This window comes from Schistocerca nitens, chromosome 4 (assembly GCF_023898315.1).
Source record: "Schistocerca nitens isolate TAMUIC-IGC-003100 chromosome 4, iqSchNite1.1, whole genome shotgun sequence".
In the NCBI taxonomy this organism is placed as follows: domain Eukaryota; kingdom Metazoa; phylum Arthropoda; class Insecta; order Orthoptera; family Acrididae; genus Schistocerca; species Schistocerca nitens.
Genome location: NC_064617.1, coordinates 107,685,870 through 107,804,754, shown reverse-complemented (window position 1 = coordinate 107,804,754; position 118,885 = coordinate 107,685,870). Strand labels below are relative to the sequence as shown.

General features: G+C 39.7%; 2 protein-coding genes across 2 annotated transcripts; one reads left to right on the top strand and one right to left on the bottom strand.

Moving 5' to 3' along the window:
- Positions 1-22,030: 22,030 nt before the first annotated feature.
- LOC126251470 (tetratricopeptide repeat protein 36) lies at positions 22,031-40,301 on the bottom strand. Its single transcript, XM_049951909.1, has 3 exons — positions 40,162-40,301; positions 22,674-22,865; positions 22,031-22,574 (listed from the first exon to the last, which is right to left on the bottom strand). Exons 1-3 carry the CDS (start codon positions 40,262-40,264, stop codon positions 22,318-22,320), a joined length of 552 nt encoding a protein of 183 aa, XP_049807866.1. The 5' UTR covers positions 40,265-40,301; the 3' UTR covers positions 22,031-22,317.
- A 131-nt stretch (positions 40,302-40,432) lies between these two features.
- Positions 40,433-95,261, top strand: LOC126251471 (SUZ domain-containing protein 1). The gene is made up of 5 exons (XM_049951910.1): positions 40,433-40,545; positions 41,007-41,065; positions 41,138-41,306; positions 89,321-89,409; positions 94,592-95,261. The coding sequence occupies exons 1-5, from the start codon at positions 40,486-40,488 to the stop codon at positions 94,701-94,703; spliced, it is 489 nt and encodes a 162-aa protein (XP_049807867.1). The 5' UTR covers positions 40,433-40,485; the 3' UTR covers positions 94,704-95,261.
- Positions 95,262-118,885: the final 23,624 nt, after the last annotated feature.

The following is a 118,885-nucleotide window of genomic DNA, read 5'->3' as shown; positions in this document are numbered from 1 at the left end:
GATAATTTTATTTTGATCTAGTGGATCACGAAAAGGTGGTTGTACCTTACAAACTCCACTGCAGTAGTGTTTCCACTGCAGCTAGCATTTTTGCCAACAACTGAAACCCCCTTTTCGTTGCAGTATAAGAAAAAGGATAGATAAAACTTCATCAGTTGTTACTGCTGCAAGATGACACACACTGCTGATTTTCAAAACCAAAACTCTCCAGGAGTTTGTTTGGGAAGTCACCCATCTTTCCTTTATTCACCTGACCTTGCACCCTCAAATCCTTATGTTTGCTACTCCTTATCAAACAACTGTGATAAAAATTCCTTTCCAGATGTAAATGTCCTTTAAAACAAGCTTGACAACATCTTTAATTCCAAACAAGTGGTTTCTACGGGCAGTAAACTACCTGAGCATTGTCAGACAGTTTTATTTCATATTAGAGAATATACTAGTGGTGACAATATTATGAAAAGAATTGAGTGCCCCTCGTGATATAGTGGAGGTGTTGAGTTGCAGACAGGCACAACAAAAAGACTACTAACAAACAAGCTTTTGACCAGAAGCCTTTTTCTGAAATAGACAGCATACTCACACTTTCATGCAAATGCAGCCCTCATACACATGACCACCATCTCTGGTTTTTTGTTGTGTCTGTCTGTGACTCAACAACTCTGTTATATGGTGAGTAGCAATCTATCCTTTTTATAATGTAGCCATTATTCCATCATGGATTTTCCATTGTTTGTTATTAGTGATGATTAATTTCTACCTTATGTTTACTCTTGTGTTCAATAAAGTACTGGAAAAACACTATTATATTATGCACTGTAGTAATACATAATAACTGCAACATCTCACAACAACCTTACAAAACAAGTTTGTTTTATGCTACCTTAAAGTATCTGCAACATGAATTAGTAAGGTACTATTCACGTTGGACTTTGAAAAATGTTCATGTAGTGTACTGTGCCATACTTAAGCAGTATGTAAATTTGATGGCTGGAGTCGATGCATAAACAATACGAATTAAGGAATAATTCAGTGCCACAATTCCAGAAACAAAATTGTGTATTCACAAAAATGAAAAATTTAGTGGCAAAAAAAAAAGAAGACACTATCAATTGTGGGGTATCAAAAGTTTTACACCCTTACAATGTGCATACTGGAAATGATGAGAGGACTTATGATGCAGAAGTTTTCATAAGATTTCCTTACAGATTTTCAATCCGGCAGATGGAAGCTCTGTCACAGAGTAGGTAAAAAAAATGGCTGCCATCAAGACTGGAACTGAGACCAAACACGTATTTACTTTGCTGCATCATTTTTACTATCCCAAAGCTAGCAAAGTGCTGTGACTTTCATCTCTCCCATACTACTACAGTGACAGAAAAATCACGATGTAAAAAGAGAGATAAGTTCCAGTTTCTGTGAGGAACAACCTCCATGGACTTAAAACCATAAATTTATAACCTGATGGGACACTATAAGTGAAAATCACTCAGATTATTCAATGGAAATTACAAGAAAATATCAAGTGAATTTGGTGGAACATTTCTGTGCCATCTAAGAAGTAACTTGATGGTCACTGTATTGCCAAACATATTCTACAGTCTAGAAAGAAATTTTCACTCTGCAGCGGAGTGTGTGTTGATATGAAACTTCCTGGCAGATTAAAACGATGTGCTGGACTGAGACTGAAACTCAGCACCTTTGCCTTTTGCAGGCAAGTGCTCTACCAACTGAGCTATGCTCTACCAACTGAACTACACAAGCATGACTCACAACTCGTCCCTACAGCTTTACTTCCACCAGTACCTTATCTTCTACCTTCCTAACTTCTCCTGCAAACCTTGAAGACTAGCACTCCTGGAAGAAAGGATATTTCAGAGACATGGTTTAGCTACAATGGATGTTACCAGAAAGGCATCAATTAAGAAGAGATTTCCCAAAATTCCTCTCCTATGGGGGTGAAGTAGGGGATGAAAGGCTTTTTGAAAGTATGTCACTATTAAGGGAATTCTAAGCTAGTACTATGAAAACTGGTATTTGGTTTCTCAGTCAGAAAACTAAAAAAAAATATGTGTTTCAGCATTTTTTGAAATTCTACTACCAAGGGGGTAAAATGTTGTTGTCGTGGTCTTCAGTCCTGAGACTGGTTTGATGCAGCTCTCCATGCTACCCTATCCTGTGCAAGCTTCATCATCTCCCAGTACTTACTGCAACCTACATCCTTCTGAATCTGCTTAGTGTATTCATCTCTTGGTCTCCCTCTACGATTTTTACCCTCCACGCTGCCCTCCAATGCTAAATTTGTGATCCCCTAATGCCTCAGAACATGTCCTACCAACCGGTCCCGTCTTCTTGTCAACTTGTGCCACAAACTCCTGTTTTCCCCAATCTATTCAATACCTCCTCATTAGTTATGTGATCTACCCATCTAATCTTCAGCATTCTTCTGTAGCACCACATTTCAAAAGCTTCTATTCTCTTGTTGTCCAAACTATTTATCATCCACCTTTCACTTCCATACATGACTACATTCCTTACAAATACTTTCAGAAACGATTTCCTGACACTTAAATCTATACTCGATGTTAATAAATTTCTCTTCTTCAAAAACTCCTTCCTTGCCATTGCCAGTCTACATTTTATATCTTCTCTACTTCAACCATCATCAGTTATTTTGCTCCCCAAATAAGCAAAACTCCTTTACTACTTTAAGTGTCTCATTTCCTAATCTAATACCCTCAGCATCACCGGACTTAATTCGACTACATTCCATGATCCTCGTTTAGCTTTTGTTGATGTTCATCTTATATCCTCCTTTCAAGACACTGTCCATTCCGTTTAACTGCTCTTCCAAGTCCTTTGCTGTCTCTGACCTCAAAGTTTTTATTTCTTCTCCATGGATTTTAATACCTACTCCAAATTTTTCTTTTGTTTCCTTTACTGCTTGCTCAATATACAGATTGAATAACATCGGGAAGAGGCTACAACTCTGTCTCACTCCCTTCCCAACCGCTGCTTCCCTTTCATGCCCCTCGACTCTTATAACTGCCATCTGGTTTCTGTACAAATTGTAAATAGCCTTTCACTCCCTGTATTTTACCCCTGCCACCTTTAGAATTTGAAATAGAGTATTCCAGTCAACATTGTCCAAAGCTTTCTCTAAGTCTACAAACGCTAGAAATGTAGGTTTGACTTTCCTTAATCTATTTTCTAAGATAAGTCGTAGGGTCAGTATTGCCTCACGTGTTCCAACATTTCTACGGAATTCAAACTGATCTTCCCCGAGGTCATCTTCTACCAGTTTTTCCATTCGTCTGTAAAGAATTTGTGTTAGTATTCTGCAGCTGTGACTTATTAAACTGATAGTTCGGTAATTTTCACATCTGTCAACACCTGCTTTCTTTGGTATTGGAATTATTATATTCTTCGTGAAGTCTGAGGGTATTTCGCCTGTCTCATACATCTTGCTCACCAGATGGTAAGAGTTTTGTCAGGACTGGCTCTCCCAAGGCCGTCAATAGTTCCAATGTAATGTTGTCTACTCCAGGGGCCTTGTTTTGACTCAGGTCTTTCAGTGCTCTATCAGACTCTTCACGCAGTATCGTATCTCCCATTTGATCTTCATCTACATCCTCTTCCATTTCTATAATATTGTCCTCAAGTACATCGCCCTTGTATAGACCCCCTATATACTCCTTCCACCTTTCTGCCTTCCCTTCTTTGCTTAGAACTGGGTTTCCATCTGAGCTCTTGATATTCATGCAAGTGGTTCTCTTCTCTACAAAGGTCTCTTTAATTTTCCTGTGGGCAGTATCTATCTTACCACTAGTGAGATAAGCCTCTACATACTTGCATTTGTCCTCTAGCCATCCCTGCTTAGCCATTTTGCACTTCCTGTCAATCTCATTTTTGAGATGTTTGTATTCCTTTTTGCCAGCTTCATTTACTGCATTTTTATATTTTCTCCTTTCGTCAGTTAAATTCAATATTTCTTCTGTTACCCAAGGATTTCTACTAGCCCTCGTCTTTTTACCTACTTGGTCCTCTGCTGCCTTCACTACTTCATCCCTCAGAACTACCCATTCTTCTTCTACTGTATTTCTTTCCCCCATTCCTCTCAATTGTTCCCTTATGCTCTCCCTGAAACTCTGTACAACCTCTGGTTTAGTCAGTTTATCCAGGTCCCATCTCCTTAAATTCCCACCTTTTTGCAGTTTCTTCAGTTTTAATCTACAGTTCATAACCAATAGATTGCGGTCAGAGTCCACATCTGCCCCTGGAAATGTCTTACAATTTAAAACCTGGTTCCTAAATCTCCGTCTTACCATTATATAATCTGTCTGAAATCTGTCAGTATCTCCAGGCTTCTTTTATGATTCTTAAACCAAGTGTTAGCTATGATTAAGTTATGCTCTGTGCAAAATTCTAACAGACGGTTTCCTCTTTCATTTCTTAGCCCCAATCCATATTCACCTAGTACGTTTCCTTCTCTCCCTTTTCCTACTACCGAATTCCAGTCACCCATGACTATTAAATTTTTGTTTCCCTTCACTATCTGAATAATTTCTTTTATCTCATCATACATTTCATCAATTTCTTCATCATCTGCAAAGCTAGTTGGCATATAAACTTGTACTACTGTAGTAGGCGTGGGCTTCGTGTCTATCTTGGCCACAATAAGGCGTTCACTATGCTGTTTGTAGTAGCTTACCAGCACTCCTATTTTTTTATTCATTATTAAACCGACTCCTGCATTACCCCTATTTGATTTTGTATTTATAACCCTGTATTCGCCTGACCAAAAGTCTTGTTCCTCCTGCCACCGAACTTCACTAATTCCCACAATATCTAACTTTAACCTACCCATTTCCCTTTTTAAGTTTTCTAACCTACCTGCCCAATTAAGGGATCTGACATTCCACACTCCGATCCGCAGAACGCCAGTTTTCTTTCTCCTGATAACAACATCCTCTTTGAGTAGTCCCCGCCCGGAGATCCGAATGTGGGACTATTTTACCTCCGGAATATTTTACCCAAGAGGACGCCATCATCATTTAACCATACAGGAAAGCTGCATGCCCTCAGGAAAAATTACGGCTGTAGTTTCGCCTTGCTTTCAGCCATTCGCAGCACCAGCACAGCAAGGCCGTTTTGGTTTGTGTTACAAGGCCAGATAAGTCAATCACCCAGACCGTTGCCCCTGCAACTACTGAAAAGGCTGCTGCCCCTCTTCAGGAACCACACGTTTGTCTGGCCTCTCAATAGATACCCCTCCGTTGTGGTTGCACCTTCGGTACGGCCATCTGTATCGCTGAGTCACGCAAGCCTCCCCACCAACGGCAAGGTCCATGGTTCATGGGGAGGAGGGGGGGGGGGGATGCATCTAATATGATTGGTATTTGACTTCTCAGTTAGGAATAAAGAAATATGTGTTGCAGTGTTTCAGGAAATTCAACCCCTAAGAGAGTGCAATAGGGGATGAAATTTTTTAAGAAATATTTTAATTACATTAAAAAATTTTAAAGTTAAATTTATGAAAACTGGTATTTCACACCACCTCCGTAAGTTATCCAACCTGCTGACATCCTATTGCCACCTTGGGGCACCACTATGCAATCCCTGTCATACCCACAGTGTTCCTCCTCGTCCACCCCTCATAGCAGCTAAACCCTGTCTAGCTGACCTTTTCAACTTGCCACATACCACCAAACTGCTTACCACCTCACTACAAAATCCTGAGCCAAAAGATTCCCATAACACTGTCGTTAACTTTTCCACCAAAATCCTCAGCTCCACAGATGTTTCAGTCCTACCCAAAGGCTTCACCTTCAGCCCTGCACTCAAGCTTAACCATCCTTGACTTGTCAAAGACCTACTCTCCTCCTCCAGATCACTGCAGTGGAAGCACTTCTTTGTTGCCAATGCCTCCAACCAAAACCACCATAATTCCAATGCTGAACCCTGCCTCTCCCAATTCATATCACCATTGAACCATGATCCTCCCAGTTAACCACATGCTGGCCACCTTCCAGGAATTCCTTACCTCCTACTTAGCCTCACCATCCTTCTCAGGTCCCTTCCTCAGCACAACAATCTTTCAGTAGAAAGAAGAACAGCTACACAAAACCTCAAAACAAATCCTGCCCTAATCATCCCTACCTGCAGACAAAGGTTCCACCACCATTTTTATGAATCGCAGTGACTTACCTGGCAGAAGACATCTGCCAGTCATTTGACTCCACCAGCTATAAACTCTGCCAGGGTGATCCCATCCCAGACATCCATCACAACCTCCAATCCCTGCTTAAAGCTGTAGGCCCTTTCCAGAACATCTCCCTTGAATCCATTCCCGTCCTCACCCCTATGACATTCCGCACACCCACCTTCTACATGCTCACCAAAATCCACAAACCCCACAATCCTGGAAGCCCCATTGTGGCTGGTTATTGTGCCCCCACTGAAAGAATTTTTGCCCTCATTGATCAATACTTCCAACCAATTGTTGTAAACTAGCCTCACATGTCAAAGACAGCAACCACTTCCTTCACTGACTCTCCACCATACCCACCCGTTTACCTCCTGGATCCCTACTCATCACTGTTGATGCCACCTCCCTATACACCGGAATCCGTGCCAATGGTCTTACCACTACTGAACCCTACCCTTCAGATTCCAGACCCACTACCTCATTCTTCATACATCTTACTAGTTTCTAACCCACAACTACTTCTCATTGGAAGGGAAGGTGTACAAACAAATCCATAGCACCATGGTATGGCACCACCCTATGCCAACCTTTTTATGAGCCAACTAGAGGGTACCTTCCTAGCCTCCCAAAACATGGAACTCTTTGTCTGATTAAGGTTCACTGATGATGTCTTCATGATCTGGACACAGGGCCAATACACTCTATCTTCGTTCCTTCACAACCTCAACACCTTCTCTCCCATCCTCTTCATGTGGTCCTCCTAAGCCCAGCATGCCACCTTCCTAGATGTTGAACTCCTCCTCTCTGATGACTCCATCTGCACCTCTGTCCACTTTAAATCCATCAACCACCAACAGTGCCACGCGGGGTAGCCGCACAGTCTTAGGCACCATGTGGCGGTCCCCGCAGCTTCCCCCGTTGGAGCTTCGAGTCCTCCCTTGGGCGTGTGTGTGTGTGTGTGTGTGTGTGTGTGTGTGTGTGTGTGTGTGTGTGTTCCTTAGTGTAAGTTAGATTACGTAGTGCGTAAGCTTAGGGACCGATGAGCTCAGCAGTTTTGTCCCATAAGACATTATGGCAAATTTCCAACCACCAACAGTGCCTGCATTTTGACAGCTCTCATCCCTTTCACACCAAAAAATCCATCCCATACAGCCCGGCCACCTGGGGATGGCATATCTGCAGTGACACAAACTCCCTTGCTCACTATCCCCCAGACTTAATTCTCAAACAGATCTCTCATTCCATTTCCCCTCACACCCCAAATCCTCCCACCACCCCCCAAGAACAAGCCACAAAAGAGTGTCCTCTCCATCACCCAGTATCACCGCAGACTGGAACACCTGAACCACATCCTTTGCCAGGGTTTTGATTACCTATCATCATGTCCTGAAATGAGGGACATCCTACCCGAGATACTTCCCACCCCTGCTAAAGTGATGTTCCATTGCCCACCCAACCTCCACAGCATCCCAGTTCAGCCCTCTGCCACTCCCTATCCCATCCCATAACCACAAGGATCTGCAATATCTGCCCCCCCCCCCCCCCAAGCTCTTCCTATTCCAGCCCTGTAACAGGTTTCTCCTAACCCATCAGGGGCCGGGCCACCTGTGAAAGTAGCCATGTCATTTACCAGCTCTGCTGCAATCATTGCACAGCTTTTTATATTGGTATGACTACCAACCAGCTGTCCACCGGGATGAATGGCCACCACCAAACTGTGGCCAAGAGCAAAGCAGAACACCTTGTGGCACAACATGCAGCTGAACACAACACACTTGTTTTCGATGGCTGCTTCACTGCCTGAGCCATCTGGATCCTTCCCTCCACCACCATCTTTTCTGAACTGTGCAGATGGAAGTTATCTTTACAACACATTCTCCACTCCCAGAATTATTCCGACCTCAACCTATGGTAACATACTGAACCTATGGTAACATATTGTCCCCACACCCTCCGCCCAGCAGTCTCCACCCCCTCTGTACTACCATCTCCTCCTCATTCTCATCTCCCAGCCTGTTTATTTGCAGCATTCTGCCAACACATATGCCCATCTTTCCCTGCTCCTCCCCTTTTTGCTCCTTTTTTTTTCCCCACCTCCCTGCCCCTCAATCTCCTGACACTGTACCTTTTGGCATTCTAGTCCCTGCTCACTCCACCTGACAGTGTTCGTCTCTCTACCCACCCGTACATTACTAGCCCTTCCCCATACCCACCCCATCCAGATTGCTGTTTGCATTCCACGTGATAGTTGTATTCTGGCCTGAGATGGTGGAGTTAGCGGTGGTGTGTGCGAGAGTTGTGCTTGCTTGCTTGCTTGTGTGTGTGTGTGTGTGTGTGTGTGTGTGTGTGTGTGTGTTGTTCTTTTACTGATGAAGACTGTGGCCAAACGTTTTGTGTAAGTGTATTTTAATTATGCCTGTCTGTAACTTGATGTGTCTTCTTTACAGTAAGCAGTAGTCTGTATTTTCCTGTATTGTTGATATTTCACTTCTCGGTTAGATATAAAGAAATATTTGTCAGAGGATGAAAGTTGGTATGGAAATATCTCCGCAACACTGCAAAAGATATGATTATCAAAAGTTTTGGGCTCCAGTTACCAGACGTACATCACAAATGACTGTACTTATATGGCCTTAATTAGCGTGAAAAGCTTAGAAGATGTTGCGATTTGTGAATAACATTAACATTTGATTAAATAAAAACAAAAAAATCTCTGCAGGCCATAAAGTTAACACAAGTGAAGCGGCAGGCACTAAGTTAGTTAATTATGTTTTTCTTTTAAGTGTACCTAAAACTCAAAAGCTAATTCACCAGAAGAGAGTTACATTTTTTTTAGTATCTCCAGTGGTAATGTTGTAAATATTATGAGTAGGCAATATGTCTTTTGACCATTAAAGATTTAGAAAATGTTTTTCTTAAGATTGCTGTCATTGGCACTATCCTAAAAACAGTGGAACACAAATTAAAAGACAACAGTACACCATTGATTGCCCATCATGAACATCCATGGAGAAATTTAGTAAGTTATGAATAAGATGAAGTTTCAGATCAAGAATGATTGAAAAAGTAGGCTGAAAAAGCCAAAGAGAAAATGATGTCAGCCGATATGTACAGTGCAATTTCAATTACTCCTTCTGCCGACATGAAAGGAGAAGCAGTTGTCATCAGAATATGTAACAAGGAACATCGACTTGTGTCATTTTCTCCCCTGCTTTTAGGTCCTTCTTTTTGAATCATTCTTGATTTGAAACTGACAGTAAATTCATGAATAAGTCATCCTTAAGCAAACATGTCATTCAGTCTTAAATACTGAAAGACAAGTATCATCTACTCATAATAATCACAATGTAACTGCCACTATTGCTTAGGCATTAAAAGAGAAAAGCGTCTATGTTGAAGAGCTTTTCAGCTTGGAACACACTTAAGACTGGGAGAACCCAAAATAACAACAGTTTGCCAGGCTGTGTGGTGCAAATTTTCTATACCATGCTTTCACTTTTGGTACAGAGTGTTAATAATTTAGTCCTTGATAGTTCCATATTAGTGGCACTTCTAGTCTGCCACAGTGTTCATACAAGAATATTTGATATGTAATGCAATGGTATGGATGGGCAGATGGTTATATTGTATGCTAAGACTATCCAGACGCAGCTTTTTCATGATGCCAAACTACCTTAACATCGGACTGTAGCCCAGACTTAATTTCTGCCTGTGAGAGAACGCTCAACAGTGGGTGGATAGCTACAACATCCCACACACAACACAGATCCATTACATGCCAAGTAATTTTAGCAGAATGCCCGAAGTTTTCATCTTTCTGCAAAGACTTAATTTTTCTCACAGCAGGCTGTCACCTCATTGTGGAGCCGATAAACAAGTGTTACAGTGTGCCACACCATTGTTCACACCTGCTTCCCATTCCAGTGCAGATGTCTTAAAATTTATGATATTGGATGCAGATTTATACACACTTTATCAGCTTCTCATTGCCAGATTTTCGTACTGGGTAATCTACAGTTTCTCTGAAGATGAATACTTCAAATATGAAAAACTGTGGCAAACAACAAATTATTCCATTGTTCCTGCTGCACTATCTCAAAAATAGTGAAAATAAATGACAGAAAAGTGTGTATAAACTAATAAATAATAACATAATAAAAATTGATGACATTTGATAGTATCCAGTAGTCATCCGACAATTATGAAAAGCTGCTTTTTTTTATCTGTACAACACTACAGCATGAACTCAAGTGTTTCTTAGGATTCCATTACCTACCTTCATCGTGTTCCTTTTAAATTACAGTAGAGGAGGAGGAAAAACATCTGATTTTAAATATATCTTTCCAGCGAGATTCGAATGTATAGCTACAACTGCTGTAGTTCATAGCTAATGAGGCATCTACACTGAAGAGCCAAAGAAACTGATACACATGCCTAATATTGTGTAGCGCCCACACATCCCCGCAGAAGTGCCGCAACACAATGTGGTGTGGACTCAAATAATGTCTGAAGTAGTGCTGGTGGGAACTGACACCACGAATCCTGCAGGGCTATCCATAAATCTGTAAGGAGTATGAGGGGGTGGAGATCTCTTCTGAACAGCATGTTGCAAGGCATCCAGACATGCTCAATAATGTTCATATCTGGGGAGTTTGATGGCCAGCGGAAGTGTTTAAAATCAGAAGAGTGTTCCTGGAGCCACTCTGTAGTAATTCTGGATGTGTGGGGTGTCGCATTGTCCTACTGGAATTGCCCATGTCCATCGGAATGAACAATGGACTTGAATGGATTCAGATTATCAGACAGGATGCTTATGTGCTGTCTCTTGTTACAGTCGTACCTAGACGTATCAGGGGACCCATATCACTCCAACTGCACATGCCCTACACCATTACAGAGCCTCCAATAGCTTGAACAGTCCCCTGCTGATGTGCAGGGTCCTTGGATTCATGAGGTTGTCTCCATACCAATCCACTCAGTACACTGAAATGAGACACATCTGACCAGGCAACATGTTTCAGGTCATCAGCAGTCCAATGCCAGTGTTGACGGGCCCAGGTGAGCTGTAAAGCTTTGTGTCGTGCAGTCATCAAGGGTAAACGAGTTTGCCTTCAGCTCCAAAAGCACATATTGATGATGTTTCGTTGAATGGTTTGCATACTGACACTTGTTGATGTCCCAGCATTGAAATATGGAACAATTTGTGAAAGGGTTCCACTTCTGTCACGCTGAACGATTCCCTTCTGTAGTCATTGGTCCCATTCTTTTAGGATTTTTTTCCAGCCGCAGCGATGTAGGATTCCTGATATTCACAGTACACTCATGAAATGGTCATGCGGAAAAATCACTCCATCGCTACCTCAGACATGCTGTGTCCCATCGCTCGTGTGCCGACTATAACACCTTGTCCATACTCACTTAAATCTTGATAACCTGCCATTGTAGCAGCAGTAACTGATCTAACAACTACACCAAACACTTTTTGTCTCGTATAGGCGTTGTCAACCACAGCACCGTATTCTGCCTGTTTACATATCTCTGTATTTGAATACGCAAGGCTATACCAGTTTCTTTGGTGCTTCAGTGTATACCGTGAACATTCTCTCTTTGCTGTATTAGTGGCTATGGAAGAAAGAGAGAAATTTTTCACATAGTAAAAGATTAGAGACATTGAATTTACTTGTAAAATAACCTCTTTGTAGACGAAAAATTAATTTTTTCCGTGTCACTGTCACTTACTACACAAGAATTGTTCAGAATATTTCATCAAAATTACAAGTAAGCATCAAGTGAACTTAATTGACAGACTTTCTGGGACTGTACTTCACAAATATCTGTTGTGTTGCCTGCCTCATGAATTTTGTAAAGTATTGTGGCAGCTGGCAGTCACTGCTGAATGCAGACATGACCAAAGGTCTTCACTGTCGTAGGAGGTAACTCTTCTTCCCTGCATGTTCCCCCGTCTGTAATTAGTAAGATAACATAACAGTCATTCAGCTGAAAAACTCTGTCAGAAATTCCTTAAAAAAGAATCAGCAAGCGGCAGGAATACATGAATGAAAAAAGACTGCTGTTTGGAAGTGAAGAGCTCCCCCAGTGTTTGCTACATTTCTGACGAGGAAACGTATGCAAACTGTCACATGTTAATTTCTGGGAAATTGCAAATAAAACTTTCATGACTGATTTACAATGGGGTAATGGTAGAAATAAGGCAGAAGAGATAGATAACATTCTACCACAATTTCTAAAATTATTGGGGCAAGGGGCAACAAGATGACTATTCATGTTGGTGTGTAGAATGTATGAGACCGGAGATGTATCATCAGACTTTTGGAAAAATATCATCCAGACAATTATGAAGATTTTAAGTCCTTAAAAAAGAACCTGCAAGCGGTAGGAATACATGGATGAAAACAGACTGTTGATTGGAAATGTGAAGAGCTCCCACTGTGTTTACAACATTGAACACTGAATTTAGTTAATCTCTTGTTGTTATTTTGGATTCTCTCTGTCTGAAGTGTACTTCAAATAGAAAATCTCATGCATAAGGCACTTTGCCCTTTTTGCTTTTGTTAGCAAATCTTCAGCAGCATTATATTGCAATCGTAGTGAATAGATGATACTAATAGAATGGTACAGGAGCTTAGTGAATGTGGTGGTATTACTCTTAACTGCTTTGAATGACATTAGTGGTGGTACGTGCCCTGAATATTCCTATTCTAATGACACCACTGGTATTCTTATTTTAGAGTTAATGGGTGCAATGTAATTTCAAATGTCAGTCACCACCATTGTTAATGAGAATTATTGCACAGTTGGCTTAAAAGCCCTTGCATCCTAGTTACTGACAAGAATAATACACAAAAGAATGGAAAAAAAATTGAGAATCTGTTAGATGATGATCAGCTTGGTTCAGGGCAGCCTAAATATTTTAAGACATTCCACATAGCTTCTCTGGGTAGCATATAAAAGACCTTTTCTAGGTCATATAACACTTCTTGTAAAGGCGTATGTTGTTCCCTGCACTTCTGCAGTTGTAAAACACAGAAGATCATATCACAGCGCCTGTGGAGGGGCAATATCTGCATTGATATTTATTAAGTTCAGCTCCAGGAAGAGTCTGATGGTAATTCTAGCAAAATTTTACCAGCCATAGAGAGCAAATGCTTTGCAACATAACTTCTTGGGCTAATGTGCAACTCCGTTCATTAAAGCTTGTCTCATATATGTATCAGGGTCAAGTTGCAGATTATCTGCTTTATGCCCTGATATGGTAGTGACTAGCCAATCCACTACTATGGTGATCCTGTGGTCAAATAGTTGAGGACAGACATATAATACGAGTAAAAGAATATTAAACATGTGAGATCAGGAAAGTCACAGTAATATTGTACACTACAATCCAGATTTATGTTATGTACCTAGTTTATTCAGCAAGATTTTGCTTCCTACTGAATGGAGGTCATTAATGAAATAAACAATGTGTTTATCTAATAAGCATGTTCCATTTTCAACTTAACTAGTAGCACATGAATGATGGTAGCCACCACTTAACCAGGGTTGCCACAAGTTCTGGAAATCAGGGAATATCAAACTTGTCAGGGAAATATCAGGAAAATTTGGGGAAAAAAAAAACACTGGAAAAAGCTCGTTTTTGTCACAGTGGATGAAATTGTTTGTTTATGAAATCTAATGCATCGTCGTTGGCTGGACACTGCTTCCCTACTCCCTCATTCTTCTAAGTAATAGTTTGTTTGGATATGGTCCTCAGAGATTGTTGCTGCAGCGGCCAGAGATGGCGGTCAAGTGTGCATGAGATGTCTCTGAGAGATTGTGTGTTTGTATAAGTGCTCTCGTTTTCTGACAAAGGCTATGGCCAAAATTTACGTATGAGAATGTGGTTGTCTTTTCTACATGCATGTCTGCGGCTCAGCGATCATCTTTATGATGATTTGCTACCTATCCTCATTAGTACTGATTCTCACAGTATTCATGCAAATTATCTGTTGCATGGATAGATCACTGCAGTCTCATTTCGTGAACATGGTGTCTGTGACACATGGATAGCTGGCCACACGACAGGACTTCCACGACGGGCCAAAACTACAGGCCATTTCTGCCAATCTGAAGCCCATCGTTTCCCACTAATGTGCAAGCCCTGTCCATTAGATCTAATCTCACTGATCTATTCAGAGACTGGATCTGTTTGTGTGTGGTGTAATGCAGCAAATTTTTGTGGTTTATCCATGGACCTGGGACTGCGATGCTCCGCTCCTTGGCAGGCCAGAGGCAATGGATACCGGATTTCAGGAATTTTGATTGTCTCACTGCAAGTACATTGTACAGTGTGGTATTTTATAGACATTTTATTTATTCTAGTACATTTTGACACCTTGAAAGTAGTTTATATATTAGAAGGTATGGACAATAAGAAGAAAAAAATTGTGGCTGTCGGTGGTGGTTTGTACACTATGTACTCATAGATCTCTTAAAAAAAATCATACAATACCTGTTAAATAATAGACATAGCACAGGGGGCAATAACTGACAATAACGGACATAGTAGAACCAACATTTTAAGGCAGTCACCTACAGTGGTGGTGTACACAAATCTTCCCCACCTTATATGCTTCTTTCAAGACACCTACATTTTTCTGAGGTTATTTCTGAAATCAGTGAAGGTATTGTAAATCTGTCTTGCGACTCCAAGGAAATGCGTATTTTTGTCACTAAATGTGTTTCGTTTTATTGAAATAAAATAACAACAGTGGTCTTAATGAAACACATATACCATTTGACTTGCTTTCTCCATCTAAAAACAGTTCATTACAAAAGATGTTGATATTAGTACTTAAGATTTTTACTCACACAGGGTAGAAATACAAAAGTCCATACATTTTTTTGTCAACTTATATCTTTACTTACCCTTGAGATCTCAATATTTACCTGGGAAAAATGCTAAAACTTGTCTGAAAATCAGGAAAATATCAGGGAATTTCACTTGGGGAAACTTGTGGCAACCCTACTAACATGCTCAAATTACTAAGTGTGTTTAAAAACCAGTTTTTTTTTTTTTATCCCATGCTCACGTATGTAAACTAAAGTCCAAATATAACTGCTCCGACATCCAAAGTCACAGTCATAGTTTCTATTCAGCATCTCTCATTTGGCTACACTCCAGATTGTAAAATGTACAAGTCTCTGATGGTAATAACTGAACATCCATTCTCACATCAGAAAACCAAAAACAGCCCTCTCTGTTTGATGGCCATAATACTACGTACTTTACTTGCATTTTGCCGCAGCTTCCAAGAGCATATCTCCCACCACCTTGTCCATCGACGACATTAACTGAAGTCACTGGGATCCCAAGTAGCTTCCCACCATATAATTTATTTCTTATTACACTCTGACACACAGTGTGCAATTGAAATGGAATAAAAATGAACTGGAAATGTAAATGGAATTGGACCACAATTCTTAATCTAATAACTCTAGATTTAATTTACATTTGTTGCATGAAACATTTGATACCAAGTCTACTGATACTAATTACTAGCCCTGTAAATATAGATGTGTGATTTACACAGACGAGGATGAACATTTATTACTCTTTCAGTCAAATGCCATCAACAAGGTTAATATGTCAAATTAAATTGATACACTAATACTAACACGAATTCTTTACAGACGAATGGAAAAATTGGTAGAAGCCAACCTCGGGGAAGATCAGTTTGGATTCCGTAGAAATGTTGGAACACGTGAGGCAATACTGACCCTACGACTTATCTTAGAAAATAGATTAAGGAAAGGCAAACTTACGTTTCTAGCATTTGTAGACTTAGAGAAAGCTTTTGACAATGTTTACTGGAATACCCTCTTTCAAATTCTGAAGGTGGCAGGGGTAAAATACAGGGAGCGGAAGGCTATTTATAATTTGTACGGAAACCAAATGGCAGTTATAAGAGTCGAGGGGCATGAAAGGGAAGCAGTGGTTGGGAAGGGAGTGAGACAGGGTTGTAGCCTATCCCCGATGTTATTCAATATGTATATTGAGCAAGCAGTGAAGGAAACAAAAGAAAAATTTGGAATAGGTATTAAAATCCATGGAGAGGAAATAAAAACTTTCCAATGACATTGTAATTCTGTCAGAGACAGCAAAGGACCTGGAAGAGCAGCTGAGCGGAATTGACATGGTCTTGAAAGGAGGATATAAGATGAACATCAACAGACGCAAAACGAGGATAATGGGATGTAGTTGAATTTAATCGGGTGATGCTGCGGGAATTAGATTAGGAAATGAGAGGATTAAAGTAGTAAATGAGTTTTGCTACTTGGGGAGCAAAATAATTGATGACGGTCAAATTAGAGAGGATATAAAATGTAGACTGGCAATGGCAAGGAGAGCGTTTCTGAAGAAGAGAAATTTGTTAACATTGAGTATACATTTAAGTGTCAGGAAGTCGTTTCTGAAAGTATGTGTATGGACTGTAGCCATGTACTGAAGTGAAACGTGGACAATAAATAGTTTGGACAAGAAGAGAATAGAGGCTTTCGAAATGTGGTGCTACAGAAGAATGCTGAAGACTAGATGGGTAGATCACATAAGTAATGGGAAGGTATTGAATATAATTGGAGAGAAGAGAAAATTGTGGCACAACTTGACTAGAAGAAGGGATCGGTTGGTAGGACACGTTTTGAGGCATCAAGGGATCACCAATTTAATATTAGAGAGCAGCGTGGAGGGTAAAAATCGTAGAGGGAGATCAAGAGATGAATACACTAAACAAATTCAGAAGGATGGAGGTTGCAGTAGGTACTGGGAGGCGAAGAAGCTTGCACAGCATAGAGTAGCATGGAGAGCTGCATCAAACCAGTCTCTGGACTGAAGAGAACAACAACAACAACACTAATACTACATACCGCTTCATAATTGTATGTGCAAAGAACTTTCTGGTACGACATACTTAATGTAGACACTAATCATCATAGCACATTTCATAACAATGTAATTAGTGTTGTTTCTTGTGACAACAGCTACTGGGCAAAGCCTTTATCTGAAATTATGTCTACCTTCTAAGACAGTCTTGTTTGTTATTTATAGTGTGTAAGCATTTACAGTGTAGTGCCTAGTTATGCGTGTAATTAGTGGTTGCTTGTGTACAAAGGATTGTATTTCATGGACTCACATATAACCGTTAAGCTTACTGCATCAATATTCCCTGTCTCATTCTAAGTTATCAGAGTGTTTGTTCTGTTGAGAGCCTTGCTACTTCCAAACAACACATCATTGGACATGTGTAGCTGTTAGCAGCCCTTTCAGCTTTTGCCTATTGGTGCTTATGACTTAAGGCCAGACGTTCACTCCTGCTAACCCCCCTTTGTCCCTAGACCCTCATCATGCCAACCTTGGTGGAATCCTTTACCATTTGCCCAGACTCCATTCATATACACAGCACAATGAGTAGTTTTCCACAGTAATTCTGTGTTGGACACGTTTTCCGAAGTGGAACCAGCCCTAGCATTTTTTAGCAGCTTAAACTAATGGTTATGCTCCTTACCACTCTGTTCTTTCCACAACATTCATTATTGTTATGCACTGTCCATTATTGTTTACGCTTCTGAGCCTTACTGCAGCAGTGGAACCTTTCCTAATTTCCCCAGCTTTAACAAATAACACTTAACGGGCAACTGAGGCTTTCTCTCCAGCCCTGTCATGTTACAACTTCGGTTTTTTTAAAGGTGATAACAAATGTGGAGATCCTCACATCAGGTGGAACCTTACTGGTTTCCCCCATTAGAAAAAACAGGGACAAGAGTCCGGCTTTTAGAGCCAAGCCACCACCTTGGACAATCTCAGGGGAGGGGGATGTTGTCAAATCTGAGTGTCTATCTCATTTAAATGGTATTCCGGGCCTTTTACGTCTTCGTGGAACGTTGGTGGGACTACCATTCAGTGTTCTGCTGGATGATGTGGGATATCCTTGAGGAAATTGTCAGCAACAGCATAACTGTGGTTTGATAGTGTGCTGAAGTGTTCCTTCCAGCAACTCAAGATGTCGTGTCAGTGAGAATGTTCTTACTATCATCAGCTTTCATAGTTTCTGATGATGAATGACCAGATTCATATATCTCTTTTACTCCATTATAAAAATTCAACATGTCCCTTTCATCTGACAGACTGAAGCATCTTGCCTTTTTTCTGCCATCAGTTGTTACTGAAGCATCCCATCTGACGTTTATGAGGTTCTTGATCAATTGATTTAGTTCCGGTATGGTAGATGTAGAGGACTTATGGGCAAAGTTTAAATGGACTGTAAATTGTGCTCTGGAGAAATACGTGCCAAGTAAGTAGATTAAGGATGGGGGAAAAAAAAAAAAAAAAAAACCATCGTGATTTAACAATAAAATTTGGGAAATGCTGAGGAAGCAAAGACTGTTGCACTCTCAGTTCAAAATAGAACATGCAAATGATGGCAGGCTGAAGGCAGATGAGATTCATGTGTCTGTAAAAAGATCGATGTGTGAAGCATACAACAACTACCACCAACATACCTTAGCAAAAGATCTTGCCAAGAACCTGAGAAAATTCTGATCCTACATAGATCACTTGTTGACCAGTTCAGTGTGGCAGTAGATGATAGCAAAAGAAAAGCCAAAATTTAAATTTTGTGTTTATGAAATCATTCACATAGGGAATCATACAATCATGGCATTGTCTGACCATTGCACAGACTCACATATGGAGAACATAGTAATAAGCATCCCTGGAGTAGAGAAACAACTGAAAAAGTTAAAAACAAATAAATTGCTATCCCTGGATGGAATCCCAATTCTGTTCTACAAAGAGTTCTCTATAGCACTGGTTCCTTCACTATTTTTCTTTTTACTCCAAATCCTACACCACGAGTGTGTGGTTCTCCTGCACTTTTCTTTTTTTCATTCAGAATACGGTGTACCCTGAACTAGTCACATTGGTGTGTCATTCACTTGATAATCTGGTTGCACTTAAGGTATCAAAGTCTATATCTAATCTAGCTAGCTTATGGGCAATGAGAGCCATTCTTCTTTCTGATATCTTACCATTTAATTCCAAAGGTGTCATGACTTTCCACATCCAAATAATCATAATCATATTTTTCTCTCTCGGTTTTTGCCCACAGATTAGGAATGGCATTTTGGGTGCGGATTCCGAAGCAGGTGTATAAGTGACTACTGCTGTAAAGCCCACCTTTTCTAAGGCCTTCCACATTCAGGATGGGCAACAGCTATCCTAACTAGGCCTGCCCAGTTACAGATGCAGCACTGGATCCTCGAATAGTCGGGAGTTCTCAGCGAGGTGACCATCACACATTTGCCACCATTGTGCAGGTCCAGACTAGCAGCATCCAGCCTTGCTCAAGCTTGCTATCACCATCCTGATCCCACTGACATTAGGCTTAAAGGAAAATGGCAGGAGAAATTGCCATTCACATTATTTTGTTTATGGTGGATCTCTCTCAGCTTGCAAGGAAGTAACCCACTCGTTATGATTCTGGAACCATTCAGCACTGAACATAGGTGTCAAAAATGTGATTTCAGACACAGGAACTGCAACAAACTGCTGCAAACTCAATTTCAATAGAGCAGCACCTTCGCCACCAGTTGATGTGACATGACCTCTTCCGCTTACGTCTGTGGGGAATCTCAGGTGTGATATGTTTCTCTTCTGTTTTCTTTGTGATTGAGTCCTAGGGTGTTGAGGAAAAGAACTATGTGAAAGGATATGGGAAGAGACGGAGCATTGTGGGACACACTTCTCCAGATTCAACCTCTGTGGCATGTCTAACATGAGAGACCTATCCAGTAGCTATGTTACCCCCAGCACAGCCCTGAGCTTTTTGCAGACCTCTAGCTTTATGCAAACCTCTAAGTTGGCATGGTGGTATCCCTTGGAGAGGTCAGCACTTATGAATATATATGATAAAACACCATTACTTGTGACATATTCATATTTTTGCAGCACCTCTTTTATTGTTCTGTTGTCAACTGAAGAATGCAGTATTTTAAGTTTCTTCTCAAGCTATGTACACCCCACCCCATCACCTCTCCTTCTTCTAATTTCGCGACATCAGTCTCGAACTGTGGATCACAAAGGAATAGATTCTCCGTAGAACATTCTTTGAAATCTCATACATTTCCTCTGCATTCAATTATTACCTGAATTTGGAAAAAGGTACAATGAAAATAATGTATAAAATAAACATTCTTTGTTATGTTGTACTTCACATGCATTCTATAACAAAAAATTTGAAACTGTTATTTTCTGTTGTAGGAGGTAAGTCTGATGTCAAAACCAAGAAGATGAATACTGAGTATTATAATAAAGAAATACCAACTCTCAAAAACTGCAGTTTCTAATTCCTGACAGTTTGTCATATACAAGGTATTTTGAAAGGAATGATAAGTATTTCAGAACGTGGGTTTATAGACTGTTTTGTGTTGAAAAATACATATTCTCTTCTCCACTTCCATTGGGTATGGGAATACAGCAGTTTAAAGTTGCTGCACACAGTTTTTCCGTGCACACTTCATTCTGAAACATAAGACTAACACTTATAAGGCAAGACTTCATTTTCAAGCTCTCTTTATGCCAAAACAAGCAGTGAACAATGCCTCACATCTTTATGGATGCTTAATGTAAGGCAACATAAAGTTCCGCATTGTGCCCTCGGTGGGCAATTTGACCCAATCAACCACTGTGTCATCTTATGCCAGAGGTATCATTGGATATAATATGGAGGGTCCAGTGGCCAGCACACCACTTTCCCAGTCATTGTAAGGCTTTGTGACGTAAGAACTACAACCAATTGGTCGAGTAGTTCCTCTGTGCTTAATATGCCAGCATGGTACTTGTGTTCAAGTTTTTAAAGAAAATGCTCTTGCTGCTTATAGAGAATACTGTAAACTGTTTAACCTCATTTTCAACAGATTTAGGATCCTGGTATAGTTCCAGTACAAAACATTTCTCGGAAATGTACAGATGAACAAAGTGTAGATTAAGAGGTAGCCATTCTTCAGTTAGTAGAATATTGTTCTACAACAACCATGTGTCAAATTTCAGCAAGTTTTAAGTGATCTACATACATGAGTATAGCAACCGGTTATGGGTTGTACTACTGCATAAAAGCTAATTCCTAAATACAATTGCTTGGCATATTGTTAGCTTTGGTGAAACCAGTGGGAAGAGACACTACAATTGTTGTAGCTACAATGATGACGATGATTTTCAGAGTGAGTCTATATCACAGAATACTGTGCTAGATGTTTACTGTTCTGTAATAAGTACATAAGTTTACTGTAAATCAAAACTGGTATTTTACGATCATTTGTGAAATCACTAAATAGTTTTATAACTTTTTTGTATAAATAATATTACACTTCTCAGGAAAGCCAAAGTGTCTGGTGGTTCTATCAGCTTGGTACTATAATTGAAACATTGGATATCACTGCACTGTCAGGCTTAGTGGTAAAGTACATGCCTGGAAATTGAAACGTCAGGGATCCAATTTCAGTCAAACTATGGAATATTTTAGTCTGCCTTTAAAGTAGTCACCACCTCTTAATCATGTGAAGTTTCACTTGGAACAGCACGTGGTTCAAATGCAATCACAATAAAAGATTAGGGACATGCAAGTTGCTGAAGTGGTACCCAGTAGAAAGATTTGACCAGGAATAATAATAATAATAATAATCATTACTATCATATTATATTTTTGGGAAATATAAGATGCAGTACCAGAGGAGTTTTGGGGATGATTTTGGATACAGTTCACAGTAATCTAAATGTTATAAAGAACAGTGTTTATTTTGATAATCAAATATACAGTATGATCTTTTTCCTGAATTAACCATTAACCATCTTCATTAGCATTTTTTTTTTCCTTTTTTGCCATTCCTCAGAACACCTTGAAAGATTCTGTTAATATCATTATTTAGTAATTTGCATGATTATCTTCAGTTGGTGTTGTGTGCTTAGTATCCCTTCTCCCACATGTTTAATGTAACAGAGTCAGAAATTGAAAGAGTATTGCCAGTTTCCGTTTATCCATATGACACAATTGAGTGTTTTATGCTTCCTGTGCCTGTAATTTTTTCATAACATCATGAAGCATCTGATTGCAGAGTGCTGCATATGGATTCATTTCCACTAGCTGATGCTTTGCAAATTTGCTTCCCAAGTTTGCTGCAGCTTTGAAATCTTCCTTTGCTAGGTCATCATTGCCCTCCTTACGACGAATAATACCTCGCTGGCAAAGTGCTTGACACCCCGATTTACCACAGCCGTTGCTCAACTGTATCGCCAAGTTTAAGTCTGCGACAGCTTCTGAAATATTCAATATGTTGCATACCAACCTATCAGTAAATTACACACCAAAATGGTAATATTTTTATGTTCAGTAAATATGTAGGACTTTTCTCTCACCTGAAATTTTTCCACCGAGCCTGTATGCTTGCGCTCGATTGTTGTATGCAGAAGGTCTAGAAGGTGCCGTAGCTATGGCCTTAGTAAACAGGTTAATGGCAGCCTCAATATTTCCAGATTCTGCAAGGGTGACTGCATCCATTTCCAGTTGCTTTGCGGCTTTGACGGTGGGATCACTTTCATCTTCCTCATCTGGAATTTATTTTGAAATTAAGAAATAATTCTATACTCCATTAATTATTCTCATGTATTTTTTGTGTTTTTAAAACACCACTCATTCATACATAAATCATATTCTGTGTATGGCTTCATATAGTTTTACCATCAACAAGGTGCAGTGACTGAGTCTATAAATTTACAATTATTTACCGCCAGTCTGGTTTACTGCATTTGTGCCTAAAAAGGCACTAAGTGGATATAGCAGAATAACTAGAAAAGCAACTACTTTTGAAAAAAATTAGGTGCTTTTCTAGTTGTTCTGAGAAGACCTCATTATTTATTTCTGCTTCCTCAATATATACATAAGCATTTCATAATTGGCTGGTTTTTACAGTTTTGGAGAATAGAGTATAAGAAAAACAGGAAGACGAAATAAACAAAATAAGATGATGATAATGGCTACACAGGGCTACTGGGTACACTGGCTATTTATGGTTTGGATTTCTTTTCATGAATCCAGTCATGTGGAATCATTATGCAGCTGACTTTTAAATGACTATATCAGCTTTCAAGTAGAATGGTTCCTAAGACAACAACATCATCAATTTATTTCAAAATCTTTGTAAAATATGTATTATGTATTCATCTTTACAAAAAAAATTTCAATTCAACAAGACATAATATATAGCCAGCGGAAGATGAAATTGAAGAAAAGGGTCGTATATAGAATCTGACACAGCTATTATTTATGTTCCACGTATCCTCAAAAACCACTGGACTGATTTCAACCAAACTTGGTATACATACCACTTACTGTCTAGAAAAAATCACCATGGGGGTAAGAACTGCCTACCAGTCAAAAGGAATAAAGTGGGTTGGAAAAGAAGTGTGGACCACGATGCACAAATACCCAGTTTTATTCATCCAGTATTTGAGAACTAGTGCACTTAGTGACTTGCAACAAACTTTACACATAATTTCAAACCTTTATGGAACTTTTCTCACTGACACCACTCACATGAAGATAAAAGGAAAAATTTTATCAGTTACTACATTTTCACAAGAGGTGAGATGTTTTAAATTATTACTTTTTTGCTACTAACTGTATTCATGACACATTTTGCAGGCAGTACTCACATGTAGCACTTAATCTATGTGCAAAACTGTATCATTGTGTGACACACAGTTCAGGCGATATATAGTCATAAAAGCAGAGATGTGTGAGAAACTGCTGCATCATGCATGAGATTGAATTTATTACTCCTTTGATACTAAATCTGTTTGCAACACGTTTAGCAGACTGTATCCACATATGTCACTGAGTGTACCTACAAAATTATATCAATATTATGAAAAGGAAGAGCGAAGATTCTGAGTCACAGATGCACAGATGGGCACAACAAAAAGACTGTCACAAATAAAGCTTTCAGCCAGTAAGGTCTTTATCAAAAAGAGACCACACACTGACGTAAATGCACTTTAAAAAAACAACAACATAAGTTGATAATGTCTCAGGACAACAGCTTATCGGTGGCAAATTTTTTGAGAGCAGTTTCGCATATGATCTTCCTGAACTTACACCAAGGTATTTGCATAAGTTCAGAGATTCTAGTTGTAACTCATAGGTGTTGAAGTTATAGGATATCGCATTTTTTCATTCAGTGATGCACGGTACACAATTTTCCTTTTCTGAACATTTAAAACAAGTTGCCAATGTCTGCACTACTTTGAAATCTTATCAAGATCAGACAATATTTGTGCAGATTTTTTCAGGCAGTACTTCATTACAGTTATAGAAACGACTGATGTTACTATCAATATTGTCTCCAGGGTAATTATAAGGTTACTGTTAATATTGTCTCCAAGGCCATTAATACACAACATGAAGAGAAATGGTCCCAACACACTGACCTGGGGCACACTTGATGTTACTTCTACATCTATTGATGACTCTCCCTCGAAGGCAAAATGCTGCACCTTCCTACCAAGAAATCCTCAGTACTATCAGTACATATGAATGAGACCTGTGTTTTCTTCCAACTGCTGGTTGCAGTTTTAACCTACAATACACCGTGATTAAAGGAGAAGCTAACTAAGCTGCAAATTTGGACTCGGCTGCAAATTTGGTACAGACATTGATAGGAATTCCATCGACTCCTGGAGTTCTGTTCAATTTAAGCTCTTTCTCAACACCACTGGCACTGATATCTACATCACTCATCTCTACAATGGTGCAAGAATTAAATTTGGATAATACTCCTGGCTATACCCTTCATTTGAATATGGAATTCAGCATTTATGCTTTTGCTCTGATAGCCTCAATTTCAGTTCCTTGCTACATACACTGATCAGCCAGAACATTATGACCACCCACCTAATAGATGGTATGTCCATGTTTGGAATGGATAACACTGGTGACGCCTTGTGGCATGGAAGCAATGAGGCCTTGGTAGGTCACTGGTGGGAGTTGGCGCCACATCTGCACGCTCAAGTCCTCTAATTCCCGTAAATAGCAGGGGGGGGGGGGCTGAGTTCTGATGTTGCCATTCCTGGCCTTGTGACATGGCACATTATCTTGTTGAAAAATGCCTCTGCCGTCGGGAAATATAATCATCATGACAGAGCATACGTGCTCTGCAACCAGTGTACAATACTCCTTGGTCATCATGGTGCCTTGCAAGAGCTGCACTGGACTCATGGGTGCCCACGTGTGTTCCCCAGAGTGTAATGGAGGTGCTACCAGCTTGCCTATGTTCCCTCGTACTTATATCAAGGAGCTGTTCCCCTGGAAGACAATGGATTCGTGCCATCCCATCAGCATGATGAAGAAGGTATCAGGATTCATCAGACCATGCAATGCTCTGCCATTGTGCCAACATCCAATGCTAGTGCTCACATGCCCATTTCAGTCGTAGTTGCTAATGTCATGGTGTTAACATTGGCACATGCAGAGACCCATGGGTCAGCTGCAGAGACCCATCATTAGGAGTGTTCAGTACACTGCGTGTTCAGACACACTTGTACTCTGGCCAGCATTAAAGTCTGATATTAGTTCCACCACAGTTAGTCCCCTGTCCTGTTTTACCAGTCTGCCCAGCCTAAAACATCCAACATTTTTAATGAGGGATGGCTGCCCAACCCCACAAAATCTGGACATGGTTTCACCACGAGTAGAAGACACTCATCACAGCATTCCTCAAACACCCGACAAGTCATGCAGTTTCCAAATTGCTTGTTCTCAGCCTCTGGACCATCGCAATCTGTCCTGAATCAAACTCAGATACATTGTGTGCCTTCCCCATTCTACACATGGACAGCACACTAACCGATACTACGTGCACCATGCATGTGATGACTAGCCATTATTCCTTAACAGGTGACACGGATATCACCTGGATGAGTTTATATTGATAGTAGGTCAGTGGTCATAATGTTCTGGCTCATCAGTGTATGAACAAAATATCTCTGAGTTTTGTGAGAGATCTTTCATTAATATTTTGGTGTGGTAGTCATTGAAGTATTCACAGAGTGCCCTCTTGGCAACAAAATGTACTTCATTCAGATAGTGTATATCTTTATACTACACAAATGTAATTGAAAGTGGTAAAAATAAGTGACATATTCAAAATATCTTTACAAATATTTCTATTCATATGTTTCTGATGTCACATATATACCAAGGAATACCATTTTAGTTACCATATTCATAGGACTGTGGAATATTATTTTCCAGTCTTCTTGTCCAATGTGAGTTATTCTACTGTGCCAAATATAGTATGTCTGTCCACAGAGGCAGACTATTTTGAAGTTGGTTCTAGAAGCACAGCAGCATCTCCACAGTCCAGAAGGCGCAAATGGCTGTCCTGAATGTGTTTGGAAATAAAGATTGGAACTATATTTTATATTATAAGTTATTGGAAACAGTCCAGGAGCCATCAGCAGGTATCCTTAGTGTGTTCAACAAAGAAGAACAAAACTATTTTTCATATACATGTTACCTGAAACAAATTGTTCATAAATCAGGGAACATTATACAATAGGGACTTACCAAATGAGGCAGTGCAGCTGTTAGGACACTAATCTCATATCCAGGAGGATGGAGTTGCTCTGTCCAGCAATCTTGATATGGGTTTTCTGTGGTTTTCCTAAATCACTAAGGCAAATGCTGGGATGGATCACTAATCAAAGCCTCACCTGACCGCTTGTCCTATCCTCATAGATGACCCGTTCTATCCTCACAAAGCATGTTATATTTGTAGTAACCAAATTGTGCATGAAACTGATCCAAGTAACACACATATGGCTTTATTCATAAACCTTCGCATAATAATAGAAATAAGGCTTTCACGACTCCACATGTAACAAGACAAAAGAACCACACAGAAGGTGCAACATTTTTTTTTATTTTATAAATTTTATTTTATAAAATAAAAATAGATAAAAATTGCATATGAAGGAAGCGATTGCTCATGAATGTACAGATATAAAGAGAAGATTCAAGCATTCAGTGATTATTAATAGAAAATGTGAGTGTATCAGGAAAAAAAAAAAAATGTTTGGTAGGCACTCCTACAGAAGAAGAAAGAATGGAATGGAAATGATAGGAATATAAAGAGACAGGCAGAAAATATTGCAAGATGGTTAACTGGCCATGTAATTAAGTGGACAGACAAGGGAGGGGTAGGATTTAAAAGATAGGACACAAAAGAGCAATATAAGGACAAAAACAATAAAATAATTAAAATGATGATGCATACGATGCTGGGTATTAATGATGATGTGAGTAATGACAATAATAAATTATCAAAAGGAGAGTTGGGCTGGACAGCACTTTCCTCCAATAAGATAGTGCAACTCACAGTTCAGCTGAGAGGAGCAAACAAAAATAAATACCAGTGCTTCTCTTTTTTCAGGGAGGAAAGAGAAATTGGCTGGGATAGAGAAGAGGGAAAGTCTCTGTTTGGATGTTGGGTCCGTCCTTGCCCAGATTCTGAGTGACCTGCCATCCTCCCCTTCCAACAAGTGCCTCCCCCCCCCCTCCCTCCTCCCCATATCCAATACACCCTTACTCTCTGAACCAGTACCTCCAAAACTGCTGAGCTCTGTTTTTGTGTGCAGTACTGCGAGTTGCACTTCATGAAGGTAAGTGCTGGTCAGCATATCTGTCCCTGGCATTATAATAATTTTCTGAATTGAAAAATGGACAAATTATGTTGAAATTACCAGCAAAAGATATTGAAAACCAACATCCCATCCAAGAGAATTGATGTCATTCATTTCATTCATTCATCATAGGCCACAGATCACATCAAGGAGGAGGAGTGGACCAAATTGAGGTACATATTAACAAAAGACAAGCAAATCATAGAAACTTAATCCGTATACTTTATTAACAATTGACTTACCCCCTATTTGTTAATGATATTCATATTTATGCCAGCCAAATTTAATCAAGGTAATTGGAAAGAAAATCTTACTTTGAAAAACCTTACTGCCTCCTCAGTTACACTTAAATAGGTTGTTTTCGTCTTTCACTACTAGCTTAACATTTACTTGATTTCATTAGTATTTTGAAAGGAAATAGTTCTCAACATCTGTAGATACTGAACACTGTTTACAGTACATTACTATTTATCAAGCAGTATTACAACAAACACTGCTGCTAGACATGCAGCTAACAAAACTTTGTAATCTTTAAATCTAGAAAGTCAGATAATTTTCAGAAAGAGTGAATAATGAGGTATGTATTTAATTTTCTTTTAAGTCAGTTGAGTTCCCAATTTCTTGTTATATGTTAGTGGAACCTTGATGAAGGTCATTGCACCAGAATACATAGCTCCAATCTCAACCAAAACAAGAAGTCAAAACCTGTATGAATATAATTTTTGTGTATTGTATTATGATTATATGCTTCATAGTTTGGCTGGAATAAATTTTATTTACTACCAGAAAAAAAAAGAGAAAGAAAACATTAGTGAGTATTTAGAAGCGAGTGCAAGATATTGCAAAGGCTTCTGGAATATGTGTAGAGGCAAGTAATATCAATCAGTGGACAAAGGCTGCAATGACATGTTTCAGTAAATTTCATCTTTATACAGGGTGTTACAAAAAGGTACGGCCAAACTTTCAGGAAACATTCCTCACACACAAAGAAAGAAAATATGTTATGTGGACATGTGTCCGGAAACGCTTACTTTCCATGTTAGAGCTCATTTTATTACTTCTCTTCAAATCACATTAATCATGGAATGGAAACACACAGCAACAGAACGTACCAGTGTGACTTCAAACACTTTGTTACAGGAAATGTTCAAAATGTCCTCCGTTAGCGAGGATACATGCATCCACCCTCCGTCGCATGGAATCCCTGATGCGCTGATGCAGCCCTGGAGAATGGCGTATTGTATCACAGCCGTCCACAATATGAGCACGAAGAGTCTCTACTTTTGGTACCGGGGTTACGTAGACAAGAGCTTTCAAATGCCCCCATAAATGAAAGTCAAGAGGGTTGAGGTCAGGAGAGGGTGGAGGCCATGGAATTGGTCTGCCTCTACCAATCCATCGGTCACCGAATCTGTTATTGAGAAGCATACGAACACTTCGACTGAAATGTGCAGGAGCTCCATTGTGCATGAACCACATGTTGTGTCGTACTTGTAAAGGCACATGTTCTAGCAGCACAGATAGAGTATCCCGGATGAAATCATGATAACGTGCTCCACTGAGCGTAGGTGGAAGAAAATGGGGCCCAATCAAGACATCACCAACAATGCCTGCTCAAACATTCACAGAAAATCTGTGTTGATGATGTGATTGCACAATTGCGTGCAGATTCTAGTCAGCCCACACAGGTTGATTGTGAAAATTTACAATTTGATCACGTTGGAATGAAGCCTCATCCGTAAATAGAACATTTGCACTGAATGGATGAACCATTCGCAGAAATGTACCCGTGGAGGCCAATCAGCTGCTGATAGTGCCTGCACACGTTGTACATGGTACAGAACCAACTGGTTCTCCCGTAGCACTCTCCATACAGTGACATGGCCAACATTACCTTGCACAGCAGCAACTTCTCTGACGCTGACATTAGGGTTATCGTCAACTGCACGAAGAATTGCCTCATCCATTGCAGGTGTCCTCGTCGTTCTAGGTCTTCCCCAGTCGCGAGTCATAGGCTGGAATGTTCCTTACTCCCTAAGACGCCGATCAATTGCTTCGAACGTCTTCCTGTCGGGACACCTTCGTTCTGGAAATCTGTCTCGATACAAACGTACCGCGCCAAGGCTATTGCCCCGTGCTAATCCATACATCAAATGGGCATCTGCCAACTCCACATTTGTAAACATTGCACTGACTGCAAAACCACGTTCGTGATGAACACTAACCTGTTGATGCTACGTACTGATGTGCTTGATGCTAGTACTGTAGAGCAATGAGTCACATGTCAACACAAGCACTGAAGTCAACATTACCTTCCTTCAATTGGGCCAAGTGACTGTGAATCGAGGAAGTACAGTACATACTGACGAAACTAAAATGAGCTCTAACATGGAAATTAAGCGTTTCCGGACACATGTCCACATAACATCTTTCCTTTATTTGTGTGTGTGGAATGTTTCCTGAAAGTTTGGCCGTACCTTTTTGTAACACCCTGTATATGACTTCTCTGTTTTATTGTTTTGGTGCTCGCTCTTGATATATTTTGGTGCTAACTCGCCGTGTTTGTAATTGATGCTTTAGTATAAATATATTAAGTTATCTTTCAAGTGGGGAGCTTATCCTTTCTCGCTATCAATTCTGTTCACTTAAGGTAGATAGCTTAAATGGTGACCCCAACAAAGAACTAGAATAATGATTAACAATAATGACAGTGCTAGAATCAAGTTGGAGCAACAGCAGCAACCTCAAAATGCAGTACAAAAGGTACCACAGCAGAGGCAGGCTCTTCAAATGAACCTACAGGTCCCTAAAATTCAACGCAGGAACTTCGGAAATTTGAAACTTCTCACCTTCTGGAGAAAATGACCACACTTGCGGTTCAGGCAGGCAGAGTACATATTTTTGCAACATGGCATCCTTGCTTTATTCAACAGGTTTCATTGTGTAGTGCCACATTTGAAGCCCTGGAGAGCGGACTGCACAAACTGTTACAGCAGACACCGACTGGTGACATGTCGCTGAAGCAAATATTGTTAGGCTTTCGATCAGGAGTGAAAAAGATTTAGGTTGTTCACTGGCAGAGTTGGTGTTGGGTGAGTAAGTATGCCTACCTGCTGATCTACTAACTGACAAACTTACAGTTAGGCTAACTTGCACTTTGGCGCTAAGGCGCTGTGTTTGTAATTGGTACTTTAATGTAAATATATTAAGTTATCTTAGTGTGGAGCTTATTCTTCCTCACAATCCATTCTATTCACTTAAGGTAAGCACCTAAAGATGTATGGTTATCTACATTACACAATATTCTTACTGTAAATGTTGGCTGAATAAATACTGTTTAATTTACAAGGGCATGCTGAAACGTAATGCCTCAGATATATTTATGTGTAAACTCTTAAAGCTTTTTAAGTAAAACAATTGTTATTAACATTGTACATCTTTATTCTTCGACTTTTTTTACGAAGCCAAAATCTCACCTCTACTTCAACTATTTCAGCAGAGTCAAAGTGAAGTCTTCGAAGGTGTTCTTTAAGTTTTGAAAACAGATGAAAATAAAATGGAGACATGTCAGAACTTAAGGGAGGATCAGCGATGACAGTGAACCCAAGGCATTGGTCTGTGGCAGATGTTGCAGTGCCTGTGTGTGGTCTGGCATTGTCATGCTGAAGGATGATGTGCTCCCTGTGTGGATGAACTCTTCGAATTCAAAACTCAATTACAGGATACTGTTTCTCACATTACTACATAGTCACAGCTACACTCTGCAAACCGCCATGAGATGCATGGGAAAGGGTACATTCCACTGTACCAGTTATTAGTGTTTCTTCCCATTCCATTCACATATGGAGTGTGGGAAAAATGACTGTTTGAATGCCTGTGTGCATGCAGTAATTACTCTAATCTTATCCTTATGATCCCTATGTGAGTAATACATAGGGGATTGTAGTACATTCCTGGATTCACCATTTAAAGCTGATTCTTCAAACTTTTCGACTTTCTCGGGATAGTTTACATCTGTCTTCAAGAGTGTGCCATTTAAATTCCTTCAGTATCTCTGTGACACGCTCCCATGGATTAAGCAAATCTGTGACCATTCGTACTGCCCTCCACTATATACGTTCAATATACCATGTTAGTCCTATCTGGTATGGGTCCCACACACTTGAGCAATATCCTAGCATGGGTCGCATGAGTGATTTGTAAGCAATTTCTTTAGTAGACAGATTGCACTTCCCCAGTATTCTACCAATAAACTGAAGTCTAGCACCTGCTTTACCCACAACTGAAACTATGTGTTCATTCAGTTTCATATCCCCACAAAATATTTGTATGAGTTGGCCGATTCCAACAGTGACTCATTTGTATTATAGTCCTAGTATACTACATTTTTTTCATTTTGTGAAATGCACATTTTTACATTTCTAAACATTTAAAGCAAGATGCCAATCTTTGCACCCTTTGAAATCTTATCGAGATCTGACAATATTTATGCAGCTTCTTTCATATAGTACTTCATTATATATAACTGCATCATTTGAAAAAGTCTGAGGGTACTATCAATATTGCCTGCAAAGTAATTAATATAAAACATGACTGATAACGGTCCCAACACACTTCCCTGGGGCACACCTGAAGTTACTTCTACAGGTGATGGTGCCGCTCCATCCAAGGTAACATGTTGTACCCTCCATCTCAAAAATTCCTTAATCCAGTCACAAATTTCACTCGATACCACATATGATTGAACTTTTGACAATAAGCATAGGTGTGGTTACGTTACACATCACCACGTTATGCACAATTCGGAGGTCTCTAGCAGCAGAGGGCTACAAATGTGTAGACATAAAGAATAAATATGTAGAATGTTAATAACATTTGCTTCTTTAAAAAACTTTATGAGATTTCACGCAAAATGTTTGGAGGCATTACTTTCAGCATGCCCTCATAGATGCACTGCTGCAGAAGAAAATTCCACAAAACAACAGGAACTAAAAGTAATCCACATTGTTGGTTCTCATCAAATACACTGCTTTGCAATCCTGATAAAAACCAACAGATTATACTAGGATTGTCAAATGAGATAGAGGTGAAAGCAGTTAAAATTCTAGGAATTCATGTAGACTCTAAGCTAACTTGGGAAACACACATCAACCATACTTGCACAAAATTGTATCGAGTTACATATTTAATGTGGAAACTGAGAAGCCTGGTGACAAAAGAATATGGGGACACACTCTTCACATCACTGAAGTTCTAATAATTCAGAAGAAAGTGATACGGGCAATGAGCAATTCTGGTAGATCAGAACACTGCCGGCCATAGTTCATTCACCTGAAAATATTAACAGTTATTAATCTTTATATATACGCCTCAGAATTGTATACAAAAAACAACATAGCAGATTTTGAAATGAGGGAAACATATACCACCATAATACCAGAGGCAAAACAAAATTAGACATACCTAGGCACAGGCTGAAAAGAACAGGGAATTCCCATCTAATCAATAGTCTAAAAATATTTAATAACTTCCATTTTCTTCTTGGTCAGCTCACATAAGTAGCTTCAGAAGCAAGCTACTAAACTGGTTACTAATCAATCCTTTTTACAATATAACAGAATTTATTAATATAAAATCAATTGACATTAATTTTTAAGGATTTCATTATGTGATGTCACTGAATGTATTTATGTTATGTTATGGTGTATGTTATCATCTATGGGCACTATTTGCAATGTTCATTTAGCTTTAAGGTACTATTCAAGGAAAATATTATATGATATCCATGTAAATTGCCTATTCCACCTCAGGTGGTCAATGGTGAATAAAGAATCTGACTCTGAATTGACACAAGCCAACACAAAAAGAGATAGAGGAGAGTAGTGAACAGTGAAACATTCTATTTCAGCTGTTTCTAATAACTTTTTTGCTCCATGTTGATATCACTGTATATCGACCTTTAGCAAGGACATCTTTGGCTGTATTGGTGGGAAATATGGTGAGCTATATTCTTCTGTACATGCTACTGCATCTTCTTGATAGTGAGAAATTACAACATTTACTTGTAAGTTACATATTTTCCATAATACGTACAGCTACCTTTTAGTTGATGGTATATTTAGTACGCAGTGAAACACTTGTATACAGTACACAGTGAAACAGTGTAGATTTATGGATGCTGAGAAATTCAAGCCCATGACAATGTATCAAGTTGCAGAATTTATCCGTGAAAGTTTTCTGAAGGCAGTGACACCAACAAATTTAACTTCTGGGTTTAGAAAACGTGGAATTTATTCACTTAATATCAACATCTTTGATGGGTTGGATTTCCTTATGGTTGCAGTTCCAAACCACACTGTAAATTCTGATGGTGTGCCTAATCCAGTAAAACCACCCAAATGCTTTGGAAGTTAATATGCAAAATGATGAGGCAGCCAACTGTGGTTTATACACTGATAACAGTAGCACCAGCAAATCATGTACCTCACCAAAGGAGTTTCAAGGTTTTCCAAAAGCTCCTCCTATAAAAACAACTGGACACTCAAATGCAGAAGCAACATATTGAGTGCAACATCAGCAAAAATGGCTACTGAAGAAAAAAACTTTAACGAAAAGGATAAAGCTAGGAGAAAAGACAAAAATAAGTGTGAAGAGAGCCAACAACAGAAAAAAACTAAGCAATGTGAAAGTAAAAGAGCTTCAAGTGAAAGTGATGAATGAAGCAATAAAGATGAGGTATCATATGATGAATCAGAGGAGTGTTCATCACTAGATCTCTTTGATTTTAACTGGGATCTTGTGATTGGTGGCTATGGGTAGATGGTGATGATAAATATGAGGTATCATTCCTTTGAGAAAAAAATGGTTTTTGTGATTCCCAGAAGCAAAAGACATAGCTTCTGTATCATGTAAGGTCACTGCAATGTTTCTGCTTCCAGCACTGCCTATGGCTACTAGGAGAGTTTTCAAAATTAATTCTATATGCAATCAATTTGATATTCAGTGAGCAAAAGTTATTGTATCACAATGTTTGTATGTAACATATGTATTAATGTTTAATGTATGATTCAAGCTACTCAAATGACAATAAACATTTGGAGCGTCTCTTTCAAATTGTATGTTCATATATTAATTAGGGACCAAATTATTTTATTTTACTACATAATGTGGGCAATGATTTGTACTTTTAAATAAATACAAATATTTTGATCTGTAAGAAACAATTTCTTCAAAATCATAAAATATATAATTTTCGTTTCATTGTGTACTACTCTTTCCCACTAATAGGGAGAATGTTTGTCCAGGTTGGAAAGGAAAATAGGTACCAACATGTGACATAATTGACTGTGCAGCATGTATACACACTTCAAAGCACACTATTCACTGCAAACTGCAAATAGGGTTCTGCATCAGATGAGCTATACATGTATCCTTGTTGACCCAAAAAAATTGTCAGTTACAGTCCAGTGGATATAAAACGATCAGGCATGGCATTTTCTGACAGCAGTACTGTCAATGCGCCAAGATCAGAACTCTGCTACAGTGGTGCTGATAACGGGAGATTTCAAGGTGATTTCCTTGTTACACTTGGGGTGTCTGCTTGGAACAGCAGCACCTGGGTGTTAAACTTACAGTATTCTGAACAGAGGGCATGGATGTTACCCTTGATGTAAGAGAACACACAATGGGTGTGTTTGTATCCGTTTTAGGAGTGAAATCTGGGAACCACTGACACTGAAGTCAAAACCTATGTCAACAGAGTTTATTACTGCATCAAATAGTAAACATTTTAATGTTGAAGCTTGAAATAAAAAAGGACAAAATATACTACTCACAATGTTACTTTGAAAGTAAGGAGCAGAAACCACGCCAGGTTCTTATAATTGAAAGTGTTCGGATCAAGTACTTTTACACATGTACAAACACAGTTCATGGGCTTGTCTGATTGCATTAGAGGTTATGTTCACCAATTACAATAGCTTAAACTAGTAACCTTTTTCAAAACTGAGCACATTTCATCTGCACTGATTGCTTACATCATCACTCGTTCTACAGGGTGTAGAACAAAGTTCAAGGGCCTGGCAGAATTTCTATCAGAATCTATACTGAATTTGTGGACAAGTCAGTCCCTCTTTTAACTATAATCTAACATATAGCCCTTGAGCAAAAAATGGTGCCCAGTTCTTGGAAAAAAAAACACAGGTCACACCTGTCTACAAGAAGCATAGTAGAAGTGATCCACAAAACTATTGCCCAGTATCCTTGACATCGATTTGTTGTAAAATACACTCCTGGAAATGGAAAAAAGAACACATTGACACCGGTGTGTCAGACCCACCATACTTGCTCCGGACACTGCGAGAGGGCTGTACAAGCAATGATCACACGCACGGCACAGCGGACACACCAGGAACCGCGGTGTTGGCCGTCGAATGGCGCTAGCTGCGCAGCATTTGTGCACCGCCGCTGTCAGTGTCAGCCAGTTTGCCGTGGCATACGGAGCTCCATCGCAGTCTTTAACACTGGTAGCATGCCGCGACAGCGTGGACGTGAACCGTATGTGCAGTTGATGGACTTTGAGCGAGGGCGTATAGTGGGCATGCGGGAGGCCGGGTGGACGTACCGCCGAATTGCTCAACACGTGGGGCGTGAGGTCTCCACAGTACATCGATGTTGTCGCCAGTGGTCGGCGGAAGGTGCACGTGCCCGTCGACCTGGGACCGGACCACAGCGACGCACGGATGCACGCCAAGACCGTAGGATCCTACGCAGTGCCGTAGGCGACCGCACCGCCACTTCCCAGCAAATTAGGGACACTGTTGCTCCTGGGGTATCGGCGAGGACCATTCGCAACCGTCTCCATGAAGCTGGGCTACGGTCCCGCACACCGTTAGGCCGTCTTCCACTCACGCCCCAACATCGTGCAGCCCGCCTCCAGTGGTGTCGCGACAGGCGTGAATGGAGGGACGAATGGAGACGTGTCGTCTTCAGCGATGAGAGTCGCTTCTGCCTTGGTGCCAATGATGGTCGTATGCGTGTTTGGCGCCGTGCAGGTGAGCGCCACAATCAGGACTGCATACGACCGAGGCACACAGGGCCAACACCCGGCATCATGGTGTGGGGAGCGATCTCCTACACTGGCCGTACACCACTGGTGATCGTCGAGGGGACACTGAATAGTGCACGGTACATCCAAACCGTCATCGAACCCATCGTTCTACCATTCCTAGACCGGCAAGGGAACTTGCTGTTCCAACAGGACAATGCACGTCCGCATGTATCCCGTGCCACCCAACGTGCTCTAGAAGGTGCAAGATCTCCGGATCTGTCCCCCATTGAGCATGTTTGGGACTGGATGAAGCGTCGTCTCACGCGGTCTGCACGTCCAGCACGAACGCTGGTCCAACTGAGGCGCCAGGTGGAAATGGCATGGCAAGCCGTTCCACAGGACTACATCCAGCATCTCTACGATCGTCTCCATGGGAGAATAGCAGCCTGCATTGCTGCGAAAGGTGGATATACACTGTACTAGTGCCGACATTGTGCATGCTCTGTTGCCTGTGTCTATGTGCCTGTGGTTCTGTCAGTGTGATCATGTGATGTATCTGACCCCAGGAATGTGTCAATAAAGTTTCCCCTTCCTGGGACAATGAATTCACGGTGTTCTTATTTCAATTTCCAGGAGTGTATTAAAACATATTCTGAGCTCAAAGATAATGAGATATCTTGAACAGAATGACCTGCTCCATGCCAACATGCGTGGATTCCAAAAACATCAATCATGTGAAACCCAACTCTCACTTTTCCCACGTGACATACTGAAAGCTTTGGATCAAGACAGTCAGGTAGGTGCAGTAGTTCTTGATTTCTGAAAAGCTTTTGACTCAATACCACACCTATGCTTATTGTCAAAAGTACAATCATATGGGGTATCACGTGTAATTTGTGACTGGATTAAGGACTTTCTGGTGGAGAGGACACAGCATGTTATCTCATCATATGTAGAAGAAACTTAGAGTGTGCCCCAGGAAACTGTGTGGGGGCCCTTGCTGTTCATGTTGTGTATTAATAAGGTTGTATACATAATTAACAGTAACCTCAGGCTTTTTGCAGATGATGCTGTTATCTATAATGAAGTATTATCTGAAAGCTGCTGCACAAAAATTCAATCAGATCTCAATAAGTGGTACAAAGATTCGCAACTCGCTTTAAATGATCAAATATGTAAAACTCTGCACTTCACAAAACGAGAAAACGTAGTATCTTATAACATCAATGAGTCACTGTTGTAAATGGCCAACACATACAAATCCTAGGACGTAACAGTTTGTAGGGATATGAAATGGAGTGATCACATAGGCTCAGTCGTGGGTGTAACTGGTGATAGACTTGAGTTTATTGGCAGAACATTGGGGAAGTTCAATCAGCCAACAAAGGAGATTGCTTTTAAATCACTCTTGCGGCCAATTCTATAATATTGTTTAGGTGTGTTGGACCCGTACCAAGTGGGGCTAACCGGGGATATTGAACGTATGGAGAGATGCACAGCAATATTGGTCACAGGTTTGTTTGAACCGTGGGTGAGTGTCACAAAGATGTTGAAAGAATTGAAGTGGCGGACTCTTGAAGATTGAAAGTCTATTAACAAAGTTTCAAAAACCGGCTGAAAATGATGACTCTAGGAATATATTACAATCCCCTACGTGTAGCTCACATAGGGAACGTGAAAATAAGGTTAGTATAATTACAGCACGCAAAGAGGCGTTCAATCAATCATTCCTCCCGCGCTCCATATGTGAATGGTGCGGAAAAAAACCCTAACAGTGGTACCGGTACAATGAGACGTACCCTTTGCCATGCACTTCACGATAGCTTGCGCTATAGATTTAAATGTGGTTGTAGAGAATTCCTTCCAATGGCCAACAATAACCACAGTGAAAGTTCGAATGGTGACAGTTGTAATATCGTTGGAAGTCTCTTTATCTGTTGGGCGCTTTATGGAATGTGAGGTACCGGCAGCTAAATTTGCAGCCTACGCCTAGCACTCGTACGGACTGCGTCCCGCCTATGCAACAGAATATGTTTTCGATCTTCAAACCACAATAAAACTTGACCAGCCGTAAGCTTGCAATATCTGTACTAATGAAAACCTTGAGATCTGATTACATTGTAAAATCATGACACTGTAAAGTATGGTTCTGCTATACCTGACCTAATGTTGCAGCCTATCTCATCAATATTTTTTTACAACGAACTTTTCTTTTTCTTTCGGTGCATACATAGATTTTCTTCAATAATGGAATGACTGGTATTTGTTTAGAAACTTATTTTCGTGTTCTAGCATGGGCGAGAATGTGGGGGCGGGGCGGAGACATTTGAATCAACCTCTCGCAACCGTCCAGCAGATAAATTAAGTGCCTAAAGCAGTTTAAAGGGCATTTTCTTTGATGATGCTGTGTATTTTACAAACAAAATATAATTTATGACTTCAGAACGAGCCCGCCGAAGAATATACAGTATTAATTTACAGATTGGCCACAAAAATTTCTTCTCATATTAACATTGGTCTCACCTTCATTGCGGATATAGAGTATGTTTCATGTGACACCTGTTGGCGTAAATACATTCAGACGGAGAAACTAAACATGTTGGAGGTCTGCAGTTGAAGCTTACAGCACATACATTTGACCACCGGTCCATCTGTCGCGATTTGGGTTGTCCCATCGTCTAATAATGGTGTGCTTCCTTACTCTGGATGGCGACCAACACCCTTCCTCATTCTTAGCGCAAGTGATAGTGATCGAGTTATTCTGATAAGCAGTCCTGTTGACATTTTCATACAACATTCAGTATTACTATTGTTCGTTATGAATCCGAAACGCGATACTTAATCCACCCTCATACTGTGCAGATGTATCCGTTTATTTTTACGCAGTTGTATTGTTATGAACGTAGTGCTGCACTGCCGCAGAATTCAGGCGTACCAAAAATTATACTAATGAGATTGTGTGAAAATATTACTTCAAACGCTATAACTGACAACCATCTGGTGTTAAGCTTATTTCCTAAGTGACATTTGCTGCAGTACTAACTCTCAATACCAAAATATTTCTGTCTGGAAGTAACAGAACATTACAAGCTGGTGCTGAAGAAGACTAGACAGTACCTTTAACAGATTCGTCAGTTGCCTCGTCTGGCAATTTGTCTGCGAGGGACCCTAAAGGATTAAATATGGTATCAAGTATTTCCCTATCGTGTTGCGTTGACATTTTTACCTTTTCTCGTTGTTTATTTTTTTCGTCAAAGACGTTACTCTACACTGGGACTGTAATTAATTACATGCAATTTCTATTCGTTAAGAGGAGGAAACATAATCTATAATTTGATCGCCAACCAGGACACAAGTATTATCTGTATCAATCTTTCACAATTCGATGGATTACAGTTTCAGTCATCAAAATAGAGCACACATCTTTGGCGTAGACCCAATATGGCTGCCAGCGAAGAATTGGATGTTGTGGATAGCTGGGAAGAAATTGAAGACTCTGGAGTAAGTGTGACATGTCTTGTTTGATAATTCGGGCTTTATTGTGTCTTCTACAACTGCAACTGTTCACTTGTTTTAGATTTATGTTGGGTTTTAAAGGTACTGGCAGTGAAATGAGAAGAAAGTGCTTGTTTGATATGTTAAGAGCGCCGCTGTACCGTGGCCGACATTTTACCTGTTAATTATATGATTCCATTTAAATAGCGACAGGTTACGTCTTCCATAGTTACTGTAACTCCAGACACTTAGTTTGATTGCTTCAGTGACTATTTGAAGCGTTGTAGTGGGCTTTCAAGTGTTTAAAGACTTCTAGTTCAGTCTGCAAGGCAATTGACACAAGCGAATTTGAATCCAGTTTTCTGCTACAGTTTTTGCAGTGGAAGTGATATTTTTGTATTACTTATGTAACCAAAGGAAGTTTGTCGAGGCACCCTAAAGTTATTATTTTTTCTTCATATTCACAGGTCTTGGATAGAAAATTCTTACCATCACCTACAGCACCAGAAGAGACTGAGAATGTTAAGTAAGTGCTTAAATCTAGTTATCCGTCAGGGTCTTCATTATTCGGTTTTGGATACATGACATTTATTTCCAGCCCTGTTATGTCGAATGGGCCAATAATTTTGCAAAGCAACCCATTTCCAATGCCGGAACCTGCAGTGAAAATACTTAAAAGGCCTCAGAGGACTGCTCAGGGTAATGGAAATGGACACCTGCTTAATGGTGATACCAAACCCCGTCAGCCTGTAAGAACCCTTCAGCAGGTAAAACTACATCTATATCTAAAGTCTTCTGCGTGTGATATATCAATTTGTATCATGTTTGTGTGAATGCCCCTATACACAGCTTAAAAACAAAGAGTGAGAATAGAAAATGAAGAATGAGTTGCTACTGAATTGACATTTTCGTAGTGGAAGTATTGTTGCGATACGAAACATATTTAGCTTCGATTACTGTCCCTAATTGTAGATCTTAAGTATTACATTGAAAAACGTAGTGTTTAGACTAATAAAAGATTAGTCGAGCTGTTATTCTGAGATTACATGGTACTCAACTTTTATTTACTAGTTATTGTCTTTTGTGGGAGTGGTATTTTCTTGCCTTCAGCAAATCTGAGAACAAAGTCACTCAATTATTGGAATATGATGTAACTTGATATTTTTTTTTTTTTTGCTTTTGACGGAAGTGAATTCTAAAAAAAATTCCTAGCACTAGTCCACTTGGTTTATAGTCTTGCATTTATCCTCTGAGCCACTGAGCGGAACCTATTACTGGAAATCTACCAAATAATGCATAGGCCAATATCCGTGCTATACGTGCTTTTCTGTTCCCGGAAAAAAATACTGAGTGAAGACTTCCACAAGCTTATCAGTGGCATTTTTGAAGCATGGAATTTAATTAGGCTGTGAATATAACCACACCTGTCTTTGGCCGTCAATGCATATGCAAACCGTACTATCACTGTGTCACCTTAGGCCAACCCCTAAGGATCTTGGTGAGATTTTGTGGGATATAAAAATTTACCTATTGCAGCCAGTTGGTTAGTTTTAACAGATCTTTGACATTATTTTCATCATGAAGAAAATTGTAGTGATTAAATTTTCCTTGTGCTTTTTTATGAAGTAATGAGGATGTCATTGTATACCTAACATTTTGCTGAAAATGTAGGGTGATGGATATGCGAAGTGCACACTGACACCCTAACTTCAGTGACTTTCAAATTGTACGTTTGCAATGTGGAAGGTGTGTGAGGAGTTTGCAAGTAATAAAGATGAAAACAATACACAGAGTAATGAAAAATGTTGTTCCAGATCTTGAGGTTGAGATAGAGAGTGAAAGAAGGGAAACAGAGAAAGATAAAAATTCAAATTTTGAAGCACTGGGAGTTGCAGGTAATTGATAAACCTAAGTTAACTATCAGAAAGAGGGGAAAAAATGGATATTAATGGAAACAGAAAATAACAAAGTGTTGTCACCAGATATGTATTTGTTAAATTTGAGTTGAAAAGAATCTCAAAGAGGCTCATATTTTTCCTTATTCCAGATCTTGTGACTTATCTGTATCCTAGATCCAAATGCCCTGTGTATCACAGTGTATTCGAAAGTGTCTGAACTAAATTCAAAAATAAGATTGAATTTTTGGTGTAAAATGATTTTTCTTCTTAGTTTGCTCAATACTAGATTCTCTTGACCTACGCTGTCGCGACTGGTGTTCCACCGAGTGAGGTGGTACAGGTGAGCACACTGAACTTGCATTCGGCAGAATGACAGTTCAAACCCACATCTGGCCATCCTGATTTAGGTTTGCCGTGATTTCCCTAAATTGCTTCAGGTGAGTGCCAGGGTGGTTCCTTTGAAAGGGCATGGCGAATCTCCTTCCCTAACGCGATGGGATTGATGACCTCTCTGTTTCATCCCGTTCCCCAAACCAACCAGCCATATGGTATTCCTCTTCTTACTCAGATACTATTGATCAGTCTTCAAACATCTTTAAAAGCCCTTAGCAAAGGAAGACAAAAGGTAGACTGATGAAGTCAAAATAGATGTACTGAGACATAATGGGTTAATCACAACTTGCATTCCCCTGTCCTCTCTCTCTCTCTCTCTCTCTCTCTCTCTCTCTCTCTCTCTCTCTCATCCTCTGCAAAGGTCCTCAGATATATAAAATTATGTACATTTTATGATCTTGTTCCAGTTATGAGACTGGAGTGGGTCTCTTGATTGAATAGGCACAGGTCCTGCCCATCACTGTGCACTCAGTCTTCAATTCATTCACAAGGAGGCTGATTCTGCTCAGATCTCAGATACCTCCATGCTGTCACTACTCATCGTCGTCAGTTCTTCCTTACATCTGTACAACAGGGCAACATCATTGGCAAATGTGAGGTATGGTTTTCTCATCCCGTACGTCAGTGCCTTTGGGGGTTTTTATAGAAAGCTTCCATCTTTTTGAGCGTCAGGTTGAACAATATCAGTAACGCCCAATCTAATATCAATCCAGTGTTGATGTAAAAGCTCTCTGTTCTCGAGCTTTGCTTTGCCTTTCGAGTAAATGAGACCATGTTGGGCTAGGCTGAAAAGTTTCTTGGGCATTCCAAACTCAATTAAGTAATTCGTCATGCTGTCCCAGTGGATGTAGCCATATTCCTTCTTAAAATCTATGAAGAGCACATGCCTTATTCCCTCATTTCAGTGAGTTTTCGCGGCACATAGGTATTGTTGACAGTCTTAACGGCTCGTTGTGAGACCCACCCTAATATTCACCAGTCACTTCTGCAAATTTTCATATTCGATCTAGTATAAAGCTGGGCAAGATCTTATAGCAAATGTTCAGGAGGTCAGTTTTTATGTAGCTTAGTTGGAACAGTCTTCCAGTCTTTTGTGATCTCGTCCAAAATCCAGAGCCTATTGATTTGTTGGTGAATTTTCTTGTGGCAGTCCCCCTTCGTCCAACTGAAATGACTTCTGCCTGCATTCCATCTTCTCCTGGACTTTTGTTCTTCAGCTTTCATTATTCCCTTCTTTATTTCCTCCAGTGTAGGTGGTGGATAATCCAAATCCACACTGTCAGTAGGTTTAAATTTGAACAGATCTTTAGATTCCTGACAGTTGAGGAGTTGACTGAAGTCATGTTTCCCCTGTGTCAGCAATGTTGAACTCATTGGTGTGTATGGTTCCATTATTGTCCTTGATGAATTTCTTCTGGCTGGTCTGGTATACCTTCTTAAAGAAGTTATATTTGCAGTACTTCTTTTGTCTCTCTTCTCCCAAGTAATCCACTATCATTTCTTTGATGTGCATTCTCTTCGGTTTTCTTGAGTTTGCTTGGGTAGTTCTCCATACTTCTACAAACTGTGCTTTGCCTTGTGCAATCGCTGCATCTCATATCCAACTCTCCTTAGCTTCACTTCCCTTGGCTAATGCCATAATGCATTTGTCTCCAAACCAAATCTTCCTGCTGCTGGTTGCCTTGATGACAGCACTTGCTACCTCATTTACTGCATCCTTGATGTCTTTTCACATTTCTTCTGGGTTATTTTGTGTCCTCTTCCTGCAGAATTTCAAGTTGGTTGCTGAAATGTCTTTCTTTGTAGTATCTTTGAGTGCATCAACATGGTAGCATAGTACTTTGTTCCTAACTCTCGCTGTGGATTGTAGTATTCACTAGCTATTTACTATGAGTGCCTGCTCTCACACTCTTTACTCCATATTGTCTTTACATCCATCACAAAGGTCTTTACTTTGATAATAATTGCAATGTGATCTACCTGATTGTTTTACCATCTGGCAATACGTAAGTTCATTTATGTATATCCTTCCACTGGAAATTTGTGCTGTCGATGAACATCCCTTCCAATGTTCCAAAGGTCATGAGCCTAATGCTATTGTCACTGCTGATTTCCTGCAAACCGCAGCAATTATTTTAGTGGTAACTGTTTGTTTTCTAATGGCCAGAGAGAACTCATTAGTTAATACAGTGGGTTCATGATCTGTTTGAAGTTTTTACAAAAATTGGCATTTTGTAAAATAAATTATAATTACCCTAAGATTGATTGGGGACTCCATGGAGTGTTCTGTGCACCACAACCAGATAATGGATATAATTGGAAGGAGAAACAGCATTGGTCATATTTTTTTGTTTTATTATCTGCAAAATCGATTTTAGGTCATTTAGTGACCATGCTCAGTGCTGTAATATACAATTAAAATTGGTAGGCACTGGTATCAACAAGCTTAGAGCGATCACATAAACTCGCTCTAAGCTTGTTGATACCAGTGCCTACCAATTTTAATTGTATATTACAGCACTGAGGATGGACACTAAGTGACCGAAAATCGATTTTGCGGATAATAAAACAAAAAAAAATACGACCAATGCTGTTTTTCCTTCCAATTATACCCTGAGATTGTTTCAAAGATACATCAGAAATCTCCTTGGTGCTTCAATTTACTTATGTATGAATTAGATAGCAGAAATAAAATTGTATTTGCTATTGCATTATGGAGTTCATAAAGCATGCAAAATTTTGGTGAAGCTGTATGATTAATTCTCACAAAGAGGAATGTATAAAAGCAGTTAATTTCTCAATAATTTAAAACATGGCTGATATCAGAAACCATAAATAAACCTTTAATAAGTGAGGGATACAGCAGATCAGTTACATAAAGTGCACTGTAGTAAACCTTGACCAGGTTTCAATAGCACTAGGGGTATCTTCTTCAGAAAGAATAGTTACATAACCTAATTTACGTTTAAATTATAAGCATGTATTATGAGCTAAAATGCTCAAGTCACGTTACAGAAATTGTTGATTAAAGTCCTGCTATTCTCGTGGGGGACTTAATCTATAATTTTTGCTATTTGACTAGAGTGTTTTAGTTCATAAACTGTGCTTATAATTTAAACATAATGTAAGGTTCAAATGGCTCTGAGCACTATGCAACTTAACTTATGAGGTCATCAGTCGCCTAGAACTTAGAACTAATTAAACTTAACTAACCTAAGGACATCACACACATCCATGCCCGAGGCAGGATTCGAGCCTGCGACCGTAGCGGTCACGCGGTTCCAGACTGAAGCACCTTTAACCGCACAGCCACACCGGCCGGCATAATGTAAGGCAGGTCACTTTATTTGTTCTGAAGAAGATCCCTGGAGTAGTGCTGAAACTTGGTCAAGGCTTATTACAACAAACATTATGCAAGCAATAGGCTCTATTCATCATTTATTTGGCAGAGGGGGGGGGGGGGGGGGGAGACCTCTTGCGTGTACTGTTTGCACGAGAACTAGAACTTGTAGTTGAGACACAAGTATGCTGTGCTGTGTCATGAAGTACGTGAGAGGCACTCTTGCGAAGATTTGTCCTCTGAAGAGTAGGAGACAATAATGATTTTAGACAGCCTCTCTACATATAAAATGAAGTCAGAATTTCTAATATTGTTTGTCATTGTGGTACTCAATCCGAAAACTTGCTTAATGCAGCCCTCCATGCTAGTCTCTTCTGGGAAAGCCTCTTCATCTGTGCACAAGTATTGCAACCTACGTGTCTGAACCTTGAGTCGTCGTCCCCCCCCCCCTCCAGCGTGCGCACACGCACACGCGCGCGCGCACACACACACACACACACACACACACACACACACACACTCTCTCTCTCTCTCTCTCTCTCTCTCTCTCTCTCCTCTGCTCTATTTCACTTCCCTCATCATCATCATTTAAGACTGATTATGCCTTTCAGCATTCAGTCTGGAGCATAGCCCCCTTATAAAATTCCTCCATGATCCCCTATTCAGTGCTAACATTGGTGCCTCTTCTGATGTTAAACCTATTACTTCAAAATCATTCTTAACCGAATCCAGGTACCTTCTCCTTGGTCTACCCCGACTCCTCCTACCCTCTACTGCTACCTCGCTTCCAGTTCTTTCACTATGTTGCCATCCTGTGAAAATATGCACCCTAAGTACTTGAAACCATTCACCTGTTCTAACTTTGTTCCTCCTATTTGGCACTCAATCCGTTTATATCTCTTTCCCACTGACATTACATTCGTTTTGAAAATGCTAATCTTCATACCATAGTCCTTACATTTCTGATCTAGCTCTGAAATATTACTTTGAAACTTTCAATTGAATCTGCCATCACAACTAAGTCATCCGCACATCCAAGACTGCTTATTTTGTGTTCACATATCTTAATCTCACCCAACCAGTCCATTGTTTTCAACATGTGGTCCATAAATAATATTTGCGACAGTCTTTTTTTTTCCTATCTGGGGCTCAGCACCTCTGCTATATGCAATTTTCCTTTCCATAATATTGTTGCATTCCATCCTCTATTTTCCATTGTTTGATTATCTTTAAAGTCCTTTGCTGTGTCTGACAGAATTACTGTCACTGGCATTCTCAAAGAAATTCCCTTTCCAATTTCTCCTTGGTTTCCTTTACTGCTTGCCCAGTGTAAGTATTGAATAGCATCAGGGAGATGCTACAACCCTTTCCCACTCTCTCCGTGTCTACTACCTACCTTTAATGTCCTTAAATTCTTAAAATAGAAGTCTGGTTTCTGCACAAGATGTAGATAAATTACTAATATTTTATTGTAACGTCGATTTTTAGCTGCATGCTGCCGTCATCAGGTCCATTTATAGTTAGTTTTACATTGTAGTTAATGTGAAGTAGGATTATTTACCTTTGTGGTGTGTGCCAGTGAGGTTGTGTGTCAAAAAAGTGTGTGTATATTATGTAATAAGCATTATTAATCTTTTTTCTTACTTACTTAATTTTTTGTTAATTGTCTAGGACACAGTACAGTAGGAAGTACAGAACTTAACACTTTCACAGTCGTTTGTTTACATCTATCCAGAGCCTTAAAAGGTAAGATAAACTACGTGTAGTTCCTGTTGTTAAGAGATCAGTATTCAATGAAGATGAAACATTTCTATCTAGATGTATTTATGTCGTGACAAATATTAGGTGAGTAGTTGGTAAAGACTTTTTTCCACTGAAATAGGCGTACAGCATTAGAGAAGTTTTTAAAGAAGTTAATGTCATTATTTTCAAGTTTATCATTTAGTAGCATGTCTCCATGTACTGTGCCATGAATGAGCATTTCCAATTCTACATAAAAGTTGATTTGGTGTCCCTTGTCCATTTTATGTAATACAGGGTGTACGTAAAGTCTTCCAATTATTTATTGTACAAATGTCTATTTTTGAAGAGTAACTCTGAAAGGTTTTTTTACAAACATTTGATATGTGAACCATGAGTGGCCCAGCAGACGTCAGTACGCTAATCGAATTCTTGCCATAGCCATCCCAGCATGGCACCATCAACTGAGGCAGTCACTTCCCATATTCTCTCCTGGAGCTCTGCTACATCATGTGGTAGAGGCAGTACATACATCAGATCTTTAATGTGTCACCACAGAAAAATGTCACACTGAGTGAGATCTGGTGATTGGGGAGGCCATTTCATGAAACACCTGTCCCCTTCTGTAGCACACCCGATCCATCAATGCGGCATCTCCGTGTTCAGGTACCCACGAACTTGAATGGTTTCATAGACAGCTTCTGTCACAGGAATTTCCACGGGAGCAATTTCGAGTTCACGGGATGTACGACGCACGGATTTCTTCGGACTCCTTATGAATGTCTCGTGTACACCCTCCACACTCATTTCACTCAAACTGGGACGTCTGTTTCTCTTTGCTGTGCACAAACAACCCGTCGTAACGAATTTGTTGTGCCGGTGGTAAATGGCCTTGCCAGTGGTAAGGTGGCCTTCCTTGTTGGTGACTCCATACTGTACTTGGTTCTGAACATTTGTTGAACAGCTGTAGCACACTTGGTTTTGTCGAACTCCAACACGCAAAAAGCCCACTGTGCACCTGAACTCGCCATGTTTGTGACTAGCGCTGACTATCGGCAGATTACCAAAGTAGGCTGTGTGCACTATACATGAAATAAAGCTTTCAGGATTTCTCTTCAAAATGACATATGTATGATATCTGTACAATTTTTGATTCTTGTGCAGTAAATAATTGAAAGTATTCCCATACTTTATGTACACCCTGTATATGAAGATCATGGAATGGGTACCCTGTTTTTATGTGGATAGCTACTGATGATGTATTACATTTAGTATAATGGACATTTATATGCTCGTTATCTCATTTGGAAGTCTCATCCAGTTTGGCCTACATAGAAGGCTTTGCAGGTAATAATACTATTTTATAAACACCTGATAGTGAGTGTTTATTCGTATGAGTTTAATGTTGTGTCTCAGTATGTGTTGCAGTTATGCTGTGAAGGCTATGGTAATGTTGTACGGTCCAAAAAATTTTTGCTGTTTTATAGGAGAATTTGCCCGTTAAAGGAATGCAAACAGTGATTTTTTTTTTTTTTTTTCATTTTCTGTGTAGAAGTTGGTTTAATATAGTTTTTTTGCGTAAGATTGTCAAAGAGGTGCCATTGCAGCTGTAGCTGTTTGTGTAACTGTACTGAACTCAAGATTTACATTTATCCAATGGTATTCTGCTGCATCTGTTAATGCTGTGTATGCAGCATGTTTGTGTGTTGTAGAGTGGCAAGATAGGCTGTGTATGGTGGTATCTGTTGCTGTTGTATTTCTGTAAACTTTGAAGGTATGTGAATTGTTTCCTTGAATGTTGTTAAGGTCTTGTTAATATCATTTGTCACCATATACCAGGAGCAATGTATCAACAACATGATGTTTGTAGTAAATAATTTTATCCATAAAGCTTGATTTTCTAGCAAGTGGTTTTTTTTTTTTTTTTTTTTTTTTTTTTTTTTTTTTTTTTTTTTTTTGCTGAAGGTGATTAATATATATGTTGGCAATTTTACCTGTTATACTTGAACCCATTGCAAGACATCTATGTTTCACATATACTTTAATATTAAATGTAAAATAGCTATAGTTTAGCACTATTTCAAGGAGGTCCATGAATGCAATCAATTTCTTGCACTGAGGATAAAAAAGTCTTTACCAACTACTCGGATACATCTAGACATAAATGATTTTTTTTTACTGTATACTACTGATTTAGCAACAGAAACTAGTTCATTTTGGCTTTTAAGACTCTTTGGATTGATGTAAACAAGAAAGTCTTAAGTTTTGGTGTACTTGTTACTGCACTCGGTGTGCCATACAATGAAATTACCAACAAAATGTAAGAAAATGCACTACTATTCATGCTTATCACATAATTTAGACACTATAACATATTTACCTTCCTGAACAGGTGTCTTTTTAACTCGCAACTCCTCACTGGCACACACATCAAAGGAAACTAACCTCACTTCGTATTAATCACAATGTATAAAAGTAACTGTAGATGCACCTTATAATAACAAGTTGCCGAAACGTGCCATGCTAATAAAATATTAGTAACAAGTGACTGTTACAGTATATATTATTTCATAAAAATCTTATAATACAGTTGCGGCCCTCAAATAATATCCATATAATGTGGATAAAATAAAAAGATAACTTTTGCTCCCTGATATTATCCCTGGAACCTTCAGTGTTTCAAAGACTTTATTCCAGTGAACATTGTCAAAATCTTTCTCCGAATCTACAAATATTATAAACATTGGTTTGCCTTTCTTTAAACTGTCTTCTAAGATAAACAATAGCGTCAGTTTTGCCCACCTGTTCCTACATTTCTGTGGAACCCGGGCAATCTTCCCCTAGGTTTGTATGACCAGTTTCTCCATTCTTTTGTAAACAGTTCATATCAGTGTTTTTGCAACAATGACTTACTAAACTAATAGTTTGGTAATATTTACATCACTTGACTGGTTTGGACTTGTAAGTATTGAATTCTTCTGAAAGTCTGAGGGTATGTTCCACATCTCATATATCCTGCGTAACATGTGGATTAGTTTTGTCATCATTCGTTCACTCGAAGATCTCAATATTTCTTAGGGAGACCAGTGTACTCCAGGTGGTTTGATTTGACTTGGGTCTTTCATTGTTTTCCCAGATTTATCTTGCAGGATCATATCTACAATCTTCTCTACATCTACTTCTGTTTCCATAGTATTGGCAAGCTCTAATACGATTGACATTTAGTGTTAATGTGTGTGTGTGTGTGTGTGTGTGTGTGTGTGTGTGTGAAATATTAAAAATAGGAATCATGATAGATAGGTGCTAACCATAACAGGAGGTATTGAACAGGTGACACAATTTAAATTAGACTTAACAAATAGCAGACGAATTGAGTAGTCAGCTTGCCTTCACAAAAAGAGTGAAATCTTAGAGCTGCAGTTTGGCAGATGGGCTGGGGTAAGGGATTATGTCGGGTGGGGTGGGTAGATGGAGAAAAGTGAGAAGCAGGAGGGGGGGAAGGGGACAGTTGCTAGTGTCTCGGAGGGAGGCTGTAGATGTGAAGGATAGGAATGCAGGAGGGTGGGGCAGCAGGTACACAGACTAGGTATGTGACACACAGGCACCGTGGTAGGACGGTGGAACAGGAGCCTGTTGGGTGGAGGCTTTGAGGACATTAGGATAATGGAAATCAAGAGGAGGAGGATTATGAGAGTGAAGGATGTATTGCAAGGATAACATCCATCTGTGTTGTTCAGAAACGGATCCAGACAACAGTGGTTGTGAAACAGTCATTGAGCTTCAGACATCCCTACAGATTTAAATAAACAGTATGTATATTATTTGAAAACACGTCTAGTGAAGAAACTATTTTTGCGAGACATAGGTTTTCTTGAAGGATGTGTTAAAACTTATGGAAATAGTACTTACTGTATGCTCAGGCTTCAGTGACTAAGGGATTATTTCATTCAGCTTCTTGATTAACAACATTGAACATCTGGGTCCTTTTTATATATTAACTGATTACTCAAATGCTTTTTCTTTACATCTTTTATTATGAGAATTTTATTTGTCATAACTGTTAACAAATATCTTGATTCACCAAAACACTGTATAAAATGGAGTTATAAAAGCAGTCACAGTGTAAAAGAACAACTGAAACAGAGAAATCAGACAGACAAGGATCAACTAACCTATCGTGCACATATGACATCTGCTAGAAAACTGAACTGCTGATAGCAAACTGACATACTGAATGATAGCTCATCATTAGGTCTTAAATAATCTCGCATATGGTGAGTGAACTTTCTTGAACAGGAACTTGCAGAAAATTTGTCAAAATACAAATGATTTCTTAAACAGAATAAATTTATAGGAAAAAAATACATATACTATGAAGTGACAACTTAAATGTAACCATAATAGTTCGTGTTATTTAAATTAAAGTAAAATTTATTACGGAACTTTAAAATATTTATCATTGTGTTCTCATGACAATTTTCAAGAATATTTCTGTAAAAGAATAGTTCTCTGTAAATTTGCCAATGCTATATTTATCAACAAAGCAAACATGAAACAATAAATAACAAATTGTAATTGACAACTTTGTAAATGAATTTTTGGTTATTTCAAACTTTCCAGCTTGTGTTTGATAAAATGTAAAAAAAGTCAATTGTTAATTACCACAGTTGTGACCTATTACTGTCTCTCATAATTTCTTCAAAACTAAAATAATAGAACAACAAACTTTGAGAAATATTATGGTGACTTCTTGTAACTGACGGAAGTTATTATTATTGTAAAAAGGCAAGAAAGATATTACCATTACAAAGGCTCAGTTGTATCATTGAATAATACATGTGAAATTTAGTCTACATCTTGGAATGTTTCAAACTCAAGTATGTTGTGCTCAGCAACAGTGTGTTATGTTACCAGTTTATCAACTCTGTTCTTGGTCACAGTTTCGAAGCGGACAGCCATTTGCAACATCAAATCAGATCCTTGTTTAATCATTCTCCCTATAGGCAAATGCTCCCCACTGTCATGATGAACCAGCGACTGCCTGACAGAAGGCTTCCACCAACTGTCTGACTCCTCCATGTACAAGCATCTGCTGTAGTGATGCCATCCCAGAAATCCAAAATTACCTACAATTCCTACTTAGATCCTTAGATTTATCCCAGAATCCCTACCTTGAGCCCATCTTCCTCCTCACCCCAACAAGTCTACATCATTTATGTGCTTCTCAAAATCCTCAAACCCAACAATCCTGGACACCTTGTTGTAGCTGATTATTGTGCTATCATTGAAATAATCCCCACCCTTGTTGACCAATACCTCCAACCAATTGCTTATAAACTACCCTGTGATACCAAAGATACAAATCACTTCCTTCACCGACTGTCGACCATCCACACACCATTACCATCTGGACACTGACTCATCATTGTTGATGCCATCTCCCTATGCACCAACTTCCCTCATGCTCAAGGCCTTGTTGCTATTGAACACTACCTCTCACAGTGTCCTTCAGATTCCAAACCCTTTACCTCATTCCTTATGCAGCTTACCAGCCGTATTCTCACACAAAACTACTTTTTTGAGGAGAACTTACATAAAAAAAGTCGGGGCCACGTTCAGGCTCATTGATGATACCTTCCTGATCTGTACCCAGGGGCTGGACATCCTATTGTGTCCCTCCAAAACCTCAGCACCTTCACTTACATCCACTTCATTTGGTACTCCTCATCCAAAGCACTACCTTTCTCGACATTGACCTCCACCTCTGATGGATCCATCAATACCTCTCTCTATATTCAGCCAACTAACCTAACAGTACCTGCATTTTGCAGCTGACACCTCTCCCACACCAAAAATTTATACACATATATCTGGGATACACGTGAACAGCATATATTCAGTGATGAGGATTTCCTTGCCCAGTATGCTGATGGTCTCACAAAGGGCTTTACAGACAAGCACTAATTCCCAGACCTAGTTCGCAAACAGATTTCCCATGCAATACCCTCGCACAGTCCTAATCACGCCCCCTCCCCAGAATCAGCTGCAAAGGAGCACTCCCCCCATCATCTAGTTGTTGTTGTTGTTGTTGTTGTGGTCTTCAGTCCTGAGACTGGTTTGATGCAGCTCTCCATGCTACTCTATCCTGTGCAAGCTTCTTCATCTCCCAGTACCTACTGCAACCTACATCCTTCTGAATCTGCTTAGTGTATTGATCTCTTGGTCTCCCTCTACGATTTTTACCCTCCACGCTGCCCTCCAATGCTAAATTTGTGATCCCTTGATGCCTCAAAACATGTCCTACCAACCGATCCCTTCTTCTAGTCAAGTTGTGCCACAAACTTCTCTTCTCCCCAATCCTATTCAATACCTCCTCATTAGTTACGTGATCTACCCACCTTATCTTCAGCATTCTTCTGTAGCACCACATTTCGAAAGCTTCTATTCTCTTCTTGTCCAAACTAGTTATCGTCCATGTCTCACTTCCATACATGGCTACACTCCATACAAATACTTTCAGAAACGACTTCCTGACACCTAAATCTATACTCGATGTTAACAAATTTCTCTTCTTGAGAAACGCTTTCCTTGCCATTGCCAGTCTACATTTTATATCCTCTCTACTTCGACCATCATCGGTTATTTTACTCCCTAAATAGCAAAACTCCTTTACTACTTTAAGTGTCTCATTTCCTAATCTAATTCCCTCAGCATCACCCGACTTAATTTGACTACATTCCATTATCCTCGTTTTGCTTTTGTTGATGTTCATCTTATATCCTCCTTTCAAGACACTGTCCATTCCGTTCAACTGCTCTTCCAGGTCCTTTGCTGTCTCTGACAGAATTACAATGTCATCGGCGAACCTCAAAGTTTTTACTTCTTCTCCATGAATTTTAATACCTACTCCGAATTTTTCTTTTGTTTCCTTTACTGCTTGCTCAATATACAGATTGAATAACATCGGGGAGAGGCTACAACCCTGTCTCACTCCTTTCCCAACCACTGCTTCCCTTTCATGCCCCTCGACTCTTATAACTGCCATCTGGTTTCTGTACAAATTGTAAATAGCCTTTCGCTCCCTGTATTTTACCCCTGCCACCTTCAGAATTTGAAAGAGAGTATTCCAGTCAACATTGTCAAAAGCTTTCTCTAAGTCTACAAATGCTAGAAACGTAGGTTTGCCTTTTCTTAATCTTTCTTCCAAGATAAGTCGTAAGGTCAGTACTGCCTCACGTGTTCCAACATTCCTACGGAATCCAAACTGATCTTCCCCGAGGTCAGCTTCTACCAGTTTTTCCATTCGTCTGTAAAGAATTCGCGTTAGTATTTTGCAGCTGTGACTTATTAAACTGATAGTTCGGTAATTTTCACATCTGTCAACACCTGCTTTCTTTGGGATTGGAATTATTATATTCTTCTTGAAGTCTGAGGGTATTTCGCCTGTCTCATACATCGTGCTCACCAGATGGTAGAGTTTTGTCATGACTGGCTCTCCCGAGGCCATCAGTAGTTCTAGTGGAATGTTGTCTACTCCCGGGGCCTTGTTTCGACTCAGGTCTTTCAGTGCTCTGTCAAACTCTTCACGCAGTATCTTATCTCCCATTTCGTCTTCATCTACATCCTCTTCCATTTCCATAATATTGTCCTCAAGTACATCTCCCTTGTATAAACCCTCTATATACTCCTTCCACCTTTCTACCTTCCCTTCTTTGCTTAGAACTGGGTTTCCATCTGAGCTCTTGATATTCATACAAGTGGTTCTCTTCTCTCCAAAGGTCTCTTTAATTTTCCTGTAGGCAGTATCTATCTTACCCCTAGTGAGACAAGCCTCTACATCCTTACATTTGTCCTCTAGCCATCCCTGCTTAGCCCTTTTGCACTTTCGGTCGATCTCATTTTTGAGACGTTTGTATTCCTTTTTGCCTGCTTCATTTACTGCATTTTTATATTTTCTCCTTTCATCAATTAAATCCAATATTTCTTCTGTTACCCAAGGATTTCTATTAGCCCTAGTCTTTTTACCTACTTGATCGTCTGCTGCCTTCACCACTTCATCCCTCAGAGCTACCCATTCTTCTTCTACTGTATTTCTTTCCCCCATTCCTGTCAATTGTTCCCTTATGCTCTCCCTGAAACTCTCTACAACCTCTGGTTCTTTCAGTTTATCCAGGTCCCATCTCCTTAAATTCCCACCTTTTTGCAGTTTCTTCAGTTTCAATCTGCAGTTCATAACCAATAGATTGTGGTCAGAGTCCACATCTGCCCCAGGAAATGTCTTACAATTTAAAACCTGGTTCCTAAATCTCTGTCTTACCATTATATAATCTATCTGAAACCTGTCAGTATCTCCTGGCTTCTTCCATGTATACAGCCTCCTTTCGTGATTCTTGAACCAAGTGTTAGCTATGATTAAGTTATGCTCTGTGCAAAATTCTACAAGGCGGCTTCCTCTTTCATTCCTTCCCCCCAATCCATATTCACCTACTATGTTTCCTTCACTCCCTTTTCCTACTGACGAATTCCAGTCACCCATGACTATTAAATTTTCGTCTCCCTTCACTACCTGAATAATTTCTTTGATCTCGTCATACATTTCATCTATTTCTTCATCATCTGCAGAGCTAGTTGGCATATAAACTTGTACTACTGTAGTAGGCATGGGCTTTGTGTCTATCTTGGCCACAATAATGCGTTCACTATGCTGTTTGTAGTAGCTAACCCGCACTCCTATTTTTTTATTCATTATTAAACCTACTCCTGCATTACCCCTATTTGATTTTGTATTTATAACCCTGTAATCACCTGACCAAAAGTCTTGTTCCTCCTGCCACCGAACTTCACTAATTCCCACTATATCTAACTTTAACCTATCCATTTCCCTTTTTAAATTTTCTAACCTACCTGCCCGATTAAGTGATCTGTTAGACCGTCAGCGAGAGCGCATCGCTAGCTCCTGCTACTACTAAGGCGAGTACACCGTTTGCTTCTTACATATTTTACAAACAGCAGCGACTTATTTTCAGTTATCTGTGTAATTACTAGTTTATTTTTGTAATTTCTTGCGTGTTCGAGTGCTTACTAGGTAGAACCTTTTATTTCAATAACAGTGTTTTTGTACTTATTTGCTGCGCTTAGCTTTTAAATAGTTTTTCTGGGAAAACCTAGCGTAGTTTTCGCGTCTCGTATTTCAGTGAGTGTTTCTTGATTATCAGAGTAGCTCATCAGAAGATTATCTTGGGAATTTGTCACCGTATAGAGTAGGGTAAACAAAGTCATGTGTAGGGACTGTGGTTGTTGTGAGCGGACGCAAGGAGAATTGGCCACTCTTCGGGGACAGGTGGAGGCTTTGTCTGTTAGGCTCATCGAGCTCGAGGCGCAGGCGTCGGCTCGTAGTGGCGTTGGGGCAACTGTGGTGAGACCTATGCCTACTTCGGTGGCCTTGGAATCACATGGAACCCCTGATGTCGCTGCGTCTTCCGGCAGTGAGCATCTTACCGGTCAGCCATCACTCCAGGGTGAATGGCGGACAGTGTTGGGCTCGCGCGTGCCTGGCCGAAAGGCGAAGGTGGGATCTGGCCGCGTGGCGGCTGCCTTACCCCTTTCCAACAGGTACGGGGTGCTTCCTAGTGGTGATGACATCGTTTCCGAGCCACCACAGGATGCCTCGCCTGTTGGGCCAGTGGCCGATTCTCCGGCAAGGTCCCGACAGTCACAGAGGGCGGGCCTATTAGTTATAGGGAGCTCCAACGTTAGGCGGGTTATGGAGCCCCTCAGGAAAATAGCGGGTAGGTCGGGGAAGAATGCCAGTGTGCACTCGGTGTGCTTGCCGGGGGGTCTCGTCCGTAATGTGGAGGAGGCCCTTCCGGCAGCTATTGAACGCACTGGGTGTGACCGGCTGCAGATAGTAGCACATGTCGGAACGAATGACGCCTGCCGCTTGGGTTCTGAGGCCATCCTTGGTTCCTTCCGGCGGCTGGCTGATTTGGTGAAGACAACCAGCATCGCACGCGGAGTGCAAGCTGAGCTTAATATCTGCAGCATAGTGCCCAGAGTCGATCGCGGTCCTCTGGTTTGGAGCCGTGTGGAGGGTCTAAACCAGAGGCTCAGACGACTCTGCGACTATAATGGTTGCAAATTCATCGACCTCCGTTATTGGGTGGAGAACTGTAGGGCCCCCCTAGACAGGTCAGGCGTGCACTACACACCGGAAGCAGCTACTAGGGTAGCAGAGTACGTGTGGCGTGCACACGGGGGTTTTTTAGGTTAGAGGGACCCCCCCTTGGGCGAAACGATAAAATACCTGACGGCTTACCAGAGAGAACATTATCATCGTTGATAAAGAACGTCCGTCCTCAGAGACCAAAAACAGGAAAAGTTAACGTAATATTGGTAAACTGCAGGAGTATCCAGGGCAAGGTTCCTGAATTAGTATCTCTTATTGAAGGAAATAGTGCGCATATAGTATTAGGAACGGAAAGTTGGTTAAAACCGGAAGTGAACAGTAACGAAATCCTAGACACAGAATGGAATATATACCGCAAGGATAGGATAAACGCCAATGGTGGAGGAGTATTTATAGCAGTAAAGAATTCAATAATATCCAGTGAAGTTATTAGCGAATGCGAATGTGAAATAATCTGGGTTAAGTTAAGTATCAAAGGTGGGTCAGATATGATAGTCGGATGCTTCTATAGGCCACCTGCATCAGCAACCGTAGTAGTTGAGCGCCTCAGAGAGAACCTGCATAACGTCGTGAAGAAGTTTCGTGATCATACTATTGTAATAGGGGGAGACTTCAATCTACCAGGTATAGAATGGGATAGTCACACAATCAGAACTGGAGCCAGGGACAGAGACTCTTGTGACATTATCCTGACTGCCTTGTCCGAGAATTACTTCGAGCAGATAGTTAGAGAACCAACTCGTGAAGCTAACGTTTTAGACCTCATAGCAACAAATAGACCGGAACTTTTCGACTCCGTGAATGTAGAAGAGGGTATCAGTGATCATAAGTCAGTGGTTGCATCAATGACTACAAGTGTAATAAGAAATGCCAAGAAAGGAAGGAAAATCTATTTGCTTAACAAGAGTGATAGGGCACAAATCGCAGAATATCTGAGTGACCACCATCAAACGTTCATTTCTGAGGAAGAGGATGTGGAACAAAAATGGAAAAAATTCAGAAACATCGTCCAGTACGCCTTAGATAAGTTCGTACCGACTAAGGTCCAAAGCGAGGGGAAAGATCCACCGTGGTATAACAATCATGTACGAAAGGTACTACGGAAACAAAGAAAGCTTCATCATAGGTTTAAGAGTAGTCGAATCATAGCTGATAAGGAAAAGCTGAACGAAGCGAAAAAGAGCGTAAAGAGAGCAATGAGAGAAGCATTCAACGAATTCGAACATAAAACATTGGCAAACAATCTAAACAAGAACCCTAAAAAGTTTTGGTCATATGTAAAATCGGTAAGCGGATCTAAATCCCCTATTCAGTCACTCGTTGACCACGATGGCACCGAAACAGAGGACGACCGAAGAAAGGCAGAAATACTGAATTCAGTGTTCCGAAACTGTTTCACTGCGGAAAATCGTAACACGGTCCCTGACTTCAGCCGTCGCACGGACGCCAAAATGGAAAATATTGAAATAAACGATATCGGAATTGAAAAACAACTACTATCACTTAGTAGCGGAAAAGCATCCGGACCAGACGAGATACCCGTAAGATTCTACAGTGATTATGCTAAAGAACTTGCCCCCTTTCTATCAGCAATTTATCGTAGATCTCTGGAAGAACGTAAAGTACCTAGCGACTGGAAGAAAGCACAGGTCGTTCCCATTTTCAAGAAGGGTCATAAATCAGATGCGAATAATTATAGGCCTATTTCACTTACGTCAATCTGTTGTAGAATAATGGAACATGTTTTGTGTTCTCGTATTATGACGTTCTTAGATAATACAAATCTCCTTCATCATAACCAACATGGATTCCGCAAACAGAGATCATGTGAAACCCAGCTCGCCCTATTTGCCCAAGAAATTCACAGTGCCGTAGACACTGGCGAGCAGATTGATGCCGTATTCCTGGACTTCAGGAAGGCATTTGATACGGTTCCGCACTTACGTTTAGTGAAAAAAATACGTGCTTACGGAATATCGGACCAGGTTTGTGATTGGATTCAGGATTTCCTAGAAGAAAGAACACAACATGTCATTCTTAACGGTTCAAAATCTGCAGATGTAGAGGTAATTTCGGGAGTACCGCAAGGAAGCGTGATAGGACCTTTATTGTTTACAATATACATAAATGACTTAGTTGACAACATCGGTAGCTCCGTGAGGCTATTTGCAGATGACACGGTTGTCTACAAGAAAGTAGCAACATCAGAAGACTCGTACGTACTCCAGGAAGACCTGCAGAGGATTAATGAATGGTGCGACAGCTGGCAGCTTTCCCTAAACGTAGATAAATGTAATATAATGCGCATACATAGGGGCAGAAATCCATTCCAGTACGATTATGCCATAGGTGGTAAATCATTGGAAGCGGTAACGACCGTAAAATACTTAGGAGTTACTATCCGGAGCGATCTGAAGTGGAATGATCACATAAAACAAATAGTGGGAAAAGCAGGCGCCAGGTTGAGATTCATAGGAAGAATTCTAAGAAAATGTGACTCATCGACGAAAGAAGTAGCTTACAAAACGCTTGTTCGTCCGATTCTTGAGTATTGCTCATCAGTATGGGACCCTTACCAGGTTGGATTAATAGAAGAGATAGACATGATCCAGCGAAAAGCAGCGCGATTCGTCATGGGGACATTTAGTCAGCGCGAGAGCGTTACGGAGATGCTGAACAAGCTCCAGTGGCGGACACTTCAAGAAAGGCGTTACGCAATACGGAGAGGTTTATTATCGAAATTACGAGAGAGCACATTCCGGGAAGAGATGGGCAACATATTACTACCGCCCACATATATCTCGCGTAATGATCACAACGAAAAGATCCGAGAAATTAGAGCAAATACGGAGACTTACAAGCAGTCGTTCTTCCCACGCACAATTCGTGAATGGAACAGGGAAGGGGGGATCAGATAGTGGTACAATAAGTACCCTCCGCCACACACCGTAAGGTGGCTCGCGGAGTATAGATGTAGATGTAGATGTAGATGTAGATGACATTCCACGCTCCGATCCTTAGAACGCCAGTTTTCTTTCTCCTGATAACGACGTCCTCTTGAGTAGTCCCCGCCCGGAGATCCGAATGGGGGACTATTTTACCTCCGGAATATTTTACCCAAGAGGACGCCATCATCATTTAATCATACAGTAGAGCTGCATGTCCTCGGGAAAAATTACGGCTGTAGTTTCCCCTTGCTTTCAGCCGTTCGCAGTACCAGCACAGCAAGGCCGTTTTGGTTAATGTTACAAGGTCAGATCAGTCAATCATCCAGACTGTTGCCCCTGCAACTACTGAAAAGGCTGCTGCCCCTCTTCAGGAACCACATGTTTGTCTGGCCTCTCAACAGATACCCCTCCGTTGTGGTTGCACCTACGGTACGGCCATCTGTATCGCTGAGGCACGCAAGCCTCCCCACCAACGGCAAGGTCCATGGTATCACCCTAGAAATGAGTGACATCCTACCCACAATCCTTCCCACACCTCCTAAAGTGATATTCTGTCGCCCAACCAACCCAAACAACATCCTTGTTTACCCCTACACCACTCCCACTCCCAACCTCTTACCACATGGGTCATATCCCTGTAGAAGACACCATGGGCAAGACATGCCTGATTAACTTGTCCTGTGTATCTTGCCCCAGCCCTATCAGAGGTCATTGCAGAAGCAGCATGTACCATCTCTGCTGCAATTTATGCACAGCATTTTACGTGTACATGAGCATCAACCATCTGTCCACTAGAACAAATGGCTGCTGCCAAACAGCGGCAACGAACAGAGTTAACCACCCAGTGCCACGACACACGTCTGAATGCAGCGTGTTAGTTCTGTCGCTGCTTCACATCCCTTCCCTTCAGCACCAGCTTTTCAGAACTACTGTGATGGGAGTTATTCTTGCGACACATCCTTTACTCTCACAATCCTCCTGGCCTGAGTCCCTGCTAACCACTGTCCCCACTCACTCCAAACTTCGCAGTTCTCCGCAGCCCGTGGTCTAGTGGCTAGCATTGCTACCTCTGGATCATGGGGTCCCGGGTTCGATTCCTGGGCAGGTTGGGGATTTTCTCTGCCCGTGGACTGGGTGTTTGTGTTGTCCTCATCATTTCATCATCATCATCATCCTCATCATCATTTGTGGGAGGTGACTAGATTGGACTGTGAAAAAATTGGGACTTTGTACGGGTGCTCGTGTGACTGCACAGTTGAGTGCCCCACAAGCCAATAATAATAATAATAATCCCAGAACTACCTAATGTTTTGCTTGATGGCTTGCTTTTGTTCATTTGGCATCACCCTCTTTGGTTGTGGTTTTTTGTTGGATAGGAAATTTTGCAATATTGATCAGTAGCTTGAAAGTTTTCCTGTCCTGTATGGTGTCTTTTGTGATAAGTTTTCTCAGATCCCTTCTGGTCTCTTCCAGTCCTCCTGTGGTGTTTTGTAATTTGGAAATGAAATTTAAAAATTTTCTTCATTAGCCTATTGTTATTCATTCTGTAAATGTTGCCACTAAAGTTTTTTTATCTCCTCTTCCTTATTGTGCTTGTTTCTATGTTTCTGTATAGGTACCAATTTCTCCTCTTCATCTAATAGTTATCTTTGTTGTTTTGTGGTCATAAAATTTTTCTAAGTGTGTTCTTTTCTTTCTTTTTCAGTGCTTCTTGTTTACCTCTTTTGTCAATGTTAGGTATTCAGATCTATATAGTGCTTCTGGTTTAATTACTGGAGCATGTTGTTTAATTTCTGCCTGGAATGATATTGATCCTTTATTATATTGGTTTTGGGGTGTTTGTATTCTAATTCCACTTTCTACAATCTTTCTCTGCTTGTGGTATTATCTAATCCATTTGGTTATATCAGTTCTCCCAAATACTTAAACATATCAACACCTTTGATATTTCTGTGTTGTTTGTATATATTTTTCTCTATTGTGTTTATGTTCAATGTATTTAATTTTCTCATACAATATTTGTTATCATGTTATAGCTGCAATTTCGTGAATGTTTCTATCGTTCTCTTTGCATCTGTTTTGTCCTTAGAAATTATTGCAATATTGTCAACAGAAGGGAGACATTTCATATTAGATCTTCTTCATCCTTGTCCCATGAGATGTGTGAAAAGCATAATGAGATTGGCAACACTGCAGGCTATCTAGCAATTGCTTTGTTGTTCTACATGTGCAGACCAATGTGTTCACCCCTTCCAGATGCTCAATCCAAGTTTCAGCTCCATACAGCGGTCACGTGATTTTTAAGAGCACCATCAGAAAAGTTTCATTTTTGTAGTATGTTATGAAAATGGAACAGTGGAATTTGGAGCAACGTTATACGATCAAGTTTTGTGTTAAACTTGGGAATCCAGAAATGTAATCTTCGAAAAGTTAAAACAAGCCTATGGGGAACGTTCCCCATCAAGAGCCCAAGTTTTTCACTGCTACAAATCATTTTTGGAAGGCTGAGAACATTTTGAAAATGAAAAGATGTCTTTTAAAGTCTCACGGAAAGGGTGAAACGAGTGAGACCGGGCGTTGCGGACAAACGGATGAAGCATCATGACAATGCCCCATGTTATATGGACATTTCCATCACTGAATTTTTGACCTCAAAAGGCATTCCTGTTGTTCGATGCCCCCTACTCACTCAAGTCGAGTTCTTGTTACTTTTCCCTTTTACCAAAATTGAAAAAGTCTCAAAAGGACATCATTTTGGGACTATGGAGAACACTGCAAAGAATGTGACTGACATGTTATAGGCCCTACCAGTTGGTCGTTCAGTGCTGCTACCAAGACTGGGAACGATGACTCTGCCAGTGTATAGCTGCCGAAGGGAATTATTTTGAAGGGGACAGTATTGTTGTTTGAAAAAAATAAAAACTTTGAGAAATAAAAAAAAATAAGTCTCATTACTTTTCTCACACACCTTGCTGATGGAGTCCTTCGACATTTCTCTCTTGTCGTTCTTTATCCCACTCTCAGATGACCTTGTCTGAGGCCAGATTGAAGAGATTCGGCGAGAGCCTATTGCCCTGCTGAACACCTGTGTTAGTTCTGAAGGGCTCAGTAACTTCTAGGAATTTAACATTTGGAGTTGTACTTACAAATTATTACCATTCTGCCAGAACTTTCCTTACTATATTTAAAAATAAACTTATGATATGAATATAATAGAGGGAAACATTCCACGTGGCAAAAATATATCTAAAAACACAGATGATGTGACTTACCGAACGAAAGTGCTGGCAGGTCGATAGACACACAAACATACACACGAAATTCAAGCTTTCGCAGCAAACTGTTGCCTCATCAGGAAAGAGGGAAGGAGAGGGAAAGACGAAAGACTTCTTTCCCTCTCCTTCCCTCTTTCCTGATGAGGCAACAGTTTGTTGCGAAAGCTTGAATTTCGTGTGTATGTTTGTGTTTGTGTGTCTATCGATCTGTCAGCACTTTCGTTTGGTAAGTCATATCATCTGTGTTTTTAGATATAAAAATAAACTTAGGTTTATTTTAGCTGTGAGTCTTTCATAAGATGAAGAAACACATTTTAGCTATCAGTCTTTCATAAGATGAAGGCCACACACACACACACACACACACACACACACACACACACACACACACACACAAAAAGTGCAACCTGCACATGTGGCCACAATCATCTCCATACACTGTAGTCCCAATGTGGCACTTGGTTGGAGTGGATTGTGGGTCACAGAAGAGTTGTGGGTTATAGTGGGTGAGGGTAGGAGAGTAGCAGTAGATGCTGTGGAGCATGCAGAGGTGTGGTGGGTGACAGGATTTTTTTGCTGCCAGATGCAGCAGTGGGAGATCTGTGCTGAAAAAAGGGGGGGGGGGGGGGCTGAAGGGAGCAGCAAGGAAAGGACTATTCAGGTGCAATATATGGGTAGAGGTCATACATGTGGCTGGAGTATGGGCAGGGTAGGGGATAGGTAGGTGGAGGACAGGGGCTAATGAAGGTTGAGGCCAGCAATTTGTGAAAAGAAAGGATATGTTGCAGGGAGAATTTCCACTTGTGCAGTTAGAAAAACTGGTGTCTGGAAGGATCCAGAAGACACTGCTTGTGAAGCAACCATTGAAGTCCAGCACGCTGTGTTGGGCAGCATGCTCAGCTACTGTGTGGCCCAGCTGCCACTTTGTCACAGTTTGATGGTGGCTATTCATGTGGACAGACAGCTTGTTAGTGGTCATGTCCATGTGGAATACTGCACAGTGATTGCTGCGGAGTTGGAAGACTATGTGAATACTTCTGCGGGTGTCTTTGACAGGACTGGGGTTGGTGGTAGTTGGAATATGTATGGGACAGGTTTTGCAACTGGGTCGTTTATAGTGGTGGGAGTCAGGCAAGGAGTTGGTAGCAGGGGTGCAATAGGGACAGACAAGGCTATTGCTTAGGTTGAGTGGATAGTGAGTTGTCACTGTGGGAGGAGATTTCTCATTTCAGGACATGATGATGTTGTTAGGTCCCTGTCAGAGAATGTGATTTGGTTGCTCTAGCCATGGGTGGTACTGTGTCATGACAGGGATACTCCTCTGTGGCTGGTCAGAGGGTGTGTGGGTGATGTTAGGTGACTGACAATCTCCTGACAAATGATCAGAGTAGTAAGTATTATTTTCAAATGTTTTATGTTTTTTTGTTATAATTTCTGATTTGTTCCACACCCGCAAGAATCATCTCATTTTTTTGGGTCTGTGGAACCGAAAACTGAATCTAATCTACTCTAATGTAACTGAGACACAGGGTGTGATAAATGTTTCTTTATAAGGTGGGTAAGATAATTTAAGTCACCTGACCTTGGCATATTTAGAGAGGGACTGCTCGTCACAGTAGATGTGACACCCACAAATGGCTAGGGCGTATGGTCTTCAGTACCCATTCTAAGTACTGCTGATGGGAAAAAATAGAAGAAAAACTATTCCCTACTTTGGGACTGTTAGTTTCCGTCTCAGGTGTGAAAGTGGGATGAGTTGGACTTAGTAAAAAAGGAAGGATAATCACTCTGAACCTCAGTTTGAGAAAAATCTATCTGTTGGGAGGAAGAGGAGAGACGAAGATGAAGGGGGAGATGTTAGTGCATCCTCTCAGATGACCTTTTCTTCCTTTCTGACATGTCTTAACCTATCCGTCTTGCCTGCACAGGGAAGGAATTAACAATTCTGAATGCTGAGATAGTTTGCATATATGCACCTGTTAGCAGTACCTTTTTTTGCTGAAGGTAAGTAATGGCTAGCCATTCTGTCTCCTTTGAATTTTATAGTTTTTTTAAATAAATTTTATTGGCAGAACACTTAGAAGCTGCAACAGATCTACTAAATAGACTGCCTACACTATGCTTGTCCGTACTCTTTTGAATACTGCTGCACGGTGCGGGATCCTTACCAGATAGGATTAACAGAGTACATCGAAAAATTCCAAAGAAGGGTAGCACATTTTGTATCATTGGGAAAGAAGTGAGAGAGTGTCACAGACAAGGTACACAGAATTTGGAGTGGACGTCACTAAAGCGACATTTCTAATTGAGGTGTAATCTTCTCACAAAATTGCAATCACCAACTTTGTTGACACCGACTACACAGGGAGAAATGATTATCATAATAAAATAACGGAAATCAGAGCTTGAATGGAAAGATATAGGTGTTGATGTTGTTCCTAGCTAGGTGTATGTGCCAAAGGCTGGATTGTGTTTAGTTTTATTTTTTGATTTGAGCATATCTGCCCTTAACTCTGACTAATGCTTCTCAGTGTAATTTGATGATTGCTCAAAGTTTCATTCTGATGAAGGCATCCTTAGTGCTGTCAGTGTATCAATTATTTGCGACCGGTTGGCTGTGAGTCCTATGTTGAAACTTGTATATGGTTGTTGAGAAACAGCCATGTTTAGAACTGTAGGATACAGGATAATTCGGGCAGAATTTCTCATTGCTGTGATGAATGGCAGCTAACTCTAAATGTAGAAAACTGTAAATTAATGCAGATGAGTAACAAAAGCAATCCCACAATGTCTGAATATGGTATTAGTTGTGTACTGCTTGACATTCATATCAATTAAATATCTTGGTGTAACATTCTAAAGTTAGACGAGATACAATGAGCACATAAGATTGACATTGGGAGGCTAATGTTCGACATAGGTTTATTAGTTGAAAATGTTGCTCGTCTATAAAGGAGACTGCATATAGAACACTAGTGTGATGCATTCTTGAGTACTGCTCCATTGTTTGATATCCCCACCAGGTTGGATTAAAGGAAGACATTGAAGTGATTGAGGGGTGTGCTGCTAGATTTGTTACCAGTCAGTTTTAACAAAATACTAGTATTACAGAGATGCTTCGTGAACTCAAATGATAATCTCTGGAGGGAAGACAACATTTTTTCCATAAAACACTGTTGAGAAAACTTAGGGAACCTCCATTTGCAGCTGGCTGCAGAATGAGTCTACTACTGTCAGTGTACATTTCACTTAATGACAGGCAAGACAAGAAATTAGGGCTGGTGTAGAGGTGTGTAAACACTGTTTTTTTTTTCCCACTCCATTTGTGAGTTGAACAGAAAAGGGAATGACTCCTAGAGGTACATGATACCCTCCACAATGCACCATATGGTGGCTTGTGGAGTATGTACATAGATGCAGAATAACAACAAAATTAGTGAATAATTGTGTTATTTGGGAAGTGTGTTTAAAAAACTTATCCAAAACAAGACCAAAAATTGGCAAAGCTGATCACATTTTCCAAAATAGCTTTGTCATTAAGTATTTACATGGACTGAGGCAGATGTTTCAGAAACGATAAACCTGGACCACAAGGTTCGATGCAGTGGAACTGAAAAATTGATGAAGAAACTAGAAGCACTTGAAATGTGGTGATGCATAAGAATTTAAAAAAAAGATTGATGAATCAATAAAAATAACCAGTGTTTCAAAATATAATTGTATAGCTAAAAAAATCTACCCACCAAGAGGTGGAAGGAAAAAACAGACTTAAAAGATTGGAAAATGCACAAACTTTTGGAGCCAGTGGCGCTTTCTGGCAGAAGGATTGAAAAGAAAGGAATATGAATGAAGAAAAAGTACTGTTGAAGCTTATGAAATAGGGAGAGTTATGAAAATGTTACCCGCAAAACTGTGTTTGGAGGAGACTTACCAGACGGGATGAGAAGGAAAGTGTCTTTCAGTGTGCCTAAGACCACAGTAATGATAAAATATTTTGCCAGTTGACTCATAGTTTTTTTACTGGTCGAGCATTATTTCTTCCTAATAATGGAGTCTGATCCATGAAATTTTACAGTCTTTAATTAGAAATCCACTTCCTTGCCACAAAAATTGCCAATCAGCTATTATTTGCTATCCAGGCAGATCAATCATACCAAATACAGTAGTTTTCATTTCTTATTGCCTGCTGTGTAAAGTAACAGTGATGAGGGTCAAATATGTCACACTAATTGTTAACATTCTTGACACTGTATAGTTTGAAAATAGTGATACGCACCGGAGGACTGTTAAAATTGTAGCCAGATAAACATTATTATTTCAAAAGAACCCTCAAGTCTTAATTGCTTTACAAAACTACGAAAAGTTACATGGATTACTTTTACATCTTTGATAAGATATGCTGGGGCAATGTGATCTTCACCAGCTCTGAATTGTGTGTGCAGCAGTGAATAGATCCTAATTTTTAACTTCAAAAAAGTATACTCAGAGTCCTAGTGACAGTAGTTTTTAATGTGTGGATAGTCACCCTGTGGGGTGGCGGGTGGAATAATAGAATAAATGTTTTGTATTTATGATGTTTGCCGTTCTCAACACTGGCTCTCTAACTACAATATTGGCAACCAGAAAGTGATTAGCAAAACGTGAAGCCTGTAATTAGAATTCCTAGTGCCCACTTCATCTGAGAAATACATTTATAGCTACAGCTTATAGCTCTGAGGAATTAGGAGATGGTCTGGGATTCATAATCAAAAACCATTCTCTCTAAAATGTTCACTATATTCTGGAAGTCACAGACCAAAAAGAATCCACACAATCCAACTACCAGAGCAGTTCAGAGTCTAATGCGCTTATGCGTTTAAATGTTTAAGTGAATGCTCGTCATAATTTGATGATAATGTTTATCAAACGCCACGCTAATAATGGTAGAATGTCTGTCCTGCGGCGGCACGTGAAAATATGACATACGCTAACTAAAAAATCATTAACGTCATCCCAAAATTAACACTTCACTCGAAAACGATTTCATGGTTACGCGTATCCCAAGTAACTTATTACTGCATCCGAGGCTGTTTATATCAACTATACAGACGCGACGCGACTCCTGGCACAGGTGGTGCGTTAATCAGCGTCTGGAGAGAACTGGGGCCTTCCTCTTTTTTTTCACGCAGCTTTCTTACATATTAAGCCGCAGTGCGGACGGGTAAGGGAATGCCTGATCAAATCTGCTCTCCTGACTAGCCGCTGGGCTAGTAATGCACCACTTTAAGTTATCGAATAAATCATTGCTTCCTTTGCTGATGGCCGATGAAGCTTTCAATTTAATAGCTAATCATACAAAGAAGAATACTTTTGTTATTTCACCATAAGAACATATAAAACTTAAATTTTTTTTTCGTAAAATTTCTTTCGCATTTCATTTCATGCATTTAATGATGCTGCTTAACCATTATATAATTAAAATCTTTGAAAAACCTCCAAATGCAAAGACATGATGCTGGACTGTCCAATGTTACCCCAGCTGCATTTCTGGTTAAAATGCTGCTGGTTGCAAGAGATTCATCATAGTATGAGAGTGATGTAGTTTTTCAATGGAATTCTTAGCTTTGAACTGTTGAGTCTCGTCTGCCAGTAAAGTTCTTTGGGGATGTATATTGCAGATTTTCCCTGGATTTTGGACGTGATGCAAACTTGGATGTTAAAATAATATTTTTCAACATGCTGATGAAGCCTTTTAACAGCAGATGTATTTTCTGTAAGCCTGTACAAAGATGTTCACATATAAACTGTTTTCTATCATCACTGACAAAAGCAGCTGTTACAGACTTTGCATCATTACGTTGGCCAAACTGTGACTGACTTCAAGTGCTTTGCATCACTCAATCTATACCCTACCTTAACAATGAGAGTTCATGAGCTTGTTGTCAAAAGCAATTACATTTACTGATCTGTAATGAAAAGTTAATGATTTACAACAAACTGTTAGTGTGGTTTTAAAGATAATAAAGGATTCATCCTAAATAATTTCTATATATTGCTCTTTTGACTTTTGTGTGAAAATTTGGTTGTGATGTTACAATAACAATACCTATCATAAAATCATTAAGTACATCTTGATTTCACTTTCTATTTTATTCTTGACAATAATTGACGTACATTACAAAATGCTGAAACCAATTTCAGATTAAATTTCTGTATGATAATTTCATAGTATCAAAATGACTGAAAATCGATAATGTTTACATCAGAATGTTCAAGAATCGTGAATGAAAATGTTAATTACAACTTATCTAACTAATTTTTCATGATTGACATGATGCATAAAGTGCACAAGTCACGTTAAATAGGTTAGATTATACTAATAAAAACCATAGTTTACACCTCCTGCCCATTACATAATATGGATCGGGTAATATACAATGGGGTTGGGTTGGTTTGGTTTGGGGGAAGAGACCAAACAGCGAGGTCATTGGTCTCATCGGATTAGGGAAAGACGGAGAAGGAAGTCGGCCGTGCCCTTTCAAAGGAACCATCCCGGCATTTGCCTGGAGTGATTTAGGGAAATCGTGGAAAACCTAAATCAGCATGGCCGGACGCGGGTTTGAACCGTCGTCCTCCCGAATGAGAGTCCAGTGTGCTAGCCACTGCACCACCTCGCTTGGTACAATGTGCTAAACTTTTAGTAGTATTGAAGCATTCATTAACTACCCTACAACTAGTCTTATTACAACCACTGATTAGTTTTATTCACCAAAATTATTATTCTCGTTGCCATTGTGTTGAGTCAAAAAAGAAGTGGATAATTCCACAACTTCTCTAAAACTTCCAGGCTACACTTCCTACTCTAAATAAATAAGGAATACATTACAAAAATCAAAGCAAACCTACATAGCTCAGCTATTTTTATGTCTACCAAACAAAAACATACCCTTCCAGGGGACACGGCCTTATAGTAGGCACCTTCAGTGCCGGGTGGGAGGGTTTGCGTACTTTGTTGAAGTCGAGAGCTATGCTGGCAGTAGCACAGCTACTGGCAGGGTCACCCAAGCCAGATTGGTTTCAACTGAGGAGCCAAGGAGCCAGATGAAGTGTGTCCCACAACATAGTGCAGGGAGGGCTCCATAGCCATAGTGAAGCCAGTTTCCCTAGAGGAGTAAACCTAGTACAAATCCTGGTCCTCCAGATTGGGGGTTGGGCATGGGGCTAATAACCCCATACTGGGGGGGGGGGGGGGGGGGGGGGAATATTACGGAAATTCAATAGAATCCTCGGAAACTGGATGGAAAACATGTATCACAACCCTGGCAAAGGAAACTATAAGGGTCTAACAGTAGCATCATGGAATGTGAGGACAATGCTTTAGCTTGCAAAAGTGAAAGAAATAGCCAATAAAATTTTAAAATTTAAATATGATGTTGTAGGGCTACAGGAAATAAGGTGGCAAGGGAATGGGCAGATAGATAAACCTGAGCACTCATTGGTATATAGTGGACCAGAAGAAAGAACAGGCTAACTTGGAACAGAGTTCATAATAATTAAGGAAGTTAGGAAAAGCCTTCTGGAATTTGTACCCATAAATGAAATGATGTGCAGACTCAGACTAAGATGGAAATTTAGGAGTATATCAATAGTGAATGCACATGCACCAACACAGGAAAAAGAGGATATAATTAAAGAACAGTTCTAGGAAGACTTGGAAAAAGTATGCTGCACAGTACCTAAATATGACCTGACACTAATAATAGATTTTAATGCAAAAATAGGGAGAAATGAACATCCATATAGTTTCTGGAAAATATTCACTACATGAAGAAAACAATGAGAATGGAAACTTCGTATGCCAATTCGCAGCAAGGAATAATATTATTATTAAAAGTACCTGCTTCCCGCACCAAAGGATCCATCTGGATACGTGGAATTCTGCAGTTAATGGAGTAGTCAATCAGATTGACCATATTTTAGTGATTGCACGCCACTCCACGTCAGTTACGGATGTGCAGAGCTGCAGAGGAGCAAACTGTGACTCAGATCTCTTTGTGATAAAATCAGTCTTGAGAGAGAAACTGTCACTAACAAATGGCAACAGAATAGGAAAGATGATGAAATGGAATACAGAAAAACAAATACCAAGCAACACTAAGCAGAATGTTGAGCAATGCGGATATCACAGTGTAGGATTAGACGAAAGGTGGAACAGGATTGAAAAAGCAAGTAAAGATGCTGCAGAGGAAATAATAGGCATAAGAAGGAATAGAAGAAACCAGAAATGATTTGATGAAGATTGCAGGACAGCAATAGAGGAAAAGAACAGGGCAAGAACAGAAGTGCTTCAGAGAGAAACCAGAAATAATATGGAACTATATAAAGAATTAAGGAGAAGAGCTAACAGACTATGCAAGAGAAATAAAAGAGTGTGGACTAAGAAAAAACTCAGGAAGTAAAAGAGTTAAAGGAACAGAGTGAAATAGGAAAGTTCTATCAAGCTGTACAAAATAAAGAATAGATTCCAGTCAAAAACAATGGCCTGTTCCAGTAAGGATGGGAAAATAAGGTAGGAAGAACAGATAGTGGGAAGAGGGGCAGAGCATTTCAAAGATACACGAAGCACCAGCCTAGATGAAGAAGAGACAGCCACACAGGAGGAAAGAGTGGATCTGGAAGTAGACAGTGATACCAGTGAGGCAAGAAATCCAACACTACAAGAGGTCTCCCAGACTGTGCACAAGTCAAAAAAGAGCCGAGCCCCTGGGAAAGAGAGCATAATTGCTGAATTAAAAAAAATTGTGGTGAGGCTGTAATAATGGAACTGCACACATTAATATCAGATATATGGGAAACAGAAATTATACCAGGTAATTGGAAAACGGGAATAATAATCCCCGTTTATAAGAAAGGGGACAGAACAGCATGTAAAAACTATAGAGGTATAACACTCCTAAGTACAGCTTATAAGATTTTCACAAGTATATTAAACGAAAGGATACAGAAGTGTGCAGAAGACATACTAGGGGACTATCAGTTTGCTTTCAACCAGACAAAGGAACAACTGATCAAATATTTGTGATAAGACAAACGATGGAAAATTTCTGTGGGTATGATATAGATACCCCCCCCCCATGAACCATGGACCTTGCCGTTGGTGGGGAGGCTTGCGTGCCTCAGCGATACAGATAGCCGTACCGTAGGTACAACCACAACGGAGGGGTATCTGTTGAGAGGCCAGACAAACGTGTGGTTCCTGAAGAGGGGCAGCAGCCTTTTCAGTAGTTGCAAGGGCAACAGTCTGGATGATTGACTGATCTGGCCTTGTAACAATAACCAAAACGGCCTTGCTGTGCTGGTACTGCGAACGGCTGAAAGCAAGGGGAAACTACGGCCGTAATTTTTCCCGAGGGCATGCAGCTTTACTGTATGATTAAATGATGATGGCGTCCTCTTGGGTAAAATATTCCGGAGGTAAAATAGTCCCCCATTCGGATCTCCGGGCGGGGACTACTCAAGAGGATGTCGTTATCAGGAGAAAGAAAACTGGCGTTCTACGGATCGGAGCGTGGAATGTCAGGTCCCTTAATCGGGCAGGTAGGTTAGAAAATTTGAAAAGGGAAATGGATAGGTTAAAGTTAGATATAGTGGGAATTAGTGAAGTTCGGTGGCAGGAGGAACAAGACTTCTGGTCAGGTGACTACAGGGTTATAAACACAAAGTCAAATAGGGGTAATGCAGGAGTAGGTTTAATAATGAATAGGAAAATAGGAACGCGGGTAAGCTACTACAAACAGCATAGTGAACGCATTATTGTGGCCAAGATAGATACGAAGCCCACACCTACTACAGTAGTACAAGTTTATATGCCAACCAGCTCTGCAGATGACGAAGAAATTGAAGAAATGTATGATGAAATAAAAGAAATTATTCAGATTGTGAAGGGAGACGAAAATTTAATAGTTATGGGTGACTGGAATTCGAGTGTAGGAAAAGGGAGAGAAGGAAACGTAGTAGGTGAATATGGATTGGGGCTAAGAAATGAAAGAGGAAGCCGCCTGGTAGAATTTTGCACAGAGCACAATTTAATCATAGCTAACACTTGGTTTAAGAATCATGATAGAAGGTTGTATACATGGAAGAACCCTGGAGATACTAAAAGGTATCAGATTGATTATATAATGGTAAGACAGAGATTTAGGAACCAGGTTTTAAATTGTAAGACATTTCCAGGGGCAGATGTGGACTCTGACCACAATCTATTGGTTATGAGCTGTAGATTAAAACTGAAGAAACTGCAAAAAGGTGGGAATTTAAGGAGATGGGACCTGGATAAACTGAAAGAACCAGAGGTTGTACAGAGTTTCAGGGAGAGCATAAGGGAACAATTGACAGGAATGGGGGAAAGAAATACAGTAGAAGAAGAATGGGTAGCTTTGAGGGATGAAGTAGTGAAGGCAGCAGACGATCAAGTAGGTAAAAAGACGAGGGCTAGTAGAAATCCTTGGGTAACAGACGAAATATTGAATTTAATTGATGAAAGGAGAAAATATAAAAATGTAGTAAATGAAGCAAGCAAAAAGGAATACAAACGTCTCAAAAATGAGATCGACAGGAAGTGCAAAATGGCTAAGCAGGAATGGCTAGAGGACAAATGTAAGGATGTAGAGGCTTATCTTACTAGGGGCAAGATAGATACTGCCTACAGGAAAATTAAAGAGACCTTTGGAGATAAGAGAACCACTTGTATGAACATCAAGAGCTCAGATGAAAACCCAGTTCTAAGCAAAGAAGGGAAAGCAGAAAGGTGGAAGGAGTATATAGAGGGTCTATACAAGGGCGATGTACTTGAGGACAGTATTATGGAAATGGAAGAGGATGTAGATGAAGATGAAATGGGAGATAAGATACTGCGTGAAGAGTTTGACAGAGCACTGAAAGACCTGAGTCGAAACAAGGCCCCCGGAGTAGACAACATTCCATTGGAACTACTGACGGCCTTGGGAGAGCCAGTCCTGACAAAACTCTACCATCTGGTGAGCAAGATGTATGAAACAGGCGAAATACCCTCAGACTTCAAGAAGAATATAATAATTCCAATCCCAAAGAAAGCAGGTGTTGACAGATGCGAGAATTACCGAACAATCAGTTTAATAAGCCACAGCTGCAAAATACTAACACGAATTCTTTACAGACGAATGGAAAAACTAGTGGAAGCCGACCTCGGGGAAGATCAGTTTGGATTCCGTAGAAATACTGGGACACGTGAGGCAATACTGACCTTACGACTTATCTTAGAAGAAAGATTAAGGAAAGGCAAACCTACGTTTCTAGCATTTGTAGACTTAGAGAAAGCTTTTGACAATGTTGACTGGAATACTGTCTTTCAAATTCTAAAGGTGGCAGAGGTAAAATACAGGGAGCGAAAGGCTATTTACAATTTGTACAGAAACCAGATGGCAGTTATAAGAGTTGAGGGACAGGAAAGGGAAGCAGTGGTTGGGAAGGGAGTAAGACAGGGTTGTAGCCTCTCCCCGATGTTATTCAATCTGTATATTGAGCAAGCAGTAAAGGAAACAAAAGAAAAATTCGGAGTAGGTATTAAAATCCATGGAGAAGAAATAAAAACTTTGAGGTTCGCCGATGACATTGTAATTCTGTCAGAGACAGCAAAGGACTTGGAAGAGCAGTTGAATGGAATGGATGGTGTCTTGAAGGGAGGATATAAGATGAACATCAACAAAAGCAAAACGAGGATAATGGAATGTAGTCGAATTAAGTCGGGTGATGTTGAGGGTATTAGATTAGGAAATGAGACACTTAAAGTAGTAAAGGAGTTTTGCTATTTGGGGAGCAAAATAACTGATGATGGTCGAAGTAGAGAGGATATAAAATGTAGACTGGCAATGGCAAGGAAAGCGTTTCTGAAGAAGAGAAATTTGTTAACATCGAGTATAGATTTAAGTGTCAGGAAGTCTTTTCTGAAAGTATTTGTATGGAGTGTAGCCATGTATGGAAGTGAAACATGGACGATAAATAGTTTGGACAAGAAGAGAATAGAAGCTTTCGAAATGTGGTGCTACAGAAGAATGCTGAAGATTAGATGGGTAGATCACATAACTAATGAGGAGGTACTGGACAGGATTGGGGAGAAGAGGAGTTTGTGGCACAACTTGACCAGAAGAAGGGATCGGTTGGTAGGACATGTTCTGAGGCATCAAGGGATCACCAATTTAGTATTGGAGGGCAGCGTGGAGGGTAAAAATCGTAGGGGGAGACCAAGAGATGCATACATTAAGCAAATTCAGAAGGATGTAGGTTGCAGTAGGTACTGGGAGATGAAGAAGCTTGCACAGGATAGAGTAGCATGGAGAGCTGCATCAAACCAGTCTCAGGACTGAAGACCACAACAACAACAATGATATAGATCTGCATTTCCTATTCGTCGACAACAAACAAGCCTTTGAGAGCCTAAATCAGTAAGAACTATACAGAGTACTGGAAGTAGTTGGTGTGTATGTGCTAAAATCAGAATGACAATGACAATGACAAAGACTAGAGCAAAAGTAAAGGTCCTCAGCATAGCAAGTGAAAGCTTTGACTTTAATAAAGATGTGAAGGAAAGTGATAGTCTCTCCACTGTCCTATTCAATGTAGCCCTGCATAGTGCAGTAAAGAAAATCAACAAAAGAAGCACCATATTTATGAAAACTAGCCAGGTGTGGGCATATGCTGATGACATTGCTATAGTAGGAAGAAATATTTTAGTACTTCAAGAATTTCTGCGTAAATTCTAGAACCACTCGTCCTTCTACTGTCTCGAACACATGATATTTTAAATATAAGTGGGAGAGTGTAAGCGTATCTACTGCGCCACCTGTTTCACTGTGGAGGTTGGAAGTTTGTTATGAGAAGAATGTAAGAGTGGCGGTCCACTGATGGCAACAAGTGTATGCCGCTAGCACCACAGACACTGTGTGGAAGAACATGGAGTAATTATAGGCTATTCATTGCTGTGTCAGTGAATGTGATTATTGTACAAAGACAAATGAACGATTGATTATAGACTTTTAACTTACTTCATGTCTTAGCCCTGTACAAGGCAAGACGTATGTAATATCCATAAATAATTTGGTTGTTAGACCAATGTTATTATAAATATGTTTAATAGACTCCAATGTTAGATGACTAAGTAGACTTGCAGAATTTGTTGTCTGTGAAAGTTGAAAATTTATTATGATTGAACTGAAAGTATTCTATGTGCACCCAGTTATTTCAAGAAGAGAGAAAGAGTCTAATTCCTCTAACCAGTGAAAATCTTTGGAGAAGCAGCTTTTGACATAGCTGAATATCCAGAGAAGAGGATCGGTTAGTCACATCACATAAGTCAACGGATGAAAGTGAGGTGTGAATTGTGAATGCAATCCAGTTTTGTACCGCTGCTCGTGTCATCAAAACTGTGGTGACCTAAGTGACAGGACTCGAAGGGAACATGAATTTTAAGATGGAAACAGGAAGAAGATATTTTGAGTTGCCATAGGAACCAGGCATAACAAGATAAGAGAACTGTTTCGAGTAATTGGTTTGAGTCCAAGGAACAAAATGGAAGAAAGTTGCAAATGCAACACACTAAAAGAAATAAGAAAGTAATAACGTCAAAGGAATGGAGAGTAGACCTCAACATTTGAGACTAAGAAGAGTTACGCCAAGAATACTTCGACTAAGAAGTTTTGGTTTGGAGAGTACACAGCTCTCTAACACATCACAACAAACACTGACACGTTAACCAGCAACTGACGCCAACGGCAGCAGCTGCTGCTCACCAGTGCTGACTCCACATCAGCTCGTCGATGCCGACACTCAAACAATGTACGACACTGCCGGCACCAGTGCTGTTCACCAGCACTGAATACACATCCACTCACCAACACAGCTAGAACTCTATGCCGGGTGAGCGTAAAACATTAATTACAGGGTGAGGCAGTGAAACGGCACGATATCGATAGTGGTTGTCGGGCGCGGAGGGGGGTTGCGAGAGTGGGGGAAGTGACCTTGGGCGTCTAGAGTGGTGGAAGTTTCAGTAGCCATGGAGCGTTGGTCGAGTGCGCAACGTGCATATGCCGTAAAGGCATATTACAAAAACGCGGATAGTGTGGTTGGTGCTCAACGCGCCTTTCGTCGTGAATTCAACCTGCCGCCACGGGCTCCCGTGCCATCAAGGAAAGCCATTCTCCTTTGGGTTAAAACCTTTGAAGCTACTGCTAGCACAACAAAGAAAAGAGGCGGCAGCACAAAAACAATCCGGACACCCGAGAACATTAATCGTGTGCGCGAAGCGTTGGGACGAAGTCCGCGAAAATCCGCGAGACGGCACAGCGCAGAACTTGGTCTCAGCAATCGATCAGTAAGACGGATTTTGAAGAGTGACCTTCACTATCATCCATACAAAATTCAGGTAGTGCAAGCCCTTAAACCTAATGACTACAATAACCGTATACGCTTTTGCCAGTCAATGCTTAACGTTATGGAACGAAATGAAGAAAGAGTGCATAACTTATGGATGAGTGATGAAGCCCACTTTCATCTTAGTGGGTACGTAAATAAGCAAAACTTCAGATATTGGTCCTCAGATAACCCGCACGAACTTCATGAAAAACCTCTCCATTCTGAAAAAGTAACAGTCTGGTGCGCAATGTCATCTCGTGGAATCGTGGGGCCCTATTTTTTTGAAGATGAAGATGGCAACACAGTGACGGTAAACTCTGGACGTTATGCTGACATGTTGACCATTTTTGGTCTGCCTGGAATTGATCGACATGATCCAGATGCTGAAACACTCTTCCAGCAAGATGGTGCAACAAGCCATACTGCTAATGTCTCAATGGAATTGCTCAGACTTGCATTTCCAGGACGTCTAATCTGCAGGAATGGCGATTTCCCCTGGCCTGCCCGTTCACCAGATCTGACGGCACCAGACTTTTTTCTTTGGGGCTACCTCAAGTGCAAAGTCTTCCAGGAAAATCCACCAAGAACAAAAGAAGACCTGAAGGAGCGAATTCGACAGGAAATTAACAACATTCCAGTACAGATGCTACGAAACGTCATGGGACAATTTCATCTCAGGCTTAGACAATGTGTGCAAAACCAAGGACGACACCTCACTGACACCATATTTAAAAAATGATTGTTTTTAAGTTAAATCTTTAATTTCCACTCTTGTACTTGAGATCCATGTTCAACTATTATGATTTTACTTGTAAATAAATCTTTGGTGGTTTTACAAAATCGTGCCGTTTCACTGCCTCACCCTGTATTTGAGTATAAAGGTGAAGGAACTGTTGAAAAAGACTGTAATATTTTAGTCATTATAAGTAGAGTAGAATTTTTTTTTAGTGCTCACGAGGTCTGAAACGTGTAAAGTTATGGATCAAGAACAGCAGCTAGCTTCAGAACCAACCACTGCTATTAAAGTGAGAAAGGAAATGTCAGACTGGACTGAGTTAGGAAATTTAATTAAAGCCCAAAGTGCAGCTTTAAGAAAAGAGAGAGGCTCAGTACATTCTAGATTAGATTTAGTGAATGCTAAGTTGGGTGAACAGAAGGCAGATTCAGCAACATTAAGTGAAAAGCTCGATGCACAGAATGTTAATTTAAGTAGAGAAATACACACAGTGAATACCCAATTAAATATTAAATTAGACGCTTAAAGTGAGGTTTTAAGTAACCAGAGTGAAACCTTGAACAGTCAGTCAACAAATACAGGTTTATTACAGACTTAATTTGACATTTTAAATAAGAAAATCGAAAATCTGAAGTTAGATTTAAAGAGTGAACTAACTAGTTCTTTAAATACTCACATAAATCAACTGTTTACTGATTTTGACCAGAGACAGAATGAGCAATTTCAGAATTTGACAAAGAAGCTAGAATTTGATACTGAAGACAAATATAATAATGTAGAATCTGAATTTCGTGAAAATTTAGGATCATTTCAAAGTGTGTGTAATGTTACATTTGATGCTGTAAAGCAAAGATTAAACCCTTTAAAGGAAAGTGTTGAGAAGTAGGACAAACTAATTCCTATGGTCCAGTCGCAAATCGCAGGCATTAACACTCGAGTTGATAATGTGGAAAGAAATTTTAAAGAGAAACTAGCAACGTCAGACATAATAAATATCAGTAGTGTGAAGGAACAGGTAGAAGAGATGATAGACAGAAAAGTTGCCGCAAGGGTGACCTCCTACAACGTGTCTCCAATTTTATCTTCCAAACTTAGTAATACCAAGAGAAATGTAGATGACTTGTGGAAAGGATTCAAACTTATCCAGGCTAGAGTAGAAAACAGAATAAATTTACCTGATGTAGTGTTACCTAGTAAAGTGGTGATTGTTTTGTTGTGGGGAGCCTTTCACACAAAATTTAATGAGAAGTACTGGTTTGCACTTGCTCAAGTAAAGTTAATATCAGATCCATGGGATCTGGGCAGAATCACATCCGTCTCCCAGGGACGTTAACATTCTGAGTTAACGGGCGGAGTGACGACCACCAGATCCCAATTTGTATCAGTGTTTCTTCAAAATTAGTTTTCCTACACCGAATTCTCTTCAAATCTTAAACTATTCTGTTATCTATTAATGAATTCTTAAACCATCCTATAATTTTAGCATATAGAAAACCGGATATGTCAGAAAAATAATAGACTTAAGAGAATCGTGGAAAAATAATGATCTCTAAACATGGAATGAGACGAATAGAGTAAGTATTAATGGAAAAATAATGTCATGGTACTATTCAAACAGTGTGATATCAGGACGACATAAACTGAACAGAGTTTTTTATGTGTGTATAAAATATAGTATAAACTGAATAACTAAACAACTATTTGGTTGTAGTGTATAATTTTTTATTTGATATAGCATATTTTATAACTTTTATGAAATGTTATGTAAAGGGGAGGGTTTGTATTGGTTTTGGAAAATGGTGGGTACTGTGGATTAAAGCATGATTTCCACCGATAGACAAATCAGTGCTAACACAGAACATACACCACACCTTCCAAACAACTCTCGCAAACAAGTGTGACTGATTCTTCACCATTTGCCATTCCATAGGGGTTGCTAAGATTTTTCTTCGGGGAGCTCAAGGGTGAAGGTGAGAATGTCCGTTCTTGTAGGATACTATTAACACCATACCTCCTCTGGCTTCTCACTCAAGTACCGGCGAGGAAGGGATCCTGGGGAAGGGGGTGTGGGAAGGATTTCTTCTTTCACTTCTTCGATCTTAGCAACCATTTCTACTTTTTCTTTTCTTTCTTCTCATTTGAGTACCTATCTACCTTTCCCTCTTTCCATATTCAACTACTTCTATCGCAGAAGTCCTTCTTAATGTCCGTGGTTTTCAATAACCTACAACTTATTTCATATAAGTAGGCCAAAGACTCAGGCTGTACAAACACACATCGACACAGACAAAGATATACTTAAACACAAACATGAAAATTACAAATTAGAAACCAGAAGTGATGTCAGAACCACCAAGGGATGTTGGGGAATAAAGGTATTTGTACATCTGGGTAGATGCACACATTACATTGTTTTTTAATGAATGATGGTTCTACATCATTCCCTTTTTTTTGTCTCTTCTTATATATACATACAGGTATATAAAGAAAGAAGGATAGCAATCAACTCGTGAACCTAGAGAGAGACAGGAGCAGGAGAGCTGAGGTAATAATTATAAAACAGTGATAAGCCAAATTGGAGTTAATTGTGATAACCGTTTGAGAAAAGTCAGGGTAGCAAATACTCTGCTGAGTTATAGGGTAGTGGGACTTGATCATTGTGTGTAGGCATAGTATCTACTAAGAGTTGGTTAATACAGATAGACATAGCATCTACTATGAGTTGAACAATATGTGTAGGCATAGTATCTACTTATATGATAAAAGTGAGGAGTGGAAGAGAACTCAAGGGTATTAGATGGAGTATTAGAAAGTGGAGTTGAGGTGTAAAATAGGTGAGTAACTTTACCAGAGAATGTTTAATGACAGGGTACATAAAGATGTATACTAGGGCAATGAACCATGAGGCCTAGTCAGGAAGGATAAGGGGGGTCGCACCCAGCATTTATTGAATACAAAAGGCAGATAGGCAGACCTAAGAAAGGCTGACCTATACTGTGTGGACAGGAGCACCCGAGCAGAAAACAGAACAATTTGGGTCCTCTCGATTTTAAATATTGAAAGAGCTAACTCCAACATGGATTGAAAGGTTCATATTTTATAATTTTAGTAAAATGTTAAAAAGGATTATTAATAGAAGATGTATTGTTGAGAAATGAAGTGTTATCCTATGTGATATTAATGTACATGGTGATTATGTATAAAATATCGCATGTTCGAGCTGAGGGGAGGGATATGTAGTGCTTTGAGAATTTCCGTGTAAATTCTAGAGCCACTCATCCTTCTACCGTCTCGAACACATGATATTTTAAATATAAGTGGGAGAGTGGAAGCGTATCTACTGCGCCACCTGTTTCTGTGTGCAGGTTGGAAGTTTGTCATGAGAAGACTGTACGAGTGGCGGTCCACTGATGACAACAAGTGTTTGCCACTAGCGCCACAGATGCTGTGTGAAAGAACATGGAGTAATTATAGGCTATTCTTTGCTGTGTTAGTGAATGTGATTATTGTAAAAAGACAAACAAACAATTGATTATAGACTTTAAACTTACGTCATGTCTTGGCCCTGAACGAGGCGAGACGTATGTGATGTCCATAAATCATTTGGTTGTTAGACCAGTGTTGTTATAAATATGTTTAATAGAGTCTAATGTTTGATGATTAAGTTGACTTGCAGAAGTTGTTGTCTGTGAAAGCTGAAAATATATATCATGATTGAACTGAAAGTATTCTACGGGTACCCAATTATTTCAAGAATAGAGAAAGAGTCTAATTAATTCCTCTAACCAGTGAAAATCTTCATAGAAGAAGCTTTTGGGAGATTGATGTAGCTAAATATCCAGAGAAGAGGATCAGTTAGTCACATTACGTAAGTCAACTGATGAGAGTGTGGTGTGAATTGTGAATGCAATCCAGTTCTCTTGTCGTCAAAACCATTAGAATATCAATACATTCCAAGAAACATACCAGGCAGTGGAAACAGAAGCCTTAAAAATTGCCCTCGTAGTACATGAAAACAAAACAAAATATATGATAATGTCACAATCTGAGGCCAGAAAAACCCCTAAAAACCTTAACATCAGTGAGAAATGCTTCAAAGGAGTGTCCTCTTTTAAGTACTTGGGAGCCCTAATAACAAATAACAGTATTGAAAAGGCTATAAGGGAAAGAGTACAAGCAGGAAACAGAGCTTACTTTGCAAATATGCAGCTTTTCAGAAACATCCTTGTTACAAGAAAAATGAAACTGCTAATATATAACTCCCTAGTCCGCCCAGTTATCACATATTAGTCAGATGTATGGACGTTGACAGAACATGATAAAAATGTGCTAAGAACCATTGAGCGGAAAATACTACGCAAAATCTATGGGCCAATAAGGGAGGAAGGAGGCTGGAGAATACGCTACAATGCTGAATTATAAGAGTTAATACAGAGTAGGGACAAAGTAAAATTTGTGAAATCACAGTGAATATGATGGCTAGAACACCTGGAGAGAATGGCAGAGGATAGAATCCCAAAGAAAATGATGAAACGTGTTATCCATTTAGCTAGGTGAAAAGGGAGACGTAGAAGAAGAGGGATTGACAATGTAATAATGGATCTCACCAGTATGGGAGTCCTGGCGTGTAAAAGATCAACAAATAACCAAGAAGTGTGGAGGAAGATCGTTGAAGAAGCCAAGGCTCACCGGGGGCTGTAGTGCTATTGAAGAAGAAGAAGAAGAAGAAGAAGAAGAAACAAAAACAGAGCAGTTTTCTTTTCAGGTGCTACTTTCTAACTTAATGTTAAACTCTCCCAATATTCCTGTACACAATAATTTATTATTATTTTTTTTTTCCAAATTATACTCAAACAACCATTTCCACATTAAGAAGCAAATCACTCTCCTCCTCCTCCTCCTCCTCCTCCTACCTTAACATGAATGAGCATAAGTCCAGAAACTGTGTTCAGTGTGCTGGGTCTGGCTTCATTCACTTAATAAACCAAATAGACCCTCTAAATGGAAAAAGAAACTGTGCTTTGAGTCTTTACAATAGTTATAATGATAGTCTTCTAAATTTCGTGGCCAGCTCCACCACAGGCAATGAAGCTGGCACGCTGCAGACACTGGTCGATGGTCCAGGTTAATGCTGGCTCTCGTTGCCCCAGATCCCTCAAGCAGCAGCACAGACAACAATAAACATACATTTTATGATGTAAAAGTGTCCTTTGCAGAAAAAAATCAACCAGTCAGTGGCTTGACATTCTGATGGGTGGTAATGTGCAAAATAATTAAGAAAAAAGCCATTAAGATCAACAGAACACAGTGGTATCTCTCAGCCATGTGCTTGCGACTTGGATCCAAATACAACACCTTTTGTATAAGGTGTCTTCTCATACTGTTGGTAGGCAGTTGGATTGTAGATTCAGCTCCCATGTTTTAGGCTATCAGTTATATCAAGACCTAGGTATCTGCTGTAAAGGACTGGCTTTATATAGTCAGGAAATGGAAATTGCTGATTGGCATTGGCTCATTTACAGCAATCACCATTAAGTGTGGCCAGTATGTTCAGATACACCAAAGGATTGACTATTACAGTATTTCTAGAGTCATGCAGTGTTACAGGTGTTAGTTTTCCAGCACGTGTCCTGACCGGGAGGGGGGCGGCAGTGACCAGTTGGTGTGTTATGGATTTATATCATGTTCACAATAGAGGATGGGGTGAAACATGATCTCGGACAACTGACTGCTGGCAGCACTGTTGACAGTTTCAAACTATGAAGTGCAATTGAAGCAGCTGTGCCAAGCCCTCTACAACTGTCAGGAATCTCCTTTTGCCGACTCCACAGTAGTATGGTATTAATCCGGGTACTTCAACACCTCAGTGATAATTACATGGCTTAGAACTGTTGGGTTCAGCTCTACTTTTTGGCTAACTGACTTTCACTTGATATGTCTGTAGTGACTGAAGTAGTGACTCAATGAATGACACTTGTACTGACTCTTTCATACTTTATTAGGAGTGCACCATTGACGTCACTGTTATAAATGGACAGGATAGAAATACCGTAATTTGGAGCTCTAAACCTTGACATAAAATAGAGTTGATTACAGGGTACTACTCAATAACACTGTGCATAACACACTGCATAACATTCTGCAACAGAACGTTGGCAAGGAGCATTCATTACCATTAAATTCACAAAAAACAAAGAATAAACAGAACACACAGAAAACGCACAAAAGCATAAAAAACATAGCACTCCTGGTGGCTGGGTACTGAACTGCTCAGACAGCTGATTCACTTGCTAAGAACACTGCACTGCAGTGTACGCTACACAACAGTGAACTTCACACTAGTGTGTGGTGCCTGACCTGTAGGCTGTTATATCAGCCCCAGATGGAAGCAGTTTTGGCATCGAGAAACCTCATCCTACGGCCAGAATGAATTGTCCACATCGTAGTTGAACTGTGCCCCGGTCTACATTGTTGTTGGAACTGTGCCCCGGGAGGTGGACGCTACAGTGGTGGCGCTTATGACATAGCATCTCGATCTGAGGTGGGTGGGCGCCTTTGTTGAGCTGCTATCGGTGGCGTGTCATGAAAGACATATGCTAGTTTAAGATGGTTCAATGTGACAATTGTACCCTTACCATTCACTAGAATATCCATTGTTTGTGTATGTCATTGGAGAACTTTATATGGGGCTTGCAGTGCCTTCCATGCAGAGCATAACATGTGTACAATGCTCAACATCTTAGTGCACAACAGATCGCGGTGTGCCATGCTGCGAAGCTCTCAGAGGATGGGTCCTGGAAATGTGCTGTCTCAAGTGATGCGAAAAATCTGACTGATCTCGAGCAGCTATCTCGATCATGTCTGTGTCAACAAAATCACCAGGCAGTCGCTGTGTCTCACCATAAACCAATTCTGCCACGAATGAACCGGTGTTTGACTTGATTTGATCATCCCATAGCTTGTCGGGTGGTAACTAGTAGTCTTACGGTGGGTATAACCACAAAACTTGACCAGCTGAGCAAGCAGATCTGATTCAGACTGATGTCTGCAGTCCATTGAGATATGCAGCAGACGTCTAAATATCGCCAACCATGTTAGAGCAAAGGTGGAAGCTAATGTCTCATCTGTGATGTTATGGACTGGTGCTGCTTCAGGCCAATGGGTATAATGGTCAGTCATTGTTAATAAGTATCTCTACTTGTTTGATGGGGGAAGTGGTCCAACAATGTACATGGGGGAAGCACGTGGGGGTATCTGGTAAGTCGCCAGTCGGGACTTGGACATAGCGGGTAATCTTGCAGGATTGACACTTGAGACAAGATCTGACACATTCCTGACAGTCTTTCTGCATGCCCGGCCACACACAATCCTGAGACATTAGACAAAAGGTGGGAAGCACCCCAGGATGGCACAACTCATGGACAGTGCTAAAAGCTTGCCTTCTGAGCACTGGCAGTTGGAAAAGACAAAGTCAACCATACAAGATCTCACTGTACAGATGTGTTTCTTCTCCTGGTACATCATTGAGCTGCAACTTCAGTCCTGATGTGGGTTTATTGATGTACATACTGTGCTTGTTGTCTTCCTTTTGCACATGTGCAAGTGTGAAAAAATCTAGTGAACTTGAGACACTGTTGACCCATGATAGAAAGTCTACAAAATCATTGTTAATTTCAAATATGTGTCTAATGTGTGTTGTGAACTTGGCCACAAATTCAAGATGATTAAATTGCCTGGTGAGCAGTTGGCACTCTTTCGCCTGCATGCAAATATCAAGGTCTTGGGGTTCATATAGATAGTAAAGACTTAAGCTTCAACTTGCAGATAAGAATATGTAAATGTCTGGTAACAGCCAGGACCTCACAGTTATATGTCAACGAACCTGCATCAGCATGGAGGTCACCACTCGTTGGGTTCAGCTCTAAGTTTTGGCCAAGTGATTTTCACTTGATGTGTTTGTAGTGACTAAGTGAACGACACTTGTACTGACTCTTTGAAACTTTATTAGGAATGCATGCCTGACATCAGTATTATATGTGGACAGAAAAGTAATTTTGAGTTACTTGTATAGTAGTTCGGGATTAGCATTACATCCATTATTTCTCACTTCCATTTCTGTTAGTTTGGTGTGCTTTTGTAGTTATTGACTTTAATCTTGCAATCTTCTCAACAAATGTAGTTTGATTTCCGCTACTGGGTGCTCAACTTTTTCTCTCCATAGCTGTATCTTAGGTCCATATCATTCAACCACTTTGTTTATAAAGTTTTTTGTTGCAGTGGCAACTGAGATCAGAATTAAAGTACCTGTCAGATACATCCAAAACTTTTAATATTTCTTCTTTTAGAAAAGTTGCTTGTCCTTTTTAATATCTGAATAATATGAGAAGTTATGCTAGTGACTTTGAAATAGGATTTAATTTGTTTCAAGAACATAAATATCATTTGTAAATATGTAAGAAGAGGCTTTGGGAAAAAGTCAAATTAAGGAAACAATGTTTAGAATTCAGGTAAGTTCAAGAGAAAATCCAAATAAATATCAGTGTTCTTTGAACATTTACTGTTCATGTACATGCCACATCTAGATAACTATTTTACACACGCGCTTTATAATCAACATGTTAAAGGTGAGAAAATCAGTGATATTAACCCTGTACTATCTGATCATCATAATTCGTGAAAAAATTATAGATGTCTCAATAAATGAAAATAACAACAACAATAATAATAATAATAATAATAATAATAATAAAACCAGTGCTATTAACCATGTACGGTTTGGGCAACACAACTTGTGACACAGATCAGAAGAGAGGTGAAGTCAGGAGGGAATATTATGATTTAACATCCTGCCGACAATGTGGCAGGATGAGCACCTGAGCACAAGCTTCAGGTGGAGTGATGTAATCAGCTGTGTCCTTTTCAAGAGGTCTGTGCTGACATTTCCATTAAGCAAGAATCCAAGTCCAGTGTATTACCAATGCACCACATCCTCAGTTGAAAATGCGTTTGAAAAATAGGGAATACAAAGGATGTTGAAGTGGGAAGACCACATAGGTCAAAGAATTTTCATTTATTTAGTAAGAAAAGTTCTGGCAGCGTGAAAATTATTTAGTAGTAAAGGAGACTACTCGCCATTGAGAGATCTCCTGTACTCCTAAATTATTTTCAAGAATCTCCACTTTGTATTTGAATGTTTCAGTATCCTCATAGTCTTTGAAGGCATTGTTCAAGTAAATAGTTATTTTGTATAGTTTTTTAATTGGTACAATATGATGTCCCACATTGCCTGTATTTAACTAGTTAAAATTTTCTTCACCTATGTATTTAAGTAGGTGAAAATATTTACTGTCCCACAGTTCTTTGAAATTTATTTACCAGTCATGATTCGATTGACAGTCTCAAAATACTCTTTTAAAATCCTTTCTGTTCAAACATTGTTACAGTGCTTGACACAGTAACTGAAAATAAATGCCTCTGATCCATTAATCCCTCATCCTACTCCTTGTGCACATCGACATATTGCAGGTAATGAAGTTAGTAAAAGTTCGTATGTTTCCTAGTTTGTTGTTAAAGGCTGACTGCACATTGATTCCAAAGCCATCCTGATCTGAAAACACAATTTGATATAACAGGATATTTTAGTTTGTGTTTTGCGTAGCATCTTCAACATATATGCCCTCTTCCAGTCATTTAGAATTAGTTGATACATTTCCACATTATATCATTACATTTTTAAAGATGTGTGGTAGTGAGAAAAGCAAGTATAGCATGATTTAAAATTTATTTCTCCATCAAATATAAAATATTCATATGAAAACTTTATTTTTTCCTCTATTTACAGCGTGAACAAGCTTATGCTGAAGCTAGATTACGAATCCTTGGTGAAGCTCGAAGTCCTGAGGAACAACACCTGCCCTCAACTGATGATAGGTTGGTGCCGTACTTTTTGCTAGTGATAGTAACACAAACATAATTTCAAATTGCTCAGTGGGAATGTGGAATAGAAATAGAAAATCTTTTAATAAGTAGTGGTTGTGGGAGCATATATTTGAATGTCAACAAACTAAAAACACTAGGATTATATCTGTAAATATTGACTTATGATATACTGTTTTGAATATTTAAAGAAGAGTAGATGGGTTGTAAATCCAATAAGATGATGTATTTATTATTGTACTTCTACCAAGACAAGTTTGCATAATTCATGTTAATTTTCAAATTTTTGCTTTTTTGTTAAATGAATGCACTTTATTTAATAATATAATAATTATTATAGAATGAAACATTTGTTCGTGAAAGAGTTTAAGACAAATGAGTGATGCAGTAAGAATCATACAAAAAGTATGACGTTAAATTTTGTACACAACCCCAAATTTCAGCAATATTAGGATTTATGGGTAATCAGCTGTCACTACACAAATAACTTTACTGACTGGTGTTTTATCTTTGTGTAATATCAGAGTATAATTGGTTATAATTGAAGAAATTTCAGAGAAATATCATGTGGTTTCAGATTTTTACTGTTAGTTTGTGATGATGCCTTGATAATACTCTAGATCATATAATAGACTGCCCGTTCTTAAGGTGAATGAGGCAACTGCATAAATAGTTTTGTCATTGGACAACAAATATTGCAAGTGGCACTATGATGCCCATTGACTTAGACATATCATGGGATTAGCAATGCTGTTCATCGGTGAAATGTTATAAGCAAAGTTTGTCTCCAATTATCAGCATTTGGCTGGAGCACAACTCATCAAATGCATTCATCCCACAGTCAACTGTACCTGAAGATCATCTCTAATTTATATGTTTAGCAATTTTTGCTGAGTTTCCAATCAATGAATGCAAATTAGCTACTGTGATATGCTACCAATTCAGTTGATTTGTACTGCAGGAATACTTCTTACTAAGTAGAATAAATATGAAATCATTAGAACTAATGCTTATAAAATAAACATTTCTCATGAGCTATTATTTGGATATAGAGTGTATCGCAGTATTTTACTTGAGTCTGTGTAGCTAATTTGATATAGATTTATGAGGGCAGAAAAAGCTTCCCACTAGAAAGCTTTTTAATTCTTCACAACTTCTTTAAATTTAATAAAGTAGCATCCTTTCAGTTATTGAACATGTTCTACGAACTCAGCTCAAAGCAAACACTAGTTAACTGTCACAAGTGGATTGCTTTATATCTTGAAACTCATTTACAGAATTCAATCACAGCTGTCTGTAAGTCACTGGCACTTGTAGTTTCACACTTTGTTCTTTTAGAGTTGTTAATAGCTTGCAAATAATCCAGTAGTGGTTCTCTCTGATTTCTGCTTATCAGTTGCTAGCAATAGTACAAGAAAGTTTGTTAGGCTGTGAGCTCCACTGCTAGAGATGGGGCTGGTGCAAGTAAACAGGCACATACTGCATGTTTACTGTTCTGTTTAATGTCCGATTTCAGCATCCGACTGATATTGAAATGACATGTACAACAAAATACACACATTTTGATGTTTCAGATTCAAAATTTGACTTAGAAGTAACAGGTATAGAAGATATGATTTGAGTCTGGCTCGTGTAGTATATAAAATTTGAGTACTAGTGGGTATCGTGACATGACACTGGGGATATAATCTTACTGTATGCAAAATGTATGTATGGGTATTAGGCGCATTATAATGACAATATTTTACTCATTGAGATGGTAAATAAGTTTAAGAAGTAATTTTTGCTTCCATTGTAAACATTTTTGTAGGCCTTCTTAACAACCACCACATTTTGCATCTGATTACAGTTAGTTGTAAATGGATGTCATTTCGTTTACACAGTGAACAACTAAATCATGAATGCAGTTAACAAAAAAAAAATACCATCAGGACATCTACTACTGTCACAAATTACAAACATTTTTCTGAAAAGAATACATTTACAGTGAACATGCATTTTTTAAATTACAATTTAAATGTACTCAAAATACAGTTTGTTCTTTAAATTAAACTGTATTTTAAAATGGAATTGCTTTCCCTTTCTCACATCTCATCCTGTGAGCCATGATGAAGGGCAATAGACAGATTCTGTATCTTAGATTTCTGCAAAGTGTGTGACATGGTGCCCCACTGCAGACTGTTAACAAAGGTGCAAGCATACGGAATAGATTCTCAGATGTGCGAGTGGCTTGAAGACTTCTTAAGTAATAGAACACAGTATGTTGTCCTTGATAGTGAGTGTTAGAGACAAATGTATCATCAGGAGTGCCCCAGGGAAGTGTGATAGGACCGCTCTTATTCTGGCTGTACATAAATGATCTGACAGCAGGGGTAGCAGCAATCTGCATCTGTTTGTTGAACATGCTGTAGTGTACGGGAATGTGCTGATGTTGAGGGACTGTAGGAGGATACAAGATGACTTATGCAAAATTTCTAGTTGCTGTGTTGAATGACAGCTTGCTCTAAATGTATAAAAATGTAAATTAATGCAGATGAATTGGAAAGACAATACAGTAATGTTCGAAAACTGCATTATTAGCGCAATGCTCGAGAGTAATGTAGATTAAATATCAAACCGAAACGTTGCTAGGCAATATGAAATGGAACGAGCATGTAAGAATGGTAACAGGGAAGGCGGATGGTCGACTTCTGTTTATTGGGAGAATCTTAGAAAAGAGCCTTTCATCTGTAAAGGAGACTGCATTTAAATCACTAGTGCAACTCATTCTTGAATGCTGCTAGGGTGTTTGGGATCCCCACCAGACCAGATTAAAGGAAGACATCAAGGCAATTCAGAGGCGCCAATGCAGTGTCAGGGGCTAGAATAGACCTGCGGCCCTTCCTTGCCTGTCGTAAAAGGCAACTAATAAGTCTTTTTATTTGGTCATGTTTTTACCTTGATTTTTGTCTATACTTTGGACTTCCGAAGGTTTTCATTATTTTAATGCTTTTTTCTCTCACCTAATTTGGCTTTTTAAGTTATGGTCCCCATTTTGGGTTTGACCTCCACTTTCCAAATTTTACAGAAGTGCAGGCCATTTAGGGGAGGGCACCTTACTGTGGTGCATTAACTCTCCACTGTGCGCTTTTATCTTTTGCACCTACCAATCAAGTGGACCTACCTCTGCACCTGAAATTCAGCATGGTAGCCAGTCCATCGTGGTTGTCATGTACACTCTCGGTGATAGCCCCCTGACAACGCAGGGATCGCACTGCCAATGCCTGAACTTAACTTCCCCGTGTCAGCCAAGGAGTAGGTGCCTATCAACATTGGGGTACCAGGATTCCGGGCAACAGCTATTGTGCAAAGTGGCCTTCGCCTTGGTGGGATGCACCCAGGGGAAGAGCCTCTGATCGGAGTGAGTGGCATTGGGGCAGATAGTCCACAATGAAATGGATCAGACTTAATGGTGGCCATTCCAACACAAATGTGTCAACAGTCAGGTACAGTGATTTTAATGCAGAGGTTTACAATCCTATGGCTGTGACCGTGCTTCAGCTTCAGATGAGAGCCAGGTGAGGAAAAATGGGAGTGGACAGTTTGCCGAGGGCTTGGTTTGTTCTCGAACTGACGGTGGATCAATTGCCGCAATGAAGCCACTATTTTTCTTTGCAAATATTGAAGATCGATTTGGGGACATTACAGCAATAGAAAAGTGAAAAATGGACCTTTGATGATCAAAACATCACACATCAACCAATCACGGGCACTTCAGGCCTGTGCAAAGATAAGAGAGATACCTGTCACCATTTCTCCTATTAACAAGGTCAGTAGAATTCAAGGTGTTAATCTCCGATTTTAACCTAATGCTACAAACTGATGAAGAAATACGCACTAATCAGGTGTGGTGTGCAGTCCATTTTGTTCTCCACATCCAGAAGGGACCCAAAGGTAATAGAGTGGACACTGGAGCTTTTATCCTACCCTTCGATGGCAACATTTTACCTGAGAAGGTTAAGGTCATGGTTTTTAGATGGGATGTCAGGCCTTAGTTTTCCTCCTCTGATGAGATGTTTTGGGTGGCTGTTCTAATGAGGCTATCTGTTGGACATGTGGACGGGCAACCCTGGTGACCAACCAGATGAATTGGAAAGACAATACAGTAATGTTCGAAAACTGCATTATTAGCGCAATGCTCGAGAGTAATGTAGATTAAATTGTCAACTGTCTGGAAGTGCACCCTTCTCATTCACCATAATTCAGTATTTAAGAGGCAGAATAAAATCCAAGAGTATAAAACACTTGACCACCTGTATCATTGACGTGCAAAGAAATAGTTTGAAAGACTTCATCCAGTTGATATGGTCTTAAATTTTGCGAATGTTGTCATAGTCCAAAGCACACGTGATGACACGGTCTTGCACGACACGTCCTGGCACTGCCGCACAGTTGAGGGGAAGGAACTTCAGCTCCCTTGCCCCCTACACCTGTAGCACTGGCAGTTCCCACACATCAGGGATGAGGACACCTATGCCCCCTCCCCCCAGACAAGGACCAGCGCCTGCAGTTTGTGGGCAGAAGAAAAGTACCATCCTCCTAGTAGATAAAAGGGTGAAATCTTCACTGAAATCAAAGGATAAGAAGGATAAGCAGAAAGATAAACTACTTTCTGAGATTACAGTGGAATTTCTTGCAGCCCATAAACACCTTAATTGCAAAATATTGATATTAGTTTGTTATTCCAAATGACTCGTCCAAACAGCCATGTGTGTTAGCATGATAGAATTCACTGGTAGATTGACAACAAAGGCCAGTGTGTCAGCCAGCCTGGGTGTGGTTCCCACATCTGACTAGGTGAATATCGAGCTTTACCCAAATCCCGCCTCAATTACATGATTTGCAAACACTTCAAAAACGTTCTCACTGTTTCACGTGGGACAACGCTAGACACAGACAGATGGGGTACATAAATCCTGTCTCGGCATAGTAGTAGTGGTGAGAGGAGGGACCACCCTCTGCCTCTGGTATTGCCAAATCCAGATTGACATGCCAACACCATGAAGAAGATGTGGGGTAAGGCCAGGAAATAGTAGTAGGAGCATTGTCTTATCCTAATTTGATTTTTTTAATTTAAATGTAATGATGAAGTTATGTAAAATGTTTTCACTGTTTATATTGTACTTTGTTGTTCCAGGATAAGCAAAATACAGACAAAAATGGAGGTGTTGCGAACGTCAGAAACTGGCAACATTTTGCGTCATCCGAAGGGACCCGACGGAACGAGAGGATTCAATTTGCGTAGATAGTGCCCTTAGGAGCACTACGTTATTGATGTCTCCTGCCTTGCCTCTCCCCGTGACAATACAGACTAATAAATTGACATTGCCTACATTTGAGGCACATGGGAGAAGGGAGAATTCACAACCAATATTTGTGATGTGATTGTACATAATTGCGTGATTTATATAGTGAAAACAAGACAATGCCTAGTTGTATCAGCTTGTTGTGGCATGACTTAAGAGACAATTGTGTTGATATTTTGATACATTTAATGGACTCACAGTTCTGTGTGTGTGGACCCTATGGAAATGAAAACCAGTGATGAAACAACCTCTCATATACATAATCACATACATATTATATATCATACACTCATTTCATTGCCATGGATGTTGTGTTGTTAAAATTTTATATATGTTTTAGGTTTTATGGTTTTTTTTTTTTTATAGACTGTTTTCAGTTGCAAATAATTTCACACGTTTCTGTGGCATTTTGATTTCTGCTGATGATTTCACCTTTCTTGTTATGATAGAATAAGTGATGGAAACAGGAAAATACCTTACCAGATATTTCTTCTTCTTCATCACTGTCGTCGTGATCTCTCCCTCCCTCCCTCCCCCCCCTCCCTCCCCCTCCCCCTCTCCCTCTCCCCCCTCTTCTCTCCCCTCCCTCTCTCTCTCAATTTTTTATTGTTACTGTGTCATGGTTTGTCTTTCTATCCATACATTTTTGACTTATGTGACGGTATGAAATAAGGAAAAGTGAACAGAATTTAGGTGCAGTGAACAGAATTAAACTCAAATAACAGGATTGCATATTTTTAAAACAATTCATTCAAAAAGTAGATAATTATATCTATGTGCTGGATATACATGTAAAGATTGTGCATTAAGAAATTGTTATGCCACTTGGAACTTGGTGGAACAGTGCTGCCACTTAAGCTTACAGGAATTTATACTTTTCCACATTTCATATAAATTTGAGAATAAATAATGGGACATGGAGTGATAATGAATGTGCATATTTCCAATTTTGTAAAAAGAAAAAAAAATGACAGTTTCATAAATGTAAGTGTGCATAGTGAGACATCTGTTTGTTTCATCCTTCTGATACTAGATTCCCTCTGTTGTAACTTGACATGAAGACTGAGTGTACTGAATTGTAGTTATTTAATATCATGACAAACAATGATGATAGCTGCAAGATGTTAAAGTCCAGGATGCATTCCACTGTATGATACATTGGAACTACCTGAAGTTGTGATCTAGTCTTGAACAGAAGTATTTCCACCACGGATTTTGTGTATGGATGTAAATCTTGTTGGAGAGTTTTCTGAAATGTCACAGTCAGTTTTGTATGTATGGACAAGTAATTGTCAGGCCTGCTCAAATGGTGTGTAAATGTTTCGTAATTCTTGAGCACACATTTTCAATATAGGTAGAATTTGCCATCAAACACAATGAGTGTTTTATATCTCATAAAGAAGGGAAAGTTTTAATTTATGCAATCATTAAAATTATCATTTAAAATGCATTTTCCTCATTGGCTGTTTTTTTTATAAATTTTCTACTATTTGCAAAAACTGTGCTGCCTGGCTTAAGTTAGATAAACACATTAACGTGCCTTAGATTTTGGGCAAAATGGCTTATAGAACAACTTCAAAGGAATTTTTATTTTTATTACAGAAGAATATTACAGCTATTTATTCTGAAACAGAAGTAGATACACAATGAAGCAGATTATAGTAATGTAAGAAAAATATCACAGACAGTGTAGGGGCCAGAAAATACTTTGTGGCATGTTAATCCACAGTGGTCACAACTTTGACGGCAGAAATTCAGTAAAAATGAGTAGTTTCTCAGAGTCAGCAAAACAACAGATGAATGGCAAAAAGCTTTTTTTCTTTTATTATGTGTAAAGAAATATTAATTCCTATGTATATGATTTTCCTTTCTGAAGTTGAAAATTGCTTGCACTTCGTATTTGGTTTCACAATTTTTTCATGTGTAATTATTTCATTTTAAATATTGAGTGGATAGGTTTTTCTGACTTCTAGTGTCAGAGGATTTTTCTGTTGCGCTATCAATGAGTTGAATGAATTGCCGTTTCCTATCTCTTAGAAAGTCATTGGAGTGTTAGTCTTACTGTGTTTATATTGGAGTATAAGCAGTTGATGGTAGAAGTCCAACTCCCCACTTCTGCCTGCTCAAGTATTATTTTAATGAAGAATGGTCTGTATTCAGAATCTTGCATTATGATAATTTTTATTTAATTGAATCTGTACCCAAAAAAAGATTGTAACCGTGATTAATGAGCATTTAGTGCCTCTTTGTAAGGCTTCATTTTTTGTTATTAAAGATATGCTGCTGGTATTTGTCCTTGCAGCATTGTTGCTGCATGCAAATAAATTTTGGAAGGTTTGTAACCAGTTTTTAAGATTTAAATTATTTAAAGTTTTCAGATGTAGGATTTCCACCTCAAAGAAACATTAGTGATTAAATGTTGGATATTTTTTATGTGCCCTCATTTTGAGATATATGTAAAAATTATTATTAAAATGGGTTACTTTTGATGGAAGTCAATATATTTTAAAAAATTATCAATATCACTTGTTTTAATATTTAAAAAATAGATTGCTGAACTGTGAGCAGTGACAGATATGTAGCACAGTCAAGATGCCAAAGAAGTTACCAGTTTGTTAAGATTAAATTGTGTAACAAAGCCTCAGTAGTAGCTTTTCCCATATCCTTATAAAAATAAGGTTTATTTATGATAAAATTGTCTTGATATTAAAACACTGAATAATTCTTTTACAGTAGTATATGTGGTCCCCAGGAAATACATTCTGTGGTATAAAGACATTGAAAGTCCAATAATTCAATCTTTCAATATATTGAACAAAAAATAAATTAGAAAGGAAACAATGATGGCTTCTTCTGTACATTAATGACATTTTTGTGTTTCGAAATTATGTTATCATAATGAGCCCTGAAAAGAATCTTTACAGTTTATGTAATGACTGAGCAATATGGTACATTGGTTAGCACACAGGACACACTTTGGGAGGATGGTAGCTCAAATTCCCATCTGCACATCCAGGTTTAGGGTGTCAATGATTTACATCAGTCACTTGCTGTAAATGCCAGGTCGGCCTCTTTTAAAAGGTCAGTGCCAATTTCATCCCTCACCTTTGTCCCAGTCCTAGGTTGTGCTTTATGTTCAATGGCCTTGTCATTGATGGGTTATTAAAGTCTGTCTGCTTTGGTTTAGGTGGGAGTAAATACTTGCAGATTTTCATAATGCTGATAGTTTTATGATCATTGCTCTTTTGTAATAATGTATCCAATTTGTTTAATGCTCCTGTATCGTTGAAGCATGACAACAAGTATTAGGAGTAGTGTCCAGACCATAAGTTCAAGCAATACAGCATGTGTGTGAAATCCATTTATCTTCTTAGTTAATACCAAAAAGTGAAATCCTGGGCAGAATACGACGGAGAGAATAAAGACAAGCAAGTACGAGGATTGACTGAAAAGTAATGCCTCCACATTCATAACTCTTCAACAGTTGGCAGCATTTGTGTGCAGTAGGTACTGGCTTGTTTTGTAGCCTCTTCTCTATAGCTCCAGCTGGCAGGAAGCCTTAGCATTGAACAGTTGTGTTGTTACAGTGTAAAGTATGGAACCCTGCGCAGATGGTCGGTCAATGCGATTTGAGCAATGTAGAGTCATTGAATTCTTGACTGCAGAAGGTGTCACCCCCAAAGGAGATTCATCAGAGAATGAAAGCAGTTTATGGTGATTGTGTTGATGTGAGTACTGTGTGTCATTGAGTGAGTAAGTTTAAAGATGTTGAGGTGGGAACATCTGACCTGCGTGACAAAGAGTTGGACATCCTGTGACAGCAACTACAGAGTTTCGCAAGCAAATTGTTGACAGATTGATTCAGGATGATCGTTGTATCAATCAGAGAGAAACTGCAAGCACAATCAGCATTTCACAACAACGTGTGGGTAACATTATTGCCTTGCTTGGCTATCGGAAAATCTATGCACGATGGGTATCCCGGATGCTGACTCCTGAAATGAAAGCACACAGACTTGAAATTTGCCATGAACTCCTCTTGCATTATGAGAATGAAGGTGATGCCTTTCTCCATTCAATTGTAACACGAGACGAGACATGGGTACACCATTACGACCCGGAGACAAAACGTGATTACACCATTAGCACCCGGAGACAAAACGTGGTTACACCATTACGACTCGGAGATTAAATGCCAGTCTAAGGAATATCGATACAAAGACTCGCCCCAGAAAAAGAAATTAAAGACACAGCCCTCAGGTGGAAAAATCATGGCCACAGTGTTCTGGGATGCAGATGGTGTTATCCATGTTGATTTACTTGACCGTGGAACAATAAATTCAGAGAATTACATCACAACACTGCATTCCCATCCAAACCCAATTAAGGTGGCGGCTTTACTTTTCATTCAACCCTCGTACTTGCCATATAGTGGAGACATTGATCCTTAATAGGCTCATAAAAAAGAAATTGGGCATCATAGTTAGGAGTTTGAACTTAGGTTCTTGATTTCTGAATTGAAACTTTCACACATGTAGAAGCAGTGAGAATGAAAGTGAGATACCACAACCAATGACACGGTGTGTCTTTGTGTGTCTGTATCTGTGACAGCTGCAGTTTATAGTCAAGTCACACAAGTAGTGTAAAGCATGACATTACAGTACTTTTGCTTGTAAAATATTGTTCTGTGTAAAGGGTCAAAATTTGCTGCTCGCTCTTCTGAATAGTTGCATGACATGGATACTAGAATTTTTCAGAATAACAGTATTAAATTAGAAGTAAACTTATCCCTTATCTTTTTGTTATTTGAGGTCATTATTTTTAAATAAGAATCATGAAGATTTGTAATTTGGTCTTGAAATACCAGAAACATCACTTATTTTATGAATGACTGAAATTCTTGCCACATCTTTTATACACACAGTTGAGTAAAGATTTGATAGCTTATATATTTAATAGTGAAATTCGTATGAAAAATAAGGATATAGAGGTTCAGTAGATCAGAATATGAGATTGCACAACAAATGGGAGGGGGGAGTGCTCTATTTGAGTGAATGTGAGCGAGCGTAAGTGAACGAGCATTCACAGAAAGTTCACCTGTGCTCTCATACATTTGAATCTGTGAAGAAGCATTTACATTAGGTAGAATGGAAGAGAACTGGCATAGCCTAAGAATGCTGCACCATTGGGTTGTGGTGCTAAAAATCGGCAGGTTGGATAACTTTGAGATTGTAGAGGATTATTTTGCGTGAAAAGTACATTATTTTTGCAGGTGCAAAATACCACAAGGAAATAAGAATTTAGGTGTCACAATTTGTCCACAAGTGTGAAATGTGTGGAGATCACTTAACACTGAATTGCAGCTACATTTTCGTAAGTATTGTTCCGAAACTTTGCACATTATTGTTAACATTTTCCTCTGGGTCCTTATTACACTAGTGATGAGGGAATTTAAAAGCAGGACACTACCACCAAACCTAATCTGAAGGAAGGCTATCATTTAAAATCTGGTTATTATCAACTGCAGACATTAATGATAGTGACTGTTTTGCATTTCAATAGCTTCTATATCTCAGACTATTTCTGATGTCCTCAGTAATAAATCCAAAGCACTCAAGGATTTTATTAAAGTACATATAAGGAAGATAGTATGTATAAAATATTAATAATGAAATGTAAAATACACACACAGCATGTCTCACAACCTACTTGATAAAATCAGCTGTGTAGCTAGAGGGCAGATACATTATCTTGGGTAAACCATTTTTGTTTAGCATTGAAATGCAATCAGCATAACATGAGCGAACACTTGTGAATGCAAACTGAACATGACCAATTGAAGTTTGTTCACACTCGCCTACCATTTACAGCAGAGAATTCTTGTTTGCTGATGTTAATGTGCCTGTTTTTGCTCCAGAGTAAAACAGGCTTAACAAGGGGCAACATTGTGCATTAAGTACTTGCTTCAACAGTCCATTTGGTAGTTAGGGTACCGTAATAATTGGTTGTTTCATGTGGTACAAATTCGTCATTATAGGCTTTGTAAAGCTCATTTTCCTTCCAATCGCCACTTAAGATTAGCAACAAAGACAAACCTTGAATGTGAATACTGTAATGTAAAATTAAAATTTACAGATATTTTGAAGCCATCGGTTTTGTAATGCACTATCCCACTGGGGAGCGCCACAACATGGTTTCTCAGGAACACTGTTAAATTGCTGTTGAGTGGACAATGGCTAGCCATACATAAATCCAGAAGGACAAACAGAGAAAATCAAAATAAATGCCAAAAACAGTGCACAAACAAATCCGGAATAGCAAAACAAGAGAAACCTAAAACATGCATGTCATTGTGTGCAAATAGTAATGTTGGCGACCAGCAAGCTTCAGATACATAAACACAATGAGCCGAGAAGTGCGCAGCCACTTTGCTTATTGCCTGTGTCCGCGCAGGGTTTCGCCAACTCCCCTGATTTGTACATTGCCGATGGTACGGCCAGTGTAGGTGCATGCGTCTCAATATCGGTGTCTGAATCTGGTATCAATACTAACTTGCTCCCCATTTTAATAGACATATAGGATCAGAAAGGACCAGACTTGTGCTTCGCGCGCCAGGACAAGGGGGAGAGCAGTCTGGATACCTGTCAGTGGCTCCAACGGAATCTCAGTCTCCGGTGTTTCCATCCCCTGGCCATTTTGTTCATTCACTTCATAGCAGTAGCTGCTGAGGCATTGATAATAGCCAGTGAAAATATTATCAGAGGATGGGCCTCAACCTCCATAGGTTGCCTGTCCTCGGTTTGGTCATTGGCTGCAGCCATTGGTGATAGTAATGGTGTGGGTGCAGATTGTAATAGCATTGTGACCGTGGCTATGGTGTGAACATAGAAGCAGAAGCAGCAGCAGTCTGTGAGGACCACTTGAAAATATGGTCACTGAGCAAGGTAGTGCTGAAAGTTCCCTGTGCTGGTTGGAGGAGTGGGTATGGCTACTGCCTGTGTTACAACCACAACTGGTTTCAATGATGAAACAGGTGCTCCTGTCCAGCTGTGATGAGGAACAGTTCGCACTCCTTGTGGCCAAGAATAATGCCCAGTGGCAAACCCAGCTTGCGACCGAATGTGCAAGCCCACAAAATGGCACCCTACTTGTAGTGGGTTGTGAACAAGGGCTCGGTGTCAATGGGCAGGGCATAACAGAACCAGGGATATGTACAGGCTGCGCCTTTGTGGCACTTCAGCCAGGTTCCATTTGTTCATGAGAGTGGACCGGTAGGTCGAAAGAAATGCTGTTAAAGGCTTGTCAGTGGGCACTGATGCCAGTGCTTTCCTCATCTCATTTGCATCCCGAAGGTTCTGACCATCTGCTTCCTTTTGACGCGGGGTGGAAAGGGGCAGTGGTCAGGTGTTGTACTTAATAGTGCTGGCACAATTTCTCAAATTCTGCCGAAATAAACTGAGATTTTTTGTCAAGTGCTAAGGTGTTGGGGTGGCCTCCCTCAATGATGAAAATGGTAGTTAGTGCTCAGATTGTGTCGTGCGGTTATAGAGGAGATGTGAACCACATTTGGAAAATTAGTGTGTGCACCCACAACCAGCAACCACACTGCCCCCTAAAATGGGCTGACAAAGTCAATTTTCACCCTCTCCCAAGGGTGCTCAGGTCAGGGTTAGGGGTAAAACTTTTTGCTGGGGAGGCTTGGTTAGGAGTGCAAGCTGCCTCTATAGTGCTGTGTATGTGTTTCACAGGCCAATAATATAATAGTAGCACCAAGCTAAAGCTTTCGTCCTTGACATCCCCCAATGGAAAATATGAAGCAAGTGAAGGATGGAGCCACAGGGCAGAGGTGGGACGACAATGCAACATGCAGCTTCTTTTGTAGGCAATACTACACCCTGAACAATATTCAGCCTATGTTTCATAGGCTGATCCATTAGGGAGACACTTGTCTTACCAATTCACACCACTGACACAAGTCTATGCAAGGGGCGAGGGGGAAGGGGGTTCTTGTTAGTAGCCATTGCTATTTCACAACCAGTATCAGGAATTGTTGCAAGGTATGGAGAACAGTCTCATCTGGAGCAAAACACTGCTTCCAGATGGTCATGGTCAAACTCACCATTGGGACCAGTGGGGAGGTGTGATAATGCATTGACATTTGCAAATTGTCCAGTGAGATGTAAATGAATGTCATATTGTTAATTGCCCAAGAACAGAGCTCAATGTTGCAAACACTGCACCATTTATTATCTGGAAGGTGAGGATGTGGACCAAAAAGAGAAACAAGCAGTTTGCGATCTGTTACTGGAACTTATTCCCATATAGACAAACGTGGAATTCTATCACAATACACAATGGTCAATGCCACCTCCTCAGTTTGTGAACAATTTTTGTGTGCCTGCAAGAGCACCCTTACATGCAAAAGTAATTTGTTGTTCTGTCACATCAGCATTCTTATGATAGAGAACGGCCCGTCCTCTGTTGTGACGTGTTAGCTGCAAGGGTCAGGTGCTTGCCCCGTGTGAACATCACTAAGCATAGGAATGACCTTAGGTGTGTTTCCAACTGCAAGAATGCTTTGTGCCACTCAGGAGACCAAACAAACAGATCACCTCTCTTCGTCAGATGGTGCAATGGATGTGCAAGTTGAGTTTCCTGGAGAAGGAATTTAGCACAGTAGTTCACTTTTCTCTGGTGAAAAAAACTTGCATTTGTCTGGGTGATGACAAAGCCCATTCTCCAGGAGCTGCTGAAATAGTTTTGCATGTGCTCATCCTGGTAGCACCCATCAGCAAAATATGCAAATAGTTTACTCACTTTGAGACAGTTGCTCTGTAAATGTCTGGAAGAATCATAGTGCTGATACAACCCCCAAGGCAACCTCTTGTATTGATACATTCCAAAAAGTGTTTTTAGTAACAGAATTTTGTACATGTCAGCATCTAGAGATAACTGCAAGAACTCATTGTACAAATCAATCTTTGAAAAACAATGCTGCAGCCAAACCCCCCACCCTTAACCCCAAGTTAACATTGGAGCAATACCTCTGTCCAAGGGGTTGGGTAAATGTTGATCTCACTTTGCACATTAATCATGCCCTTAAAATCACTGTAAATCCTGATCTACTGGTTTACCTACTTCACGACCAGCACGAGAGTCATCCACTGACTAGCTGAGATTGGCACAATCACTCCCAAGTCCTGTAACCTGACCTAAGTCAGTTTTTTCCGTGCCACGCACTGCAAACAGAACTGGCTATGCACAACAAAATTTAGGCGGAGCAAACTATTTGATGGTTCTAAATCCTGTAATGGTACTGAGCTGGGTACCAGATTCACTGCATCCAATACTTGAAAACCAAATTCAGCGAACATATCTAAACCTAAAATACTTACACCCAATGAAAAACTTATGAGCAACAAAATGGTTGTCATTCCGTGTCCTTATACAAGGGTGAGTCAAACGAAAACCTTAAATATTTTGTAAAATATTATTTATTGTGCAGAAGTGGCACAAAGCTCTATCACCTTTCAGCATAATCTCCCCCACGCTCAATGCAAGTCCTCCAGCACTTATGAAGTGCATAAATTCCTTTAGAGATAAATTCTTTTGGTAGTCCGCGCAATCACTCATGCACCACGTGGCGTACCTCTTCATCAGAACGGAACTTTTTTCCTCCCATTATGTCTTTGAGTGGTCCAAACATATGGAAATCACTTGGGGCAAGGTGAGTATGGTGGATGAGGAAGACACTCAAAATGCAGGTCTGTGATTGTTGCAACTGTTGTACGGGCAGTGTGGGGCCTTGCATTGTCATGTTGCAAAAGGACACCTGCTTACAGCAATCCACGTCCCTTTGATTTGATTGCAGGCCGCAGATGATTTTTAAGGAGATCTGTGTATGATGCACTGGTGACAGTGGTCCCTCTAGGCATGTAATGCTCCAAAATGATGCCTTTTTCATCCCAAAAGAGAATCGGCATAACCTTCCCTGCTGATGGTTCTGTTCGAAACTTCTTTGGTTTTGATGATGAGGAATGGCGCCATTCCTTGCTCGCTCTCTTCATTTCCGGTTGGTGGAAGTGAACCCAGGTTTCGACACCAGTAACAATTCTTGCAAGGGAGCCATCACCGTCTCGTTCAAAGTGCTGAAGAAGTTCTTCACAAGCATCAACACGTCGTTCTCTCATTTCAGGAGCTAGCTGCCTTGGCACCCATCTTGCAGACACTTTATGAAACTGGAGCACATCATGCACAATGTGGTGTGCTGACCCATGACTAATCTGTAAACATGCTGCAATGTCATTGTGTCACCCGCAGTTTTCCTTCACTATGGCTTCAACTGCTGCAATGTTCTGAGGCGTCACAACTCGTTGCGCCTGACCTGGACGAGGAGCATCTTCCACTGAAGTCACACCATTTGCGAACTTCCTACACCCTTCTTAGACTTTCTGCTGTGACAAACATGCATCACCGTACTGAACCTTCATTCGTTGATGAATTTCAATACGTTTCACACCTTCACTACACAAAAACCGAGTAACAGAACGCTGCTCTACCCTGGTGCAAGTCGCAAGTGGGGCGGCCATCTTTATACTGATACTGTGCATCTGCACTATACTGCCACCTACAGGCCATTCTGGATGCTTATCAACTTTCAGGATAATTGAACGAAATTTCGATTTGTTATTACAAATTTAAGGTTTTCATTTGACTCACCCTCGTATTTTGCACAAACAATAATTTATCCTCACAAAGGGTTCTTTGTATTTGTATTTATTTATTTATCCTGTGGATCACATATTGTACAAAGTACACATGATATAGGACAAGTCATTTTTCTTAACAAATATGTAGTTTGGAGAAAAAAAAATAGGCAATGGACTGCCATTTAAAAAATGTACACAAAATTGTTCATTGATGAATATAGTAACTTCACATACAGAGAATACAAACAATTTACATGGGGAACTAAGAAACATGTAGGCAATGTAGTGCTACTTTAAATTTACACAAATAATCACTGAGATTACAGAATAGTGAAATGTCAACTGGAAACACAACAGAAGGACAATGTCATTTAAAAACTACATTAAACATGAAATTAACATTGAGATTTCACAGGCAATTAAGTTTTAATACTAATAGAATGTGTACTTGTACATTCAAAAGCGAGTTGAAAAATTTTGGGAAGTGAAACTGAAACATAGTTGTGTATAGTAGAAATTAGGTTATTATTTTGCCTACAGAATGTTTTACTCTAATCACAGTATTTTACAAAGGAACTTTATAATTTTTCATTTCCAGGAATTCTTGTACTGAATAGAAACAGTGCTTTGTCAGAAATGCCTTTAGTTTATTTTTAAATATTGGATCTGGAGCAGTTTTTATTTGTTCTGGAATTTTATTGTGTAATACGACACCCAGATGAGTTATATATTTTTGGTATGATGATGTTCTTGAAAAAAATTGATGAATATTAGATTGCCCTCTGGTATAATGAGCGTGTATATCACTGTTTTGGATTAATTTGCCTGTTCTTGAGAGGTATTCCCTGGTGAATAGAATTGTTTCTTGAATGAACAGGGATGGGATGCTTAGAACATTAAGTTTTATAAATTGACATTTACAGGATTCCAACTTTTTGAGGCCACAGATTATCCTCAGTGCTCTTTTTTGTAGTTTAAATATATTTGTGCTGTGAGTTGAATTTCCCCAAAAGATGATTCCATAGCGGAGCAATGAGTGGAACTGCGCATGGTATGCTTACATTAGTGTGGATTTACTTTTGCTGGCTATATGAAATAACCTGTGCTGTGGCAGCTGCAGACAATAAGAATCCAAGCACAGATAGGTTTCCTGGTTAATCAGAGAAACTGCAACCCATGCCCACGTCCCCATCCACCTGGAATTGGTGGATAGGGGGCTTGGCCGGCTTATGCAGTTTGGCTGTAGCCATCTGTCACATGCATGTAGAATTGCCCTGTTGTAGGTCTTGCAAGATTTAATTTTTTTCCTTTCTTTACAATGGTTTGCAGTTTGCCACATGTGTCCAAAGTTGAAAAATATCAGAGTGCAGTCCTTACGGCTCCAAATGGAAACTGAAGATTAATAACAATATTATGAAAAGGATAGTTGCTACTCACCACATAGCGGAGATGCTGAGTCGAGAAAGGCGCAACAAAAAGACTGTCAAAAAGTTAATTTTTGGCCAATAAGACCTTTGTCAAAAATAGACAACACTTGCTTGCACATGTTCCCGCGCGCTTGCTGACATAGCTGCAGCCGGAAAGAGATCCTGCAAGAATGGGACCAATGGAGACTGAAGAGAATCGTTCAATGTGACAGAAGTGCAACCCTTCTCCAAATTCCTGTAGGTTTCAATGCTGGGTCATCAACAAGTGTCAGTGTGTGAACCATTCAACTTAACATCATTGATATGGGCTTTTGGAGCCGAAGGCCCACTTGTGTACCCTTGATGACACCAAGCTTTACGCCTTTCCTGGGCCTGTTAACACCGACACATGACTGTTAATGACTGGAACCTAGTCAGACGAGTCTTGTTTCAAATTGAATTGAGCAGATTGACTTGTTTGGGTACTTATAGATAGCCCTGCACAATTCATGGTATCAATTCCCTCCAACCCTCCTTCAGACATTAGTTGAGCCCATGCCATGTCATGTTGCGGCACTTCTGCATGGCCGCAGGGGCCCTACACGATATTAGGTAGGTAGACTAGTTTCTTTGGCTCTTCAGTGTATATGGAGAGTATTGACTTATCTTTTTCATAATACTGTCATTATTCCATCCTGGATTTTCCTTTAGCCATTTTGTTAGATTCTTGCAGTATCTCCCAAAAGCGCTGCTGGTTGCCTGATGTGCATCTGAATCGGTGTGTATCTGAATCTTTAATCATTTGTATCCATCAGTTACCTTGACAATGCAGACTGCGGGAGGAATTGTTTTTAAGGGGGTTCCTGCTTGTACAGCAACAGTTTTGTGTAGCCTTTTGGATCCTACTAACTTCATCCTGTAGAATCCATAAGCGTGTCCAATCATTGATTGACTGATTTCATTCATTCATTCATACAGACACACATCCTGTAAATTCTGTCATGAAGGAGAGCTATCAGGGATGTGGACCAAGCAAGATCATATTTTAATAATAATAATTAATAAGTTGAAGCTGCCACAGCTGGCTACTTCTGTAGAGTATGCTAGCAATAAAATACGACTAATGCTAATACACTAACACTGACGATGATGGGAATTACTTCTAGATTGCTTTATAGTGCACGTAATATGAGAAAAACTGATACTTTCAAAAAACCACTGATTCTTCTTTGCACTAGTCACCTGTTTTTTATTGTATATATCAAACAAAGCATGTACTTCACACAAAACATTGTCACTGTAGAAGTTGATAGAATAATGATCTGTGTAAAACAAAGTGATGTAGAATTTACATCAATGAAGTCAAAATGTGGCATATAAGTAAATAATAGGCCAAGTGCCAAAAAACTGGTTTACAGATAATGAACAAAATGTGTCTGTAGCACTTACACAAGAGCTGTATAAGTTCAGGATCACTACACAAGTTTCTTGTCATATATGTGTGTTTATTCTATGTTACTAGATTTAAGAACAATGCATTAAAAAATTTGGAGAAAATGAAATTTGTAGGCAATGGCTTAAATATAAATAACAATAAAAGTGCCACTGTGCCGATTTTAAAGCATTTTACAAGGTTCTCATAAAACCACTTATTCTCCTCATTCACAAATGGAATCAGTGTAGCTAAATCCTTTTTATTTTCTTGAGACAACCTAGATTTGCAGTGTTGTCTTCACGTTCCTCTTTAAGATGTAATGTTCCTTGAACTCTTCAATTGCATTAAGAGTCAATCGAACCTGCAGTGCCCCAAAGGTGTTCAGCAGTTAGCTTGATCCACTGTGCTTTTGAAATATGCACGTTGGTGACGTTCATATACTTTTCAGCAGCTGACTTAAGTCATAGAATATGTTTCTTTCATAAGTCACTAGGATCAGTGTTGTGGGCGTAGCTTCAGTGATGAGGCGAATGAAATCTTTTGGAACTTCACATAGTTAGCATCTTCCCTTTCTGAAAGTGAGCAAAATCATGAATGTCCTTTCACCAAAAACTTGGGTTTTATTTCGTTAAAGTAATCCTTTACTGTTGGTTAAACCTACAGATACATCGACATATTTTTGTTCTGCCCACAGGAGTTGTCACTTGACAAATCTCTTTCTTTTTACAAGTAAGTTTTGAAGTAGAGGCTTTGTGCACACAGGAAGTAATTTCATTCTCATCCCTGCCAGATATAGTTTCAATTGAGAGAAACGTGTGACCGGACTTAATGCAAAAGTTGTAATTTGAGAATGTTGTAAATAGTACATCTCACTGTGCCTTAATGACTGAAGAGAGATCACTTTTTGTAAATCCATTGCAGATGTATATACTTGAAAGTTAGGCCTTTGACTCTGCATTGTGTTAACTTTCATGGAAGCTATAACTTTCTTTGCTTTTTGGTATCGTAGTTCTAGCTTCATTTTATTTTCTTTATTATTGGGATTGTCCCGCAGTTTGACTTTAAGATCACATGCAGAACAAGTGTCACTTGACAAAATGATGAAATTTTTGTTTGGAGAACTTGTCTTTCAGGACCTTAACATAACTGGTTCTTTGGTATTACTGGTTCTTCAACACCTTGCTCAATAGAAAGCTGAGGAGTTTGATTACTGTCGTCATTTACTTTTGATCTTTGCATCTTCACTTTCCAAACACTAGTGAGACACTGCATAGTTATTTTTCTTCGCTGTGTCTTTTATTGAGTAGAAATCATTAAGCAACTTGCATTTCTGCTCATATGAAATATGTCTGCTTTTAAACTGACATTTGCAGGAAACCTGGGAGAGTGAAACAGTATGTATGAGGGGTGTTCAATAAATAATGCAGCAATTTTTTTTTTCTAAAAGCACATTGGTTTTATTCAGGATTTCATTATACCATATTATTCCCCACTTTTTTGGATGCAAGACTCTATATGCCAACATAATCTCCAGTTAATGTGATGGCCTTACACCACTTTACTTGACAGGCCTGTGTCCCATGTGGTACCTTCATTGGGCAAAACAGATGGCAGTCAGAAGGTGAGAGATCTGGGTTGTAGGGTGGATGAGGAAGAATAGTCCAATGAAGTTTGTGAGCTACTCTCGGGTGCACATACTTGTGTGAGCCCTTGCGTTATCATGGAGAAAGAGAAGTTTGTATGCATTTTTGTGGTGACAAGACATGCTAAAGTCATTTCTTCAATTTCCTGAGGGTATCTCAATATACTTTAGAGTTGATCACTGCAGCATGAGGGAGAACAACATACAGAATAACCCCTTCAGAGTCCCAGAAGACAGTTGCCGTGATTTTACCAGCTGAGGATGCAGCTTTGAAGTTTTTCTTTGGAAGGGAGGTGGTGTGGCATCACTCCATGGATTGCTGGTTTGTTTTTGGTACAAAAAAAATTGCCATGATTAGTCTCATGACTTGCAAGCAATTATGCACAAATGGTCTTTCATTACTCTTTACGGTCTTCTGTTAGGCAGCGAGGAACCCAGTGAGCACACATCTTTGAGTACCCCCAACTAGAGGACTACTGTGTCAGCACTACCAACAGACACATCCAGTTGTGCAGCGAGGTGTTTGATTCTGACCCATCGATCACCTCGAATGAGTGTGTCTGCTCATTTCAGTATTACAGGAGTTACAGCTGTGTGCAGCTGGCTGGCACTAAGGAGATTGGACAGCTTTGCGTGACTTTGTTGTGGTAATGACAGACAACTCGCCCAATGACTCACTATGCTTTTGTTCACTGCCAGGTCTCTGTATGCATTTTTTCAACCAAAACTGCCTGAGAAAAAAAAACTGTTGCATTACTGATTGAACACCCCTTGTATAATAACATTTTTAAATCAACATATGACAACATACAGTTTTTTCAAGTAACTAAAGTGCAAGTAGTTAACTATGCAAGTAGTTAACTGTGCAAGTAGTTAACTATAACCACATATTCGGAATGCTAATTTTTGTTGATATGAAATTCATTTCAATAATAAATTTAATGCATTAAAATACTTGAATATTACTTATGTTGATTCCAGCCCACATAATACAGGTTAAAACACCACTCAAGGCCTATCTGGTGCTTGGGAGCCTATCTAGCTGGAACCACAATCTGCCTTTTTGAGTTTCTTTCTTTCCCTTGGATCACAATCTTCCCCTCTCTTCCGCAATTTTGGTGGTTCAGTTTCCTTTCCATTTTGCAATATTCTGTATTATTTATCTGTAATAATTATTTCAGCAATGCCCCATTGTTGCAAACAAACCACAGAGCTGCTTCAGTTGCCAGCAATTCACACAATTGCATGCAAAGACACTAACAGTGAACAGAGAGTTGGTGCATGGCTCATTATTTGAACACCAATGTTGGTGCTTGACATGAGTGCCGTATCTTGTGACAGCTGTAAACACTGCTTCCCACTGTCCTGGCGTTTATATCAAAATATGTGTTACTGGCCTCGGCATTTACAGTGAAATTTCCACAATAACTCAGCTTCTCACTTTTTGACACCTGACTTACTTAAATGCCACATTAATATTTTGTTAAGTGGTTGGAGTGGTGGCTAATGAGATTCTTTTATTCTCCTTTTCAGTATCGGGATTTTCAATTTCCAGCCTCACCTCTGTCGACAATTGGTTATAGAATTTTGTATCTTTTGTACCTTTTGGAAGGGATGCATAGTCTATATGGAAGTTAGTTTTACTTCTAGTGGTGCGTCTGTAAACTATGGAGTTCATTCAAAATTCACACTTGTTATTAACCACAGATGCCATTAAGAGAGCATGTGGAGTAAACGTAAGAGTCCTTAGATTCCTGCAGATGCTTCTGCAAGATATTTGGGTATGAACTTTACAGTATATTCTTATTGCGTGTTTCTGAAGGATAAATATGTTTTGGCTTTATCCACATCGACCAAGACGATTATGCCATATGACAGTATTGAATGAAGTATGTTAGCAATCCCACCTGCAGGTCACCACAATGAGAAAGATTGATAAGTGCAAAGAAGGCAGAACCGAGTTTTATGGTTAAGTTATCCATGTGCTCATGTCACCTTACTTTATTATCCATCTGGATGCCTAGGAACTTCACATATGGAGTTTCATCCAGTGTGGGGCCACTGATCTCCACTTTTGGTATCTGGTCTAATTGAGATTGATTTGTTTGGAATGGTATAATGTGAGTTGAGGTGTCAGCTTTGAACCAGTTGCAAGCCTGCTGTATTATTCTTCTGGAGGTGTCTGGTATAAATCCTTTATCAATAGACTACTGCTATCAACAACCATCAAAGTTTCTGAAGTATTCCCCAATGTCCCAGGTACATGTAGGCCAAGAAAAGAGACAGGCTAATCACCATATTAGTTATGTGAGTAAGAGCATTGTCAACAACCACTACAACTAACACTTGACACTGAAAGGCTGTTTTTAGAGTGCACACAAAAATGGCATGCCTTAGCAGTGTGTGCTCCTGTTTATATGTACATAGAGTAATATAGCAATAGCATCTTTGATTTGTGACAAAAATATCGTGAGTCCTGGATGGATGCAGTAGGCAATAGGCAGCACTACATTAAAGCCATATAATGGATATCCACAGAAGATGTGGCCTGTAACTGAAAATGTCATGATGATACTTCCATTGACAAAAGACTCCAGATTAGTCCCCCATTTGGATCCAGGAGAGGACTGCCAAGGAGAGAATAACCACAAGAAAAAACTGAATAGTCAGTGAAAGGCTAATGTCCCACAAGTCAGAACATGGAATATCAGAAGTCTTGACATGTGTAGAAATCTAAAAATGGAAATTCAAAGGGTCAGTGAAGTGAACCGCAAAGAAGAAGGATTTCTGGGCAATTGAATATAGATCAACATCAGCAGAACATAGTATAATGGCAATAGGATTCATTACAAATACGAAGATAGGACAGAGAGTGAGTTACTGTGAACAGTTCAGTGGTAGGTTTGCTCTCAGAAACGACAGCAAACCAACATCATTGATGTTACTAGTCCAGGTATACATGCCAATGTCACAAGCAGATGGTGAAAGGACAGAGAACATATGAGAGGTTATTGAACACACAATTCAGAACGTAAAGGAAGACAGTGGAGGTGAGAAAACTCATGGGATAGCAATATGCAGATGGTAATAGTATTGTGTACAAAAGGTATAAAGGGCATTGCATTTGTGGACCTATGATTTGTACTCACATGATTCATGTGAAAAGGTTTCCGACATGATTATGGCTGCACAGCGGAAGTTAACAGACTTTGAACGCAGAATGGTAGGTGGAGCTAGATGCACGTGATATTCCATTTTGAAAATCATTAGGAAAATCAGTTTTCTGAGATCCACAGTGTCAAGAGTGTACCGAAAATACAAAATTTGAGGCATTACCTCTCACCACAATGGCTGACACCTTCACTTAATGATCAAGAGCAGCAGTGTTTGCGAAGAGTTGTCAGTGCTAACACACAAGCAAAACTGCATGAAATAACCACAGAAATCAATATGGGACATACAACAAATGTATCTGTTAGGACAGTGCAGCAAAATTTGGCATTAATGGGCTATGGCAGCAGATGACAGACACAAGTGTCTTTGCCTGCAAAACCTCTCCTGGGCTCGTGACCATATCGGTTGGACCCTAAACAACGGGTAAACTATGGACTGTTCAGGTGAGTCCCAATTTCAGCAGTTGGTAAGAGCTGATGGTAGGGTATGAGATCACCTAATGTGAATTTCATTGAACATTTATGGAACATGATTGAGAGGTCACTTCATGCACAAAATCCTGCACCACCAATACTTTCGGAATTATAGATGGCCCAATATTCTGATGACTTATTGAGTCCTGCCACATGAGATGCTGCACTATGCTAGGCAAAGGGAGGCCCAACACTATAGTAGGAGATATCCCATAGCTTTTGCCAGTTTAGCGTGTATAGTCTAATCATTATATGTGATTAGAATGTAGCAGTAGGGAAAGGAAAAAAGGCAGAGTTAGGGGAGAATATGGACTCGTTAGCAGGAAATACAGAGAAGAAAGAGTAACTGAGATTTGCAATTGACTTCATCTTGAAGGTCTGCAATGAATCTCAGCTTGTAATAGTGAATGCACTGTTCAAAAATCACAATAGGAGATGGTGTTCTTGGAAAGGCCTGGAGTCCTGGGAATATTCCAGCTGGTGGTTGGACCAGGTTCCAAAATCAGATATTGGTACTAAAGCATACTCAGGAGTAAATATAGACTGAGATGAAAATTTAGTAATGATGATGAGTAGACTGAAGTTTAAGAGAGCTGCCCAAAAGAATCACTGTACAAAGAAGTGGAATACAAAAGTACTGAGGAATGATGAAGCTTTTGAAGGTCTCTAAGGTTGTAGACACTGCAAAAGTAAGTAGTTCAATTGAAAAGAAAAAGACATCTCTAAAAGGAGAAATGTCAGACAGACAAATATAGGTACAAGGAAGGCAACAGTGAAAAAACCTTGGGTAACAGAAGAAGTACTTAATTGTATTGAAGAAAATAAGTAAGCACAAAAATGTTCAGGAAACGACTGGAATGCAGCTATAAAAGTGATGTAAGAATGAAATAAACAGAAAGTACAGGGAGGCAAGGGAAAAATGTGAAGAATTCAAAAGGAAATGGTCATCACACAGTGCACTTAACCTTGCTACATCAACATTGACTGTTTATGTAGCATAAATAAGTGCACTGTCTGGCTCAGTTTATGACTGACCACATAACAACAATGATGAATTCATTATTTGATGCCAATGATTTTATAACATGTAATATGGTGATGTAGATGCTTTTATGAACCTGATGGTGGTGTGTAGATCAAAATGGATTGTTAACTAAAGAAATTTTATCAGCAGCCCTTGGCAGTTATCATGATGTTCTTCATAAATCACAGAAGTGGAAAGGAATGAGGAGTAACAGGAATGAAATTATCAACAAAGTAAACATAAAAATTGGGACCATTATGTGAAGGACTTCTGCTAGTTTGTAAGCAGAATAACACACAATGGTTTTAATTTGAGGAAGAAATGTCTGAGAGTATACATTTGGAGCATGTCACTGTGTGATAGTGACTCATGAACTGTAGGAAAATTGTAAAAGAAGAGAATCAAAGTGTTTGAGATGTGATGCTATAGAAGGACGTTGAACATTAGGTGATTGAGAGGATAAGGAATGAGCAAGTTCCCTATAGAATCTGTGAAGAGAAGAACACATGTAAAACAGTAACAAGATGGTAGAACATATGTTAAGAATTGGATAATAAACTTCCATGGCACAAGCAGGAGCTACAGAGGATAAATACTGTAGCGGAAGGTAGACATTGGAATATGTGCAACAAATAATTAAAGGTGTAGGTTGCAAGTGGTACTCTGAGATGAAGGAGACAGCACCAGAGAGGAATTCATGACAAGCTTCATCAAATGACTCAGAAGACGGATATTAATTTTATATTCTAACAAATACCATTACTCTATAAATAACTCTCAGAAATGATAATTAAGTGTTAAATAATTGCAAGAAGCAGGAACCAAGCAGGTGACCTGCATGTCACCAGCCAGTGACTATAACCACTACACCAAGGTGGACAATACGCTGTTTGTAGCAATACTAATATCTCTCATTTTGTAACATCTAATGGTGGCTACACATGTAAATCCAAGTTCGAGCAGTATCAAATTCAGGAAGACATGCAGAGGAGTGAAGCTTTGATTCTCAGTATACATAAAAATAATGTGTTGAGTAAAAATATGCAGAAAGACTCATTACTGTTCAGTTACACTGTTGGCAATAAATCACTGTAAGCAGTAACAACTCTAAAATATAGACTTAATGTAAAACTATTACATGAAACTGTATTGCATTTCTACTAATGCCATAAGACCATCACCTAGATTTTGTTGGCTCTAACCTATCAGTCAGTGTTAGGAGAGAGGAGAATATATAACAGACTATTTGTCAGTTTTGAGGCTTGATAGTAATTGGTAGTCCACTGTTAACTGGCAACAGCTAGTGGGGACCATGTTTTGCTGCTCTCTGTCATGGAAAAATTATGAGAGTTCAACAGGTGTTTGGTGAGGTCTCTGTCCATTGCACCAAGATTTCTGACAACCAGGACATTGCTGGAATTGTCCTCTTTATTGATGTTAGACTGCATGGCAGAGGGTATGTCCCACTCTACCAGTTATTAGGGTTTCTTCCCATTCCATTCACATAGGGAGCATGGGAAAAATGATTGTCTGAATCCCTCAGTGTGTGCAGTAATTATTCTAATCTTACCCTTGCAATCCCTATGTGAGTGATACATAGTGGGTTGTAGTATATTCCTAGAGTCACCATTTAAAACTAGTTCTTGAACCTTTCTGTTGGTAAGTAGACAGTCTCGGGATAGTTGACATCTATCTTCAAGAGTTTTCCAGTTGAGTTCCCTCAGTATCTCTGCGACACCCTCCCACAGATCAGACAAACCTGTGATCACTTATGCTGCACTTCTCTGTATGCACTCAGTATCCCCCTGTTAGTCCTATCTGATATGGGAAATATTTGAGAACCGGTCACACGAATGATTTGTAAGCAATCTCATTTGTAGACTGACTGTACTTCCCCAGTATTCTACCAATAACCCTAAGTCTACCATCTGTTTTACTCATGACTGGGCTTATGTGGTCATTCCTTTTCATATCCCAACAAATTGTTCCACTCAGGTATTTGTATGAGTTGGCTGATTCCAACAATGACTCATTGAGATTATAGGACACTACCTTATTATAGATGGGTACGACTTGCGCTTTTTTCCCAAGAACTGGGCACAGTTTTTTGTTTGAGGAATCTGTGACAGATTATAGTTAGAAGAGGGCAAACTCAGTATCAAATCTGACTGATATTTGGGAATATGTTTTATTTTTCTCTGTTTATTTTTATCTATTAATTTGTGTAAGTAGTTTGTGAGAAAGATTAAAATGCGGTATGTGCACAGCAATCAAAACTGTGGAGATAGCGAGAAAAAAAAGAGGAACACTATTTTTCTAATGTTTTGTAAAAACTCCTATTGAATGTTTCATTGATCTTGTACTGTTTCTTTTTTATTGTCCATGATAGAGAGAGGACATGAATTTCTGAACATGAAATATATTAACTCTGATAGTAATAAGCCCATGCCGCTTGTTGTTTGTTGTTGTCTTCAGTCCTGAGACTGGTTTGATGCAGCTCTCCATCTACTCTATCCTGTGCAAGCTTCTTCATCTCCCAGTACTTACTGTAACCTACATCCTTCTGAATCTGCTTAGTGTATTCATCTCTTGGTCTCCCTCTACGATTTTTACCCTCCACGCTGCCCTCCAATGCTAAATTTGTGATCCCTTAATGCCTCAGAATATGTCCTACCAACCGGTCCCTTCTTCTTGTCAAGTTGTGCCACAAACTCCTCATCTCCCCAATTCTATTCAATACCTCCTCATTAGTTATGTGATCTACCCATCTAATCTTCAGCATTCTTCTGTACCACCACATTTCGAAAGCTTCTATTCTCTTCTTGTCCAAACTAGTTATCGTCCATGTTTCACTTCCATACATGGCTACACTCCATACAAATACTTTCAGAAACGACTTCCTGACACTTAAATCTATACTCGATGTTAACAAATTTCTCTTCTTCAGAAACGCTTTCCTTGCCATTGCCAGTCTACATTTTATATCCTCTCTACTTCAACCATCATCAGTTATTTTGCTCCCCAAATAGCAAAACTCCTTTACTACTTTAAGTGTCTCATTTCCTAATCTAATACCCTCAGCATCACCCGACTTAATTCAGCTACATTCCATTATCCTCATTTTGCTTTTGTTGATGTTCATCTTATATCCTCCTTTCAAGACACTGTCCATTCTGTTCAACTGCTCTTCCAAGTCCTTTGCTGTCTCTGACAGAATTACAATGTCATCGGTGAACCTCAACGTTTTTATTTTTTCTTCATGGATTTTAATACCTACTCTGAATTTTTCTTTTGTTTCCTTTACTGCTTGCTCAATATACAGATTGAATAACATTGGGGAGAGGCTACAACCCTGTCTCACTCCCTTCCCAACCACTGCTTCCCTTTCATGCCCCTCGACTCTTATAACTGCCATCTGGTTTCTGTACAAATTGTAAATAGCCTTTCGCTCCCTGTATTTTACCCCTGCCACCTTTAGAATTTGAAAGAGAGTATTCCAGTCAACATTGTCCAAAGCTTTCTCTAAGTCTACAAATGCTAGAAATGTAGGTTTGCCTTTCCTTAATCTATTTTCTAAGATAAGTCGTAGGGTCAGTATTGCCTCACGTGTTCCAACATTTCTGCGGAATCCAAACTGATCTGCCCCGAGGTTGGCTTCTACCAGTTTTTCCATTCGTCTGTGAAGAATTCGCGTTAGTATTTTGCAGCTGTGACTTATTAAACTGATAGTTCGCTAATTTTCACATCTGTCAACCACCTGCTTTCTTTGGGATTGGAATTATTATATTCTTCTTGAAGTCTGAGGGTATTTCACCTGTCTCATACATCTTGCTCACCAGATAGTAGAGTTTTGTCAGGACTGGCTCTCCCAAGGCTGTCAGTATTTCCAATGGAATGTTGTCAACTCCCGGGGTCTTGTTTCAACTCAGGTCTTTCAGTGCTCTGTCAAACTTTTCACGCAGTATCGTATCTCCCATTTCATCTTCATCTACATCCTCTTTCATTTCCATAATATTGTCCTCGGGTACATCGCCCTTGTATAGACCCTCTATATACTCCTTCCACCTTTCTGCTTTCCCTTCTTTGCTTAGAACTGGGTTTCCATTTGAGCTCTTGATATTCATACAAGTGGCTCTCTTTTCTCCAAAGGTCTCTTTAATTTTCCTGTAGGCAGTATCTATCTTACCCCTGGTGAGATAAGCCTCTACATCCTTACATTTGTCCTCTAGCCATCCCTGCTTAGCCATTTTGCACTTCCTGTC

Excerpts from the sequence above, each read along its gene's own strand:
- LOC126251470 (XM_049951909.1), bottom strand. The coding sequence starts at position 40,264 with ATGTCAACGCAACACGATAGGGAAATACTTGATACCATATTTAATCCT. Across the intron at positions 22,866-40,161 it reads AACTGACGAATCTGTTAAAG|ATGAGGAAGATGAAAGTGAT; the intron begins GTACTGTCTAGT and ends AATAAATTCCAG. Across the intron at positions 22,575-22,673 it reads GCTCGGTGGAAAAATTTCAG|AAGCTGTCGCAGACTTAAAC; the intron begins GTGAGAGAAAAG and ends TGAATATTTCAG.
- LOC126251471 (XM_049951910.1), top strand. The coding sequence starts at position 40,486 with ATGGCTGCCAGCGAAGAATTGGATGTTGTGGATAGCTGGGAAGAAATT. Across the intron at positions 40,546-41,006 it reads AAGAAATTGAAGACTCTGGA|GTCTTGGATAGAAAATTCTT; the intron begins GTAAGTGTGACA and ends TCATATTCACAG. Across the intron at positions 41,066-41,137 it reads GAAGAGACTGAGAATGTTAA|CCCTGTTATGTCGAATGGGC; the intron begins GTAAGTGCTTAA and ends ATTTATTTCCAG.